General features: G+C 40.7%; 3 protein-coding genes across 6 annotated transcripts; 1 reads left to right on the top strand and 2 right to left on the bottom strand.

The window, feature by feature from the left end:
• Positions 1-18563: 18563 nt before the first annotated feature.
• Positions 18564-45005, bottom strand: GDA (guanine deaminase; the record flags this gene model as incomplete). Its single annotated transcript, XM_082497424.1, is given in 15 exon segments — positions 18564-19241; positions 20322-20349; positions 21443-21561; positions 23955-24101; positions 24548-24615; positions 25394-25491; positions 27619-27726; positions 28708-28815; positions 30239-30266; positions 33012-33117; positions 35541-35628; positions 38190-38361; positions 40044-40132; positions 44743-44892; positions 44895-45005. Coding segments are annotated over 15 exon segments (1491 nt in total). The 3' UTR covers positions 18564-19170.
• Positions 45006-89802: 44797 nt separating this feature from the next.
• LOC309683728 (uncharacterized protein C9orf85 homolog) lies at positions 89803-104993 on the bottom strand. 3 transcript variants are annotated; one of them, XM_082498055.1, is made up of 4 exons: positions 104868-104993; positions 95093-95199; positions 91717-91830; positions 89803-90932 (listed from the first exon to the last, which is right to left on the bottom strand). In XM_082498055.1, the coding sequence occupies exons 1-4, from the start codon at positions 104967-104969 to the stop codon at positions 90755-90757; spliced, it is 501 nt and encodes a 166-aa protein (XP_082354181.1). In that variant the 5' UTR covers positions 104970-104993; the 3' UTR covers positions 89803-90754. The 3 variants fall into 3 exon arrangements, 2 of the variants coding, with proteins under 2 accessions (XP_082354181.1, XP_082354182.1); XR_014270236.1 differs by lacking the exon at positions 89803-90932 and adding an exon at positions 92220-92425 and having other exon boundaries at positions 91716-91830; XM_082498056.1 differs by lacking the exons at positions 89803-90932; positions 91717-91830 and adding an exon at positions 92910-92926.
• Positions 104994-105515: 522 nt separating this feature from the next.
• ABHD17B (abhydrolase domain containing 17B, depalmitoylase) lies at positions 105516-127315 on the top strand. 2 transcript variants are annotated; one of them, XM_082497619.1, is made up of 5 exons: positions 105516-105549; positions 111909-112142; positions 112230-112383; positions 124460-124639; positions 125516-127315. In XM_082497619.1, exons 2-5 carry the CDS (start codon positions 111917-111919, stop codon positions 125733-125735), a joined length of 780 nt encoding a protein of 259 aa, XP_082353745.1. In that variant the 5' UTR covers positions 105516-105549; positions 111909-111916; the 3' UTR covers positions 125736-127315. The 2 variants fall into 2 exon arrangements, with proteins under 2 accessions (XP_082353745.1, XP_082353744.1); XM_082497618.1 differs by having other exon boundaries at positions 111909-112383.
• Positions 127316-144179: the final 16864 nt, after the last annotated feature.

Here is a 144179-nt window from a genome sequence, read left to right as displayed (position 1 = left end):
CTTATTAGTATTGGAGAAATAAAGTTAATATATGCACAGCCTACTTCTGAGTATAAGTAGCATGCTGTTTTGGGCTACAAATAGAGGGCTTTTTCAAAAAAAGCTAACACAATAATAACACTATTGAGTGCAAGTCCTAAGCAGTCAGGGTAACTTCTTTTCTGCTAACTACACCTTTTTTAGGGCATTTTTTACTAGCATCAGTTAAGTTGCTGACTTCTGTTTATTTTTTTCACCAACTATAATTTGGTTAGGTGGAGTACAGTCAAAGGGATTGTATGAAATTCCTGTGTTTTCCCAAACCTTGTCATTGAGCTTTTCTAAAAGTCTTTTGTTCAAACACACCCCGTTGGTGTGCCTCAGCTCTGTTCTAGATGAGTGCTGAATCTGAAAATCCCTGCCCATCGCTCTCCCACCTGAGTTATCTGAGTGCTGTGTGGAGACGAGCGAAGCCTTGTGTTTTTCAGAGATCAGATGCATGCTGTTGCTTTTTTAAAACTTTCCTGTACGCAGGGTGACAGCCATGAGCATACTGTATAGCTTCTTTGTTTCCTACTTCAAGGAAAGAGCCATTCTCAGCCCACAAAGGTAGTAATGCAACCGGCTCAGGGGTCTGATTCAGCTTAAAATAACCTGTGGCAAACCACAGTCCTCCCTGTGCCTCGGCTCCCTACTGACACATCTGAAAGTGATTGCCGGGTCACTCCTGGCACTTCACAAAATCTGCTGGAGAGAAAGGGTGGGCAGGACAGCCCGGCAGGGTTGAGCCCTGACACTGCCACCTTTCTTTGAGGGTGGCAGAGCACTGGCACAGGCTGCCCAGAGAGGTGGTGGAGTCTCCCACTTTGGAGACATTCAAAACCCGCCTAGACACCGTCCTGTGCAACTGCTGTAGGTGACCCTGCTCGGGCAGGGGGGTTGGACTAGATGATCTCCAGAGGTCCCTTCCAACCCTGACCATTCTGTGATTCTGTGACTTCTATGCGAGTGGCAGTCCCAGCTGCTATTCCTCTCAATAGCCCCGTTTGGGATGCACATGCCCCTCCGAGAGTCACAGGCTGGCTGGCAGGGCTGTGGGAGTCCTAGCCATACCCATTGCAGTGCCACCCCCAGCCCATCCTGTCCCGTCCCAGTGATGCCTCCTCCAGCCACGGCAAGCCTCTACCTTCAGTGACTCAGCATCTGAATAACAGCTGTTATCTATATCTATATCTACATCTACATCTATATAATATATGGAATGATACCCATATATCTATATCTATATATAAAAAAAAAACAATATAAGGCGTCTTAAGGTTCCCCTTTCCCAAGGCTACAAACTAAGGACAAAGCTACCCTATTTGTTTAGTTAAAGAAATCATCAGGCACATCAGCTAGTCCCAGAACAGGCTTTCAGGGCCAAGTAAATATTTTGGGCAGGTGTGTTTATTTTGTCTGTGCTGGTAGCGCCAAGCTCCAGCACCATGACATCAGACCACTTTGACCATGTGCTGCTGAGCACCAGAGCTCAGAGGGACTTCGAGTAGCCCAAAAGGCTATCCAAAGGGCAGGGTTGCTCACGGCACCCCAGGGGCTGTCTACGCCACGCCACCACTGGGATGCTGGATATAGAGGTTTCAGCAGTGTGTGGATGCGGTCAGGAGCTGGTCCCTGCCCTATACCAATCCAGCCCCTTCCAGGGACACCGTAAGGGGACGAGCATTTGCGCCCATCAGACTACCTCTGCTGGTCCCCAGGATGCTGGGGAAAGTGACTAAAACATGGAGAAAGCCTTTGAAGTCGGCCTGGCAGAGCTGAGCCTGCATGGGGGCAGGACAGCATTCCCTCCACCAACATCACTCCACAAGCAGTCTCATACCCCCACACTCGCTGCAAGTGCCAGGGAAGATTGAATTTCCCCAAGGGATGCTGACCTCACTTTGACCTGTGCTCAGAGGCAAGGCACAAATGTGCCACCATAGCCCACACAAAGCCTTGCAAGATGCCATGTGGGTTGCTGCAGCCAGTGAGTGTTGTGTCTCTGGTCCCTTTTTTGATTTTCAAAGTGATGTTTTTCCTTCAAAAGTGATGAAGACAGCTAGCATTTCTGCAATATGAGATGTCCTTTATGGGACTTCTGCGTGAATTTTGCCCATTGGCCAGCAGGTGAAAGGAGGTGATTCTGCCCCTCTATTCCACTGTCATGAGACCCCACCTGGAGTACTGCATCCAGTCCCCAACATAAGAAGGACATGGACCTGCTGGAGTGCGTCCAGAGGAGGGCCACGAGGATGATCTGAGTGCTGGAGCACCTCTCCTATGAGGAGAGGCTGAAAGAGTTGGGGCTGTTCAGCCTGGAGAAGAGAAGGCTCCGGGGAGATCTTATTGCGGCCTTCCAGTACCTAAAGGGGGCCTACAGGAGAGCTGGGGAAGGACTTTTTACTAGGGCATGTAGCAATCAGACGAGAGGGAACGGCTTTAACAGGAAGAGGGCAGGTTCAGATTAAACATTAGGAAGAAGTTTTTCACTCTGAGGGTGGTGAGGCACTGGAACAGGTTGCCCAGAGAGGTTGTTGAGGCCCCATCCCTGGAGGTGTTCAAGGCCAGGCTGGATGTGGCCTTGGGCAACCTGGTCTAGTGGAAGGTGTCCCTGCCTATGGCAGGGGATGTTGGAACTCGATGATCTTCAAGGTCCTTTCCAACCTAAACCATTCTATGATTCTATGATTCTATGAGTTTACAATGAAGGTTTCCCTGGCTGCCCATGCAAACTGCAAGTGTAACACCACAAAAAAAAAAAAAAAAAAAAAAAAAAAAAAGCAAAGGAAATGTTTTCTTGGCACGGAAAGAGGGGAGTACTTTTTTTTTCTTCTCTGTTTTATAATTTTATAGAGGTTTGCAACCAGGAATTTTATGTCATGTTTAGGTGATCTGGCATGCAAGCAGCAATAAATAAGAGCATTTGTTCTATTTTTATGGTGATACAATAAAATGTTAAAATAGGAATGTACAGATATTTTAACCTCTGGTGTCATGTTCAACTGTTATTTTAGTATTGAAAAGGCCACGGTTCCCTTAAAAGTGATCACACTCTGTACTGTAAATGGACCAAGGGAAATGCAGAGGGGAGTGTGGGAGCTATTTACGCCAGTGAGAGACACCACACAAATCATGCTCATACTTAATTTTGGCTGATTGTTAGTGTGCATTTGTGTGGGCATTGGAGAAATCTGCTTATTAAATACCTCTTTGAAATCCATTAGTTGAACCCCCCTACTTTGGAGTTAAACATGCAGAGATTTAGTGAACTTAGTGAGTCACCCTCTCAGCAAATGCAAAAGACAGTTCAATGCATTTAGCGCTAACATCACATATACAATTAACACCTCACAAGCCTGGCTAAATAACAGAACCACCCAAAGCAATTATTTATGCGATATTAGTAACTAGAGTGCAGCGCTCTTTGCTGAATGGGTGAAAGTCCTCTTTATAAGCATCTTCCCATGCTGTTGAGGCTGGAAGTTGTTGGTAAAATTATGCCTGCAGAAAGGTTTAACTCTCCCAAAGCCGCACAAACATTAGAGAGGGGAGCAGTATGAGGCAGTCTTTCACTGCCTATCAGAGCAGGTCGCTTGGACCTTTGCAAGCAGTCAGTGGTGGCTTTCTTTTCTCCAGAGAGGGGCAGAGCTGGCAGGTGAATCCTCGAAGCCAAGGGAGATGCACGTTATATCCCCTCTCTTGGCAGTGAGGCAGCAGCATCCGGATGGTCTTTCCTGGGCCCTGCCGAAGGCAGAAACACCAATGGGGCCATGCTGATTTTCCTGCCCTCTAGTGGAAAAGGATGATTAAGTCCTATCAAAGGATTGACATGGTTGTTACAAAATAATTCTTGGTAATGTCTAGGGCCTCGGTTTTGTAACCTTCTTCCACAAGAGCAGGCCAGCCGAAATTTTCATGGTCTTTGTGTCTATGAGAATGTTGGGGTTGCATGGCAATCTGCAGTCTAGAAAAGAAGTTACAAACACTTGTCCTTGCTATATACTAATATCATGCAGTTCATCCATCCATCCCGCATTTGTCACCATGGTGTCTGAATGTTTACCTAATTGTACTTGGAGGACAATTTAGAAAACAAAACATAATAGTTCCAAGCGCTCATGTGAATAACAGAAGTGAGTATGAATAATGATCCAAAGGGATATTTTGCACTTTGTGCGACTATTTGCAGTCAAGCTATTTTAACTTTGAATTTGCTGGGGTCAGAGCTCAAGTATGTCCGTAGTTTGATGCAGATTTTTAAACTTGCCCCAGAACATAATGTTTTGGTATTGCTCACAGACTACACATCAGGAACTCGCAAAACATCTCTGAAAGCAGTTGTGAAGGGTGATGCTGCTGCCAGCTGTAGTGCCTGTTCCTCTCGTGTCCTTATTAAGAGGGTAAAATAACCATATTCTTGTTGTACTCCTTTTCCGTCAGAAAGGACGTCTTTTAAGAATTAGGTTTTACTTAAGTAAGGGCCAATGGAGAGGAAGGAAATATCCTCTTCTTCCCTCTCTCTCCTCATTCTATGCCCTGGCATTCAGTTACTGCTCTTTCCTTCATAAGCGGGTCTCATGCCACACACCACATTTGTACAGGGAGGAAGAAACTGTGGACACTTGATACTGTTAATCAGTCTTGTTTCAAGATAAGGACATTAGCTGTACAATGTTTTTTTTCTAAAGTCTGGCCAACCCTGAATCTGACACCGTCCTTCAGCAATGCCCAACTCAACATGTCTGTCAGCCTTGGCACGGAGAGACCAGACATTTCCATGGTGGCATGCAAATCCCAAGATGTTTGGCCCTTGCACAACATGTACAAAATGTTCTGCTGCTTCCAGGTCTATGAAATGGTCTGTTTTGTTTGGGGGGTAGGTAGGACTGGCTGTTACTCCACGCCTTCTGTGAAACCCAGCCCAGTCTTCTTTGTGTGTAATTTGCTGTCCAGCCCTAAGCTTTCTCTGTCGAACCAAATTGCAAAATAAATACGTGAAAACACCCTTTGCATAAATCTGAGTTAAAATTATAAGAAGCACAAAACGTTCCTACTTTTCATTGAAACCAATTTTAAGGACAGTGATGCAAAGGGAAATGGTGACATTGTATTATTCACTATAGTTTGTGGTCTGGGAAGCAGGGATGTGTTTACGCAGACAGTATAAAACCAACAGAACAAATGTTTGTGCTGCCTACCACATAATCAACAGGTACAACTCACAGTCACTGGATGCTACAGAGAGCAAGAATGTAAACGTTTCAGAAAGGGATGTGACAAACTAAGGAGCTAAAACAAATTTCCCTGCAGGCTTTACATTTCTTTGACTTGTTGGCTGAAAGCGGGGGAGGCTATGAGGGAAGGCTCGTGCTGTGCCCTGCTGTCCTCTTGCATGTCCATGGTTATCAACCTTGCTAGAATTAGGACAGTTGTGCTAGATAAGCCTTTGGTCTGACCCAGCTCAGTCCCTTTTACATCCTTGCATATGGAAGACCGCAGTTATCTCTGCAGGAGGACAGATGCAACGAGCAGTGTCTGGACATACCTGCTCTCCACGTGAAGAACGTAACACTGCCAACAGCTTTGGGGTTCCTGAGACCACTCCCCTTTGATGTAGTTTTCTTTCCAAATAAATTATTTTAAATAAACGAGAAAGGGTGAAGGTGGAAAGGCCAAGGTTGTTAATGTGATGGCTGAAGTCCTCTCTGGATTCACATACAAAGTACTGTGTAAGAGTGAAAGTTGTTCAAGCTACCTCGATGCCTAGTTAGTCCCACAACAGCCTAATATGACCAGCAGGATTTACAGATAACATTTGCCAGGAGAAAATCAATTCGATTTGCAATGGGTGAAATTTTACTTTCTTTCTTCTTTGCTTTTTCTATATTTTTTCTTTTCGTTCAGTTGCATTTCTGTTAGCAGAGGCCACTAAACAACTATTAGCTTGCAACAAATTTCTGCTGATGACAGCCTAAGCTGGATTTAGCAGATACCCTAGAAGTGACACTTCATGAACTAATTATAGGAGCAGTTTTTCAGCATCCCAGAAAAATTATTTCCAACTGACACAGGGATACAGAAAACCACTGCTCCCATGATCTCTCAGCTGAGCACTTACCTCACTTGGTTGCTGAGAGGTACGGAGTATTTCACTTGAAGCCCATGCTGGATCCATCTTGCCAGTGAGAAAGTTCCTACTGAAGAACATTTTACCTAAATGATGGTTAAATTCCACCGGAATTGATGAAATATTGGAAACAACATTTTTGTCAAAAGACATGTTTCAATGTTTCACATCAAATTCTTCAAGCAGCTGTGTGCTGAATGTTGCGAGCAAGGCAATCACCTGGCTCTTTTCACAGGGAAAAGATGAGCTGATACTGCTGACTGTGAGGAATAATCATTTTGCATCCTCGCTGTTTTGTGTTTAGGGTAACCAGGGGTAGGTTACCCTAACACAGGCCATGTGTTTGGTGGGGAACTGATCGATTTCTGCCGTGCCATCTCCCCACAGGGCTCTCTCTCTGCAAATCCCCACCATCATTTCAGGTTACCCCAAGCCCAGGCTGTGCCCAGGCAAGGAGCAGGAAGGGTGCCTTGCACCCTACTGTCTCAGTGGCTGACACGCTGCCTTCATGGCCTCCATACCTGAAATCACCCATGAGTTTAATGAGGTGAAGTGAAAATGGGGTAACGCCATTTACCATCCTGTGGTTCACAACTTTTTTTTTTTTTTTTCCTGTACTGATAGTGTGTCTTGCTCTTTCTGCACAGTCAGTTGTGCCTGAGTACTTGCACCTCTCTTTGCAGTTTACCATCCTGGCTATAAACAAAAGCCACCCCTGCCACCGTTAACAACAGATGCTCTTTACTCAAGCATGGATTAAAAATGCTCCTAAAAGCATATATAAAATAAATTCTGTTGTAATCCATTCTTCCTGTTTGACTTTATCTTTCTTGTTTGGGGTTAAAAGGGAGCAAAAATGCCCAAATGTTTTTATAAAAATAACCCTTCTTGGAGACCACAGTTGCACAGAATAAAAGGATGAGAAGAGCTGGCTGACCTGTCCTGCCATGAGGAAAAATAATGTTTATACTGGGTTTGATTTTCTGCCTTCAGCTTCGCCTTCACAGAGGGAGAAAGCCAACCCTTCTTTGCAGAGGGCACAGGGATGCTAAGGTCCTCCTGCCAGCCCCCAAGAGGCAGCCACAGCAGGGGGGCTGCCAGCACGTGAAACTAGAGGCTGGGCAGGTGCCAGCCCACCAGGGAAACCTCTTCAAAGGAGATTTTCTACCTGGTTGTATTTTCACACTCTTAGCAGCTTGCATTGAAGTTCACTCTTGGTTTTCCTCAGAAATCCACTGCATTATTTTTTCTGAAAGGGACTAATCTGGGAGTTATCACTATCAAGCTGGTGCTGCTGTGACCCTGTAGAGGACTTTCTTGAGCTCACAGGCCATCATTAAGCAGTCTTTCAGCGGAAAAATATTCTAGAACAGGATTCCTTGAGGCTGCATTAAAGGTGAACTGTTGTGACGATGTGCTCCACTGCCAACCTGACCTTTATCTCCCGTAACCCTGCCCAAGCAATAACCACCCATGGCGGTCATAATGGGTGCATCTAGTTGTGATGGCTGCATCCAGCTTAACATGGTTTTTGGGAGACAGATAAAGTCACAATAGCCAAGGGCTAACTTGTGCAATGCTCCTGCCTCACCACAATACCGGTACTGTGGTTGATATGCAAATATGACTATAAGTCAATCATCTTACCCCCATAAATAATGAACAGCCCAAGAGCCCTTTGAGCTCTCCTGCATGGCAGCAGGCTGCACGCCAGGATCTCCCTTTGAGTAGGGACTCCTCTCAATGTTACTTCTCAAGATTCAGAGATTCCTTGCTTCAACAGAACCTTGGTAAGTGACTAATAGCATGCTAAACCTTGAAATCTTAGCTAAGTGATATAAAGGTTTGATTGTGCACATATAATTCTTTAGACATAAACAGCTGACCAAGTCTGGCACTAGGACTGGATCCAGCTGCAGCCAGACTCCTCTCTAAGATGTTTCGAAAGCAAGGGGGCCCTTTCTGAAACCTTGACTCAATGGGAGGGTCTCCCTGACAGTTCTGTCTGACTCTGTCCTCTATGCAGTAAATAACCACGTGTATCTTGCCATCAAAACATATTAAAATACTGTCGCATTTACTATCAAACTTTGTTAAATCCCTGTTTTATATCTATCAATGTATTGCTGCTTAATGAGTGAAATGCACCGCTCCATTCATGACAACTGTATTTATTGTGTGTATGGGTGGGGAACGGGAGGAGGCAGAAAGGTAGAAACGGACTTTACCATTCCTTCACCTAACCCACAGGTCTCACTGCTTTCTTCTTTTTTCATCATCACCTCAAAACTCCATCTACTTTCTTCTCACCGAGCAGCATCTCTCTTCTTGGGAAAAGGTTACCGAACCAATTCCAAGCACTTTAAATTAAATCACATTTTTGCAGGAAAGACCTAGAAAATCACAAAGGCGGTCAGCTCCGAGTACACGCGCGCCAGAGCGTAATGCTACGTGTGCTGTAGGGAAACTCAACCACAAAGCCTGGCACTGATCCTGCAGCCACACACATACGATGGTGCTGGTGACGTACACCGTCATGGGTTCAGCATGTGTTTTGTGCTTCCACAGGTTGTAGCCTTCAGCATTGCAACGAGTGTCACATCTGCTATTTGGACAATAAACATCAGGTCACTGCACAGATCCTAGAGGGTCCGCGTTACTGTTTTGTTGTTGATGTTGTTGTAGTGGTTTTAATTTAAATGCAATTTTCGTGGCCTAAACACCCAGAAACAGAATGTTCCTTTTGGGCAGGTAGTGTCCTCTCCTCCAGTCCCGATCTCAACACTGCAGGAAGGCTGGAGGACTGTTCAAAGAAGTTCTACAACTGTCAGACAGTGTTACACCTCAGACTCTCACACCTTTGCCTGCCCTGGACTTCAGCTGTTGCTCCAACTATCTGCACAGGTCAGACCTTTTTAATGGAAGGTTTATATGTCACTGGAGTCAAAAGTGTGAAATGGCAGTAAGGTCTAGGGCAATGGCTGCATGTGGCTTGCCAGCGGTTGCTTCTCTAGGTGATGCACTGTACTTGGAAGGCGTGGAGATGCTCAGAAAAGGTGATGGCATGTGATACTGTGAGGGGGCATTATCAGAGGGCTGTGGATTACCGAGGAGCTAGGAAGACTGTAGATGCCCTGGCAGGCCAGCCTTCAGGAGAGATGTTCCAGGAGAAGAGGCAGAGGGGCTGTGCAGGGATAGGGGGAGAGCAGTGCAGGCAGGTACAACCCTCCACTCACAGCCTGCCCACGCTGCCCCTACCCCTGGGCTGCTCCCACTGGTCCAAAACACCTCTGTAAGATATAGCCTTGGAAATACAGTAGGGAAAAGCAGGAGGAAAAGGCTTGTTTCTTTCATTTTTTTCCCCTCATACACTTCTTTTCATTATTTCTTTTGTTCTTGCTTTCCTTTTTCTCTCTTATTTTCTTCCCCTCTCCCTCTCCCTCTCTTTCTTTCTCACCTGCAACTCCTCAAAGGGTTTTACAAAGCAGGAGTAAAATTACCGGCCACTGTTCTTTTTAAAGAGAGAAAAAACCTGAAGTGCAGGGGTTTATGAAGGTTGCTCATGCCATGTCCCACCTCACACTGCCTCACCTTGTCTCAGACCCACCTCAGCACCTACAGCCAGATGTGATGGCTGCTACTGGGCAGCAGCAGCTCCCAAACCAGGCAGAGTTGCAGTCAAGAGCTGTCTCTGCACACTAACTGCTTTGAGATGGCCTTTGTATCAGCAGAAGTGCAAGTATAGCAATTTGAATTTAATTTTATCCTTGACAGTTTGACATGGTGTTGAGGTGAGGATGTCTGAGATGGTGTTGAGGTGAGGATGACCTATTGATGGGGGCATCAGCCCTGGAGTGCAGGAAACTATGCTCAGCTCCCTGCTCTCCAACAGACCTCTGGTGAGAGTTTGGTCTGCTCGTATAGGCTGGCTGAGCGATGGTCTGTCCAAGTGATCTCCCAAACTGTCAGCACAGGGTTCAGCACAGCACTGCAGTTGAGGGAACAAGTCCCCATAATAAGCCGAGGCAGTGAGCATTTACCACGTGGGTACTGTCAATGCTGCACTTACCTACTGTGCCTGGAACAACTCGGCCCTGGTCACTCCAACCCACTCTGTGCATGTCCTGGCTTTCATTGGGACTTTCAGCCCCACAGGTGGGTACGTGAAAAAGACATGGCGTCACGGGATGCCCTCAGCCACCCCTCTCTCAAGGCCTGCAGAGGTCAGAGCAGAAGACTGCAACAGTTCATTTCCTTACAGGTTTGGTCTTAAAAATCTGTGACTCTCTCTTTCTGTAACAGCATCTTCTGCACACAGTCCAAACTCTTCTTTTTCCCCTCAATTATCCCTCAGAGCATGTGAGTTTTTGTATAACAATGCTGGAAATGCCCCCAACATATGCAGCCCCCCAGCTGGGGTAGGGAGGATTGCTCAGCGCTGGCTGGTGAGTGCTGCAAGACAGCGCTGTTCTCATTTGGCACATCTGTTTGCTGTTTCACAAGCCATAAAAGTACTACAATGGTGACTCCTCCTCAAAAATAAAAGCTCAGGGAACAATCTTTACAGCACCAAGTTAACACAACGAGCATTAGCACTGCCCACAGCTAGCTGGAATTGATATTCTGTACGAATTATGAGAGGAGTTGGGTTTCTCCCAGCTATGAACCTTCTCCAGTGTGCTGGGAGGTTGAGATTTGTTTAAGTGACAGCTGAGATTAAACTTTAGATACTTTTTTAATACTTCCAGGTTTTAAAAAGCAAAATACCTTTATATTTTGAGATGGTACCTCTAGGACAAAATATGAAGTGAAGAGGCCACTGCTCATATTTCATCTGGATTTCACGTCATTTCTGGCCATATATTTAGATTAATTCCTAAAGGACATTTTTAAACAGAATTAATGCAAGAATGCAGTCACAAACTCATTACTTTGGAAGGAAGGCAGCTAATTACAGAGTACAAGCATAGGGCAAGCAACCTTTGTTTTGCATTTTAACTGTGCTCTTAACTCATGAACTATAAACCTATTAAGCTCCGTTATAAATGATTCAGCAAACCAAGAAGAATCTTTGTATTCTTCTTAATAGCCATGAGAGAAGACTGATGAAAATTAAATTGGCAATGTGTTCATGATTATTCAATGGCTTTTTTATAAGCTTGCAAATTCTGTGTTCAGTGGTACACACTGTGCCTGCATCAACTCATTGCAGTGAAACAGGTAATTGTAGCCTGAGATTTACTGACAACATACCCAAAGGCTCTCAGATTTTCAAACTGGCTCACAAACCCTCTATACTGTAACAACTGTGCGCACATCTGGGGTTCATACTACTTCCAAGTAGGTAAGTCTCAACATAGTACTCTAGCAAAATGTCACAAAAGCATTTCTTACTGCTATTTTCCAAAATAAAATGCCTAAATAAAGCCTAAACGGGCCCTTTTATTAAGAACAGCAGTCTATAAAGAAGTTTTCTTTCATTTGTCTTTTCTCTGTAGTTTGCTTGACTTCTGCTGATAAGTTGGTTGATGAAAATACGGAACAGCTTCATTTCTTGTGCACATAATTTTGCAGAAGTTGGTAATAACTTGCACATAATTCTCAAAATTTCAGCATACCGTTCCTCAGTATGTAATTAGTGGTTCTCCTATGGTAGTTTTTGCTTCAAGAAAATCCACTTCTGGTGAGTTTCAGAGCTGCTTAGACTGGGGACATTTTTATGCCTAAGCTTTGAAAAGTAAGAAAGTAAAGAAAAACACATTAAAGGAGACATGAGTCTGTATGCTTGCTGCCAAGCACAAGAAGAAAGCATTTCAGGATAGTTTACTTAGACACAAAATAATAAAATGGTTACTGAAGCATTGGCTTTGACTTATGAAGACAACAAATCTTGTAATAAAGATGCATAGAAAGCTGTAAGAGTTTTGAATCTGGAAAAAGATTCCCTAAAATAACATTATGTGCACAGAGTTTGCAAACCCCTATGATGGGTGAGCCCAGTTCCCCAGGGAACATGTAAGTTCTCTGCATCTCCAACACTTTGCTGTGCATTATGGTCTTCACTGTAAATCTTCATTAGTCAGCTTGCCACCTTTCTCTCTCTCCTCCAAAGTCAAACACAGAAAAAGATGAGGGTTGGTGTAAACACAAGGCCTCTTTATTTTGTTTCAACAGTACATGACTTCCCATTTAACATGATCAAAACCAAGCAGAACAGCGGAAATCGTATATACCATTTTTCCTAATACATTGCTCTTTCTTGAAACTACACAAGTACAACAGGAAGGATAAATTCAACAACATTAACTCCAGTTATGCATTTTTCACAAACGAAAGAACCAGAGCGTACGCACAACAGGCGACGAGCAGACAAAACCAAGGACCAGAATCAGAAAAGCTTACTGCAGTGAACTCTCCTCTGGGGAAAGAAGGTTTTTCTTGAAGCAAGGGTGGCAAACTTCCTCAGCTAAGGAGTTAGTGCAACCGCTTTTTAAAAAGCTTCATCAGCAAAAGCTGTTAAAAGAGCACGCAACCCAGCTCCGAAGCCATGAGGCCAGATAGGACACAGAGATCAAAGCCTCCAGTTGTGGCTAACACCAGTCCCTTCTACTGGAGGCTTACCTCCAGGGAGTTTTTGTACCTAAATGCACCTAGGAGCACGTGGCTAGGCAAAGCCTTTGGTGACTTAAATGCAGATTAAGGTAAAACATTTTCATGTTTTTTGTCAGCTGCTCACAGTTTACGTCCTGGTCTTGGCTGGGTTTAATGGTTACCAGCTGACTCAATTCATTAAGCCAAATCACTGAGTCTAAAAGCTGTGCAAACATAGTAACATCTGCCTGATGGGACAAAATCTTGAGTTGAAGCGTCAGGCGGGCAGGTGTAAGATTCCCTTTAAGGCTTATCCTTCTCTCAACTCCACCCATTCAGCGTAGTTATTTTCAAACTCACACCAAGTGTATGAGAAACCACAAACTAAAGCCAGAATTAAAGCAAATACACACATCTGAGTCCTGACCGGGAGAGGACGTGTGAGTCTAAGCACAACTATTGCATTCACTTCTACAGAAGTGACTGCCTCTGTAGAAGCCACAGGGGACCTCATTGGTTGGAGCACACTCTGATTCAGGGCATTTTCCAGGAAAGAATTTCCACTGAAATTTCCAGGAAACTGCCCTCCAAAAACACTGCTCAGCCTTTCGAGAAAAGCTAGCAGTTCTATTAACTTTGCACAACAGATTGTTGTTGATGTTGCTGATGTCCTTTTGACTTCCCAGGAATTGTTTTTGTTGTTGTTGTCATTGGTTTATGGTACAGAGAGCCTTGCAGATATCACTTGCTGGCTTCTCCGTCGAGAGAAGCACGAGTTGTTGCACACATATTACAAGGGCTTAAAAAAAACCCAACTTTAAGCCAAAGTTCCCAATACCTAGAAGTTCACTACTAGGTATATGCTTGCATAATTTAAAACGTGATGCGCTCCCTGCAGTGTGCTTAACTTCAAAACAATCTATCTGATTTTTAAACCGGCTTATTTTCACTTACTCTAGTTACACCAGGTGCCTGCCTGCCTGCGTCAGACTCAGTCATCACTGCGCCTCCAGGCACATGACAGGGGATGATGTCTGGGGCATGCAGGAGCACAGATTCTTTGCTGGGACCACACTAGTTTGGTCCCTGACCTGGCCAGCGCCAAACGTTTCACATGGCACGTGGCAGTAAAGCATAACATGCCCTTGCGCTACTTTTCTTCTAGAGTTGTTACAGGTAGTTTTGATTTAAATCTCGAAGTAGAGGTTGAGGGCTTGAAAAGTGTTATATAATTATGCTGTGATTAGCTACCATTATTTGGGCTTGTATTATTAAACATGTAAGCTCTGTTGTTGGGCCTCAATGACTTTCAGAATGAACGAGGTCTGTGATTTAAGAGAACATTGCATTGCCTGAAAATGTATCTTCTTTTCTGAGTGTTTCCCACCTAAACCTTCACTGACATGTCATCTTGTTTTTATGAGTTCCTCTGATCTAGCTTCTTTCTACTTTGCATTATTTTGTATTCTGCTACCACCCTTTTGAAATCTCTTCTCAAGTTATTTTTTTTCCCCAGTCCTTTCTCTAATTTTCAAAATCCCTTGGCTTTCTTTTAAATACCTTCTACTTGTACACTATCATTTTAGAAGTGAGTTGACCACTACTACCTACAGGGCTGCAGATAAGGCAGCACTGTTTATTCATACAAATCCAGTATTTTAAAAGCTGTCCACCTTATCACCTGTTGTGGATTACTCCTGGAAATGCTTAAAAGAATATTTTTATAACAGCTTGTCTGAGCAACGTTGTTAATATCTTTTCCTTTTAAAACTGGGATATTCTTTGAAAGAAACTTTGAAATATCTTATATCTTTGAAAGAACTTGGGCTTTTTATTTTTCAGTACTTGCGTAGTCTTTTTAAATGTATAATCAAGAAGATTTACATTCTCCTTTGCTCAGTAGAACAGTAGGTATTTAGCAAGAATTATTACCTTTTGCTAATTTGCATTGCATAGTCACGATTAAAATTAAAAAAATATTTCTCCGTAAATATTTTTAAATTAAAACATTACTGTTCATGTTGGCTTTCATAAAACCATTATAATTTTTTTCTTTCATGAGTGTATAATCAGGCACAGACTTTTAAATGGGGTCATTTAACGTTTCTTTTTCTAACAGGAAGTCCACTTACAATACCGAAAATGTTCAGTACAGTGAAAAAATACACGTTTTTTTCCCCTACAAAGCTTTCTGATTGCACAAAAACCAGAGAATAAATATAAACATTAGGCCAAGGCAACATTTTAAAGTGCAGAACTCCACTTGCCACACATGAATAATTCAAATAATGCTGCATAATGCATAGGCGATACTTACTAGCATTTCATTAATAATCAAAACCTAAAATGACACAATGAGATCAACATATAACAGTAATTCAAATACATTCCATTTATAATAAATAAGTGCTCGTCTGAACATGGAACACATTAAGCATATTGTCCCAACAAGCAAGCTTTCCACAAACTACCCTTTTTTTTTCTCTTTGTCTGAATGGTGTTCTAACACAGAAAGCAAAGACACATTAAGAAACAAAGATCCTATCCACAATCTGGCAAGAGAACTAATGAGGAGCGACATCTGGAAAGTGTTGCATGTACGTTTTTCCAGAAGTTTTATCTTAAGTCAGTAGCGCTGTGTCAATTTATACTGACTAAAAATTATCCCTTTCTTTTCTTCCATTTACTCATCTCCCCTTAGTGTCTGGTTGCCTCATTTTTACTTCTTTTTTTTTTTACTTTTTTTTTCTTTTTTTCTTTTGGAAGAGGGAGGAAGAGGGAAAGAGATTGCTTTAATTTGTCTTCAGCCACTAAGTTCTGTGACAATGAGCATGGAGGGGGAATAGTCCCAAGTCCTAGCCTCCATTAGCATTTTGGTTTGAGACAGTAGTGTTGCTCTGAATCGAATTCCCAATCATTGACCCTTATCGAACCTTGGTTCAGTTTGCAAGATGGTTTTGGTACGCAAGGATCGAGTTTATTTTGGGGGAAACTACACTGCAGGCCCACCTGCATGCCAAATACTCTTCAGCCTCTAAAAGAGATATTAAGAGTCTGAACCAATTATTTGGCCTGCTTCAAACTGCATATGCAGTGGGGACATTTATACAAGGAAAAAGACTATATGGACTCTTAAGCTGCACGCAGCGTAGATGTACGAGTCTCAGCAGTAATTGCTTTCATCTACTGACCCTCCCTACTGCACCAAGTATCTTGGCAATCTCCACATAGCCAGAGAGTCCCAAGGACTGAAACTTCACAGCAGGATCCTCTGGGACTTTCCCAAAATTGCTTCAGAGAAGTTTGGCTACTACATCCTCTGTATCTTCTAAAACCTTAAAATTTCTGTGCTTAAGCCATCTTCCAGCAACTACTTTTGGACTACCCTGGAGGACCACACTTCAACCTTTTTTTCTGGCATTACAGTCTTTCTCCATTCAATTCTATTTAAGATGCTGCTGGTGAAAGCACCTACCAGTTTATTTGTTATATTAACTCCTCCGCTGGCTTCCTCTCACATCAAATTCAGGCTTCTTTCCTTTACCCCTAAGCACCTCAGCATTCAGTGCAATTAGCGAGGACCTATCTTGGTCCTCACCCCTCCCAGTCTTGAGCATTGCAGGGTGGTGGAGGCAGCCCACGGCACTGCCTGCAGGCAGAGCTCCTCCTCCAGCTGAGACTCTTAAAAAGTTGATTCTCCCTTTCTAAGTCTGGGTAGCGTCTGGCTACTAGACACTAGTGAAGCTATAATCAAAAGGCTGAGTTCCTACCTTGTGCCTGAGTTTAAACAAGAATCCAACTACTCATGACGCAGCCAATATTCAGACACAAAGCTCACTGGCAGCCGTTACCCTAGGGAGTCCCTTTGTAACTGGGCCAGAAGTATAATGTTGAACTTGCTAAAGTTTTTCTGTATTCCTGGTTTGCAAATAAGCAAACCCTCCTCCCCTGCAAATCTTTTAAGAGGAAATGCTGAATCCCATTCTTAACAACGCTACAAAATAGTGGGAAAACAATGAAGTCGGAGACAGTTAAGACCATCACTAAAATAAAAGTTTGATTTAATTCATAGCTCTGGAAGCGAAGCAGTAGGGCACAAACATACATTGTACACAAGGCTGTGTAACCTTTCTCCGCCCCAGAAAACATTCTTGCAGGAAAGCCAAAGCTGAAAACCATGCAACTCCCTAAAAATAGTTTCAAACAGTAACTGGGAGGATTAAAACAGGTGTCTCACAGATCTTTGGTTCTGGAACGTGAAATTTGGTCAATTAAATTCATGTCAAAATTCATGAGGAAAAATGCTCCCTGAATCAGGAAACCAAGTCAAAGAGCTGAAGAATTGTATTTGCCAAGCAAGTGTGCTACTGCGCAGGTGATCGGGACACAGGAAAAACGAAACGATTAAGAAAACACCCTGATGGAATGTGGAAAACTTAATCCTGAAACCTGGACTCCTAAAGCCTTAGGAATCATTGAACATAACGGATAGGAAGGCTGTACCTCCGCAAGCACACAGCGCAGCGCAGTGCCCTGTGAAGATACCCGAGATAGCTCTCCATGAGCAAGCCACGTAGCTGCACTCGGGTGCAAGCCAATATCCCCTGCTGCTCAGTAGGGCTACTCGGTTTCAGAAAAAAAAAAAAACAAAAAAAAAACCAAAAAAAACCCACCACACTGAAAAGGCTGTACTGCTCTAAGTGCACCAAGCTAGCTTCTACACTTCCACTTGACGCTGTACTGTCTCACGTCGGCATAACCGTAACAGTACGTAAGCTCTGAAAATGCTTTTAAAATCAGAAATTTATCAGTGACATTGGGCCGAGCACTCTCTCAGAAGGAGACACGAAGCGACACTTTGGTGCAGTGACCTCCCTTGTTTTGTGAACAGAGGGAAGTCCTGCGCCTTTGTGTCTCCAGGCAGAGAGATTAATAGTATGAAAAAAAGATCAGTGAAATCAAAGGAGTTTGAAGCAGGCCTTAAAACCATATTCAACACATGTTTATAGTAACTCAACACAATATTGTCCCTACTCACACTGAAACTAAAGCTTACCTCCTTTGTGTTGCAAAAACATAGTAAAGAAACAAGAAGCAACCCCCTTCTCAAACTAATCTTGAAAAAAAAAAAAAAAAAGCATCTCTGAAAAAGGGTCTCTGATGAAAAGTAGGGAAATATGGTTTTTTAAAGAAAGAAAATTGCACAGATTTGCAAAACGAAAAGGGCACATTTTTTACCTGGAATTGTACAAGGCTGGAATTATGGTTGCCATGTTGAAAGACACAAAAGAGCACATTAAAGCCAGGCTACTTTTTCCAGTGACTATTTCCACCTTAAGTCAAAGGTGGTAATGGCCATAAATAGCTCATTTCTCTTGTTCTTTTTTAAAACCCACTCACTTCCCTTACAGAAAGGAGAAGGGATGTCCTATCATCCTGCCTGAACAGTCAGAAGCAAATGAGCTTGGGAAGGTTCTGCTGGAGTCTGAATTAGATGAAGCGCTCGCTCTAGCCCAGAAAAACCTCTTCATTTGTTTGCCATCGAGTAGCCCGCTCAGGTATCTTAGTGTCTACTCCTAATTTAACACAAGTTGCATTCAGCTGTTGCTCAGCTGAAGGTAATTCAATGGAGCGGGTGGAAGATCAGGCTGACCACTTCCAGACTCAGGAACAAAATCTGCAGAAATGCAGTTTCAGCTGACAGCATCCCCGAACAATGCAGCCCTTCCGCTCTCCCAGCCCGTCTGCCTGTGACTAATGCCCCGTTTCTTATTTGGTTCTGCCACCAGCTCACTTCTGTCTGACTATGAATGACAAATCTGAATTCTTTGATAGTAAGGGCCCTTATTTATTTATAAATACACGCTTCTTGTTTAATTTCCCTTAAAAAAAAATAATGTTTTAAATTAAATAATTACTTTTAAAAAAAATAAGCTCCTGAACAAAACTGAAAAATGTTCTAAGTGCCCCAAAATGTCACTGATTTTTCCATGCTTGGTGACAACATTATGGAAATTGCATTCTTCCGTGATATTCATTACCTGCAAAATCAATTTACTAGCACTGGATTTTTTTTTAAATTCAGATGCGTTATAGACAATGACAGCCTCATTGCTTTTCGTAATGCTTCCTACACTATTATTAAAAAGAACTGCAGGTGTCTTCTTTAATTAAAATATTTACCAAATCCCCTTATCAATGCACACATGCTATTTTTACATACGAATTTAAATATCCGTTTCCTCTAGAACTGTGAAAATTTTGGTAAAGTAATTCTTGACAGGTCTAACAAAATCTCTGATGTTTGTAAGTTTTAAAACATTAAACAAAAATGAGGTGTTATTCCTGATGATCAGGCACTGTGTTCAATCAATCTTTTCCAAACCAGATGCAGAATGGTCAGCGGAGTATTTTGCAAAAGAGAAATGGATTTATACTGAACTTGAAAAAGGAACCACTTGCTTTCCAGCCACATACACTTCAGAAATATTCCGATCATCACCTGAAATAACATGGTCAAAACAGAGATATGCACATAAATTCATGCACTGATTAAATTAATGAAAATTATGCAATCCACAAGATCAGTTTTGGATTACATCATTTGCAGTGACCGTTTCCAAGGACAGAAAGTTTATTTGGAGAGAAATAGTCAGGGCTACCACAAAGATCAATGGGTGTTTACACTACCCATGCATTTTTTAAGAAACAAACATAGCATTCGGCTGCTGCAATGGTGTCATGGGTTTTCTATATATTTAATAGATGCAAACCCTGAAAATACTGTATATCTGTACAGAAAACACATTGTTGCACAGTATCTGAACTAGCTCAGGTACCAAGCAGCAGTAAAGATGGTTGGCCTCAGCCACCATCTCAAAAAGGCAAAAGCCTAATGAGAGCATGACACAAATGTGGCCAGAGACAATACCAGTTATCTCCGCACAACAATATAATGGCAGCACAGCTCTCAGTCCAGAATGCGCCCTATAAAGAATATCTATTCTCTTAGGGGGGTGGGATGGTTTGGGTTGGGCTTTGTTTGTTTTAAAGGCCACATTTTTCGGTTGGGGGTTAAAAAAAAAAACACAATGGCAACCGGTCTGCAGAAGTCCTTCTGAGCTGAACTGGTGATGAGCATGTCAGTGTTATGTTACTGCGAAATATGATTTAGCTCATACTATAGATAAAGATAGGTGTGGTAATAAATCTGACAAACTTGGTGCATCTGATAATGTAAACTGACTACTTAACTATGTCCTAAAGAACAAAAGTTAAACCACTTAATTATTACTCAGTATTTATAAATAAATATTAATAAATGCAAGTAAATGTATATTTAATTAAATAAATATTAATATTACTAAATAACAGTAAATAATAATAATAGTAAATAATAACAGTGAATAATAGACAGATTTATGTTTACATATAATGTAAATAAATATATTTAATTAATGTAAGCAAATGTATATTTAAATATGTATAAATAAATTTATTATTAACCTCTACATTAATTTAGGCAATTTTTTATGTATGAAACAACAAGAGAATTTTATGTGGGCTGAGAATCAGAACATACCCAGATACAGGAACTTCTGTAGAGTGTCCTATAAAAAAATGGGAGAAAACCAAATTCAGAAAGCAGTATCTGCAACCCCAGATCATAATTATTTGAAGCTTGAAAGAATTGACAAAAACAGTTTTCCCAAATAATCCTACCAACAGTAAAATCAGAATTTAATCTACACATTTTCTCATACAAAACTTTCAGTAAGGAGGCTGTATGTCTCAGGAAGAAAAGTGCACAAGTTTGACAGTATAAACAAATATATGCCTAAAACACAATATCTCCCCTTCCTCTTTTTTAAAGTTCTCCAACTCATTTACTTATTGAAAAATAAGACAAAATTGTAACCATTTTTAAAGCCCTAAGAACTGCTAACTTAGCTAAAAAGGTTTAGACTTGAATGGGAAAATGTTTCTTTTCCAGAATTATTTGAATTAGGAAGACGATTTAAAAATTAAAGAATTTAATCTAATCCAGATTATTGTGCCTGAAACAGGTTAAGGAACAATTACCTCACGATTTATACCTGCATTTCTAAGTAAATGGTGACATTCAGAATAGAGATGTCGATAGCGAGTCTGGCCACATCAGTAAATTCAAGTAACTGTTGTTCATTACCTTTTTTAATCATAAAAGGTTTTTGTATGAGAAGGTGTGCCCATTGTGTAATGCCAATATTGCTTATATGCGTACGTGAAAACCGTGCTTTCAACTCAAATTAGCTGTCTTGAGTTCTTAAATTTACAATAGCAGTGCAGTCAATGCAACCTAGCCTTTATCTGGGAACAGGCTGCCACTTTGGAGTTTGAACTCAACGTATTAACTAAAACTAAATTGCTTTTTCTTGGCTGCCGTTTGTCACTGGAAATAGCTAACTCTAATTGTCAGCTTGGGCTAATAAAACATGCATTTTTGCTCATGGGGATATGGGACCGTCACTGAGGACACCAAGATTCTAAAAAAAAAAACCCCAAACCACTGAACCTCTTGGGCTGAAACACAGACGGCAGTGGTGTAGTACCCCCGATTCCTGTTACTGGAATAACTCTCAAGAGATTTATCCTGGCTGTATCACAGACCTTCCCCACACCACTTCCAGTAATTTTCTGGATCGTTAATCCTGTTCGGATTACCTCGAAATTATCAGCAGAGAACAAGTCAAAAGGGCTGTCTGAAGCCTTCGTGTTGATTAGCAGTGCATCGAATTCTTTGCCGACCTCAAAGTTTCCAATCACGTCATCTAGTCCTAGAGCTGAGGAAGAAAATAAGCTCACAAACAGATCTTCAATGCAAGCCTCCTTCCACCACATGGAAGCACCTGGCGACTTAATTGAGATGTTCATAAGAAAAACTACAAGAATTTAGATGATTACAAGGAAAAACATGAAAGCAAATTCAACTGTAAGTATGTAAGCATCTGAGCTCATAAGAAACTTCTCAGTAAAAACATGTATATTTTTGTGAATTTCTGAAGGGCATCTGCTGAGGGTAAAAGAAATGTGAAAAACAATTTGAACCTCTCTTTTGATTTTTGTTCCTTGAATGTTCTCCATTGATTTTGTGTCATTGCAGATCTGATGTATAGGCCACCAACTCTTTAAAGTGGAATAACTACCCTTTACATTGTGAAAACCTTAAAGCTCCAAAAAGGGTAATGAAATGAAGTCAGAGAAACAGTAAAGTATACAATAATACTCACTTTACTAAGGCAGTATTAGATTTAATTGTTTAAACTTTGACAGGTTGTATAGACCTATTACAAGAGTAACAGATAACAATATGATAATAAAAGACGTGAGCAGAGACCATAACTAAGGGCAATTAGCAGGAACAAAGAACAATACAGTGTGGGAAAAAAATCACAGCCAGATCTGAAGGTCTCATACCCACCTGTAAGATTTTTCTTGTGGTCTACTTTTTATTTCAAAGCTTCATTACAATAACTGGTCCTCAGTTCCACAAGCACTGAAAATCTACAGCTTCATCTTCAGTAACTGGGTGCTTGCAAGGGCTAATATACCTAAAGGGCTAAATACCTAAAGAGAGGCCTTGGAAATTATTTAGGCTAGTTTTAAGTTGTATAAAGTACCTGTGTATACACTGGAGTTAAACTAAGTTATCAAAAGGGATAATATCTGCAAATAATTTGTTCACTTGTTTCCAATTTGCTTTCAGATTGCTCCTGTCTGACAGAAACTTCAGCCTTCACTTAAGTTTGTGTGTGGCTAGAACTTCACAATACCTTAAAGATGTTTAAAATCCTCCAAATGCTGAAACATTTTGACTACCTACCAGTTTCAACTAAAATGATCTCATACTCCTCCAGGTTTGTGAGCAGAATGCAATTTTTAGATTAAACGCAAGAGGGGGACAAGTGTTTAGGAGTCTCAGCAAAGCAAATTATTGCAACCAAGAATCACTCATGCAAATTTCTGCCAACTGTACTTGTCCAGACTCCTGGAAGATTGTACAAGTAACTTATATGCTACCCTTGAAAGTGATTCAGTAAGGATAAAACAGCTCAAAATCAATATATACAATAAACACATTACTAAGTAAACCTAAGAACTCAGGCAAAACAAGCGACAGAGTATCGGGGAAGGGGAACCACATACGAGTTCGGGATTTTTCTAAGTTTTCCCATATGTACCTCAGCTAATAATTCTCACCTTTTATGAGAACAGTATATATTGTGGGGAAAAAGATCTCTCCTTTTTTGTCTCCTGCCCATTTTCTGTCTTCTCTATTTCCCCATTACAATCTCCAGAAATTCAAATACAGTCCTGAGAAGACCTGTGTGATGTCATTTTCATTACAACTTTCAAACTTCCGTTAATAGTTCCCAATGGTGTTTTCTGACAACTACAAAAAAGTTACACTGAAAAGACCTGGGACCAGTCCTTCTGCAGGTACTGAGCTCATTTCTGCTAACTGAAATAGTGATAAATTTTTACTTATGAGTGGGTTTGCTCTCTGCTAAATCATACAAGTTCCACTAAAACTTTGCTAATTGTATAAATCAGTGTGAGCATACTGATCATGACAAAACATGCCAGTGAACCAGAATAACTGATAAACTATATGACTATATTCTGCAGATGCAACCGTGTCTTAAACAACCATGGTGCATATCCTGTTCAAACTCTGTGCTTTTCTCTGACTGAGGAGTGATTTGCATGATGTTTTGATTTGCTGGAAAGGCAGTGACAAACTGCCACACTGAGAGTTCAAAAAGCAGAAACAAAATTAGAAACTGATGACAAACAGGATGCATAATTTTGTAGTAATTGCACAGCTTTTTCTCTAAACGTTGGTTGCTGAGAAAACAAAGTCTTTCCAATTGGTGTGATAAACATACAAGCAGAAATGATTAAGAAGTCTGAGGAAATTTGCAAAGAAAACGTACAACCCTGAAAAATCATTAAGAGTCTATTATAAACTCTCAATATGAATACAAATACTCTTCGCTAATGAGCCCAGTATGGGTATGAGAGACTGAAAGATATCTCAGTCCTCCAGACACCATTTTAGACTTCACTCTGGCACCAGAAAATCTGTGAATTCAACCTCCTTTTAAAGACAGGGAGACATACATCAAAAAGAGCTGTAGTTCTCTGCGTGCATACTAAAGAAATTTCTTCTTACCTTGGCTTCCTCCTAGAGTGGCTAGTTGAAAAACTTCTTCAAGAGTTAGTCCTGTTTCATTCACTTTATTGATCTGAAGGCTATTAGACGCCATCATTGTTTTCCTGATGGCATCAAGCATAGAAGCTGAATATCCACCCGCAACATCTAGAAGGGATCAGACTCTTAGAAACAAGCTTTAGGAATAATTATCTGGGTTAAATTTCTATGAGCTTTAATTAAATGCTATGAAGTGGCAGATGTCATAAACACAGAAAGTTTTACTGCTCATCGCTCTCTCTGAATGTGTAATTCCTGATAAAGGTGCTCTCACATACAAAGTCAGGTAAATAGAACACAACACATAATAACAGAAGCCTGAAAAGTTGTTGTTCAAGCCCTGTTTACTCTCATGACAGGAACAAAACTCTCTTCATTCATTTCTGGTGCCTGCTCTAGATTTCACTACTCTAAACTTCATTACTCTAGAAGTAGTGGGGAAAAAAAGCAGGTCCATAAGTTGGAGACATGCTGACTTTTAAATAGCAAGTAGGCGTGTTTTTGTATCTCCCTATGGTTCCCAAAAGTAACCATTTTTACAGCAAACTACTAACCTGTACCAAGGCCAAGCTTCACGTTGTGTTTCAGGACCTTTTGCACATTTAAGACACCGCTGCGCAACCTGGATTGGGAGAAGAAACGTGTTCTGTGTGATACGTGCAGAGAAAGTTCAGGAAGAGTAGGGCTGCAGAGCAGGTTCGTGACAAAGGCTCGCAGAACGTGTGCAATAGATTGGGTTTATTAAACTGGGATGAAGCATTTGCATTCACACATCTGAAAGCTTGGGTTTAACCACTAAAACCAAAGGCAGTTTTTCTCAATTAAAAACTCCCATAGTTTTACAGTTATCTGCTGAAAACGAGCTCTCAATATATCTGTGAAAAAATACAAATATGATGTAAAGTATGTTCCAGAAGACAGGAGGTAATTTCATGAGTGCCAATAAGTCATCACAAACAAGATATTGATTACGTTAAAGGCAAAATGACTGTTAACATTCAGTACAGCATCCTGGCCGAATACCATATGGCATCTCATTTCTGCTTAATAGAAAGAAGACTATATATAGCCCATTCCCATTTCCCCAAAACATATGCATACATCAGGGGGAAGGGAGATGGCCTGAATCTGCCATTGATAGAACAGTCAAAAGAAATAAAGTTTAAAAAAAGAAGTATTTTTATATGACTATACTGAAAGACCACAAGTCAGTCCACAGCGTACCATTCAGAAGTGGACAATGAATGGTCGTTCTCAATCCAGTATGTCACTTCTGGTGTAATGGGGTATCATATACATAGCCTTGCAATGGTAGGCTGGACTCAAGGTACTATATGAACATCATCTTTATTTAATTGTACACGGTTCTTTTTTTCTTTTCTTTTTTTTTTTTAACTTACGAAAAATTAGAATTGGGGCAATGGGAAATTGCAGCTCCACGAAGACTAAAAAGTTTCAGCTCTTCTTCAGAAAGATAACAGGCATGAGCCATCACTGTCTAAAGAAAAACAGAATCACCAGTTTACTCAATATTGCATTTACTTCAGTGCCTGTGATTTTTTATCCAAAAGGACACTGGTTACCATCAAGGAAAATTATACACTTCTTGAATGACACCCTTGAAATCAAGAGGAGAGAAACTCTCATTAACTTCAGCACGCCTGATGTATCACTCCATCAGCTTTTCTTCATTTATTAATGTAAGAAGATAGGGTGCTGACTCTTGCAGTGACTGCTGTGACCTAAGAGCTTCAAGAAACAAAAGCAAGAATTCCCCTAGTTGCCCTAGCACTGTAGTAATCTTATGATTTATATTTCATCGCTAGCACAGGCATTAAGTAACGGGGCTAGGAGTATGTCACATACAATGGAAGATGTATGTAGTCTTAGCATGTTTCCCATTCTCTCTCTAAAGGTTTGCACCAGCTAGAAATATATATAGAATGTTCTTTAATCAAAACAATCTAATTTGTTATGCAACTGATTACTGACTTTTCTTTCTTGGCCTACACAGCTGATTTTAAAATTTTAAAAATAAGTTCACAAGCAGTGTACACAAAATGTAGAAGTATAGGATAGTATCGTTCAATAGGACATAAACCAATTATTCCCAGACAAATGTACTTGGAACTACCTTATATGCCAAATGCCCACTCAAAGAGAAGAGCAAGAGCTCTGTCAGGCCTTGCAATGTGCTGATAAAAATGAGAATTGCACAGGGACTGTTTCCACTGAGCATCTCCTAATAATAGCACTGTACCCTTGCCTTCTCTGCTCCTCAAGCTCAAATATAACTGAAAATGCAATGACAATAGCCACATCTTAATTTAAGGACACACTTACGGTAGCTGCTGAACCATATCTCTGCTGATCTGTACTTCTTTTTAAAAAAAAAAAGGAATTATTTCAGCCACAGTTCTGAAAAACACACTTTTAAAACATTTTTTTAAAAATTGGTGTCTTGGTTTTGGTGGTTGGGGAGGGGTGAATGTCTGCAATTTTGTTTTGCTTGTGTTTCGCAGAATGCTTCCCCAAACAATCAGGAGCCTGGTGCCAGAAAGCACTGATAACCCTGATTTTCAGTGACTATTTTCAGTGCTGTGCATGTAAGAGTCTGAGAGAATTAAGACGTATGTTTTTGCAGCATCAATATACTCTTTAGTACACTGATGCAACAAATCAGCACGCATAGGACTGTGCAAGAAAATAAAAGTTAATACTGTGTACATCCTTAAGTAGTCCGTATTGATTTCTCAGATAAAAAGGACTGTAAATAAATAATTTACTGGGGTAGGTTTTCGAAGACAGAAATGGGAGTTCAATGCTAATTCCCAAGGAGTTCCCTTGTGCCTCTGAAAATTCTCTCCTAAAATTTTAAATCAATTTGACTGGTGTTTAAGCACTCTGACTGTAATTAGGCTGTTCATATTCACTCTTGCATGGGCTCTCCGCTACCCTGGCGGAGCCCTGGCGCTCCAACCTGTACTTAGTGTGGGCTGGTGTCAGATCTGCTTGCAGTTGTCTCACCAGCACAAAGCTTTAGGCCACTGTGCCTCTCAATACCTGGTAAAACCAGCTAACGAGATGAGAGTGCGTTTGGATAGTTGGAATGGTGAAGTATACCTGTCTGTATGCGAGGTTCACACACAGAACGCAACGGGACAAGCTGCTTTTCTGTAGGAAACTGCCAAAAAATAAAGTGGGTCCTGGCATAACACCACAGAACAAATCTTCAGGCAAAACCAGCGTGCAAGAACATTGCAATATAAGGATAACTGGGTACTGCCCAAGAGTTACCAGCTCCTACAATACCAGCTTTACCTAGTCTCCTTCTGATCCCACTGCCCCGATTCTCTTTGGAGCCCTTGGAAAATGGATCAGGGAGCATAAAATACCTTTATTGTTCATCTCTCCTAAAATGCTTAGGAAAAAAGTGTGGGCTTGTCTAAAGTTCCAACACGTTGACTAACACCTGTGCAACAGAGAACATAAAATCTATCAACTTTCTCCAGGATGTCACTGGCCTTGACAAAACAATACAAACTTGTCAGGTAACTACACTTATCCATCGTATTCTCTATGTGGACAAATCCAGGCTATGCTGTGGAAGTTTTTATGCATCTACCTTGCTGGTAAGCAGCTTGTTTTTATCATACAATTCAGTGTAATTCTGGTAGGCAGGAAACATGTTCTCCACAAGTTTGAGTTCTTCTTCATTCTCACTTATGTGACTCTGCAAAAAGAAAATATATAGCAATGGGTGCTTTAAACAGCATTAAAGCTGACATTACAACTTTCTGAGCAGCCTAATGGTGCTAAACATACAATGATAGAAACTAGTACTTGTAAAGCCAAGTTAGATCTAGTCCTTGGGCTTCCCTTTTCAGCGGAGAGGTCCCTAGGACCCCAAAGAGCAGCTCCATTTGTTCCTTTAAAAGTGGTATGAGACGGTACGCAAGGACAGTCTGTCCCAGTAGCTTGGTGACATAACAGCCCACTTGGTATTTGGCAAATGTTAAAATAATAAAAAACCCCCACCATATGACTCTGAGGTAAAAAAGAGAACCAGCCTACCACAGAGTGGACCTTGGGATCAGGGCAACATATAGTTAGCTGCTCCGTGTATCTTCAGATGGGCTGATTAATTCCTGGTCTCTGATAAAAAGCTGAGCCTCCTGTACTCTCATTGGAACATATATTTTCAAAATGCCTACTTCGTAATGCCAAAAAATCCTAATGTAGCATAGCTTTAAAAGATGTATTTTTTGAATGCAGAAACTTCATCACACTGGAAATCCTACAGCTGCACTAATATTAAATAAGACACAAAGATAAGCATTTCTTTTGTCTACTGAAATCTACTCTATACGGAAACAGCAGAAGGCAGACAGACAGACGTGACAACCTTGGACTAGGGAGACCAACCCTTAGCAACCCAAAGGTTGCTCTAACCTACGATACTGGGTGCTGGTCTCCTATTGACCACGTGCTGGGGCTTGTTAAATTGTGCATCCTTCCAGCCATGAGCCTTCTCATTTCCTGTGCAGGTCACAGTGTTCTTTCAGAGTACCGTTAATAATTTCACAGGAATTTAAAAGACAGGCTCCAAGGTAATAGTGTGGTTTAAGTGTTTTGCTGAAATTATGAGAACTCCCTGGTCTGTATGCCATCTATCCAAACTATTTAAATTGTATACAGAGCTTTCGGAGCTTACCTGTACATGGAGATCACGAGCCTGTGCTAAATCGCCAAGTGCACACAGCAAATCCTCTGTGCAGGAAGGGCCAAAGCGGGGGGTTATTACAGGTTGGACCCTTGGATACTGAAATTATTAAAAAGACATGCTTGGGATTCTATGTCTATATATCAGTAACCATAATTAAGACAAGCATTTACACAGCAATAACATTTTGTCTCCATTGCTTATTGCTTACTGCATCCTTGCCAACTCGAATTAAACCATATAGTAATTTCCTAATTTTTATTAGAAATTTTTACCACAGAAATAGAGAATCATTTTATTATTTTTTTTTGCTGAGAAGTTTTAATGTACCTTAGTAAATAAGTTATTTTCACTAGAACTCCTTCATCGAGTCACTGAGATTTTACCAGACTTCAGAAGCACTGCATGCTTTTTCGTATTTGCTGACAGTCCAGTATGCATTATGAGAAGTAAGTCAGATGAACGACTGGGCGTTTTTCTGAGTCCTACTTATGTGAATACCAAAGACCTAATGATGCAAAACTGCAGAGGTCTGTAAAACCAAAGCCCTTTTCTTGTTTGGTCTTCTCAACTCATGATAGCAACAAATTGTCCCTATACTCCCTAGAGAGGAAAATTGGTGGTAGCACCAGATACGTTATGCAGTAGGAAACAGTGGAGAAGACACCAAGACTAGAGCTACAGATGTTTACGTTACACTTTGTGCTTCTGGATTAAAACTTTCTTCAAGAACAGAAAACGGCACCGCAACTCTGTCCTCAGTCACAGGCAATAGCTGTGCACATGGCACCACTAGAAGACAGTATATGATAATTTGGTTTGCAGTTTCTTAGACCACCTCCCAAATACAGGGAGCTCAGTACTTCTGCAGATTAGCCAATATACTCTACTAATACATATGATTCAGGCATTAAACTCTAGGCACCTGTTCTTGAGTATATTGTTGACTCAAAATGTCAACAAATTAAGCCAACGAAAGCAAAAGGCTGATAAGAGAAGTATGCCAGCTTGTAATATTGGAGTGTAAACCTCTAGCTTTAGCTCTCGATTGTAAACCTGAATTTCTTTAGAAACACACTGGAAGACATATGCTGACCCAAAATAATAATTTAGTAATGGATTAGTGACTGTACTGTAAAAACACTGATTTCTGCTGATGAGAACTTCTTTTACTAGTCTATTTATATACCACAGAGTGATTGACTGACTTCCACCTTTCTTTAACAGAAAATTGTCCATTCTAGGAAGCCAAATATTTTAAAGTCAATAGAGAACACGCACAGAACATTACTCTGCTGTGCTCTGACCACAGAAAACTGAATTTACACTGCTACAAGTCTATTTCTCAACAACATCGCTAGCAGAACATTTTTCAGACTGATGATATCTGTAAACTACACAGAAAGATGTATATTATTGATTTGTCACTAAGCCAGCAGTTTGTCAGAGGGATTAACTATTTCACATATTAACACAGCATCTTCTGAACACAGAAGCAAATACAAAGGAGAATTCTACTTACTTTCCTTTCCAGCAGTTCTTTAACAAACCTGAAAAAGGGTAGAAAAAAATCTGTTATAAATCTTTCATCCATGTTATAAATTATGAAAAATATAGAAAATATTTACTTAGATACACTATTAAGCGTTTCCACCATAGATCAATTTTTTACAGAAAGGTGGGCTAGATTCTCAGATGAAATAAAAAGAAGCAACAGAATGGATTCAGGATAGTCACACCAAATTATGCTAGCTGTGGATTTGACCCTGAATATGCAGAATTTTTTTAATTTGCAATAATTAACATTAGACACGTGGTAATTACTCTGAGTTCTCACTGAAAACCAAATACAGGTTACATTAAATTCATTGAAAACATAATTATAAGCTACGGCTGCAACACTAGAGAAAAAACAACACTTAAATTTGTCCATGAATTTAAATTACAGCATTAAATATATTCTATTATTTAAAATCCTATTTTTAAAAGATGCTGCAACATGTCATACCTCACTCACAGTAGTTGCATATGTCCACATTGACTTAAAGGACCCTTGATTTTCTGGATAATGCTTATATTAATGTTAGCATATAGATTATCTACCTTATGGAAAATACAGTATAGATTTACCTACTTTGTTAAATAAAATAAGCTACCTCAGGGACCTCTACAAAAAACCCTGAGCAATCAATATGGATAACGCAGATGAGCAAATAAAACTTCCTCTGACTTTGCAGGGAAGAAATTCTTTGAAAACTCACATGCAAATATGAGTGTATGCAAATAATTTCCAAAAGCCAGTTTGAGGTGGGTTCTGCACAGGATCTCTGTGAATTTTTATGTCATAGTTTATATTCAGAAAAACACGTCACAACAAACATTGAATTAAATTTATCAAATATCTTCAGATGGAAAAGAAAATAATGCTGGAGGCTAGATTCACAACACTGAAGCTAGTGCTAGATCACCAGTTGGAAGAGAGAGAGACCTAAGCTAAACTTCTGCAATGACCAAAGGAGTTTGAGCCCACTGTTGTCTAACGGTGAGATCCAAAATGCAATGTGAATTAGGTTTCGTCTTTTTGTCTCTCCTCTTACTGATTCACCTGATACAATAATAAAATATTCACTGGAGCAGAAACTGTAACTTGAGTACAACTCTCAGGTGATAATCCAAAACCTCCAGATGGCTGTTTTCATCCTTTTTCACACTCTTTGAACATTGTCAGCATTTTTTCAAAACTGAAATACCCTATGCTTTGTTGGCTTATGTACTTTTCTATGAGGAAAGAAGCTCAGGTTCAAACCACTGCTTTCTGCAGCAGCAGAACTCCTCTTTCCAGATGACCACAACTATTAGTAGCATATAACATATTCTAGAATCCAGCTCCCTAACTTCTTGTTCAACCCTCTTTGCCGGAGAAGGGTAGATTCAAATTCTTGACTTGAATTTAGATTTAATATACAAAGCCCTTGGAATTGTATATTATTTCCATGCATACAATATAAATATTACAGGAGGTTAACTGTAAAGAACTGAAACCAGTGTAATACATTTTCTGACAATGTGACAGATCACATTTCTTAGGTTCTTAAGAAAAAAAAAAAAAGGTTGCACTCTTAAAGGAAGAGCTTTTTCATCCTTCTGCAAATGATGAGGTAAGTATTCCCAATTCACGCCGATGAGCACACAGCTCTCTTCTCTAGACAGCTCTGGAGTATATGTGGCACACTCTCATCCAAAACTGAGTAACATTTGTTATTAACACAATCACATGATATGGGAGTTGGAGGCACAACAAGATAGGTATTTAAAAGGAAGCTATATTTAGATCATTCTGAAGCCTTAAAAATTCCAGAACTGGAAGTTCTGCCACATTCAGCAGGACTCACACTGTATTATGAAAAATGGGGATTTATGTGAAGGAAAACAAATGTTAGTAGAGTGCTACATGTCTTAAAAATGTCTTTAAATATAAACACCATTAGAAATCCATGACCACTTCTAACTTTTATTGGTACTCTTCTAGCAGGATTTGCAAAAACAAGGTAGCAACTTCACACAAAGGCCATCAGACATTTATATTACTGTTAGGTATTTTCTCTTTCAGCATGATATTTGAAACATTTATACAAGTAAATAAATAGTCCCATGAGAAAAGCTGTATGTCTGCTTAAGCATTTTCTGAGCATGGATGCAAAAGACATGGGAAGCCTCAGACAGCCTCAGACATACTCCAGTCTTGGGTCCCCTCCGCCATGTACATTTCTTTGATTTGATTCCCCTTCATTCTCTCAGCTGTAAGTCAGAGTAATTTCACTGGTGCTATGCTGGAGGAGAGGAGAACCACAGCGTGCTTAAAATTGGGTATATGAAAGCTGAGTCCTGCAACTTGAATAAAACTTTATCCTAAACGGGGGAAGGAAATAGCTCAGAAGTTTATGAGGGCAAAGGAACTGATTGCCACCCCACTATCCCATGTCAGGTCACATCATCTCCACACGCAGAGGTGTGAAGGGAAAGGAGGAGGCAGAAAACAGACAACATACACATATCCTCACCAAAGCCAGAGCTGTAGCTTCTCCCTTTCTTTGGAAGAGCTAGAGAGAAGCTGCTTGGTCTGTGCAGCAACTGGGTATGAGGGAATTGCCAGAACTATCGGAAACAATATTGTTGGCAGAAAAAAAACTGGTCCTAATAAATTTACACCTGTAAGTTCTTAGTCATTTTTATATTCACTTTTCAGATGTATGAAAAAGTCTTACTTCTTAAGGTTGTGCCATCAATCACCTTACCTTTCTGTCTCTTGGACAGAGTCAGCAGTAATCTCTTTGTAGTGTGGCACACTGTCATTCATATCCATGCAGACTTTTCCAACAAATGCTCGTTGACCAAATTTATCTGTTGAGATGCATAAGAATATACAACTCAGAACCACTGGTTCTCAAAAACTGCTATCAAAGCCTGTACTGAAATCAAAATAGTAAATTCCACCCTAGCCAGCTTCACATAAGATAAACAGAATTTATGCTCTTTTCTTATCTTTAAGTTGGGACAATGCATGTGACTTGTAAGGGTAAAGAAGAGAGAGAAAAAAAACTAAAACTTTTAAATAGGAGTTTGCCTCTTCCACATTAGTACCCAACTTTATAAATGTTATAATTGAGGACTAGATTACTGTAGTTTAACCACAACCAGAATTTATAATGGTAGTATATGAAGAAGACCGCTGTGAAGTAGAGGATAAGAAACACAAGCTTCAAAGTACAGTAGCTGTAGTAGATGATTATCCTGAGTGGACAAAAGGCACAAAGATCTCAGCAAACCATCTCTCCTTAAGAGAAAGGAATGAGGTTTCTAACATTCCTCCCACATGAAGCTGGATGGAGAAAATTACCAGAGTTACTTCTAGCCTCTTTCTTGAGATTTTTCCATGCTAGCACTCAGAACTCATGTGTAAAACTTAAAAGGAATGCATATAATACTAAATTCTAAGCTTTTAAATATGTTTCTAAATTAGATCTCTTTTTGGCCACTTTTACTGTCCGAGTTGTTGAATACAACAGCTTCAAAGTTTTGTTTTCCTACAAAACCAGAAAGACTAGGGAATTTTTGATGGAAACTGAGATTCTCATTAAATTGTTCTGCTTTGGGAGCTGGCTGAATCTTGACAAATACTGCAAGAATCACACTTTCAAACAGCAGGCATTTGCAACGGTGAACTGAAAGGAGGGATAAGATCCTGACACAGCTCTCACTGTTCTGGTTTCGGAGGGTGTGTGAAAATTTTTTATGTTGATTCTTAACTGAAACTTCAGAGTATCAGGAAAATAATGCACTGACTGCACCTCTTGTCACTCAGCCCTTTAATCATAGAATTGCTATGGCTGGAAAAGACCTTTAAGATCATCAAGTCCAACCGTTATCTAACTCTACCAGGCCCACTTCTAAACCATGTCCCTGAGCACCATATCTAGATGGCTTTTAAATACTTCCAAGGATGGTGATTCAACCACTTCCTTGGACAGCCTGTTCCAGTCTTTGATAACCCTTTCAGTGTAGAAGTTTTTCCTAATGTCTGACCTAAACCTCCCCTGGCACAACTTGACGCCATCTCCTCTTGTCCTATCCATTTTAACTTGGGAGAAGAGACCAATGTCCACCTCTCTACTACCTCCTTTCAGGTAGTTGTAGAGAGTGATACGGTCTCCCCTCAGCCTCCTTTTCTTCAGACTAAACAACCCCAGTTCCCTCAGCCACTCCTTGTAAGACTTATTCTCAAGACCCTTCACCAGCTTTGCTGCCCTTCTCTGGACATGCTCCAGCACCTCAATGTCCTTCTTATACTGCGGCGCCCAAAATTGAACACAGTACTCAAGGTGCAGCCTCACCATTGCCCAGTACAGTGGAACAATCGCTTCCCTAGCCCTCCTGGCTTCATTATTTCTGATGCAGGCCAGGATGATGTTGGCCTTCTTGGCCACCTGGGCACACTGCTGGCTCATGTTCAGCTGGCTGTCAATCAAAACCCCCAGGTCCTTTTCTGCTGGGCAGCTTTCCAGCCACTCTTCCCCAATCCTGTAGCGTTGCATGGGATTGTTGTGGCCCAAGTGCAGGACTTGGCACTTGGCCTTGTTGAACCTCATACTATGGGCCTCAGCCCATCGATGCAGCCTGTCCAGATCCCTCTGAAGAGCTCTCCTACCCTCAAGCAGATCAACACTCCCACCTAACTTGGTGTCATATGCAAATTTACTGAGGGTGCTCTCAATCCCCTTGTTGAGATCATTAATAAAGATATTAAACAGAAGTGGCCCCAACACGGCCCTGTGGAACACCACTTGTGACCGGCTGCCAACTGAATTTAACTCCATTCACCACCACTCTCTGGGCCCGGCCATCCAGCCAGTGTTTGGTCCAGCACAGTGTACGCCTATCCAAGCCTTGGGTAGCCATTTTTTTCATGAGAATTCTGTGGGGAACAGCATCGAAGGCTTTACTCAAGTCCAGGTAATCCTCAAATAGCAAAAGGCCAGAAAGAGCAGAGAACTGCAGGTGAAGAGCGACTCCAGCAGACCTAATTCAAGCTCAGCCAGCAGCTGATTTGGGAATGAAGAGACTGGCAGAAACAACAGTAGGAGAGAGGCGGTTAAGTGAACAAGGGTAACTAGGGTGGATTGTGGGGACACGGTATGACAGACACGACGAATAAAAACCAAATTAGTAGAAAGGCAGATCACTACCTAGTCTAAAACTCTTAAGCTCCATTTCCTTCAACTAACATAGTCTGAGTAACATCCCTCAAAACGCACTGTTAGTCTTACCTATAATTTCAGCAAGAAGAAGAGAAGTATCTGTGTAAATTGTTGCAAAGTAGCAAGCTGTAGTCGTTCCATTCTTTAGAGTTCGTCTCTATAAAAAGAAATCAGTTTCAACCGTCTGGAAAAAAAAATAGTCAAGCTGCCAAAATGCAGAACAGGCAGTCTGATTCCAAACTGCAAGAACATTTAGTTATTGTGAAATTGTGCAGTGGAGTGGGAAGGTAAAATATAGATCTTTAATTTCATAATAGCTTTTTTAAGTCTCAGTGTTAATAAATACAAAAATTCCTCCTCTAAATCCATACAGGATTTTAACAATAGTTAAACCCATAGAAACTAGTCTATATTTTCTTCACTCAAACTGGAAATGAATCCTGACTGTATTTAGAAATACAAACAACCAGTCATTTATGTTATTTCCTAGTTTTGAAAGGCTCTCCAATTTTCACAGCGAAGCACTGTTTACCTAACATTAGCAAAGCAAGGCTTTTCGGAAAAAGTAGTGGTTTTCATTTGGCCACCTGGTGTGGCTGGGAAAAATAGCCAGGCTTTCATGTACAAAACCTCTTTGTTATCCCTGAGCACGAAGTAACAAACTTCAAGGTAAAAGTAAACCGAGAACAACTGCTTAGAGTATAATTTAATTATTTATTTAATTACACGATTTGAAAGGAGAGGGTGGTTGATACCTGTGCATATTACATTTGGAGGACAGAATAGTAAATGAAGAGCCATTTGAAGTTACATTAAGTCATGCTGAAATTTATAGCTTCACTTGATCTTGGGACTAAGGCATACTATATTGACTACCCATCCAACATACAGGTTTAAATTACATTTTTGGATTCTGGCTACAATGTAATTTGAGAATTTTATTTTATTTTTTTAATGAGCTAGAAAGTGGGACATCCAACGCAACTTTTGAGAATGGCTAGAGCTAATTATTTGACAAACATTAAGACAAGCTCTGTCCTTTCTATACAACTTTCAAATTAAAGCAAATAATTAAAAGTATGTCTTTAAGGGTTCCTAAAATGAGTATCAAAAATAAGAATGCAATTACAGAGACAAACTACCTTAGTCTTTCTTAGCTTCTAAACCCCAGAATTCTCTAATTCTGGACTCCTAACATCATTGTTAAATGAAATCTAAAAACATCTGTTTCCAAAACATGAAGAATTGGCTTTCCTAAAATTTGAGGGACCAGAGGATGTTCCAGTTAAAATCTGACAAATTTCACCTAATTTGTTTCTTGTACCAAGTATAGAAAGTGCTTATTGGAAACAGAATTTTAATTTGAAAAAAATCACTATGTTTTCATTACAACTCCAACAGTACAAAGATACTTACAAAAAAATATCTGTTCCCTGCAGGTTTAGTCCTATTTCTGAAGGTTATATAGTCCTATAGCTGAAGGTTATTACCAGCCCCATCAAACATTGCAGAGCAACTGGTATTCTGTGGCATTTAGGGGTGAAGACATTTTCCTGACCTTGTCCTATTTGATACACATGGGGAGAGCCTAACCGTTGTGTCAAAGCTCCTACAACTAACTTCCACCTCTCACTGGCAGTTATTTTCCAGGTGATGTTATTAAACACCTTGCACTGTGAGCACTTTAGCTGTGCAGATGTCGCCCAGTCTGAACTGATGAAGACAGTAAGACTATGTCAAGGCAGCAGCTAGAAGGTGAGATCACCTCTATGTTTTAAGTAGCTGAAGGCATGTGTGCTTGTCACTAGAGTTTATGACCAAGTTGCTCCTACATTTTTTTACTATGGCAGATGGCAGAATGTAATTTTTTTTTTTAAACTCCGTGTGGCAAGGACAGTATAACTGTTTATTTCAGATTCACTATGTTATTATTTTGACAACACATGTTGTCACAGTATTAGACAAACGCAAGGCAACTTATGCTGGCCAAATCATTCAATCTGTTGAAGATATTTCAGTCCACATATTAAAGGATACATTTCAGTCAAAGGACAGAATCAGTAGTCTGCAACGTGACCTAGCTGCTTATTGTTCATCAAGTGGAATTTGACCTCAAAGCTTTTATATTGCTCAGAACCAGACTAGCTCAAACAGTCTCCCTCTTTGTGCCACAATACCATTGACAGACTTCATCTAAAGACCTTGCAGTGAAAGATATTCCTGCCACAAGGACCTCAGCTGTAGAAACGTCTTCCTTAATTACTCCAAAACACCCCAGATTTGTTGTCTGTGAGAAGCATCTCCATGTAGCATTTGCAGAAGACAATTTCGTAACAGAGGCATTTTATGCAGAAAAGGAAATATCCTCTGAGTACTTTTTTTTTACCATGCTTGGTTATTTCTGCATTGAGGTTGTCAGTTCCTGCTGACTATACCACCTCTGAGAGTACTCTTAAATGTTGGTCGTTGTACTCAGATATCAGCAAAGATAATAAACAAGTTCGTTGTTAACCATGTGATTAAACGAACTCTCTTATCAGCAACAACAGAACAGGACTAGAACTAGTAGGGGACAATCTTGGCTGCCAATTAGAACAGTGGCTATACTGTTGGTTTTATCTGGTTTTCGTGACGTTGAAACGTGTTCCACTATTTCTGCTGATCTTCTGAGAATGTACATATATTTCACAGTAAGTAAATGACATTTGCAGTACTTACAACAACTCTGGTGTACACTTCTTCTGCAAAATCACTGTCTTTGTATTTGGCTTCTGTTGGGAATGTGTAGGTAGTCAACCACTGCATAAGAGGCAGATCTACTCTTGTGCCAGTAAATGAATACTGAGGGGCATGAATGTGTGTATCAACCATCCCTGGCATGAAGAATTCACTAGGGAAAGAAAAGACAATTATAATAGTCCAAAATGTCACAAAATTTTCCGCAGTAAGTAGTTCTGCTTTAAACAGTATGTTTGAACAAAATCCGCCAGAGTAAATGGCAAGTACAGATTAACCTTCCTCTTTCAGCACCAGTCTATCAGCTCCTACTGCACCTCTACCCGTTCTCAGTTTACGGTATGAAACAGTTGAATAATAACTTTTACACAGACTTATATATAGCTAACTGAGGGAAAAATAATATAAGACCATGATGAATCCAATTACATTTAATATTTACCCGGACTAAATACCAACAAATAAAGCCAAACTGACTTTACAATAACTAAAACTACTCCACCATAGAATCCACCGGAAAAAGAGAAGATTTGGGCACAGTTTTGCTTCCTAGTATGGATATATTTGGAATGCCTCTAGCTGCCAGATGATTATATTTACAAAACTGTAACTTTCTATATCCCAGTTTTCCTCTACATTATATATGTGTTGTTATATATATTCAATCAATGAATTTCAAGGTTTAATGGAAGAACAGCCACTGTGTCTACAAATGAAGACACAGACACTTGTAAAAAAAATCTCTGCTCAATATCTTGACAGGAAACGCATATTTACAATGGAACTGTAATATTGTTTGTTGTCATGTAGTGTTCATGCAGTAACAGGGATGAATATGTCAACACTACCAGGAAGTTGCTATCATTATTATGTTTTGCACTGGAACTCCATGCAGTTTAAAAGTTTTCTCACTCCTCTTCCCTTCTCCCTGACTACTGAATGAACAGTGATTTCTTCTCTGTAGTTCCCCTTCTTCCTGTTTTCCCGCATGCTAGAAATGCTGAAAGATCTGTCTCAATCTGAACCACATTCCCAGCACCTTCCGTTTTCCTCAGGCTATTTCAAGTGAAGAAAACATCTGATGACTCATATATTCTGTATGATTAGCCATCCAACAAAGCATACACATTTTTTAACAACTGAACACTAAAACGATGTTCCAGCTCTAGATTCTAAGCCAGAAGTCATTTACAGTTGTGCTGCTACATGCAAAGCATAGCAGGTGCAATCCAAAACTATTTCATTTCACCAGAAAGGTGGGAGATTTCATTGGCTGAAGAAAAAAGAAACGCTCTAGCTGCAATACAGTTAGAAATCCAAGGCTCTGTGTTTAGAAGGTTTAAATCTTCTAAGTTTCTATTAGAGGGTGTGTCAAAGCCCAAGCAATTGAGTTTCGTATCTGCAGTGTTAGAGTTACCTACATTTATTAAGTCTAGAGTTTCAAGCTAGTTAGTCATGGCCCACTGCTAACAAAATGGATATAAAATATAATCTCAAGAAAGAACATCGTTTACTTCTGTAAGCTCAGAAGAGGTCATGTATGAAAGCTAAATATGGTGTTTTGTTCTGTGCACTGTAAGCCAGCCAGCACAATTCAGCCACAGCTGCAGTCCCAAACCAAGTAATGCAAAAACCACACGGACCGTCCAACCCTCCAACTCCCATCCAGCTCACAGGCGGTTCTTGGGTTAAGAGCTCTCACAGAACTGAAAGGGAGTTTTGCCCATGAGATTGGGTTTAACATGCTCCTGGCCCAAATGTATTCACAGAGACTCGCGTTACATCACTCGGAGAATAAACTGCATTTGCTGACATTAATCTAAACAAAACACATACTGGTTACTCAGTTCTCTGATGTCAGAGGCTTTGAAACCCCACTTCTTAGACAGTTGCTCTTGCTGATCAGTTTGTTCCAAAAACACAATCTAAAAGAAAGAAAACATAGTTAGATACTTTAAACCTGTATCCTGCATCAGCTTCACGTGAAAGCAAAATGAGGCATATCTTAAAACAGATTTTACGCACTTACTGCAAAGGTAATAGGTTTGCAGTAAAATACTTGTTCCTCCTGACTATCGAGCATGATTTTGAAATACCTACTCACAATCCAGTGAATAACCACACCCTCTTTGTAACTTATATGAAAATAATTAATTCTTTCTCAAGTAATACACAGGGAGAACCACACAGGCTTCAGTGTCCGCTGGCACTCCTGTAATGTACCACCACGCTGGCAGACCGGTTGTTCATTGTGGAGGTATGCGACAGCCTAACGGGAATGTGGCTACAGGATTCAAAACCAGAGGGGTCAAATTAATTGCTTTGCCTAGGACTGATTGACACCGAGCTAAGTGTTTTCTAATTTTCTGCTCATGTTGTTAATGTTGGGGTTGTTTTTATTTTGTATGTGCCTAGGAAGAGAAAAGAATTTGAGGGAAAAAATGCAGGTAATCTTTTCATTTTCCAGAACAGACTAAAAGCTTGCCTAAGATCTTTGTTTATTTAAAAAAACCCTACAATCTGGAGCCTAATTCACCCCCACTTGACTCTTAGAGGACACCGACTCTACTGCTGCTGAGTTTCTGTTGCCAAGTCAGAATTTTAGCACACTTTCTGCTTATTTTTAAATTCTGTGGTATTTTAATTTATAACATGACTCTTGGCAGCTGAATTCTCAGCTCTTCGATTCTCTGGTCTGGCAATAATAGGCACGACAACTCTCCAGGAAACAAAGAGCGGGTTTTGAGTCTAGGAACAGCAATGCCTCCTACAGGCTCCAGGCAGGATACGGGTTTCCGCAAAGCCTGACGGAGTAGAGGACCCTGCCACCTGCCAAAGCCTGGCTGTCCTGGGCTTTCAGGAATTCTTGCCAAACCACGGTTTCTGATAGAAACCAACTCATGGCATTCAAACCCCCTTGGTATAAGAGCTTGTTCCTCTTAAGTTCAAGGGAGCAATCTTACTGCTGTCGGCATCCTTCTGCTCCTGTGAAGGTTCCCACATTGAGGGCCTGCACCACCCTCATGACAGCAGTCTCTAAGGCAGCAATTAAAAAAAAACATGTAAAGGCATGATCAAATAGTTGTAAAAAGGCAATAGGAAGGAGCTTAGGAGGAAAATCAAGAGGACCGATAAAGCACTGTTTAGCAGTTATTTGCATGCCCCCTTTTTTATGTGTATGACATTACCTTTTGCATTTTCTATTTTTTCTATAGAGAAAAATAAGCAAAGGCTACTAAATTGTAGACAAGAAGTTTTTGGCTGCCTAGTCTTTTAAAAGCACATATGGCTGATATGATTGACATTGTCTAAAGAGCAGATGTTTTAAATTTTTAGCCAGAAAAAAAAAAAAAAACACACTACTAAAATCATGCCATATAAATAAATACCACCCTAGCAAAAATTGCAAGAATATTGTAGTCCATTAATACTTCACATGAGGCAGCATCTCTCTTCTTCTAAAGAGGAATATAGCCAGCTTAATTAGCTATATATCTGCAGAGGGCTTAGAATACAGACCTACTGAAATTTCTGATGAGCAATAAAGAAAATGTCACTCAGATGCTGAAGTCAAAATGGATGCAGAATGAGTAATGTTAGAGCTGCTGGAAAAAAAAAAAAAAAAAAAGGAAAGAGAGAGAGAAACATGAAATACTGAAATACCAGATGGCAAATTCTGGAAACAGGCGTTGCCATGGAAAAGAAGTGGCTATTATATACTGTTAGGGTGCAGATAAATAAAACACTTAAATCGCAGAAGAATGAAGAAAATATATTTCAAGGGAGCTGAACACATGAAACCAACCCTAAACCTCACACCTGGTCAATTATTGTCAAACGCGGCCATGGATGAATCAGCAAGACATCTATACTCTTTTCAAACAAACTTCCCAACAGAACTCCTTGGTAACCCAAGAGATGTTCCCCATTCCTTTAGGATGCATTTGCTCTGGCCACCTTTCTAACACTGAATTCTTTAAGGTCTTTGAGGTCCCAAAATGGTCTGGTCCATAAAATTAGTTCTGGACCTTAACACTGTAAAAGCAAGAAAAACCTCCATGGCAGAGTCACTACAGAGTCAAGAGAAGTTCACAGGCAAGACTAAGACCTTCAGCTTGTAAAGAAGGAAGTCAAGGACAACAACCAGCACTTTAGGAAAGTTCTATCACAAAAGGCAGGATAAACAGCTGCTAACACCAGTGCCGAAACACTTTGATCGGTTCTGATGTGTCACCCATGTGACGGGGCTAAAGGACCCAAAGATGAGGATCTAAGACCTACGTACCCTGATGCCTAGCTCAGGCCTTTTTTATTCCAAGAGATGCCCAAAACTCCTCCATCGATGCATAGCTGGTCTGCTAAACTATGCATATTAATATTCTACTCAACTAAGTTAATTATACCAACATTTCAATGATAACTCACTTTTTGCACCTGTCTCTGTTTTCTTTACTCTGAGGAATACTGCTCTTTCTATTTGCCATTACTCAAGATTGGTACCACACTGCTCTGCAAACCATTCAAACACAGACAGTCCTTATTTTGCTAACTTAGAGATAACTTGGGTCGTCATGCCTGACAGCAGCGTTCTCCTTGCTAAAGCTCCCTTTTCATCTACAGGCAAAGCACAGAGAGCTGCTACTTCATCTGTGGCCTTTACCAGCCAAGCATCCCCACGCGCAATGGGGGTCTGGGCAGTGCTTCTGTGGCGCTCCTTGTATGCTCCTTTCCCTCAGAGGACAGCCAGGGACTTACTCTGGAGAACAGGACCTGGTTGTTCACAAAAGTTGATCTGTTCACCCCATCAGAGGCCATTCAAGTTTCTTCCATGATAGAGTCAGCAACATGAGGCAAAAGAACAATACCTATGAAGTTAAACTTACTTCTTTGGGAGTAATACTGAAACAATTTTGGTGTAAACATGGAGATAAAGGCAAGCAATTTTCTAACCACCAAGTCCTCCTTGAAAAGCCAACTCTTCCATGAATCCAGTGGAAGTTCTGCATGAGGTAAGTTATAAGTAATAGGCTCTATCACACCCTGGAATATTAAAATGTTAAGAATTTGCATTAAAAAGAGAAGAAAATTAAAGTCCTTGTTATTGTACTCCGGTGGGAGTTTTATTTTTGGACAACAGTGTTTTACTGGAAAATATTTTTTTTTTTTTAAAACAACTGCATGGGAATGTGCTAATTTATGCAAGGAAAACAACATCCAGTGAATTCCTATTCACTAGGAGAAGGGAAGAGAGTGACTGAGAGCACAAATCCCTAGGTATAGCTTACTAAGGTACCTGTTTTTCAAGAAAATCACTTAAAGGTCTTGATTTCCTAAGGATGCTAAGTAGGGACCCTTTTCTGGAAATTGGCATTCCAGAGAAGGGAATGGGGTATGAGTTTCTGCCTCCTGCACCTGAGTTACACAAACTAAACCCTTTTTTCATTCAGTTCTATTGGTTTTACTTGCTACCAGCCAATACGTAGTTATGTAAGTTTTTATTCCCATCCCATACATCAAAATACAGCTTTTCATAGACTTTGCTATGCCTTGCACCACACTCCTCGAGAACTGTAAGAGAGCTGTCTTGAAACAGGCCCTCATGGACCTGTATGAACAGAGAAAATAAACACTGTAAAGGCTCAAAGCGTGCTTTGCACAGATTTCAAATGCTACTGAAGCCTGACGCACTGAAGCCTGTTATTTAGCAGCAAGAAAGAAAATGACCTTTTTAAATTATATAAAGGGTACTGTATATGTTATTGAGTCTATAAGAAATTACCAGTCTAGCTGCAGCACGCGCATTGTGCAACTGAGTTTCACCTGTGATACTGTTAAGGGAATGATACAGCTTTCCTGCCAGAATCGACCCTGTGTTATCAGTAAGTGCAACGCTTGTTTTAAACTTGGCTTGTACCACTAACGTGCCCAACGTCATCATCTTCCTCATGCTTCGTAGGTATATGCCATGGGTTTTTCTGTGACGAGAAAAAAAAAAGCCTCCCTTGGAAGGCTGTGCACGAGTACAGGGGTTACACTGCAATTACTCACAACCATTATTTTGATACTTACAGAATGAAAAACCCGCTTGTGAAACTGAAAGAAAACTGAGAGAACCTGGAAGAATGCCCGGTCCAGGCACGCTGCTGCTTCGGAAACATTTAGCACACTTCAAGAACTGATTTAGGCTACCTGCAGACTCGTGCCAAGGAGACAACACGCCATCCCAGTTATCTCCAGCTCCTGCAGGCACGAAATTCCTTCTCGGCGGCTCTTTCCTCTTGCCGACAGGCACCGGCTACTCCGAGTGCCAAAATTTTCCACTTTCTCCCTACCGACCGGCGGAGGCGGCCCTGCCCCTCACCACCCCCGGACCGCGACTCGGGACCCAAAAGGGTCATTTTCACCCCCAAGCCAGGGGGACGCCGGGGGGGAGCGGGATACCTGCAGACCCCCGCCCCGTCGGAGCGGCGCGGTGCGGAGCGGGCATCGCCGCGGCCGCCCCCGCGACACCCCCTCCATCGCCCCCCGCGCTCACCGTCCCGCTGTCGTCGACCCCCAGCAGGTGTCCGTGGAGGACCTCCATGGGCGCGGAGGCGCTGGAGTGCACGAAGGTCCCCCTGAAGACGTGGGCGAGCGGCGGGCGCTGCGGGGAGCCCATGGCGGCGGCGGCGGGCGGGCTGGTGGCCGCCGACGGGGCTGGCTTCGCCCTGGCGGAGGCGGTGGGGAGCTGCTACCCAGCGGGCTGCCACCCTTCGGTGTCTCCCGGTGCCGGCGGCGGCTTCCTGGAGCTGTCACCATTTCCCCACCCCCTGGTGACTTTCTCGTCGGGGAGTGGTTTCGGCGGAGGGAGGGCGGGCGGGCGGGCGGCCGGGCCGCCCCCTTCCCCTTCCCCCGGCGCCGGGAGGTGCCCGGGGTGACCCCCACTGCCCGAAATCGTCAGCCCCCCGAGGGGTGGGTCCTCCGGCGTGTAAGAGGCCCAAAAAGCCTGGAGCAGCACCCGGTGGTTTTTGGGGTCCTCGTTACGTCCTGGGAAGCGGTGAGAGATCCGACGAGCTGTCTGGCAACACTTTACGGGCGCCTGGCAACTAACTTATGCGACCCACCTGAAGGTTGTAACCACTTTCAGAAGTTCCATTTACAAAAGGCTGAGCTCGTAACCCTGCTCTGCCACAAGCTGCCAGCAGCTTGAAACCTGTTGCTCTCTGCCAGGAGCAGTCTGAAATTTATTGGAAGTTTTCTGAAGAACAGACCTAATTTGAAAATGTTATAAACTTTCAATGTGTGTTTTGAGGTGGCAGCTACTGCTTTGTTTCACCTGTTCTGTTGTACTCAGTGCTGCAAGATTGATCTCTCAGATTGTCTCTGCAGTCCTTGGCCCCTGTACTGCACGTTAGTAGGGTGTAGGAGTAGAAAATAGATGACAGGTGAGGTCCCAGAACTACCAGAAGTAGCAGCTAAGTGCCTTGTTCAGTGGACATGGTCTACTGAAAAAAAGGAAACAGCCTCAGTAAAATGAAAGGCAGAGAAAAGTGAGTTTTGTTAACCCAGAGAATTGCACTTTCGGAACCCTATTCTGCCCCGACAACCTAAGCCAAAGTACATCATGAACACGTGCTAAGAGGATTGCTATTGAGAATACTGGGATAAGACTTTGTGGGGCCAGAATGATGTACACCCAGGATAGCACGATGAGTGTCCTCTGAAATTTCCCATTTAAAGACACCTGTCTTCATCAGGTTGTCCAGCGATGAATGAACTTGGCACCAAGGGCACTGACACTGTCATTCTCAAAGCTGGATTGCGAAGTTCGTCATTACATAGTTTACCATTAAAAGACCTTTGCACTTCCCACTGTGCTGACACTATACAAATGCATAGCAGATTATCTTTCCTACAAGCTGTCCAGATCAATGGTGGGAGGAGAGAAAAACACAGTGCGAAAGCACAGAATGAATTCCATTTTGGTCTGCTACTGGCACATTATTAGCCTTTTTCTTGCCTTCTTTGCATAACAATGCTTTAAGTTACTGTGAAGCAAGTTTAAAAAATGGTGGACTTACTGACTCAAACTGAAAGATCTTACCTTGACTTTACTATCAACTTAGCCAGGCCATAAAAAGTATCCAAAATAAAATGGACATGTGAAACTGACTCTTACATGGTGATATTGGTAAATTCTTATGAGAGGTCTTGTAGTTTAAGAAGACTGCCAATGAGATAAAATGGATTTTTTTAAGACACTCAGTGGTTTTTATTGTATTTCTAATCTCTTTAACATCAGAAGCTAGTGAACAAAACAAAACATAAATTGGTCTTGCAGGTTAGTCTAGTTTGGAGAAGAAATTGGTATGAGAATCTTTCACACAATTCTGTTTGCTTCCAACACTGTAATACTTCCTGCTTCCTTGAACAGCAGAATAATAAATAAAAAAAAAAAAAAAAACAAAAAACAAACCAAAAATAAAAACCACCAAAAGTCTTTTAAATCAACACGTGCAAAAGCCCTGTTACAAAGATGTTTCTGGTGGTGATACTGCTGTGTTTATTAAGGCTGCAGCTGAAATGAGCTGTATTCCAAGCTGTGACCCCAGGCAAGAAAAGTTGTCTTTTCCTGTATGAAGGATAAGGAGTGAGAGATAGGCTGTTTTTGTCACTGAGTAACAAAAGGTGGAGGGTGTAAAGCTGAGAAATAAGGTGAACTGAGACCAAGCCCTGCAGAGGTGGGCTTATTTGCTCCTCCTGTGAACAGAAGAGTGAAAACAGCTTGCCCCAGCAATAGCTACTGCTCCATACAACTTGCCTCTGCCCTCATGGCAACAGCTGCCCCAATTTTTCAAGTTTGCTGGCTGCCACCGTATGCTGTCCTCTCCAGCGTGCTGCCCTAGGTATCTGTGTGCTTCACTTGGCTCACACTGGGCTACGTGAGGCTTTCAGCTTCAAATTCTGAGTTCTTCTGCTGGCTGCTACCCAGACACGTGTACACTACTGTCCAAAGCAATATTCAGCAGAGCTCAGCATTCCTGAGAAGCCCCATGATTGCATTTGGTGGGCATGTGGGCTGCTCCTGAGAATCTGAGACTGCTTCAGCTGTGGGTTTCCATGAAAAATCTCAGGGATTTCCTCCTGCTACCTTACATAAAGGGTGATACGTACTCCACTGATTTCAGTGAGATTTAATCCAGCCAGTATTTATGCATGAGAAGAACACTGAAAACACTGCCAGTTTCTTCCTTTAGCTCTTTTAGGGGGAAATGTCAATAACAAACACCATTAATGATAAATTTATTGCCATAAGTGGGTTCCAAACAGTCTAAAGTTTTATGATTTCACTGTTAAAAGAATTAGAGGTCTCTTCTGCTTTTTCCGGCTGTCACGTGTGAGATCATGGGAGCCCCTGAAGAGGGCTGGTGGAAGAATGGTTAACACCCTTCCCTCCTCACAGACATTTTTTTTGTTATTAGTTTGCAAGTTACACATGCATGCCCTAGATATTGGCATGGCTTAAGATGAGACGTTGGCCAGCTGTGAAACACTGAGTCATCCAGCTGGCTTTTTGCAGCTCTCTGAGATGGAGCAGCTCAGGCATTCGTGGCTGATGTGCCTTGCCAGGACGGCAAATGAACCCTCCAGGCTACAGGATATGCTCAAGTGGCTAAAGACATCCCTGTGCATGTTGTGTGCAGATGCTTTGAAGTGAAGGGCTTAACTTTTAAGCCCACAGAGGCCATTTTCTGGCTGAGCAGTGGCACACTGGGTCATGAGAGGACGCCTGAGTCAGCGCTTTGCTCCCCAGGCAGGGACCTGTGGGCAGGGGTTGTCTCAGCTTGTTTTATAGAGCCATTAAATAAAATTCCCTGCTACCTAGCACCTTCCCACAGAGACTTTCCTGAGGTTAAGCTGCCCTGGGATGACTTTTCAGCCACCAGGGGATGCGACACCAGAGGACATTTAGAATGGATATTAGGAAAAATTTCTTCACCGAAAGGGTTGTTAAGCACTGGAACAGGCTGCCCAGGGAAGTGGTGGAGTCGCCATACCTGGAGGTATTTAAAAGACAGGTAGCTGTGGTGCTGAGGGACATGGTTTAGTGATGGGTTTGGCAGTGTCAGTTTGATGGTTGAACTCGATGATCTTAAAGGTCCTTTCCAACCTAAAAGATTCTGTGATTCTTCCAAGATAAGAGTTTTACCCTGATGTATGTTTGGTTTTTCTGGCACTTTACTAGGCACTTTACCTCCTTGTATAGAAAAGTAATGCTCTGTTGTGACTGTTATATACTAATTAACTTAAAGAGTAGTTGGAATAACTTGCTCTTTTTTGCAAAATGTTTGAGGAGACATCTGGAGAGAGATTTAGCTTCTTACAAGTTAGAGAACTTTTTGTTTGAATAGCATTTTAAAATAAATCTTAGCTTTAGAAACTCCTTGAAACCTTCATACCTGGATTAATGCATTTACATTAAAGTACATAATCACTGTACTTTGATCTACTGCTGTTAAAAGAAAAAAGTCTGTCTCACCATTCAGTAGCTTTTCAGACTCTCTTTGTCTTCTAAATCATTGTCCTCTAGTCAATTACAGAAATTAGTCTTTAGGCTGAGTCCTGAAGCCAAACAACTTCAGGACTAGAAGAAGAATCAGTCAATGTACTTCTGGGAGCACAGGGACAGATTTAAGCAGGATTAGAGTGTCTTCATTCTCATTAATACTTTCACTTTCTAATCTTTTGTTTCACTTGGTACACTATACAAAGCAAAAATTCAATGCCTTGTTTCAAAGTTTCAGAGCACCTAAGCTGATCCTGTAACATCTGAGAAATATCAGAAAAGGGAATTTGTTTCTTCCCCCACTTTCAAAAAGTAGTTGATGGGGTACATGCCACTGAACAGAAGCTCCTATTGTCAGGAGTCTGCTGAGGTAAATGCATGCGGAGCTGGAGCATCAGGGTACAATAATTATTGGTCTGATGTAGAAGTGAGTGTTCTTATTGCATTTTATGGTCAAAATGTACCCTGTATATAATTTGTAACATAGCAACTAAGTCAATGGAGAAACAAAATATAATTGATTTATCTGATATTGAGTAATTTTTGTCTAAAACAAAGAGCTGAGTATGGAGCAAATACTTGGAATTATTTGGAAAAAGAAAGTAAGCGACGCATATCTACTCTCAAGTGTGAAATTAAGTTGCAAGCTAGGGTTAATCCAGCACAGGCTACTTCAAACACCTCGTTTTCCCTGAAATGTTTATATCATCAACATCTGTTTACAACACTTTATTGCTCCATCTAAAACTGAAAATTACTGCACCCAAAAAGGGTAAGAAGCAATGACCATTCATAGAAGCTCCATTTCATTTACTACCATGAGCATTCACTCTGCAGGTCCCAGACATAGCTTTCAGCCTTTGATTCCCAAGTCTACAAAGGCTTAAGAAGACAAGGCTCAGGCATGTCCAAGGGAAGCTGGAGTTACCTTCTGATGTTTTCCATCTCCAAAAGGGACCAGTGCTGGCATAGTACTGTCATAAAATATCCCATCATTAGAATTTAAAGATCGTACATCTTACTTGTTCACTGATACATAATTACCCAAAGCGCAGATTGGCTGATGTTAGTTTTAACACTGATAAAGATTTTTGGGTTTACTGCCTTATTCCTAACAAGAAATGTAGTAATTAAGCCAGAGGTTTACTGAAGAAGAGCCAAGAAATGCTACACAAATATCAGTAAAACTCATCTTTCACTAGAAGTACAAGCATGAATGGGTGAAACATGCCAAAAGATTTTGTTGGCAAACTTGTTTTCCGTTTCCACAAGACACGCAAGATGAATCAATACACTTGCTAGACTTTACTTCTGATTGTGGTAAGAGACAATAGAACAGAACTTGGGTGTCTCCTGTTGTTAACAGAGGTTTCTGAGTAATAAATTGGACCAGGACTTGGTGAAGTTGCCTGATCCCTTTCACTGAGAAAAAAAGCTTTACCTGTAGAATTACATTACATGGTGAATGTGGGTTTTCCTCAATATTCCCAGTAATGGGTGAAGACTTTGGAAGAAACAGAGGAACCTGGGATATCAATACCTGGTTCCAGGACTGGCGCCTCTGCCAAAACTTTGGGTTTTGAAACCATGAAGAACCTTCAAAAGACAAAGTATGCTGGGACCTGACGGGATCCACCTGTCCCAATGGGTGGATTCTTTAGATCCTCCAATGGGCCCATTCTTTGGGTGTAAGCTGGTGTGACTGATCAAAAGAGCTTTCAACTACAATCCATGGGGGAAGAGTATACCAACAGGATTGCAGTAGGTAAGCCAAGAGTTAGCATGGCATCACCTGAGGGTGGCAATGCTAGTGGAAACATTTACACTACTTCTGGGAGCACAGAGGGCTCATGAGCATGTCTGAAAGGCTCATACACCAATGCACATAGTATAAGAAACAAACAGGATGAACTGGAACATTGGTCACCTCCCAGAGCTACACTATCATGTCATTGGTATTAGTGAGACTTGGTGGAATGAGTCCCATGATTGGAGCGCTGGGATGGAGGGCTACAGGCTGTTCAGAAGGGATAGGCAGGGCAGCCAAGGTGGAGGTGTCACACTATACATAAGGGAGAGGTTTCATAGAATCATAGAATGGTTTAGGTTGGAAAGGACCTTGAAGATCATCCAGTTCCAACATCCCCTGCCATAGGCAGGGACACCTCCCACTAGACCAGGTTGCCCAAGGCCACATCCAGCCTGGCCTTAAACACCTCCAGGGATGGGGCCTCAACAACCTCTCTGGGCAACCTGTTCCAGTGCCTCACCACCCTCAAAGTGAAAACCTTCTTCCTAATGTTCAATCTGAACCTGCCCTCTTCCTGTTTAAAGCCATTCCCCCTCGTCCGATTGCTACATGCCCTAGTAAAAAGTCCTTCCCCAGCTCTCCTGTAGGCCCCCTTTAGGTACTGGAAGGCCGCAATAAGATCTCCCCGGAGCCTTCTCTTCTCCAGGCTGAACAGCCCCAACTCTCTCAGCCTCTCCTCATAGGAGAGGTGCTCCAGCCCTTGGATCATCCTCGTGGCCCTCCTCTGGATGCACTCCAGCAGGTCCATGTCCTTCTTATGTTGGGGACTCCAGAGCTGGATGCAGTACTCCAGGTGGGGTCTCATGAGAATGAAGTAGAGGGGCAGAATCACCTCCTTCGACCTGCTGGCCACACTTCTTCTGATGCAGCCCAGGATACAGTTGGCCTTCTGGGCTGCGATCACACATCACTGGCTCATGTTGAACTTCTCATCAATCAGCACCCGCAGGTCCTTCTCCTCAGGGCTGCTCTCCAGCCATTCCCCGCTGAGCCTGTATTTCTGCTCGGGATTGCCCCGACCCAGATTTTGATTGTACAGCCTTCACAGTTAGTGATGATGTGTTTGAGAGCCTCTGGGTGAGGGTTAGGGGGATGGAAAACAAAGGACATATTGTAGTGGGTGTCTACTACTGATTGCCCAGCCAGGCTGTAGTCACTGATGATTATTCTATAGGCAATTAGGAGCAATTTCTGGATTGGCAGCCCTGGTCCTTATGGGAGATTTCAACTTTTCAGAATTCAAATGGGAATACCATGCTGCTGTGATGATCAGGTCTTGTAAATTCTTGAAGTTTTCAGGAGATAACTTCTTGTCACAGGTAGTCAGTGAGCCAACTAGGGAAGATGCCCTCCTAGACTTGCTACTTGTGAACAGAGAAGGACTCATGAGGGATGTGATGGTAGGTGGCTGTCTTGGCCACAGTGATTGTGAAATGCATGAGTTTAAAATTTTAAGTGTAATGAGAAAAAAGGACAGCAGAGTTGCTACACGGGACTTCAGGAGAGCAAACTTCAGTGGGCTATTAACAAAGGGAATCTGGGAATCTGCTTTTGAGGGCTTAGGAGTCCACAAGTGCAGGTCAGTCTTCAAGAACCACCTTTTAGAAGCACAGGAGCCAGCAATCCCACTGTGTCATAAGCCAAGCAAGTGGGGCAGAAGACCAGCTTGGCTGAACAGGGAACTCCTCATGGAACCTCCAGAGGAAAAAGAAATTGGATGATCTCTGGAAGCAAGGCCAGGCTTCACAGGAAGAGTACAGAACTGTGGTTTTTATACGCAGGGAGGAGGCACAAAAAGCCAAAGCTCAGTTAGAGCTGAAACTGCCTAGTATTGTTTCATGTAACAACAGGGACGGGGGATGCAGTTTTTCTGGATTTTTGATAGGCTTTTGATACTGTTCCTCACAGCATCATTCTGCACAAGTTGTCTGACTGCGGGATGAGACGGTTCACAGTGCACTGGGTGAAGAACTGGCCGAATGGCAGGGCTCAAAGGGTTGTAGTGAATGGGGCTGCTTCTGGCCAGCAAGCCATCAACAGCAGTGTTCCTCAGGGTTCAATTCCAGGGCCACAATGGTGTTCAATATATTTATCAACAATTTGGATGCAGTTGGATGCACCATTAGCAAGTTTGCTGATGATACCAAACTGGAAAGTGCTGTTGAGGGACAAGAGGCCCTTGCAGAGGGACCTAGATAGATTGGAGCATTGGGCTATGACTAATGAGATGAAATTTAAAAAGTAAAAAATGTTGGATTCTGCACCTAGGACAAAGTAATGCCAGGCACAAATATAATTGGGAGAGGAGTGGTTGGAGAGCAGCCCTGCAGAAAGGGATCTTGGGGTGCTGGTTGACATTAAGCTCAATGAGAGTGAGCAGTGCACCCTGGCAGCCAAGAGGGCAAACCGCAACCTGGGGTGCATCAAACACCGCATTAGCAGTCGGTCAAAAGAGGGGATTATCCCGCTGTATTCAGCATTGGTGTGGCCTCACCTTGAGTACTGTGTGCAGTTCTGGGCCCCACAATTTAAGAAGGATGTGAAGGTCCTTGAATGTGTCCAGAGGAGGCCAAAAAACTGGTGAAAGGGATGAAAGAAACATCCTATGAGGAGCAGCTGAGGACTCTGGGTTTGTCTAGTTTAGAGAGAAGAAGGCTGAGGGGCAACCTCATTGCTCTCTACAGCTTCCTGAGGAGGGGAAGTGGAGAGGGAGGTGCTGATCTCTTCTCCCTGGGATCCAGCGACAGGATGCATGGGAATGGCTCAAAGCTGTGCCAGGGGAGGTTTTGACCAGACATTAGGAAACATTTCTTTACAGAGAAGGTGGCCAAACACTGGAACAGGCTCCCTAAAGTGGTGGTCGATGTCCTATGCCTGTCAATGTTTAAGAGGCATTTGTACAGTGTTCTTAACAATTTGCTTTAACTTTTGTTCAGCCCTGAAGTGGTCAGGCAGTTGGACTAGGTGATCATTGTAGGTCACTTCCAACTGACACAGTCTATTCTATTCTATTCTAGTAATAGAAAAGTGTTTCTAGTCATGACATCATCATAAACTGCTGTACTTAACCATTTTAAAACGCTGTCTTGCTAATCTTGTTTTAATTCCTAAAACCTATATATTATCAGTGACTAGACATTTATCTAATTTTACATTGCTAGCAGGAGATAAAATCCTTAAGACATGCAGAGAAAAATAAATTGTCAGAAGGAACTGAAGTGAGCAGGTACTATTGATTTCCTCTTTAAAGCTGTCCACACATGAACACCTTTCCTGCTCTAAAAAGGAGCAAATGACTGCTTCTTCCTCCTTTCGCCTTAGCCTGACAGTGGTGATGGATAATCCTGATGAGCTCAGTTGTCCAGTGTCCTTCCACTTAATGCTGGAATAATTTTCTTCTTGAGTTATTTGTCAACCCTGAACCATGATGAGTAATCTAAGTTACAAACGTAATTAATAATGCATGCATTCAAACCTACTTCTGTAAAATAGTTTAACAATTGCAATGGATTAACAAGCAGTAGCATTTCTAAGCTGTATGTGTGCTGGTGTCCAGTCATATTATAAAATCATCATGAAAGGGTTAGTGATCAGGTTGGAGGAAGTCTACTAGAAATATAAAAATAATATCACAGTATTATTGTTTCATCATTTTGTTCCAGAATATATTAAAACATAAATATATATACTGTGAGAATTAAAAAAAAATAAATAATCAAACACAATGGTAATAGTGGTGTGCATAAAATGAATTAACTAATTTATTTATTCACAGGTACATAGTTTTATAGACTACCAGCTCTGGAATTGAAATGAAATTTATTTCTATGACCTCTTGACAGAAAGTTTCTTCTCTCCATCCAAAACAGGATTTCTAAGCCTTCTAAAAGCAGCAGTCTGCAGTCTCTTATTTGAGGTATACAATATTTCCAAGTTCCCAACAGTTCCTCTTAGAGAAGAAGAGGGAGAGGGAAGTGAGGGAAGGAGGAAGGAGAGGGAGAAAAGAAGGAACTTATCAATGATAAATATTACATAGATGTGCATGTCAGTATTATTTACCCATGTTCAATTTGAGAAGTTGATAAAAGCCCCTTTACCTCCCCTAAACACAAATATGTACGACGAGTGGGAAAAAAGTGGAATTTTTGTCACTTAAAGATTGATCAAAATATTCATTGTTTCACAAACCCTTCCCAACCTCAGCCCTTTCCTGACAGGCTTTTATGGGATGCCGCCTGCTGGCTAAGAAGCCCTATAACCTAGAGTACTAGTCGATATCCTCTGTAGGGACCATGTGGACATGTCAGAAAAATATGATTTCCTAAGGCTGCAAAAGAACCAATGTTGATGTGCCTTAATTTTTCCTGTATCCATTTCCCTAGTCCTATTTTTTGTCTACATTTTTCTTGTGTTTTCCAGAAGGGGTTTCAGTAGTGTGTATCTTCCTCATAAAATTACTATTTTATCTTGCTTGCTGACTTTTAAGCACTCAGTGGTGTAATTTCAAAGTACTACCTGTGTGTGCCATATTGGCACTCAATAAATGCATTTATGTTAGAAATTTACTGTGCTGGACATGCAAATTTCCTAGACAGGACTTTTATTGGGGTTTGGGTGCAGATTTGTCTTTTGTCTACATTTAGAATCATGCAGTGTCTACTTGTGTGCACCAGTTGTTAGCTTGGCGTGGTTTCTCTCTTGGTCAAAGGGAACCCATGATGACATTGCATGCAGGAAGCCACACAGAGGGTCCCCACCTGCAATGTGTCTGCAAGCTCCTTCAGTAGTTTTCTCTTTACAGGTGGACAGGTTTCTGTTAATAAAGACTAGGCAGTCTGGGTCGTTTCTACAGAAATCTGATTTCACTTATCAGCTATAGACATATTAATCTGGGAATCACTTATTAGGTGTGATGAACACTGCTGAACATGCTGAACACTAAAGACCAGCAAGTAGCATGAACTCTGTTGCTGGTAAACACAACTTGTGTATGTGATCCTAGAGCCACAACAGGTAGCATCAAATCAAACCTCTATCCTTTTGAATCACACCAGTAAATAAGGTGGGGTCCTTAAGCCATTAAGGACACCATCCCACACAACATCATTGTTACTAATTAGACAGATATGTGTTTGATGGGTGGACTATTAGGTCAGTGAGGAACTGGCTGGATGACTGTATCCAAACAGTTGCAATCAATGCCTCCATGTCCAAACAGAGATCAGTAACAAGCAGTGCCATTCAAGGGTTTGTACTGGGACTGGTACTGTTCAATATCTTCATCGATGACATAGGCATTGGGGTTGAGTGCACTCTTAGCAAATTTGTGGATGACACTAAGCTGATTTATATGCTTGAAGGAAGGGATGCCATCCAGAGGGACCTTAACAGGCTTGAGGAGTGAGCCAATGCGAACCTCATGAAGTTCAACATGGCCAAGTGCAAGGCTGGGTCGGGGCAATCGCCAGCATTAATAGAGGCTGGATGGTGAATGGATTTAGAGCAACCCGGCAGACGAGGACTCGGGGATACTGGTAGATTAAAAATTAGTCAGTGGTGTATACTCACAGCCCTGAAAGCTGGTTGTATCCTGGGCTCCATCAAAAACAGTTGGGCCACAAGGTTGAGGGAGGTGATTCTCCCCCTACTCCACTCTGATGAGAGCCCACCTGGAGCACTGGCATCCCCAGCACAAGAAAGACACGGACCTGTTAGAGTAGGTCCAGCGGAGGGCCACAAAGGTGATCAGAGAGCTGGAACACCTCTTCCATGAAGAAAGGCTGAGATAGTTGGGGTTGTTTAGCCTGCAGAAAAGAACGTTCCAAGGAAGACTTTACTGCAGTCTTTCAATATATTTTCTTTCTTATGTGTACCTTATGTAATTCTTTCTTGGAGGAAGCACAGAGAAAGACTTTTTACCAGGGTCTTTAGTGATAGGACAAGGGGTAATGGTTTTAAACTGAAAGAGGGTAGATTGAGATTGGACATAAGAAAGTATAAGGGTGGTGAGACATCGGAACAGGTTGCCCAGAGAAGCTGTGGATGTCCCATCATTGGAATTGTTCAAGGTCAGGTTGGGCAGGGCTCTGAGCAACCTGATCTAGTGAAAGATGTCCCTGCCCATGACTTCAAAAGTCCAAAAAATCCAAACCATTCTGTGATTCTAAGTATCTACCTGCTTCTGAAGATACCAGTCTTCTTTTTTTTTTTCAAAGGTAATAACAGTGTTCACAATTTTGTAGTGTGCTATTTCTTTTGAATCTCAAGTTGACATCTGGGAAACACATGCACACCCCATGCTGTTGTTGATACCTCCAGAAGGGAATCCTGACAGAATTCACATAAGCCTCACACGGCTTCTCCCAAAACCAATACTAACACAAAATTTTTCTTTTGGAAATTAAAGCCTGCAAAAGCTGTGGAGAAACCATACTGACTAGAGCATTATGAACACATACACAGACAGCATACTACCAAAAAGCAGAACACCATCACATAGAGATATGTTGTAGAGGCCATGTATTAGTGGTAAGAGGCATTCGATCAGTTCTCCTTTTTAGCAAAGTATTGTCCAAAAACATTCTTTCATCATGCTTGTCGTTCTTTGTTTCTTCACCTCAATTTATTGACTAGCATCGCAACTAACGGCTCTTTTTCAGTTCTGTTTTTATGTGACTCCTATTTATGCTGCAGTCTTTCTGCTGCTATCAGATTCAGGATTGTTTTCAGATGGGTTTGTTGTCCTGCAGCATTCAAGGATTTCTATGGTTTGCACAATATTTTCTCCAGACTTCCTTAAAACTTTAAGTAAAATTCCTGGGTTTTTTTAAATGTGCTTTTCAATTTTTCACATTAAAGATATTAAGATATTTCCTTTTTTTTTCAGATTTTAAGCTGAAACACTATACTCGAGATTGTTAAACTGTGATGGCTGTTCCCTTCACCCATACACAGAGCTAAATTTATATAAAGAAGAAGGGACAATTGTGATCCTGTAGTCTGATCATCTATGTAACATGCAACATTGGCAATGCCTGGTGTATATCTCTGGGAAGATCTTGATACATAATTTCCCAGTAACAGATAATTCATTATGGCCTTTAATTAGATATACCAAGTTATTTTTTTTTTATAATTATCTTTCCTGGCAAAAAAAAAAAAAAAAAAGGAAGCAAGGCATCTTATTTGTAATTTGAATTTGTTTACCTTGAATTTTCAGACACACAATGTTGTTATATTGAGTAGAAAAACCCCTTACAAAAGCTGCGTTTTCATTGCAATCAAGCAGATCCCCTCACAGTCTCTTTGACAAGCTGAACAGATCGTGCTTTTTGCCTTTCAGTGTATAGCTTGTTTTCCAGCCTTAAATGTTCCTTATGGCTCTTCTCTGGATCCTGTCTAATTTCAGTGTCTTTCATGGACATTGAGAACTGGACGCCATATGCCAGAAGCAATCATGCTCATGCCAAACGCAGGGGTTATGTAACGTCCCTATTTATACATCTGAAACCAGCATATTTGCCATTTTGTTTGTGCTGCTGCACTGAGAAGTCATATTCACTTGATTATCAGTCACAGTTAATCCTATGGGCACAGTTAGCTGCTGAATAAATACACACTACGGTCTTTATTCCTAAGTATACACCTTATATTGTTTTTTGTTGAAACGCATACTGTTTCTTTGAGACAAGGCAGTTCAGGTGCCCAGATCACAGAACTGGGCTCTCTGTTATTTACTACTCTCCCTACCTCCATGTCTTTTGCAAATTTTACCAATTGCAATTTTGTGTTTTCTTCCAAATGACTGGTAAAAATAGTGTAAAACCAAGCAGTGGTATCTGCACAATTCTAGTAGAGACACACTATAATGTACTTCCACATTTATAGTATGCCTAGAGATCTGTCTGTTTTCTCATATGAGTTGGCGGAGTGGTCAATAGCAGACTGTGTATGGTACCCCATCTCGTGTTTTATCTGATAAAACAGATTTGCTAAATATTCAGTGTCAAGTTTTTTCTGAATTTTCAATATTTTGAAAACAGAATCACTTTCTTTTTTTTTTGGATTTTATCACTTCACTGTAGCAGAAAATTCTTATTTCCAAAAACAAAAGCAATCAAAACCACTGAGGTAGTTGCTTTCTGTGCTTTTTTTTTTTTTTTTTTTTTTTTGATCACTTCTTTCAATACTCATGGAAAAGAGCAGTGGGATCTCCACTCCAAAGCATCTGCGTGCATCAGCTGGCACACATTAGTAAATGTCAGCTCTGAAATGCTTTCAGAATCAGTTAAAAAACATATGAAGCAATCTGTCAAGCTGTCACAGTGGAGGCAGATTGAATGACAGCCATCAAAGGTCTGGGTACTGGGGTTTGTTTAAGAGCCAGCAAGACTAGGGCTTCTTCACACACTCACTCCCTTGCTTCCCCCAGCATTAGGTTCCCAAGTTCTTGACCTCCATCCCCAGCAAGGAGGTTGCTGCTGATCCAGCATGGTTGGGCAGAAAGTCATGTAGGCTCCTGCTGTGATGCTGCTGGCAGTTACCTCTCTTGGGTGCTACTGACTAAAGATGCTGGGCATCCCCTGGCACACATCCCCACTCAGCTTTCTGATCTCCAGGATCTTCCTCCACTTCCAGGATGTTTCCTTCAGCCAGGATCTTCACCTGCTCCTTTCCAGGCCCCAGCTTTCCCAACCTAAATAGTCCGTGTGCAGAAGCAGGACACATGATCAGCCTCTTAAGTGGTGTCTCATGTCCATCCATCAACTGGAGGATTCAGGGCATGCCACCTGTGTTTAGACCAGGTGTTGCCAACATTTGCAACTGTCCCCCACGCCATTTCCAACTATCAAGTAACAGGCTTCTGCTTGGGACCGTAAAAGTTCAGTTTCGGACATCTACTCTCATACACACATCCATCTAATTATCTGCTGCCTGCTAGTATTCACAACTAAGCTATTTTTTCATCCATGGCACAAGCAAGATTGTTTCTGTGATTCAGAAGTACTGTCGTGACTCATAGGCCCTTTTGATGTGCAAGTACGACGCTTTAAATAGTACGCTGTGACAGAAAGACATAGCAGGCAAATGGGCTTGACTCCTTTGAGAATCTTGGTCCCTGGCAAGTCACACTCATTCACACACATTAAGTGTTAAACTGCTGTATTTTTGTAGTTTTTTCGATTAGATACAACAGAGAGAACAAAAACCCTAAGCTTTTGTAAAAGGCAATTAGTTTATGCAATTCAGACGGGCTCCTATTTCTCAGTTCTCCACACAGTCAGTCAGAGTTGCAGAAAAACAGCCAAGGCACCTACAACAGATTCTCGGTGAGTGCTTCTTCGTCTGGGGGAAGAGCAGTTTTATCCTACAGTTTTATCTTGTCAGTGCAAGAGAAATGGGTGTGTGGAATAACAGGCAAGTACCAGCCAAAAGTACTATTTCTGCTCTGGCTGTGTCATTTGAGAAAGAGGACTTCTGCTCTTCGACTCTACAGCCACGCTAGTTTTGATGTGTCCCTACCCTACAGCTTGCAAGGCAGATACTGGCAGAAAGACCTGCTCGGCTGAGGGAGAAGAAAAGAAACTCCCATACATTCCCAGGAGAAGTTCTGTCACTCCCACAGTATCAGCACTAATTTCTAGTTTTGTTCTCAAAATAGATGTTACAGAAAATGCTTCTCTCTACTTTTTGCTTTCAACTGTTTTTTTTTTTTTTTTTTTTCCAAGAGATTTAGGTAAAACATTTTCTGCTAAAAAGCAGGAGAGTGAGATGAAGAGCTCATAGCTGTTCTGGCAGCAACTATATGCCTCCCAAGGAGCCTCCCAAGGTGACTACATCAGGGCTCATGTATGTGTCTTGTTCTTCAGCGGAAGCTCTGGGTAGGTGGATTACAGGATAAAATTGGAGAGATTTTGAAACTGCAGTATAACTGGACTACAGTACTGCAGCAATGATTCACAAGAAGGAGGGCCATCTTCACCATACAGAAGTGGATTGCCAATATCCAGGGAGAATCCCAAGTAGCTACTGATCAACTAGTTGGTGGTCTGGGATAAAGAGATGTGTGGTAAATTCTGTTTTTCTAGGCAACATGTAGTATGTTTCAGAGGCGTTTGGACAGCACAGACAGTGTGTCAGGGGACGCTAAGAACTGGAGAATTTAGATGTGTCTGGGCTATTCCGGACCCATGTGCTAGCAAACCCCAGAGTGCTTTTAACAGGAGTTACTATGCTCCGCTTATGCCCAATTTTGTGTGTCACACCAGAGCAATTGTGCAGAAATGTAAAATACCCAAGCAAGTTTCTGATTGGAGAATTTCATGAACCTCTTAGCTACCCCTGTTGATCACCTGATGAGTGGTGATCCTCCCTAGACTCTGACCTCAAAGTATGCTCTGTTGTTGCAAAAGCTAGGTCCTATGTACATTTGGGAATCCTGAAGCATGCTGGAGCTGGCTGAACCAACACAATCAGCAGTGATTTTGAAATTATTACTGTTACACCTCCTGATTTTACATTGGCTATGTAATCGCAAAATTGATTAAAAAAAAATAGTGACATATAACGGAAGGCTGACCAGCACAGGGAGCCTAATTTGCATCATTCACTGCACAGCTGAACAGTCAAGTTTGAGCTGAAAAAGCCAGGCTACATTGCCACAGGCAAACTGCAAAAGAAGTGGTCAGTTGAGGATGTTTTTCATCGCAAAACAAAACTGGGAGTTACATTTGTCTGTTCTTTTAGCAGTAAAGTAGAGTAGAAATACAAGGTTTTGTGTTTATTAAACCTTCCTTTTATTGCTGATAGGGACCCATTTACGTGTCCCTACCAGGGAGAAGATTCGTAATGAATGCTCATATTGTGAAACAAATTTCTACAGTGAAGGAGTTAACCAGGAAAACCAACTTATACTTCACTTTCTAGGCAACTTAGTTTACTTAGTTTTGAGATTGAGCAGATGCCTTTTTTAATAACCTGCAATAGTTAAAGATTAAACAACTGATCAGTTGAACATTGTATTAACACTAACAGCAACCTCAATTCACGTGCCTTAAACAAAAATAGCAACACTCACACGTATTCGTTAACTCCTCACTGCCAAATACTTTCATTCACTTCCCACGTGCAGCCACCCACCCTGTGCATAACTCATTCCTTTAAATCATGCTCAGATGCACCAGATTAAATGCAGTCTTGAGGGTTTTTTAAGAGTGATAACACATTATACGCCGCCACAGTGAAAGTCTGTCTGCTAACAAAATATCTAATTTCACAGGGGGTGCTAAGCTTGCACATGCAAGTCTAATTAGTGCTTTTGGGCCTGGGTTTTTTTTGTTTTTTTTTTTTTTTTCCTATTTCTGATTTAAACTTCTGAAATTACATGTTTCAGCAACTCTTTTTGTTGTCCCTGTCCATTCTCCACTGGGTGCTTGCTTTCACCTCCAAAAATAGAAAGAGTTTTAATAGCTTTCTGCTTAACAGACTGCCAACCGAGGTATAAAAAGTTACAGAGAGGTGGTTTCAATATGGAGGATGTGAAACAGCTTACTGTTCTAGCCCTGTGACTCCTGCCACTAAAGTGTTTTGTTAAAGGGCTTATGAGGTTTCTACTTAAGAATTGGAAAGTTTAGTTTTACCTCCGTGTAGGGAGACAAAACTGAGGTCGCCCTGGCCTTTATAATAAAGTGCCCTCTGCAATTAGTTGTTCTTTCAGCTAGTTCTTTGAGCTAATAAGTTGTTCTTTCATAATCACTGTTCCCTTGGACTCAAAAGCTACAGCAATTTCTGCCATGTCAAGATCTGGCTTCAGATCATATGCCTGTTCGCTAAGCCATTTCACGGCCCTAATTACAACAATCTGTGGTTGCATGAACTTTAGATTAAGATTCTAGGTTTTCAATAACTTGAGGACAAGAAGATAATGGTGAAGAGAAAAAGCTATTCACCTCTTTCACATGCAAGCTAAATGCCTTATTTCCCACTAGAAGTTCCACAAGCAAAAGTTGTCATGCAACTCTCACCTACTATGCGCCCAAATCATAAATCTCTGCAGCCGCAGTAGTAAGGGTTCTTTGATTAAGACTGCATTTATAAGGTTTGTGACTAGTACAATGAATAGCACAATGAAAAAGGACCAAATAAACAAGTTGGCTGTGTTTTTCTGGAAAAATCAGCCCGGTGTCCATGAAGAAAGGGAAGGGAAGTGTTCTTTAATGTAATTCCCTTCTTTCTCTCTTGGGATACTGGATGAAACTGCTTTTTTCTTCTTCCCCATCTCCCTTCGATAGATGCATAGGTAGATATTATAGCAACTGACTGATTTTATGTTTGAAAGACAGTGCTTGAAAGATTAGGGACTGCTTTTTGCAATAGGGAATGTCCCTAGAAGTACTGAGTATGTCATGAGTGTTTCCATACCACCCATCTACTTCACAGTAAGATCACTTTTGGCATGTTTTTTATTTAGCTAACTATTTGGGAAGTATGATTAAATTTTAATTCCAGTTCTTAATAACAGGAAAGGTTAGCGCTTCTCTTATGTCTTATATCAGCTTATAAAAAGAGATACTTTTCACGGCTATACTGAATTTGAATTTTCCTTCCAAAGACCCTCAGTGTTCCATGACACCCACAGGCCACCTTGGCTCATAGATCTGTGCTTAATGGAGCTGAGCTGACTCCCACTGGTTGAAAATGAGGCCTTGTATTTCCAGTCAATCACCCTGAAGGCTCACTGAACGCTAAAGGGTGCATGTATATTCAAGAATCTAAAGTATCATTACAGTTCTTTCCTTTTGGATCTTTTTCTTCCTTAACAAACCAATGTGTTTTATTGAATCATGACTTTGCAGCTCCTATTCAATATAAAGAAATAGTGGAAAAGCACTTTGCCTTTTACTGTCTGTAACTATATGGAAATGAGAGTGGCTAGTGCTGCTACTAGGATGGTACATATTGACTATTTCACAGAATGATCATTCATTGTATTCAGGGAAATTCAGTAGAAAGTAGCAAAGGAGAGGTTCTGCATAATATGAACCCTAAGCATTCATACATTATGCAAGTATTTCAGCAGCCCACATAGCACAGCCTGCATACAAAAGAATAAAAGCAGCAAAATAACATTTGTGTTGAAAAAAAAAAAAAGAAAAAAGAGTCAGGTGATCTTCCATCTAGTCTTGAGGGTTACAAGAAATTGGCACTGGCTCATACGTTCCAACCAGTGAACCTCCAATGAAAGAGTAAGCATTTCACAGCAGAAGTAAACATTATATAACTCAATATGCCTCATTTATTTCTGCACAATGTAAATTCCTTGGAATAAGAGTTTTACTGAGAATCTTTCTCCTGCAGCAACAAATGCAATCCAGGAGAGATGCTATAAGGCAGTAACACCATTTGGTGCTGGCACGAAATCAATTCCATGCAGTGTTTACTGGTGCTCAGGCAGTGCACGTTTCAATGGCGCCATGACTAGTCAATACTGATGGCTTACTCTTCTATCCTTCCCATTTTTAATAGCATTGCTTGCTTCAATCAAAGAACATGACTTCATGAAAAACAGATCCAGAACCTGCTCCTTTCATTAGTGTCAGCTGTACTGAGGCTTGCATTCAGAAGAGCTCCAGGACCCTTGCTGCAAAGAAGGCACAAAATAGGGGTGAACGTTGATATTTCACCAGATGAAGGGCTTTCCTTCTTACATCAGAGCCTGTATGAACTAACCTGTCCTACACCACTGTTTTTGAGCTGTCAAAATTCATGTCATTATTAAGGAACCGATGGAAGGATTAACTCAGAAACTTAGGAGCCTTATCATACTGCAAAGTCAATGAAGAATCTCAGGTAAGTGCTTAAAAAGAGATACTTCCCATTGTCTGTTACATCCTAGGGTAGGGTAGCTTTGTACTAATTTTAAACTAGAAACAGTAAGCTTCTTCCTAATATATCTACAGTTAATGTCATCCCAGAGTGAATTCTATAATCATTTAAAGATTTATTATATTTATGGTAATATAGCAGACCTCCTCAGTCACTGAAATCATCCAACAGATACCACCTCATGTAGTCCCATAAATCTATGCAATATCAATTTCCGTCTTAAAGCTAGCTGAGATTTCTGTCCTGACTCTTGTGAATTGACAACTGTTCCAGATCCTCATTCCTCTAACAGAAAGAATTTTTCTTCTGATTGCTAGCCTAAATGTCCCCATGGACATCTCAATGATCAGATGAGCAAAGTGTCTTAGTTTATGGATGAAGTAAAATTCTTCACATACAGATATATTCTCTCCATGCATCAGCAGGTTTGAAATCAGATTGATTCCTGTTAATGATCAATTATAAATTATTTCCCTTTTTTTTTCTTTCTATTTATGCAACACTAAAACTGTAGTTAGGCATCCCAGCTATTATTACTGCTTGCTTTCTACAGGTTTCCAAATTTAAACATTTCTATCAAAACTCACACGCTTTTTATTTGCTTTAATTTCTATGAAGAGAACAGTAACAAAGATATGAATGCTTCCAAAACATGGTATCACAATACAGAATCTTTGTAATTTTAGGCTCTTAATAGCATATATTAATCCCTGAAGGAAGCATGGTGTAGGGTAGGGAGGGTATCTTTGGCCTCAGACTCCATGATTATGGATGCCACATGCTGTCAGCACTTGGAGAGGCTAGAGTAGTAGGGCAAAGGGGAGCTTTCATTGCTGCTGGTCCTGCGTTCAAGAAATAGATTTGTGAACTGTAGAATAACGGTGGCAGCTCAGCACTGCCTGTGTGCATGGTGTACTTATTCATCTTAGCTTTTGTTTGTAGTCAATACATATTTTCTTAAAACTTTATTAAGTAAATGACTTCTACATGCTGGAAGAAAAAGTATTTCGCAGTTTTTTTCTAAGTTTGTTATTTACTAAAGCGCTGAGAGGCTAGATGGAAGCAGATAAGCCTTGTAAGCATGAAAAGGACATACTTTCAGATTGTGCTTGCAAAGACTGCACCAAGTCTGTTATATGCTGCTGCCCTCAGAGGCACAGCGCTGTGGTGCAGATGTGCAATGGATTTCCCATCTGTTTTATCCTTCTGGTTTGTTCAGGGGCCTAAGGCACATAACCAGGTCCTCCTATTATTTGTTTAACAGCCAGAAGGACAAATAGTTACAACTGCTAAACATAATAAACAAACATAGAATCAGAGTGGACATAAAGGCATTTTGTTTGACCAGCAGTGTGGGTCTCCGTGACAAAGATGACTGAATAAAAACTGAGATTAACTAGTCAGATTTAAATAAATAGTTCTCACAAGAACGTATCTAAATAATCTCCTAAGGAAAAATTACCAATGCTCCCCAAAGATTTCAATTTTCTGGATACACACAAATCCACAATTTTGGATTCAGGCAGTTCAAACACAGGTTGTGGTCTGACGAGCAGTTCAGGGCTCTGGCTTTGCATGTTATAACTTGCAGGTTGATGTCAGCAATGCCCTTCTGTTGATACACAGCAATGCTTATCAGGCCATAACAAATGCTTTCACAGTTTATATTTACACATCACATTAACTGGATCCTTGAATGAGGAGAAGTGGGAAAGGGGCTGAATGGACAGAATGGAGTTGAAATCCCCTTTATAAATGTCATGGCTGGGCCCCTGTTAGTTGGTGGAGACAGTTTCCTGCCACAGTGCTTCTGCTGGGTAGACTTCCATCCTGCTTCAACTATCGGAATCTCCAGAGTGGTCTGAGGCTCATACCGCCTGAGGAACAGTTGTGCACAGCACATCTGCAGTGTAAGCCCAAGGTAAATATCTGCCCTGGCTGTGGTTGCAATGGTAGCCCAGTTTTGTAAATACTCACCATGCAATCTAGCTTTTTGTGAAATAAGTAGCTCAGTCTGCTGCACCAGCCTTGAAATTGTTGTGCCTGCCCCCCTCAGATATAGGATGAGGCCTTCAGCACTGCTGTTTACTTTGGCTGACCGGTGCTTGTGCTCCTTTTGATCTCAAGCATCAACCAGGTCTTTTGCTAGTTCCAGGCTGAACATTGACGCTTGAGCTTCTTCTCAGATATGTTTTAACTGCTGTGTTGGTCATTTGAATCTGAAGATGATGACAGAGGACATATGGAAGAATGGTGAAAAAGTAGGAAACTCCTAATTGTAGGACTGAGTACATTTGCTTCTGGGTGAGAGACTGCAGTCTCATGACTCAGGATTTTGCACAAACATGGTAGTTAAAATATTAACCGCGGGAAGGGGCTTTTCTCAGAATATGGAAGTTGCAGACAACCTGTTAGGATGATGGGATCTTAGGAAATTCAGGTTGGAAAGGACCTCAGGGGTGTCCAGCTGCCTGCTCAAAGCAGGGACAGCAGTGGGATCAGATTTTATCAGGGCTTCACCCAGCTGGGACTTGAACACCCCACCCCCTCCAGGCTGGACATGAACCAACCTCCTTGGGCCCTGGCTCCACCACTGAGCCAGCTCTGGTCCCACAGCCTCTCCACGCAGGGCAAGAGCTCCAGCCCTATCATCTTAGTGGCCTCCCCTCACCTCCCACCAGTTTGTCAGTGTCATTCCTGTAATGGGGACCCAAACTGGAGGCAGTACCCAGGTGGGGTCTGGCAGGTGCTGAGCAGAGGGGAAAGTCCCTGCCTTCACCTGGCTCTCAAGCCTGTGTCCTACCCATGCCAGGCTCTGGGCAGTGTTCAACCCATAGCCACCACCCTGTGAGCCCACCACCCAACCAGGTCCTCACCCACCAACCTGTCCTCCCTGCCAGACTGTACTGTCCCAGCCCAGGTACAAGAATATTGGGGGAGACAGTGCCAACAGCCTGACTGGAGCAGAGGTAGGTGGCATCTGCTGCTCTCCTCTTGTCCCCATGATTTTGTTGCAGAAAGCAGTCAGGTGGGTCAGGCATGATTTACCCTTGGTAAATCCTTGCCATCAGCTCCCTGTCAGTGTCTTCTCCCTGCCGTGCCCAAATGTGGGCTCCAGGAGGTCTCACTCCTTGATTTTACCTGGGACTGATGGGAGGCTGGCCAGCCTGCAGTTCCTCAGGGTAGCTTTTGCATTTTTTGAAAAGTGCAACATTTGCATTTGTCCAGTTGTTGGGGACCTCCCTGATCTCTACAACCTTTGAGAGGTGATGGAGAGCAGATGTACAAGGCCACCAGCCACCTCCCTCAGCACCTTGAGGTGCAGCCTGACAGGTCCCAGCAACTTCAGGATCAAGTGCTTCTGAGCAATCCCTGACTCAACCATCATCCCCAGCTGGTAGCTCCTCTCCTCCTTGATCCCTGTCGGTAAGCGCAGAGACTTGGCAGACATTGCTGGTGACAACAAAGAAGGCGGTGAGGACATGCCTTATCTGTGTTTGCTGTCACTAAATCACCCACCCCATCGTGCAGTGTGCCTACATTTTTCTTGTTCAGCCTTTTGTGACTAATGTAGCAGTGGAAGCTCTTGCTGCCCGTGACATTCCTTGCAAATCTCGGCTCCAGCTGAATTTTTGGCTTCCCTGACACTGCCCCTGTGTGCCTAGGCAGTGTTTCTTGATTCCTCCTTTGTATTCTGTCCGTGTCCCTCACCTGTACACCGCCTTTTCATGTTGGAAATGTGTCATGACTTTCTTGCTTTGCCAAGCTGGCCTCCTGATATGTCTCCTTATTTTCCTGGGGATGGACCACTCTTGCACACAGAGAATGCTGTCCTTAAAGGCCAGCCAGCTTTGCTGGGGTCCTTTGACCTTCAGAGCTGCCTCCTGTGGGATCGCACCTACAAGTCCTCTGAATAAGGCAAAGTTTTTGTCCTTGGAGTCCAGGGTCTGTGCTCTGATGCTCAACTTCCCTTACATGGAAGACATTCACTATTCATGTTAGACACATATTTGACCCCTTTTTAAAGGCTGGACCAGTGATTGCAACTCCAAAAGAATGTCACCTTCAAAACACATGCAATGAAGTTTTCTGTTCCTGGAAGGAAAGAAGAACACATTCTGTTTTTAGAGAATTATTTTTTGTTTCTTCATTTTTCCTATAAAATCACTCCAATTTTCAATGAGAAGCATGAGAAAGGTGAACAGCTATGCAGAATATTAAGCATAATCACTACCTAAACTCAAAGTGGAAAATATATGTGCAAGCATTTGTCCTTCACCAGGAACTTTCTGTGAAACAAACAACCAACTAATTTCCTATTATTATCTCAGCTAAGTGTGTCTAGGAAATAAATCTGTGCTTCACACTTTCTGCAGGGTTTGAAGTGATATAGCAGTTGCTTAGATAATGCTAATTTCCCAGAACTCAATAAGACACATTGAATACACAGCATTTGTCAGCTTGACATTTCTGACGTTGTTCTGCCTCATTTTATTTTAACACAAAAGAAGGTTGCATTTTCTACTTTATTGCTGAACATACAAATGTAAAACATAACCGTTGAGTCACTTGGTATTTTTATTTGTTCATTTATATGTACCTGATGGGAATTGCGCCTCACATGGAGTTCACTAGACCTACAGTAGTTGAAAAAGATAGTCATGTGAAAAGGGGTATTTTCCTGGAATGTTTATTTACTGACCGTGACTTAAGGTAAAACAGGCAAACTCTCTAACCTCATGAGTTTTACATAAAGTTAATTTGGAATCACACTGAAAATTTTGCACAGGGCAAGGCTGAGAATTCAAATCATATACATTTTGAATTATGGGTTTTGCTTTTTTGCAGGTGTGGGATTTTTTAAGGGGACAGTGCTGTATGGTCATTCACAATGCATGTTTTATACCTGTAATCATGAAGCCACATGTACCAAAAATCCATCCATCCATCCATCCATCCATCCATCCATCCATCCATCCATCCGTCCATCCATCCATCCATTCATCATGTCAGATTCTGTTTCTCTACCTTGACCCAAACCAATCATGTCCAGATAGCCATATAGTACTCCTGCTTCTTGGAGACCAAGCAAAATGTCTTTTTTTTTCTAATTCCAGGGTATTTAGGAATTATAATGTCTTAAGCAATTACCATTTGGCTTGTTTAGGATAGAAATGGCAGAAATTAGGTCTTTGCACAATGTCTTAGGGCAACTAACAGGGTTGCAGTTGTCGCACCATGTAGCCCTGCAACACAGTATTGCCATTGCTAGTTACGGGCCTTATGCTTTGTACTGAATTTGCAAAGCCTCGGGGCTGAGGCTTGTCAGACTTGTGCTGTCTGAACTTTATTTGACCTTCAGCTTTGTTTTATTTGGCTTAGATGTGAAAGCGATTTCTCTAACTGACCTGGTGCTGATGATCAACCTGTTTTCTTGTGTGTAGTACCACCGTATTTTTATAAAGATAGCAGTAATGAGCAGTTATTCTATGCAGAATGGGATATTTACACCTCTGACACAATGATACAGTGCAGAAAACCGCAATTCTGGTGCAATAGCAGAGACCTTGAGAAGCAGAGACACACAATATGGCACAGAGGAGTACAGGCATGGGGTGATAAAAGATGGGACATAGGCTTGGCACTGGAGAGAGACCCTGTGGCTGTAAACAACTCTCCTGTGATCAGTTAAAGCAATGCAGACCCAGAACTCATCAGAACTGGTTTCAGAGATAATGAAGAGAACAAATAAATGGCAACTAACATATGTAGAGGGCACGATATACAGTAAATTTGGATGTAGCATGGCACTACAGACCATTAAAGAAAGAAGAACATGTAGAAAAAAGCATATTAGAAATGTACACAAGTGACCTCAAGTGGATCCTGGGGACAGAAAGAAGAAACCAGCAACATCATCATCAATGTCCTCCCAAAGGACTCAGGGGGAGCTGACAACTTCTGGTATGGTCATAGTATCATAGAATCATAGAATTGTTATGGCTGGAAAAGACCTTTAAGATCATCAAATCCAACTGTTATCTAACTCTACCAGGCCCACTTCTAAACCATGTCCCTGAGCACCATATCTAGATGGCTTTTAAACACATCCAAGGATGGCGATTCAACCACTTCCCTGGACAGCCTGTTCCAGCCTTTGATAACCCTTTCAGCGTAGAAGTTTTTCCTAATGTCTGACCTAAACCTCCCCTGGCGCAACCTGACATCATCTCCTCTTGTCCTATTGGTTGTAAATTGGGAGAAGAGACCAACACCCACCTCTCTACAACCTCCTTTCACAGGTAGTTGTAGAGAGCGAGAACGTCTCCCCTCAGCCTTCTTTTCTCCAAGCTACACCACCCCAGTTCCCTCAGCCGCTCCTCCTAAGACTTATTCTCAAGACCCTTCACCAGCTTCGCTGCCCTTCTCTGGACCCTCTCCAGCACCTCAATGTCCTTCTTATACTGCTGTGCCCAAAACTGAACACAGTACTCAAGGTGCAGCCTCACCACTGCCCAGTACAGTGGAACAATCGCTTCCCTATCCCTCCTGGATTCATTATTTCTGATGCAGGCCAGGATGATGTTGGCCTTCTTGGCCAACTGGGCACACTGCTGGCTCATGTTCAGCTGGCTGTCAATCAAAACCCCCAGGTCCTTTTCTGCTGGGCAGCTTTCCAGCCACTCTTCCCCAAGCCTGTAGTGCTGCATGGGGTTGTTATGGCCCAAGTGCAGGACTCATTTATCTGCTGGTGGTGCTGGCTCTGCCCCCACCGTGTCAGCAGCTCTCCCCAAAGCTGATGGTCCTTTCCAGGAGTCCAAAGCTATTGACTTTAAGATGCAGGGGAGAAGTGGAAAGGTAAGTATAACACCACGAAGAATGGAATAGAAACTGCAGAATGTGTGTGTTTTAATTTTAATTTTATTATTACTGAGACTTTCTATACGGAAGTAATTCAACTGCAATATTATTCTTTCATTTTCTGCAATAATAAGGTCTAGATGACTAAAGACTCTTGAATTAGACTCTTAAGATTTCCATCATCCCAACAAGAAATCACTGGCTTTACTTGCATATGAGGTAAGATTCGTCTTTCTCAAAACCAAGATTTTGAGCATAATGCCACACCAGCTCTTGGGGCACTGAGAAGAGAGACATCTCAGGGCAACATGGTGCTGGTTGCAGCAGGGGTGCAGCAGGGCCTGGGGTCTTTGCTGAAGGCTGCGCTGTGATGGTGGTGGTGGGGTCCATGGCAAGGTCCCCAAGAGGGGCCAGAGTAAGGAGCCACCACACATCAGCAGCCTCCAGCCTAGGTAACTTTTGACCTTTTTCAGTTTCTGGAAGCACAGTCAGAGAATGTTAGTCCGAATAAATCAGAAGGGTTGCTGTTCAAGGCTGAATTGTAGTTACAGTCTTATTATTCAGAAAAAGCTACAGTTTGACCAACTGGACTGATTACCAGCCCTTCTGATACCAGCCATCTGCAAGGTTAAATTGTAATAACAATGTAACCATGGTGATCATGATACTGTTTATATCCTGTTAGTTCTGTGAAGGTTTTTAATATTAGCATGCATAACACTGGAAAATAAATATGTAAGGACAAGCTAAAACAAGCTGTAAAAGACATCATTTGTGGGAGGAAGGTTTGTTCCTCAGATGTTCCCTGTGGTAATGTTTATCTCAGGTCCCTGGTGTATTAAATCATAAAGAACGTTTTGGGGACATAAACAACGGGCTGATATAGTGGTTAACCACCTGCTGTGTAATTTGTATTTTGGTGGTGTTGCAACTGTTATTATTAGGGGTCTGTGGATTGCCCTGATGGAAGCAGGCAAAACTCAAAACTTGCTTTTATTTGTGTTCAATGACTAGGCAATCTGTTAGCAGCTAAAAATCAATCATTAATCAAATATATTAGTCAGGCCTTACATATACCGTACCACACATCTGATGGTCCATTCCTGGCTCTGATGTTCACAGTCTTGGCTGGCTTTTGGTCTCTGAAGCCAGAATGGCCAGGGTCAAGGCCTCTTTGATGAAAGAAAAGAGAAACAAAGTTGGCTGGTTTGGCCCAAAGAATTATTTCCTCCTTTTGTCGATCAAACCCAGTTCATTGTGACTCTTCCAGACATGTGTTACTGGTTTGCCAGAAGGGTGTTACCTGTTAGATGGCCATTATCTGATGCCTTCTGATAGTTGCACACTGGGTGTCATTGCCTTAGTTCTACTCGGTTTATGCAATTATACCAAATAGATAAACCTTACAAAACCTGTAACTTCTTGCCCCACATCAATCAGTCTTTTGACATGTGTGGTTGGTTGCAAGGCAAACAGAACAAAGTCACTAACAGGCCTTGATTCTGTAAGACAGGTCAGCATTTTAATTTCATTAATAAAGCATGCTAAGCCATGCCTATGTCTTGGCTGCAGTAAGGCTGTGACTTAAAAGAATTTCAAATGAGGCCAGATCCAACCTCATAAAAAATATGGCTCTGTCTAATTTGGAGCTTATTTGATGGTCAAGAGATGCTACAGAAAGGCAAAGAATAAAAGGCCTCCCGCCCACCAAACACCTCCCTCCGATATCTCTCGCACCCTAAATTCAGAAGAGTTTGATGAAACATTAAGTAGAACAGAAACATGAAGAGTGTGCTCAGAATCTAGCACACATTTTCTGTGTTCACATATTTTTTCTCTGACTCATCCCTTTAAGTCTCTTTTCATTAACCAGCCATGCATGTTTAGTATAGAAAAAAATACCCTCATTAATTCAGACTGGTGCAATTTTTAAATTTTTTTTAACATCAATTTTCTTCTTTGTAGCTCAGGGAGTGTGGTAAAAAAATAAATTTTCCACTTAGAAAAAGGTATTATTACACTTCTCAAAAATGACTTCAGCTTTGTTCAAATGGAACAGGAAGACCAGTCAAACATATACTTGTTTTCCACACAAAAGGGCTGGAACACCTACAGGCTAGGGGATTTAAAATGTTAAGCACTTTAACATTTTTTTAAAATTACAGGAATTGGTTTAGATGTCTTTTGACAGGTAGCATACAACAGAAATGCTAAATGGCATGGATGTCATTTATGACAGTGCATTTGTGAATTTCGAGGAATAAAACAACACTTCCATCTCCAAAGCAGTTTGCATTATAAATCAAAACAAGGAATTGGCTTTTCAGGTTTATGGCCTCTCTCACCTGGTAACTTAAATTCTGTTAAAGCTCAGTGACGGGTGTTTCAGGGGAAGGCTTAGCCAGAGTCAAGAGGCGAAACACCAAGCAGCAACAAGTATTTGGAGAGATTACCCTCGGCTTGGGGCTGGTAGGGTTTGGCATACTCTCAAAAGAATAAGAGCTCAGTTTATACCCCTTATTTTTATCCCAGCTCATGCATCTCCAGTTTTACTCCACACCAGTTTTAGGCATAGGCAAGGGGAGGTGGTCACCTAGCCTTACCCACTTCTGCTGCACCTCAAAACCAGCACTGTGTCCACAACACACATGGGGAAGCGAGAAGTCTTCTCCTTCTTTACCCTGAATGGACCCCAAAAGACTCCTTGGGTCCACAAAACTACACCAACCTCCCCACCATCCTTTCTTCCACTGCTACAAAATTCATTTTACATCGGCCAATAATGGAGGAAGGATAATTTATTGTGTTCCTGTTACTTAGAACAACAAAATACAATTTTTATCAACAGTGCAGGTTATGCTTGTAATTCTGTAAGCATTGTGTGGTGTTTACCGCTCCTTCAGGAAAAGATCTTGTAGCTAGCAGCACCCTTCCCATGTTTCTCATTCTCCACCAAAATGCAGTAATACGGTACTCTGTCCACCTGTGGTGTTAATCCAGTCACAGCCCTACGGAGACAAACTGTTTCCGTTTCAAAGTGAAATCTGGATTACAGCAACAGCTCCATTTCCATTTCGCAGTCACAGTCCAGCAGATATTTAAAACTCCAGCTCTCTCCTTGGCTGAGACTTTCTCCAATGAAGAACAGTCAAGTGAATTTTTGTCCTTTTTAAAAAAGGCTGTACTGAAACTGCTTGAAGAAATGTGTTGCGTAGATATACAGCAAAATCGCTATGGGATCTCTGTTCTAACCTTGTTCTCAAGGTTTTTTTTCTTATCTTTCAGAATAATTGTATAGCAAAGTTTGTTAAAGACCTAAAGGCTTCTTTGCAAAATGATTTTGGGAAATGATGTCTTGATAATTCAGTTTCTTCTTCCTGACAAGGCTTTTTAAGATAAGGGAGATTTTCAGATTAGCCAATTTCAACTGAAAAAATAAGACTGTGTTTGATGTTGAGTATAAAAGCATTTTTACACATTTTTTACACTTCCAAGAGGTATGTGATTCATAGAACCAAGAAAAAAAAAAGCCAGATAATTTCCCATGAGCTGACCTCAGCCATCACAATCCTCGAGCAGCTAACCAGGTAGAACAGTTGCTGCTCTGATTTTGTCAGACTGAGACACATCAAGTGGCATATCTGAGTGCACTTCCTGTAAACAGAGCATTTCTCTAGCAGACGTCCCTTTATTGTAAGGACCACTTACGGACATATGTATTAAAGGTCATAAAGGTCATCTGTAGATGAGATATCCCACCCTTTATACTTTTATAATGGGGCAAAAGACGTGGAGATCCACTGGTGATCTTTCACGGAGTGAACATGCACAGTCCATGCTGATGTACACACTGTAAACACCAGAAGTACAGAAAAATAACTTGCGGGGGATTAATTGTCAGTGTTAGGCATGACTCCTCACTGGACAAGAAAAAACAGTATGCAGCTCCAAAAGAAGCCAGCTGGTGCCCCTGGCTGGGAAGAGGCTGCTGGGGCTCATTGCAGGTGGTGGCATCGCTGTGGCTTGACTGTACTGGGGGGCGAGGGGCTCCTTCTGCTGCTGCCTGTCCCTGAACCACCTCCCTCTGGGCATCGCCTTTCTCCTGACTTTCCCAAGCTGAAATTCCCAGCACACTGGTGAACCTGGACACACTTCTTGGGTTGGGTACAAACCTGCTGAGCACTGGCTTACTCACACTTCAGAAATGAGCTGGACGGCTCGAACAGGCACACCAGTGAGCTTCTCATGTTGAGGAGACAGCACACCCCGGGCTCCCCAGTCATATGGGCACTTTTGAAAGTCTCATCTTGCATGTGGAGAATGTGCTTTGGACTTGTTTGGTCAGGTTTTCTCCAGTTTGCCATTAGAATTGCCATGTAGATAGGAGATTAGAGATAATCTGCTGCAAGATGCAATGACTGCAGTTTGAAACAAAGATGAATTAGAAGAAGCTTTGCTATTAGCATCACGTTATGGAGCAGTGGAGTTATTTTGGCAAGGTAGTTCTTTTTGGGGAGTTAAGGAGGGAGCAAAGCTGTGACAGATGACAATCTCAGAGTCTGTGCAGAAGTTAAACTTTTGCAGTCACCATGGTTACTTACTTCCAAGCCAGAAACAAGGAGGGAATGTATAATTTATTTCTTGAAACTGGCCTGCCCCACTGAAATGACATTGCGTCTGGGGTTGGCCCCATTGCAGTAAAACTGTTCAAAGGAATGGGTCTGTGTTAGATGTGAAACACCACAGGCATTAATCAGAGTCTTCCCGCACTCTGCAAACAGCAATTGTAAAAGAGAGGAACTGATAACAGGAGCAAAAGAAAATTAACCGACCAAGTCAAGGCTTCTTTTTTTTTTTTCCTTTTTTTTTTTTTTTGAAGGTGGCACAAAAATAGATATTTTTTTTTTCCAGAAGACAAAATTAGGCTCCAGTTGATTGTTGGCACTGGCAAGGCCAAGAGGACTATCTAGGCTTTTAAAGCAAGTTTTTTGTGGTGCATGGAACATTTTCTAGTCCTTCTGCATTGATGTGTTTGCTCTTTTAACTGTCTTCCATATCAGGAAAAAAATTGCTACCAAGGAAATTAGTGTCTGTAAATTATGATTAAGAGAATATTAATGAAAAGAGTATTTCTGTTTATGAATTTCTACCTACCAGCCAAAGGAAGGACTTTCTTTCTCTCTTCTTGTCCACTTGCTCAAATTCTCTTCAACTCACTCCTGATTAGGAAAAAAAAGAGCTGGTAGTTCTGGAAGAGGATTTTTCTTCTTCATTTATTCTGCCTGAATTTAGGAAATTCTTCAACTCCAATTCTTCAATAGCTGTGTACTTAACTGAGAAATACCTATCTAAAAATTAAATCTTAAAGTTTCAACCAACTCATGCAAGCAGCAAGAACTCCATATTGTAGCTGCATCATCAGCCTATTAATATGCTGTTTGGATGCCTTGCTGTTATAAATGTGGCACTTATTACTAAACAACCTTGTCACCTTGATATATATTTTCTTACTTAACTAAGAAACAATCCAGAGAGGAGAGCACAGTATTCTTTTCCTATTTCCTACCTGATCAGCTATGTTAGATGAGCGATTTAAGCCTAGACCACATTGGAAATAGGCAGGTTCTGGCTGCACAAAATGATGCAAGGCTGAAAATCTAAGTCCAGGTCTGCAGAGAGGTATATTATCTTTTATTAGATAAAAAATCAGCAAATGACCACTACAAACATCTGCCATCTGACAAGCAGAAGTCCTTCTGTTACATGTTATTTTATGTAAACTAGCAAGAACTTGCAGAGAAAAATATTTTTCCTATGTTACATCTAATTCCTGAAAAGTTATGTACAAAACATGACTTGCTCTATCTTCCTGCACTCACACACAATATTTTCTTCCATATACAGTTTAGTTATGTGATGGCCTGTGCCCTTTACTGCAGTGCCATTTACAATGCAAGAAGCACTGTGGGTCAAATTCAATTATTCCTTAAAAAAAATCTGCTTGCAACATTTAAGACACCTAGCCACTGCCTTATACATTTTAGAAAGCACTAGGAATATACCTACCTAGACTATCTGATAAGACACCATTAGATTTATTTTATGATAACAAATACAAGTTTTGCATCATTTAAATATTAATAATTTTATTTGTATGTTTGATATTAATACTAGCACTAAACCAGAACTACATTCTGAAAGCTGTAGCTTTCATGTGCATTTTCATTTCATGCTTTTGATTTGGTCTTTAATTTCAAATGTTTACATTGTAATTCATGGTGCAAACATGGTGACATCATCAGTTATGATTGTGACCAGACATTTGATTTTGACACTTTTATGATTTCCATTATGTAAAAGAAGAGTTCTTGACAGCTGAACATTGCTGGTGTAGCTAATCCAGTCACCACATTTACTGCAGTTGAGGCAAGTGATTCACGAGCTAAATTGTGGGGGGAAAAAAAAAATAATTAACTTTTTGTCTGCTATATCTCCCCTACAAAGTCAAACAATAAAAAATGTATCATTTGTTTTAAGCAGCTCTTAGACTTTACCTATAATGGTTCAATTGCAATTACCTTTCAACAGAGAAGAGCACTGATGCCCACCCCCAGTGTGATGTTTTATATATAGAAATACTGTTCTGCTGTTACCATAGAAATCGTTTAAGATCACAACAAAATTATTGGGGAATTTAGGGAAGATTTAGCTGATGCTGTTAAATTTCATCTATTTTGCTTTCAGTGCACAAAATACCCTCAGAGGTAAAAACAGTCAAGCCTCTGTTCATTGGGAGTGTCCTAACAGGGGACCTATGCATTCTCGTGACAATGTAAAGATGTGTAGATCGTGACATAAGGGAATGTGGGCAAGTCTGGTCAGCAACAGGAGGGATGTCCTCCCTGTTGGAAATCTTTGGTGCTGCCACTCCCTGAGACAGGGCTAGAAAAACAGCAGCATGGCTGATAGCCATCTTATCCAATTTCTCTCTGCCTACAAGTCTTACACCACTGGAAGACGGATCCTTCAGCTCAACTTTCCCGAGATTTGGCTCAGAGAACTCACTTCGGGGATGAACAGCAATGACATCAGTTTTTTGGGGTTGGAAAGAGTTTTACCTCAAAACCTGCCTCATTTCAGAGTCGAGACGTCCTCTGGAACAATCGCCTTTCTGCCAAGAAAACTTTACAGCAGAAATATATACTGCTTTTCAAAGTAGTCTCTGTATGACCCGTTTGTACAAACAAGGTTGTTACCATTTGTGTGCAAATACCCTTGTGAGTCATCACATTATGGTGAGACTCCACATGCCCATGAGGTCACCTCAGTAGAAGCAAGTTTTGTTCTAAGTCTTTACAACTGCATAAGGCTTTGTAGTCAAAATTGCCATTAGCACAGTACAAAATTAAAATGCCAGCTCCAGAGACCATTAGATTTAGCAAAACTCCCATTGATTTTTATACGGCCTGGATTTGACCCAAGATAAATGAACAATTCCACAATTGTCAGAAAACCCTTCAGTACTTCCAGGACAAAACCCTTATGCAGTACTGCTCCATGAATTACTATACAGAACTTTAATACTAGTTCAAATAACAGGCTGGTGTGGATCTGAATGCACATGGCTAGCTGCCAGTGATCACCGACCAGAGTATGGATTGAATTGTGAAAGGAATGAAAAAGGAGCTCTGTTTTCAGCAGTGGCCAATAAATAGTTTCCAGATTTCTATTCTCAGGCACTTATGATTGTAACTTGTCCTGCTCATGACCACCCTCACATTCAGACCTCTCCAGAACACAAACATCCATGAAGTGGAGTGACCCAGGAACCTCCAAAAGAGGAAGAGACAAACCACCTGCTCTCCACAAACTCAAATGTCACTCTTTGAATTCAAATATCCAGATCTTAAACATCCAGCATGTTATAGGTATTTTTTCCAGAGTCTTCAAATACCTAACTGATGAATAAGACATTGATTTTTAAAAAAATATAGGTTCAGGTCTTTCTTTCAAGAAAAGAGTTGCTTATCATGCATTTTACCCCTTAGTGAATATAGCAACTAACTTTTAGCGGCAGGCAAACTTTTCATCAGATTGATGCATATGGATCCCCATGTGTATGCTCATAAATTTTCTTACAGATTTGTTCAGTCTGTACCTAGAAAGGTCTGTATTGACAATCTTAGAATAATTTATATTTTTGGCAATCAAACCTGAGATTTCTGTAGCGCTGAGACAGTTCAGAAAGCAAACTCAGTACATAAATATGCTGGGTCTGGCTGGGATGGGATTGACTTTCTCCACAGGAGCCCGTATGGTGCTGAGATTTGCATTTGTGATCAAAACAGTGTTGACAGCACACCCATGTTTTGGGTGTTGCTGGACAGTGCTCACACAGAGACAAGGCTCTGTCTCTTTCACACTCTGTCCCCCACCAAGAAGTAGGCCAGGAGTGGGTGGGAGGCTGGGAGGGGACACAGCTGGGACAGCCAGCCCAAATTGGCCAAAGCAGTACTCCGTACCATATGACGTCGTGCTCAGCAATAGAAGCTGAAGGGAAGGAGAAGGAAGGTGTCTGTCTTTTCAAATAACTGTTACGCATCATGAAGCCCTGCTCTCCAGGAAGCAGATAAACATCTGCCTGCCAACAAAAAGTGGTGAATTGTCATGGTTTCGGCTGGGCTGGACACTAAGTGAACTACAGGTATTTTCCGTTAGCCCCTCTCCCTTCCAGAAGGGGAAGAGAAAGAGAATAAGGGAGAAAGGCTTATGGGTTGGGAAAAAAACCCAAACCAAAACCAACAACAGCTTTAATGAAATATTAACAGTAAAAAGAAAAGATAATAATATTAATAAGAAAATAATGAAATATCTACAAATATATACAAAACCAGTATTGAGCTCCCAGGATGATGATCATATCACCAGCAAGCACTGGGACAATCCCAGACTGGACTCAGAAGCAGATGAGGACTGGATTCAGGAACACACAGATCAGGATCAAAGGCTGAAGAAGAGAGTCCTCCTCAGACACCGGCCATCGAAGAATAGAGGGATGACCCCTTTGATCCTTCAGCTTTATACTGTGCTTGATGTAGATGGGATGGAATACCCCGTTGGTCAGTTTTGGGACACCTTTCTGCTCCTCCCCACAGGTGGGACCCCTCTACACTCTTTCGCTTCCAGCCCTCCAACGTGGTACATAGCAAAGTTAGCTAGCCTTGGGTAGAGCAGTGGACATTGTCTACCTCGACTTCAGCGGGGCTTTTATCACTGTCTCCCTTAACACCCTCACAGGTAAGCTTAGGAAGTGTGGGTTAGATGAGTGGACAGTGAGGTGGATAGAGAACTGGATGAATGGCAGAGCTCAGAGGATTGTCATCAGTGGCACAGGGCCTAGTTGGAGGCTTGTAACTAGTGGTGTTCCCCAGGGGTCAGTACTGGGTCCAGTCTTCTTTAACATATTCATCAATGACCTGGATGAGGTGACAGAGTGTACCCTCAGCAAGTTTGCTGATGACACAAAACTGGGAGGAGCAGCTGACACACCAGAAGCCTATGCCGCCATTCAGTGAGACCTGGACAGGCTAGAGAGTTGGGTGGAGAGGAACCTAATGAAGTTCAACAAGGGCAAGCGTGCAGTCCTGCACCCAGGGAGGAAAACCCTATACACCAGTAGAGGTTAGGGGCTGACCTGCTGGAGAGCAGCTCTGCAGAGAGGGACCTGGGAGTGCTGGTGCATGAGTGAGCAACGTGCCCTTGTGGCCAAGAAGTTCAATGGTATCCTGGGGTGCATTAAAAGGAGCGTGGCCAGGAGCTTGAAGGACGTTATCCTCCCCCTCTACTCTGCCTTGGTAAGGCCACATCTGGAGTACTGTGTCCAGTTCAAGAAAGACGAGGAACTACTGGAGAGAGCCCTGGAGAGGATGACAAAGATGATGAGGGGACTGGAGCATCTCTCTTACGAGGAAAGGCTGAGAGACCTGGTTCTGTTTAGCCTGGCAAAAAGAAGATTGAGAGGGAAGTCATCAATGCTCATAAATATCTAAAGGGTGGGTGTCAAGAGGATGGGGCCAGACTCTTTTCAGTGGTGCCTGGTGACAGGACAAAGGGCAATGGGCATAATCTGGAACACAGGAAATTCTGTCTGAACATGAGGAAAAACTTTATTTTGAAGGTGACAGAGCACTGGAACAGGCTGCCCAGAGATGTTGTGGAGTCTCCTTCTCTGGAGATCTTCAAAACCCACCTGGATGCACTCCTGTCCAATCTGCTCTAGGTGAACCTGCTTTGTCAGGGGGGGTGGACTAGATGATCTCTGCAGCTCCCCTCCAACCCTGACCATTCTGTGATATTGTGGTTCTTTGGTTGTTATAGCAATAAGTATAAGCAGGAGCCTCCTGCATACCATTCCTTGGTATTAGCTATAAACATCACACATCATCACTGCCAGAAGCAGACACTGTTTGAAAAACACACTATTAATTTCAGAGAGTGAATTCGGTTAGAAGAGATTTAACTGAAAAGTAAAATTACTGAAAAGCAAATTGGTTTTGTTCTACCCCAAACCAAGACATGAATGAATCCCTCTTTTTGCTTTGCTTGCATGCACCACTTTTGCTGTCTCTATTAAGCTGTCATTATCTCAATCCACAAGTCTCCTCACTTTCTTTCTACTTTCTCTGCAGGAGAGGGAAGTGAGCAAGCGGCTGTTTGGGTGGTCAGCTGTTGAGCATGTGCATACTGAGGTGGAATTCAACACAGGAAGCCAAACTAACTCTTCTTCATCTGCTCTTGTTCTGGGCTAAATGAAGAGTGAAAATTTTGTTGGCCCTGACACAAACCTACTTTGAGGTCCTGTCAACCAGCAGCTCAGATCTGCTCCTGAGAAGCTGCCGCTGAAAAAGTGTGGTGGGTAAACTGTCATTTGGTGGCAACATTTTCCATTTTCAGGCTTATTTCTCTCTCAACCACTCTACACCAGTTTTCCAAGACTGCTGAGGAAATTCATCAGCTGAGTTTAAAATATCAATGTGCCATCCTTTCTTTGGTGTGACTGTAGCAGTGTTGGTTTGGGGTGTTGTTTGTTTTGGTTTTGTTTTTATTCACATGATAGGGGTGCAGAGTATAGAATGAGCATGTAGGCACTGACTTTGGAAAATTCAGTATTTCTTGACTTGAAGCATTGCAGCTGGAGGTGTGGAGGCCAGGCTGGGAAGCGTGGCCTTTTAAGCTATCCTTAAACACAGACTCCACGTTAAAAGCAGAATTCCCAGCTCAGGTGCCTGCCCTTGATGCCAGCTCCTCTCCTGAGCAGCTCGCTGGAAGTGCAGCTCATCCGTGTCGCAGCTTGCTGCGCAAACCAGGGAGAGTTGCATCCCTGTGAGATCAATGATCGCTGGTGGTTTTTGAAGCCCTTATCACCACCACGCAGTGTGAAGCCAACCTCCAAGCCAACTCTTTCACTTTGCTATAGTGACACCTGGTGTTGTAAGGGGGCTTCTTCGAGAGAGAAACGTGAGGATGGCAGTAAAAGCAGCACCTTCAGAACGGCTTGCATCTTTGCTCAGCCATTCGCCCTAAGTCACTGGCAAGCAAATGTGCTCATTTTTGAACACAAAGGTTTTTTCAGCACTGTTTTCATTCCTCCACACTTACAAAGTGAAATAAAAGAGCTAACTTTCTCCCCCTCCCCCTCGATTCTTAGTCTACACAGGGTCATACCTCTCATATGTACATTGTGTAAAGAAGTCGTACGATGGGCAGCAAAATCAAATGGGTAAGGCATCGGAGTAGCATGTCAGAGTTTTGGGTTCTGCTGATAGTCTCTTGCTGGCCTTGTAGCTCCTATGACCTCACGCATCTACCCCCTGACTGATATATGCAGTATACTCTGGAACAGCAACTGCCACACAGATTTGGGGCCCTTATCTACAATGGAGTAGCAAAACATTCCTGTAAATAAAAACATAAAAAAACCCAACCCTGAAAGAAAATTAGTCAAACAAGAAGCCCAGAGAACTATCCTGATGTTAAATCAGTTAGGGAAGATATATCTAATGACCAATATAGTTTACTCAAGATCGGTACATCAAGCTCCCCTGTAACCCTACTTACCTTTAGGAAGGAGCAAAGCAGTCCCAGCTGCAGAATAACAAGATTCTGCAGTGGTGTTAAAGCAATAACTGTGCAGAACAGGGCTATGCTCAGCAGTGTAACTAATGGTAAACATACCTTTAATATGAAAAACAAAAGCAAACAAAAAAGTAATGAAAAAGCCTGTAAAATTACAGAGCTAAAGTGGTGATAACTCTGTATTTTGTCACTGTGATGGTCTAAACTTCAGTTCCAGAAACGGGATTCTTAATATGAATTATGCTTATAAGGTAACTTCCATTTAGGCCCCAAGAGAACAAGTACATTACAGAATAGTTACTGTCCATTACTAAGTTTCATTTAAATTTCTTTCCTTTTCACCTAAAATTAAGAGAATTCAAACAGCACCAAGGTATTTCATTCCTTGGAGCCTGCTTGCAAATCTCATGTAAAGTGCTAGGGGGCGATAAACACTAACTTGTCAGTCTAATGGTAACGCTGTAGGTTTATTATTTGGACTAATTTCCATGCACATTACAGTGACAGCTGGAGACTGTGAAGATGAAGAGAGGCAGTTGCAGGCTGTGTGAACCTCTGTATTTCCATACTCACAAGCTCAGTATTGTCTTCATTTCAGTTAGAAGCTTTTTCTTTTTGTCTTTTTTTCTTTTCTTTTCTTTTTTTTTTTTCTAAGTGGCATTTTTGACAATCCTGGCTTGGGCACCCTGCCTGATACCCTCAGATATTTGGCAGAGACACTCCCCTCCCTTTAAAGACTAGAGGCATATACATTACCCTTCCTTTTGAGCCACACACTGTTCTCATTAATGGCAAGCAAAACGTCTCTGCTCAGTGGGCAAACAATGCACACTTTTAATTCCAGCCTCTATAGTAGAGAGAGGTCTGGACTGCCACATGCAGAGTGGCAGGGGACAAAAATGCCCAATGGGACGTGTTTCTGAAGCGCTCTGGGTGAGCGCTACAGTCTTTTTTTTTTTTTTTTTTTTTTTTTTTTGTCACAGCCAGTCAGCTGCTAATGGGACTTTTTGAAGTAATGTAGACAGCCATCATCTTTCTTTGGTCTCTACAGACCTTAGAGAGAAGTTCAGCTATAAGGGTGTGAAAGAAGCAACTAGTTGAATGTGGCGATCCAAAATGTAATTCTTCCTTGATGTAGAGAGATCCACATAATGTCACTACTTCTTATACCCAAATGAAACCCAAGCTAATATAAAAACTAGAAAGAGCAGAAAACTTTCAGCTGAAACACAGTAAAAACAATAGCTCTGAAGTTCTAGTCACTGCATAGTTTTGAGATGGCTTAATCCTTCATGTAACACTTTCCTAAAATAGGAAGATTTTGGCATAACGCAATCAGTCTTGCTAGACATTTATGCCAAATTCCTTATGGTCTTTTCAGAGCATAGGATTACGGTTTTATAACATAAAGGATATATTATGTCTTTTCTCCAAATAATGCAGGTACAAGCTTGTTCCATTCCGGGAGGTTCCATCACTAACTTATTATATGACTGAGCCAATACTGAAGAGTTATTATCCTTTGAGCATGAGATATCAGCCATTCCCAGAGAATAACTTTCTAACTCTTCATCATGTAAGCAATAGTAAATCTGCTGTTGATATAAGAATACATATAGTCTGATTTTATGGGCTTTATTTTTTCTTGGAAATAGAAAGTTTAGGGTTATTCTGCATTTCTCTACTATAACAAAAAAATATTGTAGGGCCCTTTTATCCTTTTCCCCAAGACCATTTCATATCACATACATCTCACAAACATCCCTACTTCGAAGCAAGCAGTTTGTTTTACGGTTCTGGCATCAACCCTGTTGCTGCTGCTGGGAATAACCCAGAGCAATCTATTGTTGCTGTCAGTCAAAGGCTGTATCAGCGCTCATTCAAGCTAGCAACTTCTACAGTCCTACAGAACCGCACTGTGGGACAAAGATAGAAAATAACCCTAAACTGAACAGAATAGTCAGGAGACAGAGTAAGGTCTATGAGAAAAAAAAAGAAAGAAAAAAAAACAGCAAAAAAACCCCCAACCAAACTATTACCTGGTACAGTTACACAGGTACCTTGCAATTAGTGATTTAATAAATGCTGCAAGTTTCACTGCTGCTACATATAGTAATATGTAAACTATGGATACTCATTACAGATTCTTTTTATACATTATGTCACACTTGCTCACATAGGATTTAGGAAACAGCAAGCCAAGTGCAAGGAGCATAGCTGTGACAAATTTGAGACTCAAAAATGCAGGCTGTCCTAAAAAGAGAGATTTCAAGCGAGTGCTGCCATTCAGGACCATGCATAATCCATGTATTTTTTTTGTACAAAAACACAGTCCTGTGTGTTGCAGTTTTAAGAAGAAATATTAAAATATTGGGTACTGCTTTCAAAGCACTTTTAGTTATGTGACCACATCAGCCCTTTTAACTTGGGCTTCTAAAGCTGTGTCAAAGGCAAATGAAAGTACAGATACATTCAGATCAAATCTTAATGTGTTGGATGTGGTCTTCAGCCTGTTTTCAGATTCTCAAATTCAAGCTTCTTATTGATGACTGAATTATGAGTCCTATCCCTACTATTAAAAATACTTGTTTTCTCACTGACTTCAGTAGGAAAAAACAGAATTCCTGTGTGATTTCATCTTAACTATTTCAGAGGCTCCAGCAGGAAAATGTGCTACCTGAAATATGCCAAATATTTCATTTCTATTCTGTTACAGGCGATTTGTCTGAGAACGTGTTATCAATCCCAAGACAGATCTACCTCACTTCAAATACTAGTGTATTTTCAACTGTTTTGAGGTTTAGAAACCCTGCTTTACATACCCCACTGTATGTGATGAAAGCACGTACTTTCTTTTTCATATACAGTTTTGTCTTTTAACTGCATTCAGATAAAAGGTAGGAAGAAGAATGAAGTGAAACGGATGCTGACAGTGTGCATGACCAGCTCCCTAAACATCTGATTATTAAGCATGTCTCTCCATGCTACTTAAAAATCTTTCCTCATTAACTCTGTAAGTCAGCCTTATGCTTCCTATAAGCAGAGGTAGTTTTGCATTCTCCACCAGCGTCCATTTACTTGTGAGAACTCCTGAACAAAGAAAACATGTATAATTGTAGGACTAGAGGGTTACAAGGTGGCTCACATTTGATTACCTGCTCTATTTTCCTCTTTTTCCTTGCTAATAGTATGATTTGCATCTCAGCCCATTATAGAGAGAAAACAACCCATCCTTTTCCTAATTAACCAGTAGTCCTATAAGCCTTCAAAGGCTGGTATTATTTCAGTACTTTAGAGGAATACAGGTTAATCAGTAGCCAAGTCAAGAATAGAAGAGCCCAGCCCTTGCGAAACCAGAAGTTACTCATTGGGCAACGCTTTTTGTATAGCCTGATACTCCAAAACATTTGATGATAGGATGTTTTGGAGATGCCTGCAAACTTTGACAGAGAAGATTGTTGAGGTATCATGCTAGGAGGCAGCACTGGGTCCATACTGGACTCTCCTCCTACTGCAATGCATCCAGATTGTCTGAGAAATCCTTATATACAGGAATTTGTTTTTCCGGAAACCTGTACAAGTCAACAATGACAAGTTCTGACAGCTCAAGCCTATGATAAGCATTTCCCCTTGTGAAGTGAGAATCATCTTGCATGCCTGCTGACAGTCCATTATCTAATTAATTACTGTCAGTGTTGAGTCACACTAAACGAGAATTGGTAACACTCCTAAGGACAATCAGTTAACAGGAATCCAACTGTGTCAGCAGCATCACTGCATCTCGTTTATTCTTCAGATGACTAATTATTAACATTTGTCATTCTCTTCTTCAGTAATGTATTTGGTAAGGAACCACAAGGTTCAATTAAATTCCTGAAATCCCCAGTCATTCTAGACCCCGCATCTCTATATCCTGGTAGGCACGGTGGTATAATTATTTCCCCTCTTTTGAAGTGTACAAACACAAATTCATTATTCTTTGTAAAAGAAGAGGTAGAAACCTTTCAAAATCTCAATTAAAAACTCTAAATATGCAGCTACCCTAAAGTTTGTCTCAGAATTTTCTTTGATGACTTTTGATCTCCTTCCCCCTTTTTTAAATTTTCTCACCTAGATATGATTTTACTGAAGATTGGGGTTTAAAGGGGTTCTTTCCCTGCATAACCCTCTGTTGAACAAGCTCTTCACAAAAAACCTCCCTTGCAATTCAGAACTATTACTTAAGTCTTCAAACAGTAATCTTACTGTAATTCCAAATATGTTCTCATTTCAGTCAAAATTAAACAAGAAAACTAAAATTGTTCCTTTGATTCCTGTTAGACATCTTCAGCAAATACAAACTCCTTTTTCCTATAATAGCAAATGTGCCCAAACTCGAAGTTATCAATTTTGCAAGCTGACTCACAAACACCATCGCACATGGTTGTAGCTGCAGCAATCATTTCCAGCAGTGTATCTTTTAACCACAATTATGACCAAAGACAGAATGCTTGCCAGAATCAAAAGCTGTCTTCAGAGGCTGGACTAAGACCAGCCAGCTGCCACTACAGCTGTGCTCACTCACAGCAAAGTTTCATCAGCTGTAGTATTAACTGCCCACCTAAACTCCAAACGGAGCATTGCTGTGTGACATGAAGATGCTAACTTCAGAGGACTTTCCCTAACATTTGTGTTTCGTTGCTACACGTTGCTCATCTGTGCAGCACTTATCTTCCCCAGCACTGACAGGTTGTGTCACCACTTTGAGAAGAGATCCTTTCCCCATATTTTCGCATGATACAGCTCCTGCCAGTTCCATGACACGTCTTCCTATTGTTTCAGGATTTCCTCTCACCTTTGGGCAAAGGGCTAGGCCATTACTGAAGTTTTCCAAGTAGAAGAACATTTCCCATACGTATGTCACTTTCAAAAGCCAAGTTCACTTTTGATGACACTTGTTTCCCCTGCAGAGACACCCTTTCTGAAGCTAACTCCAGATTACTCATTAACTCCCCCCAACTCCCCTGCCAGGTCATCTGCAGTGCATATAGGGGATACTCCTTGTTCACTTGTCTTTATCAACATCAGCTGGCGGGACAACAGCTGATGTCACACTAAGACAGACGTCACTGCTGTCCTGCTGGGAGGACTCATCTGTCAACGCAACATGACCTTCAGACCAATTTCCAGTCACTTCTAAACACACCAGACAACCTCCTTTTCTGCCACTAAGCACCCCTTGGTGCTTTGCAGCTTCACTGACTCTTCCAAGACAAACAATTGCCTGTTGCCTGTCTACAAATTTTAAACTTCTGAATTTCTTGTTTTTTATTAGTTGCATTTAAGTGAAAAAAAAAAAACAGTGCGTTTAATCACAAAACTAGTGGTTTAGCTTATAAACAAAGTGTGTAATGGAATGGGCAGAGAAAGGAGATGGGTTGTTTGGGTCATCAGTTCTAGTCCTTTATGACTGCAAACAACTATGTAATAAACAACCCCAGAAGGAAACAGAATACCAACCAAACACTTCACAGACTTTAGACTTTGTCTCAGTGAAAAGCCACAAAAGTCATGATGCATCAGAACATGGAACAGAGAAGACTTGCAGAATGTTTTTCAATAACTTACTGCTAGTGGTTATCACAAAACGCTTAGCAAAAACCTACCTATGCAAAAGATCCAAATGGGACACAGAAATTAAAATAATCTTAGGGAATCAAATCCTTCAATAGCAGAGGGGTAGCATGGAAAAGGAACAACAACCACCACCAAAACCCAACCAACCCCCAAACAGGCAGATTACTGTTCCTAGCCCTTAGAGATCATCAAAAAAGCATATTTTAGATATTAACATACAAACTTACAAATAGTTTAGAAAAGGTAAAAGGGTGTTTTAATGCACAATACAAATGTGAAAGTCAAATCTAATAAAAGATAGTAAAAGAAAAAGCTTATTCTTAAGGCCTTTCGTGTGGTGACAAGCACCTACATAGTTAAGAAAAAACTAAAAGCTTACCGTTCTGCGATTGATTACAGGAATTTTGCTGTTGCCTGTTATTGCCAACACTAAATAATAGCTGTCCTTCAAATCAGAATAGTTTCTAGACTATTGACTGCTGAATGTCTTAGTACTCCACATCTTGGTACCTAGAATTTTTTTTAAAGTTAAGGTCCACTACAGCAGCTGCAAGGTGGCTATCTCTAGACAAAGGACAAAGATTCAGTATTTTCCCCATTGCAGGAGGGGGAAAATAACCCCAGAGCTTAAGTCCCTCACAATTCATTTGAAGAAGGTAACTTGAGAATCGATTTTGTCTGTGCCCACTACTGCAATCAGGCAGAACACCAAAGCAGATGTGTAGCTGTTACATTGTTAGTAAAAATGACATAGCATATTGTAATAGGTTAAACCATTTAATTACTAGGAAGTACTTCTTCAGCTTTATTTATAGAGGTAGCAAATACAAAAGAAATCAAACCATCCTGAATCCCGTAAAAGATAAGTTACTGCAAATTCAGTTACGCTCTTCCTAGAGCTTTATCTACATTGAAATAACCACTAGAAAGAACTGAAAATCAGGAAGATAGTAACTATATAAGCAACACTATACTACACAAGTGTTTTTGTATCAGAGCAAACTACATTGAATCTGCAGTCAAAGGAAAAGAAAGTGTGAGACCTGTTATGAGAAATTCTAAAAAGTCTCCAGCTTTTTTTCTTTTCAAAGTATTGGTAGTAATAGAGTCACAGATTTGTAATGCATACTTATATGTGGTAAATAAGCATTAACTACTCATGAACTGTACTGGTGGTGACATTTAGGCCCTCTTTTCTTGCACAGAAAAGAAATGACAAGCATAAGGATAATGACTGCTTGGTATTTTGACCCTGTTTGGAAATTCATTGACAGAAGCTGCGAGTTCTTCCTTCAGCAAACTATTACAGCTGGTTTAGCTCTTCTTTTTTTTATTACAAGACTGTATTTATTCTAGACTTTCATGTAGCTTTCCAAGTGGCAATACAACAGTCATGCAATATTGAATTCAGAACAATTACACGAAGAGGCGTTATTCCAGATAAACAGGAAGTTGTTCCATGTATGCAAGTAATAACTATGTTTAAAGATTCAATTTCTGAACTTTTTCACAAGAAATTCTACTCTTAATACAAAAAATATTTATTTATACAAACCCCTCAATAAGCATTATAATACACAGTGCCAATATATATATGCAAGGACCTTAGATGTCAAATCAGGTTTTCAGAGCAGTTTAAGGCAAACATTGGTTTACCCCTTTTGATTGCATAGTCTCTCGTATAAACTCAACCTTTTAGATCTCTGTCCTTTCAAAATTCATATTTTTAAATCGTTCTTCAAGCACAGCAGAATCTTCATCGCTGTCTGCACTACTGAAGTTTGTATCAAAATCCAGCTCATCCTCCAATCCACTGCTCTCTTGGCCATTTTTAGTAGTCACACTCTCAGTTTTGTCTTGTCCTTTATCAATCCTGCAGAAAGCAAGAGGATAGCATCACCACCCACATTTGGAATTTATTTTTCTTGTAAACAAGAATGGGATGGAAGGTAGACTATTCCACTGGGGATGGAAGGGGGCAGGGAGGTGGGGAGGAGGAGGAGAGGGACAGCAACCTAAAGTTACTTTCATGTTGAATAGGAAAGAAATAAAAGACAGAACAGGAAAAAAGAGTCTGTGAATGAAAAAAAATAAAATATGTATGAACAGTTTGACCAACTAAGCAACTGCTGGCCAGTTGTCATAAACTAATAAATTAATACAGGATGGTCAATAGAGAACTCTAGTAAAAGAATAAAAAAAAAAAAAAAAAACAGAAGCCTGCTAAATATATTGCAGTAACTGTGCTCAATGTAAGCCCTTGTTTAATTTTTCTGTTCACTAGTAACTGAATCATCAAACGACAGACGAAATGCAAACAGTAAATTGGCTTATGCATATTTTATGATGCTCTATACCGAAATACATTTTGAAGTGCTTTGTTCCTAAGGAAGATATGCAATATATCCTTTGGTATCAAAATAAAGTGTCTTATCCAAGTAAGACTTTTTTTTTTTTTGCCCAGCCCCACTAACATCAATAGGCATTTCACCCCAAGTTTCAGCAGAAGTGAGGGCAATGACTCTTACTGATTCCTGTCAGGATTATTCAGAATATGGCATAAAGTACAACAGCTTCTTGGCAGTTTTCAAATAAGCTTTACTAAAAGGGGAAAAAACAGTAGAGTAGTGAAACTATGTAACCTATGAGCTACTTACGGAATTACTATTTCTTCTTCTTTTCCACATTTAGCACAAATTTCTAGTTTGCCAGCACATGGTCGACAAATAATATGGTAAGGATCTTTTACAGTCTTCTGGAGGCACTTCACACTGTGAAGAGAAAGAAAATATGATTAAAAAATATTTATGGATACTTATTAAACATTTTGTGTTCAAAGACCATATAGACATACTTTTCAAAAGAGTAACAACATGTTATAGGCCAGTTTTTGTATCCTACAATTAGTGTTTTAACAAGCAGCACTACCAAAATCATTGCCTGTTTTCCCTCTGTCCTGGTTCCGGCAAGGATGGGGTTAATTTCCCCAAGGAGCCGGCAGGGGAGGCAAGTATTCCATACCACGTGACCCATGCCCAGCTATAAAAGGAGCTAGCCGGGGAGGGGGAGTCAGTGGCCACTCGGGGGCGGGCTGCGGCCGAGCGGGTACGGTTGGTGCGCTTCGCGGCAATACTGTAATCGCGTTCTTATATTCCTTTACCGGTGTTATTGTTTTTCTTTCTTCTTCCCTTTGTCTGTTCCGTTAAATTATAATATTTCAACCCACGAGTTCTTGCCCTTTTCTGCTGATTTTCCCCACGGCTGTGGGAGTCGAGCGAGCGGCTGCGTGGTTCTTTGTTGCTGGCTGAGGCCAAACCACGACACCCTCTCCTTTAACTTTTTCAGGAAGAGTTATTAAAACAAGAACTGAAGAAAAAACATAAAATCAAGAATTTTTAATATTTAAAGTGAAAAAGAAACTTTTCTATTCATTCCAGTAGGTAGTTTTACTTTAAAAGCTTAACATCTTCTTCTGGTTAAATGATAAAAGAGAATAAGAATATGGTATAAAAGCAGCATGTATTTTACAAATCAAAAGCTTTCAATTCAAACACTACAACGTCTTCCTCTTGAACTTTTCAGAGTATAAACAAAGCCAGTGCTGGACTTTGCTTTCTATGACCACAAGCCTGCACGAACTGCATTCTGAACAAACCCAACCTAATTATGTAGAGGTTTTGGGCTATTATTTTGCAAGATATGATAAAACTCTGTAGATTAAATAATTTCTAAAATGCTATGGCCTAACATTCAGCTGACGTTTCTAAAGCCTTGTATCTTTGGAGAACCAAACCTGGAACTATGTATCCCATGTAATGCAGCTGTCCCAAAAGTCACTCTTTCTTGGTTCCTCAGGCACTCAAAAGTCTGTCAAGAAAGATTTAGCATACAGTTCTGAACTGTGGGTTTGCAGACTTGGCTAAAACAGGCTGAAGAAAAACGTCAAGTGCTCTTGCATGCCTTATAAGGAGAGATGCACCAACCTGACATCTAGCAAAACAGAATTTTTACTTGCTTTCTCAAATCCCATTCTTGAGCACTACCACCTTCTCCCTACTATCTTCACCTAGGCTCTGCTAAGCTTTCATGATTAAAATATCCAATTCCTAAAGAAGCTGTAAAATCACAAGAATTGCTGCAGGACATATCTGACAAAAGCAAAGTCTGAACTGCCTAGTGTTTCTGGTCTTTCTTCTCCCCCAGGAAAAACTTACGGTTAAGTGTGACTGGAAATACCTACTTAATTTGGGGGTTCTTTTTTTCTTTCTTCTATGTTCGGTTGCGTTAATATTAAAAAAATGTCTTCCCAGGCATGTCACACCAAACAAGGTGTACCAATGCAAAGTGGATAGACTTTTTTTTTTTTTCAAATAGTTTAATTTGTAATAATTAAATACTTGAAATAAAAGTAAAGTAGGGATAACTTGTGGTTGTACTAACAACCATATTTTGAAGATAAGTTGAGGTACAGAGAAGTCCTCCATTCCCATCACCTGTGATGTGAAGAATTCATTTTTTTCCCCATCTAGCCATATTTTTAATGTCTGTAATGTGTTTACTTCACCTAGAAGCTTCACCCACTGAAAATCTTCACAGTCTTGTCACAGCTGCCCACTCAGCCATTGTACTGCTGTAGGCTGGGCTAGAAACCACCACCTGTAGAGCTAGAATGGTCTATAGTCTAATTTACTTGTTCAAAAATATGACAGAAGACATCACATTCTGTCGTGAGCAGCTGTCCCACAATACCACTTTCTTATTTCAATGCTTCTCTGATTTACATGCTTTTTTACCTGTTTTGTTTCTTTTTCCTTTGGGGGTAGGCAGAGAAGAGAGGCAAGAAAGCCAGATCCACCACCACAATTTGTTACAGCTCATTACTTTTAAACAGGATGCACATAGTCATTTGAGAAAAAGTTAAAAAAGACAAATCCCAATTTTATCTGTGGTGAAAAGAACCCAGAATGTTTACTTTGAGAACCAGTGAGAATTCTACCTAATCAAATTATTTTTTTTACATGAAAGGGTGAAATTGTTTACTAAAACCAAAATATTTCTTGTGTATGATTTCATATTGTAAAGTAAAACTACTCACAAGTGGGAGATATAGTACAAACATTCTTTCCCTTTTAACCTACTGAAAATCAAAATCAGGGAACAGCACACACATTTACAGAACCTCTTCAAGCAGTTCATAAGTATTTCAGAAGTATGTAACTGAGAACAACAGACAAATGCAGAGTGAACTACTATGACAAAGCTGCCTATATCATACACCACAGGCCAGCTGCAGTTTCTTTGAGTTCAGCGTTTCACTGTAGAAACACTGGCTGTGTCTGTAGCCACAGAAGTAATGAGCTCTTCAGCTGAGCAAGTAAAGAGGAAGCAGAGCATCCACTTCAGAAAATTAACCTACCACAAACTTACAGTATTTTAAGATATTTACCAGCTTTTTTATGTACTTAGCCAATAATACAGAACTGTATGCAAACAATGGTAAACATTTAATATTTAGGATTATAGTTTCACATATATAAAAATAGAGAACATGCTAAGAGGTAATGAAATGCATGTGTTGCAAACATTTTGTAGAAATTGAGGCTTCAGTAATGCTAAGAACAGTGCTGCTGATGAGTTTTGATATGACACAGAACTAAAGCCTTCCTCTGCTCATTTCTCTACCAGAAAGTCTTTGTGAATTACAAAAGTTAAGAGATGTGCAGATTCGTCTAGTATTGACTTACAATGAGGCCCTGAAAAACTGTGTCACAGCTAGTTAAGGTTTGACTTTTTGTTTAGGAGGATACACTGACAATTTTGGAAACTTACAGGTCCACAGTTCAAGCGTTTTAACAGCAAAGAGGGAAGCAGTTGCTTTTCCACTGTGTTTTCTTTTCAAAAGTTTAAGAGGCTCCCAATTTGAAGAATGTCATATAGTAGCAACTACTACTTGTGAGTTTCCAAAACTAGAATATTTTCCAGAAAGTTCATAAACTACACTATCATCAATTAATACAAAGTATCTCAACTCACCATTTTTTAGGTTTTGATAGTAGTTTATACTTGCTGAATTTCACCCGCCACTCCAAGATACCTTTGCAGTGCTGACACACTCCATCATGAAGCTTAGCATTTATTTTCTGAATAAATAAATAAAAATGAAAATAAGAATGCATTGAAGATTTCCTACTTTTATGCATATAATCTTGTTTAGAAAGCATTTCTACCCACCATGTGATTAATACAGTATTAAGATGTTTGTTTGATATTAACATAAGCGTTTCACATACATTTACTGGTAGTAATTTTCTTCAGTGGAAAGAGTGCTGAGGTAATCTTTTACCTTGAGGTAGTCTTCATTATTATCATCATCATTTTAATATTTTTAATAGTAGTACTTATTCATATTATTATATTGTTGATAACAGATTATTATAGATTTTTTTCCATCTCTAGAGATTTCACAAAACATATTTAAGTAGAAATGAGCCCTGAAATACACCGTTTGTATCCAAAGATGACAATTCGCAAGACTTAACATTTAACTTCTTATTGCTCAAGCTACCATCACGCTACGTATTTTGAGTAAGTAGTCTCAGGATTTTTTATCAAATCACAATAAAGTAGAATCCACACATTATTTGTGGACAAATCATTCACTGCCTCTTTCATCGTAAACTTCCTTTATGAAAAAGTAGTACATTTTGCTCTTGAGTTGCTATGATAAAATCTTCAAAAGGGTCATTTACACTATGGTATATTTTCAAGACAATTCAAAGTTTACCTTAAGATCTTCTACAACATCTGTTTAGTTTGCTCAGGAATACAAAATGTCAACTGGACAGTACTATTTGCACAAGAGAAGTTATTCTGAGATGGGAAGCAGTATGAAACCACACTGTCACCTTAAATAACAAGCAACATACACTTGTACACTCAACCTATTTTCATTTCTTCTCTATCTAAAAATGCCAGCAGTAACTTTATCTATCATATGGTTGTGGGTATTTGTTCAGAACTTTAAAAATAGAAATTTCACAATAAAAAAAAAATGCATATAGCAAAAAAATTTCTATTGTGCCTTTTTAAAGACAACTTAAAAATGACTACTGTACCAAAATTACATTATTAACATGGTCTAAACCACATCTATTTCTTAGAATACCTAAAAGTTCATTGGAACAGATTCTGCATTAATTGGAATTAGAGTTTGTGTTATTCTTTTACAAATAACCTGAAAAGTTATTCTATGTATGCAGTGGCTTCTGAAGTAATTTCTTGGTTTTATGACCCACAAGAGCTTCTTACTGCCCCACAAAGTTCTACTTCAATACATTAGAGGAAAGAACAACCCTAGCTTTAAAAACACAGTATCTTATTGTATTCTGAAAAATGTACGTGGCAGAGGAAATGCTACTTACGAGTGAGACTACACTATGGGATTTGTTTTCCATTATTTCCATTTTTGCTAAACTTCAACTATTCAGTATGAGTTTTCCCTTGGTGTGGTTAACTGAAGATGTGGTGCTTTTTGGCTGGTTCAGTTAAAAGATAATAAACTTTTTTTCCCAAATGATCAAATACAGACTTGTCGCATTAAAAAAAAAAAAAGGAAAAAAAAAAATACAAGGTTTTGCAGAATGCTTGAATATTGAGCATAGAAAGCTGTGGTTCTGATGTCAGCCATGCATTATGAATTCAATTTTCTGAGAAACACAAATATTTAGGTAATGTGGAAACTTTCTGAGAGAAGAAAATAATTGGTAAATTCTCAGCAGATATCTGTTAAAGGGCTGGCAATTCAAAGTGTTGTCAGCACTGACTGAAGCAATTTGAAGATAAGCCTTCTTTTCAGTGCTTGACTAGCACAAAGTAAGACTCCAAGTATTATAGCCTGAATAAGCTTCTAATAACCTGCAAATCAGCTTGAACTTCCAAGTTCTCCTTCTCACTCTTCTGATTTGCATTAATTAGTAATGCAGGAGGGGAGAAAGACACACACACTGTAATTTGTATTCCCAGGTGTTCTTTACTCCTATCAATTATTTTTTTTAGTATTGCTAAGGCAGAACCCAATAAACATCGAAAGCTTGCAATAGTTTAAGATGAAAACAGCTGGCTGTCTTTCCAAAGGGAGCTATCTTCCTTGCTGAAAACTACTTAGTTTCCAGTAATACATCCTGACATCACGGCTGGGGGCTTGGGACAGGAGCCCTGTTACCAAGTGATGCAGGGACAGGCTCAGCAATGCGTGACACACTTGGAATGCAAGAGGCCACGCTCAGAACTGCATGTGGCATAAACAGTGGAGAAGAAGAAACTAGGAACTACTTTCACCTCTCATCTGAAGGAAACCCAAAGTTTGTCAAACAGGCAGCCTATTACAAATTCTGCTAAACATCTGCTATGGAACAAGGAAACAAGCATAATTATTACCAATGGAGCTTCATAAAGCTCTTTCCCCTCCCAATACACTTATCATCTGGCTCCAGAATACAGAACAATCATACGGTGATGAAATTCTTTTTTATTTTTGTTTTTCCTCAGACAAACAAAAACACAGGCTCTCCCAAATTCCAAAGATGTCTTTTCATGTTACACATTGTATAGAGCTTTGCATGAAAATACCACCTCCTACCAAGGCCAAGAGTGTAATAATGTGGTATAAAGGCTATATTATTGGGACTTCTTTACATTTGCTTCAAACAAGAAAGACCTGCATCTTATCTGATACCCTCGTCCCAAAGACTAGTCCTCCCTCTATATTAACACATTGTTTCACTACTGGAAAAGGTCTCTAGATGTAACACACAAGAAACTCCATAATAAAATAAAGTTAATTAATTCAATTACACAGCAACAATCACATTATCCACAAAAAAGCAATGAATCTGTGTCAGAGCTGATCTGTGTGTTTAGGTTACTTCTACACAGTCACATTTGAACTGTTCCATTTTCTTGGTAAGACCAGCAACACTTCAAACATCCAGCGCACAGACAGAGATTATGAACATCAACCAAAATGCTGCCTAAAAGTCTTTTGACACCAAATTAGATTTTTGCTAAGAAGATCACATTTATGTGTAACTTAAGAGCCTCATCCGGGCATAAAGATGCCTGGGCTTTTCAATCTTGTCACCTTGACCACAAATATTACACAGCAACTCAAAGAAAGAACATGGTCTGGTCAGTAGGTAACAACTGGAAGAAAGACAACAGCTTTTAAGTTCTAATTTCCTCCTTCTAACAGGCACACATGCAGCAGTCTCTTCCTCCCCTTCAGCAATTTCCTGTATTTTTTACTTAACGTTGGCACTTCAAGTATGGGGTGGTGTAGTTAGTCATTGGCTTAGCACATCTGAATGCGAGAGAGACTGACTCTACAATCCTTCTACTGGGCTGTTGATTTAGAAAGTCAATAGAGAACGATGGACTGATGTAAAGAAAGCAAGCAGGGAGATTTACAGAGTTTAGCCTTGACTTGTGTTTGCCTTCTAAGTTTATTTAGCTCAGAAAAAATGCCTGATATTTAAATGCTACTATTACTAAAACAAGGTGATAATTCACTGTGGTTTTCTACATTAAACTCAACTTTTCACTTGACCAAAAAAAAAGTATCACATCACTTTCAAAAGCAACGCAGACTTGAAGAAGCAAAGAAAGATGTCCTTAATTAAAGATTTGGGTAAGCTGGTTTTTTTTTTTTTTTTTTTTAAGACTTTTTTTAAATCACGGAAGGACGTGAGAGTACGTTCTCCTAACAAACTGAAAGAGAAACTTTTCTGGTATCTCAGTTCCCAGTCAGAATGGGGAAGTTATTAGTTAAATCAAAGAAATCCCTCTGCTGCCTACTTCTCCTATTAATATTCACTTTTTAATGTATTTTGTACATTGTTTAAACTTTCACATATTTGTATTCTCTTCCTTTCACCCACTTAATAGCTTACTTTCCTGTAAGGGTACAAAAAAAACCAACCCACACAAAGACCTGAAGAAGGTTTGTCAACTTCGTTATTCCCTTCCAACTTTTCTACCCTGTTTTTGTGCAGGTAGTTAGCTCTCATACACAAAGAGGTGGTAGTGCTTACAGTCCAAAATGGATTTCTTGGTGTGAGAAGTACTCTGACAAGTTAGATTCTGTTTCTGTTACAGCAGTTTCTCTTTTTTTTTTTTTTCCAGACTAATTTCCCTGGTTTTGTGAATAGCTCTTTTCCCTTTTCTTCTGCTATACTTCCCTCCAACAACAAGTGCAACTCATCCAGTGCTTATAGCATGTCTACCTATTCTCCAAAGAAATTACAGTTATGCAATACCGACATACATAAACAGTCTTAAAGTATATAGTCGCAAAATATTCCATGTGCATATTATATATACACTGTCAGGTCAACTGCATTATCAAAACAGCATCCTCTGCATGTTCACATAACCCAATATTAAATCATTTAACAACCCGCCAAAAGCAGTTCAGAATGTATTAAAGTAAACACATGCACCTACACCTACTAACTTGGCACACAAAATAATCCCTAGCTCAAGCCAGCATTAAAGCACTCACAAGCAAGATGTAATGATGGGGTTTCAAAGAAGCCTCACTGTCTGTTTGGAAGTTTCTAATTATGTGTAAAGCTATGGGTATTTTGATTTACTCTACTGAAAGCAGACTCCTACTACTGACCACACATCAGTGGTCTATTCTGCTGTAAATGAATGCAATGACAATGCCATCCATAAACTTCCTTGTAAGAAGCACAGGTGATACTGCTTCAATCAACAAGGCTCAATGCAGCTTTTCTGATTAACTACACCTCTCAGAAAAACAAAACTCCACAGGATCTCCAGCACATGACTGCAAAACAGTTAGAACAGATCAGTGCAGACTAACAAATGTGAAGCTGTGATAAGAGACACCAGCTTTTCAGGGTTCTAACACACATTTCACAGGCTGAAATCAAGCCCCCCCGAACATTTTCACTTGCTCACACATTGTATCTATATGACTTTGAATTCCATTTTCTACACATATTTTCTAATGTTAAAGAAGAAGCCACTGTCCGAGCATTCACACACCATTCAAAGAGTCGCACATACACCACCGAAGTCTTTCACTGCTTGGACCAGGGTCCCCTTGCAGCAGGCAACCCCACTGAGCCAACAGGTTGCCCCTTATGACTCCTCACACAGACACACACTTAGCCACAATCCCTCCTTCTTCAGGAGGTTTCTCTAAGCTTCCCGCAGTAGAGTATTATAGTGTCAGATTTTATAAAAATAAGTAATTTAATTGAAAGATACAGCAGCACCCGGGCTGGGTGACTCCGAAAGCGGAGGGACCTCAAACAAAGGAATCCCTGGGCAATTAGACCCTTGCAATCTATACAGCCACCCCTCACGTGCTGGTCACGTATCTTTTAGTCCAATGGTGTTTTTTGGTCTGAAGTCTTCTAACACCTTATTGGATTGTTTTTCTGTGTCCAGGCAGGCAGGCTGTTGACTGCAAGATTGTTGATTTGCAGTCTCTGCTGAGGTTGTAGCCTTCTTATCTTCTGGTTTATGCTTCTTGTGTGCCTGCGCTTACTGGCAAAACACGGGGAACTGAAAAGTCCCAGACTTGGGGAAAACACTACCAAAACATCAGTGTGTTACTGACATTTTCCTCATACTAAAAGACTAAACACAGTGCTGTACCAGCTACTAGGAAAATTACTAAGAAAATTAACTCTCCTGCAGCCTAAAGGCTTCGGCAAATCTAGCTACTCATGCTAAGTAAACCTAGGCAAACAGCACAAATCACACTATACGATAACCCTAAGTAATTTATTCTAATTAAAACTTAGTTATTTAAGCTAAACAACTAATGTGTCTCAACACTAAAGAGAGGTATATTTGACATTTTAACCAAAGCCTTCAAGTTTTCTTTACATCCATACTGGTTAAGTATGGATGGCTATACAGCTAGCATTTAAGGCTCTTCCATGTTTTATTGCTATGGACTTTAAAACACATGAAGTCAAAGGCTTTCTCTGAGCCAAATTCCAAATGGCCATCTTGGAGATTGAGATGTTTAGCTTTTTTCAGATCAGTGACCATGGATCCAAAAACATGCAAGTAACTGCCAAGTGAATGTACACACTTGGAAGGACTGACAGTCAACTCCCATCCTCTTCCCCACAAAGAACCGAACGCACACATGCTCTCTCTCACCCCTCCACAAGTTAGGTTACAGTCCAGAATAGATGTTATGCTTCCTCCTCTTCTGCCTACATGAAAGGCTATAACCCAGGCCTGAATGCACTTCTGAACCCAGAATAACAGGGGTGGCTAGAGATTAGACTTTAGCCTTCCAAACTACCAAACTCTATGTTGCAGCAAGAACGGAAACTAACCAAACTCCAATGCTGTTATCTGACAGTTCCAGTTGGCTGCTAGTTTATCTATATCTCCCCTCTGAGCTTCAAGCCACAACCTCTGACTCAGCATTAAGCTCTGTATTCACCTGTTCTGTTCCTACTGCCTTCCCAGAGTCCTGACCAGTGCCTCAACTGAAATAAGTTATTTATCCATACAGCCAGCTGAAGAACTAGCTGACATCAACACTATGGTAAAGCTCAGGTTCAGAGTTAATAACCTCTGAAATTTAGGGAAATGCAGATTGTCATCTGGGGCATACTTGATGAGAGGAAAGGAATGGAGAAACAGACCAGTCATTTGGGTGTAAATATGAATCACTTTGTGGTTTACCATCTTATTACAATGGAGTTCTAAATGTTCTCACTGAATGCTATTTGCTTTCATCTCTAGAACTACTCCAGCTTCCATGTTGACTTATGTAACATACTTTCCATAAAATGTATATTCATATAACATAATGTATATTCCTCAGCTCACTGCCGCAAACAGCTGTTCTGGAATATACTATGTAAAGCAAGCACCCGTAAACAAATTTCAAGATTCAGTAACTAACAACACAGTGTGTCTTACCATGTCCTGGCTCTTCCTTCTTCAGTTCACCCTAGGATGCGAGCCTTCCCAACACTATTGTAGGCAGTCACCCAAATACAGTAGAGAGGCAGTGTACTTTGCTGCTCAACTAGCCTACCCCAGAGTAATGCTGTAGTAAAGATTGATCATTAGAGGAAAGGCAGACGGATCTTTCAACATGTTCTCCAAGTAATCAGATCTATGACCTTTAAAATTAGAAAATCGAGGTCAGTGTCACACACACAAGGTCAATGTCAGACAGAGAACACAAAACCTTTCAAAAAACCACAGAACAACTGAATAGTGACTGTCAACAGGGAAAAGTCAAAAGACTATTAGATCAATTTCTTCTGCAGATATTGCTACTTCTCTCAGAGAAGCAGTAACACTGCAAATAACTACCTCAACTCCACCCACAGTACAGGCTGAAGCTACTATAGTTAATATTCAACATTGCTAATGCAGTGCACAAATGCAGCAGGATAAAAATTTTAAGCTAAAAAGCACACTGCAGCCTTTCAAGATAGTATTGCATTGTACAGTGTATAACAGTAGTCAAAGATAGGCCAAATAAAAAAAGTAAAATTTAGCAGTGATTTACAGGAGATCCACCTTCTTTCAGCAGGTCTGAGCATTCTTCTGATCTACTGAGCTAGTGAGAGGTGGAAAGGAAGAATGCCCCACTCCTGTATCAGTCCCTGCAATCAAATCGCTACTGTTTCTCCTTTCTCTCATCACACCTTGAACGTCTGTGGTGCATCTGATCTTTCAGGACTACACAAGGGAGAGATGCAAAACCGTCATCATTCAGCATAGTCTGTATCTAAACTATGACACTACTCACCACTTAACTTCTTTTCAAATTTCTCAAATAGAAGAAGCAGGCCTAGTCATCATTATAAAGATTCCTGTGTATCCCTCAGCACTAGAATTTGATCCCTTAGCACTAGAATCTGTACATGACAGCGTGCCAAAAGAAAAATGCATCCTTTCCCTTTACCACATCTAATGCTGTAGTAGGAAGCATCTTTTTCAAGAAGCTGCTTCTATGTGTTTAGCCATCTCCATGAACTGACAGGCACAGTGAGAAAAGAATTCATTCACTTGAAACAGAAAGGAAAAGGACACAGTTCCATATCACAGTTAATGCCCACAGTGAATCCTGGCTACATTCAAAAGCTTTAAAAAAAAAGTATTTGTTTGAGTGAATGGTATTGTGTATCATATAGAACTATATAACATAAAATATTCAAAAAGAGAAGCAAAACAGCCACGTGGGTATTAAAGTGATTACTTCAGTTGCAAGACTGATGTCAGAACTCAGTTTCTCTTTTTGGATAGACCAACTCTCTAGGACATTTTTATGTGTGTATGTGTGTAGAGGCCAGACAGGAAAACGCTCTATCAGTGATCATGCTGTGACTCACACAATAAGTAACACTGGTGCTGCTTAGAAGCCCAGGAAAGCAGCCTGTTCAACTTGCAGAACCAGTCCTACAACATTTGGAAAGAAAAAAAAAACAAACAAAAAAACCACACACACACACACACACAAAAAAAAAAAAAAAACAACAAAAAAAAACAACCCACCCACAAAAACCCCAAACCTCCCTTTTTGGTGCCACTGCTTTACCTTAATACTTTCTTCCCCTCCTCTCAGTTCTTTTTGACAACCCAGCCACATTCAGTTAAAGAAATATTGGCATAACAACAATAGCACCAGATAAGCCTCTTCTAGAATGATCATCTTGTGTTTTGTTTTATTCATCTCTTTCTGTTTAGCTTTTAAGATAAAACATGCCACTTTTGCGTTGTTACTGCTCAGGCACAGTTCTCGGTCTTCATCCTCTCCCGCACTGCTGTTACATTATCACAGCTACAAGCATAGAGGGTAAACCATTACTTTTTCCTTGCTTAGAAAAAAAAAAACAACAACCCAACAACGGTCTTTCGTTGCAACATTGTGAAAATATCAAACCACGATAACACGCATAGCAAAAGTACTGATAAATCAGCTAAAGACACTTTTCTGTGCAACTACTGGGAAAAGCCCCTTAAGATTTTTTTAAAGCATTAAAGTAAACATGAGTCTTTTTTAAGTTGTCTCAAAAGTATGCAAAGTGAAACACCATAGTTTTATGGATGATGAGGGGAGTCGTTCAAAATAAATTCTCAAAATGTTAAGAAGTCTGAAGTAACACCACGTAGTCAGAAACTGAGAAGACCAAACACCTTTCAAGTCACACGGATAATATTGCACTCGCTGTACAAAAGTAAATGTTTTCTTTCAGTCTTCCTCTTAATTCTTCAGCTTAACAAGGGCTTTTCAAGTCATAAACATGATTCAAGCATCACACAATGCATTTGCTTACGCAACAGCCTAAGACACAGGGCCAGGTGACAGCTAACTGGAATGACTTGTTAACACCTCAGTGAACCTTTCCGACAGACCTGGGCCAAAAGTTTCTCCACCGCTAAAACGAAGAGGTCTCTCGACTTCCACTGCTGTATGACTTCATTTGCGACCCCGAAGCTCTCCGAGACCATCCGGCAGGAGACGGCACAGGCCGTCGCTGCAAAGGCCCCCGCCGGCCCAGTAGGCCCTACCCACGCTTTCGGCGCCAAACTGCCGCCAAACTGCTACCAAACCCCCTCCGCCCCACAGCCTCCCCACTGCCGCAGGAGGGCTCGCCACGTCTAACACACCCGCGCACACCGGGCAGCGAGCTGCGCTGCGCTGCCCTTCGCCGCCTGGCCCGGCCCGGCCCAGCGCTGTGCCGGGAGGGGAGGGGCCGGTACCTGGCCCCGGTGGCCGCCCGCGGCCTACCTTGAGCCGGGCGCTAGTGTCGTACTTGTCGTTCTTGAAGGCGCGCACGTTCTGGTAGCGCTGGGGCCGCGTGCGCGACACGTTCCCTTTCTCCGAGCTCATCCCCCGGGCAACCGCCACTGCCGGCCACACCTGCCCCGGAACAGCTCCGCGCGCCGCGCCGCCCCGCCTCCCCCGACTCTGCTGCCTCGCCATTGGCCCGGAGCCAACGTCTGTCTAACCCCTCCGCCCACCACGGTTCGCTGCCTCTTCGCTGCTTCCCACCCACACGCGTTCAGGCGGAGCCTCAGTGGCCGGAGCGGCGCTGCGGGCTGCGCCCCCATTGGTGGGCTGCAGCCGGCGGCCGGTCCCGCCCCGCCCCGCCCCGCCCCGTCGCCCCCTTGGCCGCTGGAGCAGCCGCTCGATCCGATGCAGTCACTCGGTGAGGCGAGGCTGGCGCCGCTCCCGTAGGCCGCGCGGAGAGCAGCTCATCCAGGGGCCGTGCGTTCTCTGCCGGGGGGCTGCGGGCGCCGGCCGGGGCGCTGACAGCCGCCCGCCGCGCCGTTAGTCAGCACGACCGGCACCCCTCCCCCCGCCGACCCGGCGTTGGAGCGGCGGCCGTTGGGAAAGGACGGAGCCGCGCGCGCGCGCGCTGCCGCCGCCGCCGCCGCCGCCGCCGAGCGGAGCGGAGCGCCAGACGCAGGTACGGGCTGTGCCTGTCTGTCCATCCGTCCTTCCCGTCCCCCTCACCCCCGCCGTCCCCCGGCAGCGGCGGGGCCGGGGCGGGACGGTGCGGGGCCGGGCGGGTTGTGGTTGAGGGGGTGGTGGGGAGCAGCCGGCGGCGGCCCCGGCTCGGCGCTGGCGGTGGGGTTGCGGTTGGAGGATCCGCTTCTGAGGTGTGGCGGCGAGTTGGCCCCTCGGCAGGTCCGGCCGTTTCTCTTCCCTCCTCACTTATCCGCAGCACTTCGCCGCCGTCCGGGGCAGGCCTGTGGCGGCCCCTCCTTCCTGGGGCTGTGGCATGGGGCAGGAGGAAGAGCCGCGACCCCCCCGCCCGCGTCCCGGCTGTGAGCCCGGGGGCCACTGCTCTGCCGCCCTCGGTGGCCCCGGCGCCGCGGGAAGGGGTGTCCCGGTGCTCCCGTCTCCGTGGTCTCGCCGTGGACGCCTTTGTTCGGGGAACGAACTTTAAAGTGCTTGTTAAATTCTGGCTTTTAGCGGGTCTAAATAGTCCCTCCGTGACAGTATTGTTGAGTTCTGGGAAGTCTTTTTTAGATACAGGCACCTGAAGAGTTCATTTAATTTTCGCGAGCCTGATTTAATGCGTTTTTTCAGCTTCTGCTGTTGATGGTGGGAGTGATGCTGGCCTTAAAATTGCTCTCAGGTATTATTAATTTAAAAGTTTAAAGTATTTGGCCAGAAGCTAGCTAGAAAAATGCATGACTGCGGAAACCAAAATAGTACCATCGGAATGTAGACCCGTTTTAAAAGCTTAACTTCTTGTTAGTGATTGACCAACTGCTGCCGTCAAGTGCTAGATTGGTGTGGCTGAAGTACAATAGGGGGCTTCAGCGCCTGTCAGCGTGCAGGTTGTTTTGGCAGACCAGTTCCGTGGTGCAGAGTCTTCTTGGAGCATGCAAAACATTGTGTAATCCGACTTAATCCCACAGCTGTCTATCTGGGATCTTCAGAGGGTTTGTTTGTTCTTGAAGTGAGAAGAATGTCTTGAAGTGTCTCTTGAAGTGAAAACGAATGGCTGGATTTTTCACTTGGTGTTTCCTGTATTCACTTTCTTTTTTCAGCTGTGCCATTAAGTTTTAAGGTTTACAAAGTAACCAGCAGCAGCAGCAGAATACTGTCTCTATACACAATTTAAGCTGTATAATATTGTTAGAATTTGTGAGAATAGTAAAGCTGTTTATTTGTTTAAAATCAAACTAACCAAAAAGAAGTTTTGGTCCTGTCAGGCATTCTCTGTTTTTATGTAGGTTGTTTTGCTCTTTGAAAACTACTGTAAAGAGTTACATCAGGGTATTTTTTGGTATGGCTTTTTCATTATTGAATAGACTTCCTCTGTGTTCTTTTCTGGGCCTACTGTATGTCCTTTCTTAATAATTCTCTTAATTTAATGTTTTTATTTAATACTTAATCAGACACTGATTTTTTTTTTTCCCTACTGAATATTTTGTTGCTTTAACTGTTGAAGTAGTTGGAGGTTGTTTACACCCTTCTGTCCCATTTTTAATATAACATAGATGTTGAAATAAATATAAGTGCTTCAGTAGTGGCTTGAACTCAAGTTTTCATTGCATTGTGTTCAATGAAAGGGCGAGGGAAGCTACTTTAGAGTTTCATATTTCAGCAGTATGTACAGAAAAATGATGATTAGAAAAGAAAAAAACACCCAAACAACAAAGAAACAAAAAACCCCAACAATATCCGGCCTGTTACACTTAGAGAGCCACTAAAATTTACAAACCAGCAGTTGCATTTACAAGTTTGACTTTGTTCTTGTGAATAGTTCCTATGAAATAAGTAATTTAATTTAAATATACAATTAGAATAATGTATATTTAATGTAAATATAAGATTTCTAGATAAGTGTTTGCAAGGGTTAGGCTTTTGAGGCTAATATGTAGTGAAGTACTCAAGATGTGCATAAAAGGAGCCACTCTCTTGTTATGATTTGCAGAGGGAAGAGGACAGAAATTGTTTATGTGAAAGAACTACATTTGTTTTATCGTAGCAATCACAAGATAAATATTTGAGGTGTTCTTTCAGATTAGATACTTCCCCCCCTCTTCTATCAGCCTTAATGAAGGCAGAAAGGTTAATTGCCAAAGAATGGATAGAAATTACTGCCTGTGGGCATTTTTACATTTGTCATTTTCTATGTTACTTTCTTATTCATGAGAGAGTTAAAGAGATAAATTTGATAAAATGATCTCCCCTTCCTTTTAAAAGCTATCCCAGAAGGGATGGGTGATACCACTTGGGTCTGTTTTACTTCTTAGCCTTTCTTGGTGCAAAAGTAGAAATTTATCAATTTTCCAGTTTCTTCCACAGAATTTTCCCACTTCATTTATATGAAAATAATCAGTATAATTTTAAAGGATATATATATTTCTCTTATTATATTCTTTTGTTGTTAGTAATTTTACCAGCATTAGCAACTGTGTTTGCAGAGCAGCACTGGTTTCTTTATCAGTACTACTTACTTTATCAGAAATAGTTATGTTGTTGGGATGTGTTGATCGCTGTGTCTGACGATGCTACTGTAGTAAACACAGATGTTTACATCATATATGCTCAGAAGGTGTTAAACTATAACTTAAGTGTTCACAACATATCTTAGACAAACAAGTGCCATTAAAGTTATTCATCTGTACTTGCGGAACTGTATGCTTAAGGTAATTTGTGGTCAGTGTTGTTTTTACCCCGCTTTCAGTAAGAGTCCAGATAGAGCATACATTTGTTTTCAGAGTAATTTTCAATGCAACTTCACTTGTGATACCTTGTGTACGTTCCTTAAATTATATTCTAGACTTAATAAAATAATTGGTTTCTTAAGTCTGTTGATCTCCAAAGCTTTTACCAAGGCTGAGTGACGTTAAATGAAAGAGGCTTTGTGACTTTTCTTTTAATTTTTACTGTAATAATTTCTGGCGGATGAATCATTAGGAAAACGTGTAATGTGTTTTATAACATTAAAAACGTTTTAAAAACCCGCTATTGGAGTGGTAACATTAGGGTTAATCCCTCATTGAAGTATATGAGCAGTATACCTTTTGAGGAAAGATAATGCTTGTTTAGTTGAAGTTAAATTATGACATCTGGTGGATAACTGCTAGGCTGAAATGGTGATTCGGTTGAATTTTTAAACACTGATATCAGAATTACTCTATACACCCTGGGGAGACTCTCACATCCTGGTTCCATTCCAGATCCGGAGGTTAAGAACACACTCATGTGAACACAATGAATGACAAACCAGTTCCAGTATAATGGAAACATTGTTTGCATTTAGTTGAAGGTACCCTCTTGAGGAAGTTCAGTAGGTGTTTTGTGTCAGATTTGTTCAGTTAGTCATGCTAGGGATCTGCTGTTTTTCTTGGGTCTTCTGAGTGAAGACAGTAGCAAGTATTTATTTTAAAGATCGGAGTTATTGCTAGCCATGATTTAGATGGAGAACAACTCTGACATGAGAATCTTTAATTTCAGTAGACAGTTTCCATTGGATTAAATGGACATTATAAAAAGTCTACATTACAGTCTAGCATAGGGGAGAAATAGTATTTATGCCATGGTCTTCAGCATAAGTCATTTGCCATATGTGGCAACAGCCCATTTTTAGCACATTTAAGCTATTTTGGGGCACAGTACCACCTCAGCTGATTAACTGTGGTTACTCAAACCAGGACATTGCAGTACTGCCCTGTGCATGAATTCCACAGGCCAGCTCCCAGTCTTCTGAAATGACTTTGACAAATAGCAAATATTTTCTGAGTGAGATCATATTTGTAGTATTGCTGCGCTGTTTATAGTTATAAATAATGTAAACTCCTGTTTTAATTCTTTCTGACAAGTAGATTAGGAAGCAAGTAAGAAATTATGTAGCTATCATTGTATGCTGGAATAGAGCACAATCTGCTGTTCCTGGGCAGAACAGGCTATTTATACTTCACTTTTGGAGGTACATGTTCTTCTGAATTTTTCACATAAAATAATCCCCCCCCTCCCAAATAAACTGTAGTATCTGCCTTTGACTTTCAGCTTTTCTTGTGGGAAAACTTACTCAGAACAGATCGGTTTAATAGTTTCAGATAGAAGTGTGGTTGAATACTGGGTCATAAGCACTTCTTGAAGAAGAAAATAAAAAGCCTGTTGAAGCATCACAGCAGTTTTTCTGGGCTGTGAACATGAACTTTCTAAGTAAAGGTGAAAGAAGTGGCTCCTCTGGTCCACTCAGCTATAAGAAACGTGGAGAAGGAAAAAAAGTACTGAGTTTTTCCTGTGGATAAAACAGCCCAAACCTTTTGCCAATCCCTAGACCTCTTCCATAGACAGACCTCTTCCACTTCTTTTCCTGACTTGCAGGTTAGAATTAAATTTAAGGTCCAGATAATCTCACCTGACAGGGAACAAATGAGCTATTCCAAATTTGAGAGACTACTTATGCTGATTACATGAGGTGGTTTATTTAGCTGGCAGAAATATGGTCATTTATTCAGGATCTTCATTTAAGAGACAATCTACCCTTTTATGGGAGGTGATCAGTACACCCTTCCCGCCATCTGGTTACAAAATTGGTAACGTTGGTCACCCATGTCTGAGAATCTGTGATTTCCCTCTATTTTGAAGAAAACTAGAGAGTCAGTGTGAAAGCACTTGGCTGTGGCAGCCTTGGCAAAAAAAAGGGGGGGGAGGGTTGTGCCCTACAAAGAGGAGTAGTATTCCAAGAATGCTCATGCTGTTTATCTGACTGTCTTGCTGTGCTTGTGTTTACTACTGTACAAGTGTACTCTATTTAGCATTGTATGCAGTATGCATTCATACTCCACCACAAGGAAGAGACCATTCATACACCCAAAATACAGATATTTGTTCTGTGATCTGTATTCAGCAGTTCTTACAGCAGTGTCCTTGAAGCTTTTCTAAAGAGAAATTTATACAGGTGTGGAAATTATGCTTGTATGCAAGTTAGAGGACAAACTTGAAATATTGATCTAAATATCACCAAGTATTATAGTTAGCAGTAAGATTTTATTGTTGGATTACCCAAGTATTTCTGAAATGGCATGGAACTGTGGATGTCAGAAATCAGCTTGTTTTGCTCCCATTTGTAAACTTTGATCTAACAGTCAAAGCTGGTACATTTCACTGTAAGAGTGTTTCTGTTCGCAGTGACCTGGCAGGAACTGAGCTTGAGACCTGTAGATAGATTTGGGATGGAAAAGTTGTTGAAGTTGAGGTGAAATGTCAGATGACAACACAGGGAAAGTAGTTTAAATGCTCATCTTAGGTGTACTGGTTTCCAGATTTCATTACTCTTCCTACCTCCGAGAAAAAATATTATCACAACAAAGGATTTTTTATCTCCCCTCTCCCTTCTCCATGCCGTAAATTAAGAGGATATAATGCCTGGTTTTCAGGGCAAGTGTATCTTTATCTACCTTGCTTTAGGGATATGTGTGTTTACTTTTTTTCCTCCCCCCACTCTGTTAACCAGTGCTTTGAATTGGTAGTATAGACTATATTGATTTGCCAAATATCTGTGATAGAGCATTTGGTTTGGGATGTTTTTCTTAACAAATGGAATAAAAATAGTCATATCATTAATATAGTCCTAATTCCTGTGTGCAATATAGAAAACTTAAACTAATAATTTCTTTGAAGGGTTTGGAAACATTTATATCAGCCAATATGTGGAGCAAGGAAGAGTTTAAACCTGGATTTTAGTGTACTGAAGGTCTACAGTGTTTGCTAAGCCAGCAGAACCATCTTGGTTTGCCTTCTAGGTTTTTACCTTCATGCACCTTTCATACTGGTGATACTGCTTGCAGGAGCACCTAACTCATGACAGCAATACATGTTCTCTGTATTTAGGAAATGCAGTTGTGATTTTTGGCTGCAGAGGTTTGCATAGCCTTAGTATCCTGCAAACACTGCAACGTATTTTAATTGTTTTTTTTATAAAATATGTATTTGTTGATGGGATGAACACTTCTCTTAATAGCTTAAGATGAGGGACTTCATTTCCCCAAAGTAACTCCAAAATTCGTGCTTGTTCTTTCCCTGGGTAATCATATTTTACTTTTAATATCTGGCAGGGCTGTAGATTTATCACTTTTCTTTAATAATATGCTCATTCTAAAGTAGCTAATAATATCAAATAAGCTATTATATAGAAATTTACATATATATTTATATCTGTGTTTTGTTAAATGTTTCCACTAAAGTTATGTATTATTTTCTAGAGAGGTTAAGTTTACATTTTCCATGAGATTTTCTTTTTTTTTATAAAGGATTGTAACTAGAAACTGATACCATTCTCTCTTCCTGTTTCAGACTAGAAGATGAATAATCTTTCCTTTAGTGAACTGTGTTGCCTGTTCTGTTGTCCGCCATGCCCAGGGAAAATTGCCTCCAAACTGGCATTCTTACCTCCTGATCCCACGTACACACTGATGTGTGATGAGAGTGGTAGTCGCTGGACTTTACATCTCTCAGAGCGAGCAGACTGGCAGTATTCTTCTAGAGAAAAAGATGCCATTGAGTGTTTCATGACTAGAACAAGTAAAGGTAACAGGATTGCCTGTATGTTTGTGCGTTGCTCACCTAACGCCAAGTATACTTTGCTCTTCTCACATGGAAATGCTGTTGACCTAGGTCAGATGAGCAGCTTTTACATAGGACTGGGTTCACGGATTAATTGCAACATATTTTCATATGATTATTCTGGATATGGTGCGAGTTCCGGGAAGCCAACAGAGAAGAATCTATATGCTGACATTGATGCTGCTTGGGTGGCTCTTAGGACAAGGTAAGACTTAGTGGATATTTTTCTTTTACCGGTACTTTAAAATGGTTGTACTTAATCTGCATTGGTAGTTTAAACAGAAATGCTGTATTTTAGGATTAATGGATTCATATCCCAGCTGATTGCTGTGCCTTATGCTGAAGGCATTGTCAGTAGTGAGAAGTATATAGTACTGATATAGTGGAATGGGATGAAATTTAATAATGTATGTTTCAGTCTTGAATGATTAGAAGGTAAACCTTCTTGTCACAGTTTGGGGTCTTCTGAGTTGGAAGTATCAGAAGATAGGAAAAACCTATAATAATTGAGTCCCCAGTAATTGAGTCACTGGTGTGATGTGGGTGTGAGATGATGCAGGTTGGTTTTTCAGATAATTCCATGACCTACTTTTTTGTAGGAAGGGGCAGTGGAAAAGCTGTTATAAGAGAATCTGGTAAGACTCAATTTGGATTTCTGTGTGGTGTTCAGACCACCTTTGTTTCAGAATTCAGACTATCAGCTACAGTATTTCCAAAGATAGCTTTCTATATAAAACAAAAAGATGTTTTTATCTTGGCAAAATATGATGTGTGGGAGAGGTTGTAATTGATCTGTGTAGATACATTACAGTGGGAACAAAAAACAGGAATTTGAATCAGTAGTGTTAGATTAAATAGATTAAAACCAGACAAGGAAAATAATGCAAATTGGAAGGATGTTGTTTCAGCAGCTTCTGTGTTCTAAGCCTCTGGTTTTAGAGAGATAAAATAGTAAGATGAAATACTCTGGAGACATCCTCTGGTGGAAGAGAACTAGATGGTGAGACTTAATTGTTTTTGTCAGTTTACAGGCTCTGTTTTATGAACTAACTTGTATTTATTGTCTCTTACTCCCTGTGACGGATTTCTGATTGAAAACCTAAAAGTAAATGTGATTGAAACTTGAATTCTCTATTCTTGAACGATCCATCGTGTACCTTCCCTAATCAAATAAGATTGTTTATTATAATATCCCATCTGAACATGCCCTTTGCTGATCAGCATTGTCGGAGGGAACTCTAAATACTCTAATACTTCATCTATCTGCTTTTCCTTCCTCCATTCAGGAATTATGTCACCTCAATCCCATTTGCTGTCTGCATTTATTCTTTGTGTCAAAACCTCCTTTAGAAATATGTAATTCTGTAGAGTGTTTACAGCTTGTATTGGTCTGCACAACTTGTGTGTTTCACGATTGTGAACTGAATTTTTTCCGTTGCTTAAAAAGTGGTTGGTGTTCCTAGTTTCCACTGTGGTACTTTCAACAACTTTGCAATTGGCAGACCTCATCTTGTACTTGTATCTGAATGCTGAATGTAGGAGGGAGAAGTTCAGCACATGACTCTGGGTATACTGGCTCACACAGTTCGGTTACCAGTCCACAGTATTCTCTTGAGCCCTGAATCAGTGGTCAGCTGTGTTTAAATACTTGAGGAATATCTGGACCAGAATGGAGCTTTTAAGCATTTGCTGCAGCATTGATTCACTTTTCTAGCATAGCCTGTTTTGTCATTGTCACTGACACCATCTTTAACGTTTTATAATGCAAGTGTTCTGCAAAAACAAATTAATTCAGCGGATTGTTTGCAGGATGGATGTAAATATAGCTGTAACTCCTTTGAAATTCATATTGATGGTATGAGAGAAGAAAGGGATCCTAGACTTTTAAACTGTACCTCACAGATTGTGATGGGAGGAAGAAAAGAATGGAGAAATTACCTTTGTTGGAGGTTGATCACAGCTACCTACAGATCTCTGCTTTCCCTGTTCTGAGAAATGGGATCATAGAACCTAGCATTAAAATGTATTTTGGGGGTAGTTGAAATGCTGGTGGGGACTTTATTCTACAGTCAACACAGCTGCTTGTGGTGGAGATGTGTTAGTGTGTTAAGTTTTATATCTTGGAAGGACAATCCGGATAGTCATCTGTAAATTGGCACAACTGTCCAGTGGGGACTGGACACCTAGGGTGAAATAGTCTGGAACTAGTATTGAGGGTGACAGTGAGGTTGGTCCAACGTCACTTTCTTAAAAGTGGTTGCTGTAAGGGTATGTGAATATTATCATTCCTGTAAATGAATATAGAAGGCTAATTTGGCAGCAGATCAGAAGAGGTAAACAGCAGATGCAGATTATGAATTGTGTCCCTATTCTTTACCTGCTTTGAGTATTTTAATAGGAAGCAGTAGCTATCCATGTGGATGCCGACTGTAGAACAAGGCAAGGTGATTCACTGCCATCGTGTTTGGGAAAGTTGCGGTTTATTGCATATTCATGTGCATGGGACTATATAAAAGCTGCAAGTGAGGACATTCTTTTTCTGACTGTCATAGCTACAAAGTGTTGAAATGCCAGGAGTCATTTGGTATACGCCTGTTTTCTGCTGTCCTGGTCTCTGAAGGTCTTTGATGACACCCTAGCAAGGGTGGAAAGGTTTAACCAGCCCCAGACAAATGCAGGGCAAGTGGTGCTCATTCGGAAACCTGAAGACTTGACAGAGTGTCCTTATGACTGTATTTACCTTTAAGACTCCAAACAGCTTTTTCATTTTTGCTTATCATGGACTGTTTAATAATTGAAAAATTGAAGGGTGAATCTCACCATCTGATTGATGTGTCATGTCAAAGTGGACAGAATGTTCATAATTTGAACAGCCCAATATAGAAATAGTATCAAATCTGTTTGGATGTTGGCTGAAAGTGTGCTTTTGAGAATTCATCAATTACATTTTTTTTTTTTTTTCATTCAAAGATGGAGGGGGGAATTTGCTAAAAGATGAGGTGCCTTAACTTTGAATATTTGGAGAGAATTTTTTTTTAAGTTGATAGGGAAAAGTAGCTCAGTTTATCATGAAGAGGAGTCTTGCCAATAAATCAAATGTACCAGTAGCATTCTAGGGTTTAGAAGAGGCCAAACCATCATGAGAGAGACAGAGGAGGTGCAGTTTGTTGATTACTACATGCATGGTCAATGGGCTTGCCTCTCATAAAACATAGTTCCCTTTTTCTTCTAGCAATGTTACGTGTTGTATACACAAGAAGTGGAATGTGCATCTGAGTTGGAGAGCTGTACGCTCATCAATTTAATTCATGGCCTGGAATGTTGATAGTTAAAGGTGTGGAGGATGTTCATGCCCTTCATGTTCTGCAATTTGCAGGTGTAATTTTGTGTGCTATGTGCCTGATGACAAAAGGTTCTGAAATGTGCATTGAAAATTCCCTCAGGATGTTCCCCCTTGTTCCTTGTGCCCCAAGCACTGCTATCAGTTGGTTAAATGCGTGTGTTGCAATAGCTTCACAAACAGTGGCCTCACCAGAGCACCTACTACACCTCTTCATTAGCCTGAGAGGTACTATTGAAAATGTACCCTTCTAAGGTTCATTTATTGATACTTTCTTTTATTATTGAAAAGTGACTGAGTCTTCTAGATTAACAGCAGTAGTTCAGAAGTAAAAAGATAAAATGTTTTCTGTCTCCCTTAAGTATATCAAGGCCAAAATGGCAGGTACTCTAAGAGCCTGCAAGTACAGTATGATAGTTTCAGCTGGGATTTGGTTGTGAAAGGTAACTGAAGTTTAAAAAACAAACAAACAAACAAAAAACCAAACCCAAAACCCACTTGTTACAGCCAGGCATGCATTTTGTATTGCACATCATGGTAATGTGATACATATACAATGAAAGTATACAATACGAGGAATATCTAATATAAGTGGTATAGGATATATATCTCCAATTAAAGTGTTCGAGGTAAGGTCAATTGTGGCCTTGAGCAACCTGACTTAGTGAAATATGTCCCTTTCTGTGGTGGGGGGCTGGACTAGATCATCTTCCAACCCAAACTGTTCTATGATTCTATGAAAAGAAAAAATAAAAAGACGGCGGGAGGGGCGGACAAGAGGTGGATTGCCATTAAGATAAGTAAAGTGCAGAACAGGCCTTGTTATGGAGACAGAAATATAAAAGAAACAGTGAAGGAGTTTCTGCCACAACACATTGTGAAGTTTGTCACAAAGGGAAAAAAAGAATATTTCATTGCTTTATAGCAGTTTCTCTTTTCTGCCAGAAGGTGAAAAGATCAGGCAGGAGTGTTGAGGATTACCTTTTTTTTTGCAATAGACCATGTATATTTGATCAGAATATGTGGGCTTGCAGAAGAGGATACTGCCTTCATTAGTTAGCTTGGGCCCTGATTCTAAGGAGTGGTCTGATGGTACAGTTACAACAATTTATTGGCTTGCTCCTTCCTTTAACCCACCAGTGGCATGTCATTTCTTGCCTGGCCATGAAGACAGCCAGCACAAAGGAGCAGAAAAGTAGTTGCTCTCCCTTCTGGGGGTGCCCAGAAGAGATTAATTCAGTTTCTTAAACTAGTTGCTGAAGCCAAATGAGGGGAAATGCGGCTGAAGATGCAAATAGGAAAGTGGTTCTCTTCTGTTTGGCAGTAGCTTAGCTTTGTAGTGACATTAATCTGTACTTCTACTGGGATGATAGGGCAGAAGTTTGTGAGTGCTCAGACTCTCTGTGTGGATGCCTCCAAGATTATGTCAACAGAGGTACGTTTAATTCTATGTAAATCACTACATGCCCTTGTAAAAAGTTCCTCTCAAGCTTTCTTGTAGGTGCCCTTCAGATACTGGAAAGTTGCTATAAGGTCTCCATAGAGTCTTCTCCAGGCTGAACAACCCCAACTCTTTCAGCCTGTCCTCATGGTGCTCCAGCCTTCTGATCATCTTCATGGCCCTCCTTTGGACCCATTCCAACAGATCCTTCTTATGTTGAGGGATCCACAGCTGGACGCAATATTCCAGATGTGGTCTCACAAGAGCAGAGTAGAGGCAGAGAATTACCTCCCTCAACCTGCTGGTCACACTTCTTTTGATGCAGCCCAGGATGTAGTTCGCCTTCTGGGCTGCAAGCACACATTGCTGGCTCATGTTGAGCTTCTCATCAACCAACACCCCCACGGTCTTCTCGTCGGGGCTGTCCTCAATCCATTCTCCACCCAGCCTGTATCTGTGCTTCGGATTGCCCTGGCCTGCATGGAGGACCTTGTACTTGGCATTGTTGAACCTCATGAGGTTGGCATGGGCCTGCTTCTTGAGTTTGTTCAGGTCCCTCTGGATAGCATCCCTTCCTTCTTGATCTGGTACTTCCTCATTTGGGAGACCAGGTGTGTAGTCAACTAATAATTTTCTACCAAACTTCTTGGATTTTACCTGGAGTTTACAGGACTGTTGAAAGTAGTAGATAAATTTTATGACTAGAGAACTTAACCAGCAGTTATCTTTTCAGGAATTGTTCCATTTTAGATAGGAAAGTGATACTCTTAGGAGAGAGGAACTGAGGGACAGTTGGGCTCTTTCTTTTTCCCAAACACTGTTCAAGAGAAGACGGAAGACTAGAGACAGACACAGCAGATGTTGTTCTCTGATTTCCAAGCTTCATGGTTTGTTGGTTGTTTTTTTTTTCAAGCCAGAATATTCATAAGTCTGACTACTTTTAACCGCCACTTCTGGTGACTGGCCTCACAATTTTAGTTTCCAGGCTGTCCAAAAAATAGTTTGTGATGGGTACTGTGAAGGTAGTCTATTTGGCAGTGATGGATAAAGGATTATTTTAATCCAAATATAGTAAATGCTTTTTTTATTATTATTTTTGTAGCTAATATTTAGCTATCTTCAGGCTGAAGGATTTGGATCTAAAAATAGGGGAAAGAATAACGAGAAAGAGGAGAATATATGCTCCAAAATAAACTTTTAAGTTTTGTTTTAATTTTCTGTGCAAAGGCCTGCATCTTGTAAAACTCAATACTTGAGGAAATGCAAGTGTGATGATTTGCAAGTTTTTTTATATGAGAACTATGTTATGTCATAACGTACTGCAAACTTCATGCCATACTAATGATGCAAAGTGTCAGGTATTAATGGGAGTTTTGTTCAGATTATATGAAAGGGATAGGAGGACATACTGTACTTTCAAAATGGACAAATGTGACTTGAATTATTTTGAATTGGGAGATTCACTGTGAAAAGAGAGGTACTAGGCTGTACTCAGTTATTTCAGAAGAGAGACAGGAATAGTGAAGACCTTACATTTCTTCTGGTTTCAAAGCTTTAATTTATTTTACTTTTGTGTGTTTGAATTTTGAGAAAATCTTGTTAATCAGAATGTTTGTATCTTTTTATGCTATGAGAACTGTTGTGAGGTGGAGGGCTTGCCTGTAGTTCCAGGCTGGTGTTTGAGTCTTAGTGTTTTACAACTCTGAATTTGATTAAGATACTAGAAACTTTCTAGGAAACACTGATAATAATTAAGTAGTTATGATACAGATACTTTCATAGAATCTATCTGTGATAGTACTTTTATAGCTTGTATGTTTCATTCTAGCAGAACACAATTTGCATAAATGGATGAATAGTTAATGTTAGCTGTGAACAGTGGATTTTAGCCTGAATGAAGAAAGCTTATTTGGGTGTCTAATGAGTTCTGCTAGTGATAGTGACATTTTCACAGAATCACAGAATCACAGAATTATCAGAGTTGGAAGGGACCTCTAGAGATCATCTAGTCCAACTCCCCTGCTAGAGCAGGATTGCCTAGAGCACATTACTCAGGACTGCATCCAGGCGGGTCTTGAAAATCTCCAGAGAAGGGGACTCCACAACCTCCCTGGGCAGCCTGTGCCAGTGCTCTGTCACCCTCACCGTAAAGAAGTGTTTCCGTGTATTTGAACGGTACTTCCTGTGTTCTAACTTGTGCCCATTGCCCCTCGTCCTGTTACTGGGAACCATTGAAAAGAGTCTGGCTCCATCCTCCTTCAACCCACCCTTTAGATACTTGTACGCCATAATAAGGTCTCCCCTCAGCCTTCTCTTCTCCAGGCTAAAGAGTCCCAGCTCTCTCAGCCTTTCCTCATAAGGCAGATGCTCCAAGCCCTTAATCATCTTAGTTGCTCTTCGCTGGACTCGCTCCAACAGTTCCCTGTCCCTCTTGAACTGGGGAGCCCAAAATTGGACACAGTATTCCAGTTTTGGCCTCACCAGCGCAGAGTAGAGGGGGAGAATGACCTCCCTCGACCTACTGGCCACACTCTTCCCTATGCAGCCCAGGATTCCATTGGCCTTTTTGGCAACAAGGGCACATTGCTGGGCCATGGATAATTTACTGTCTACCACAACCCCCAGATCCTTCTCCTCCAAGCTACTTCCCAGCAGGTCCGCCCCTAACCTGTACTGGTGCCTAGCATTCTTCCTCCCCAGGTGGAGGACTTTGCACTTGGTTTTGTTGAACCTCATTAGGTTCTTCTCTGCCCAGCTCTCCAGCCTGTCCAGGTCACGCTGGATGGCAGCACGGCCCTCTGGGGTGTCAGCCACCCCACCCAGTTTGGTATCATCAGCAAACTTGCTGAGGATACACTCTGTCCCCTCATCCAGGTCATTAATGAATATATTAAACAAAATTGGACCAAGTATTGACCCCTGGGGGACACCACTGGTTACAGGCCTCCAACTAGACTCTGTGCCGCTGATCACAACCCTCCGAGTTCTGTCCCGCAGCCAACTCTCAATCCACCTCACTGTCACCTCATCTAGCCCATACTTCCTCAGCTTCCTAATGAGGATGTCATGGGAGACAGTGTCAAAAGCCTTGCTAAAGTCAAGGTAGATGACATCCACAACTCTCCCCTCATCCAGCCAACCAGTTATAACATCATAGAAAGCTATCAGATTGGTCAAGCATGATTTACCCTTGGTAAATCCATGTTGACCACTTCCAATAACTTCCTCTTCCTCAACGTGTTTGGAGATGACATCCAGAATGAGTCGCTCCATTACCTTCCCAGGGACAGAGGTTAGACTAACTGTTCTGTAGTTCCCTGGGTCCTCCTTCTTGCCTTTTTTGAGGATTGGAGTGATGTCAGCCTTCCTCCAGTCCTCAGGCACCTCTCCTGTTCTCCATGACCTTTCAAAGACAATGGAGAGTGGTCTAGCAATAACATCTGCCAGCTCTCTCAGCACTCGCGGATGCATGCCATCAGGGCCCATGGACTTGTGAATGTCCAGCTTGGCCAAGTGGTCTCTGACACGGTCCTCCTCAACTGAGGGAAAATCTTCCTCTCTCCACACCTTCCCCTTTGCCTTCAGAGTGTGGGATTCATGAGGAACAGCTTTAGCAGTGAAGACCGAAGAAAAGAAGGCATTCAGTAACTCTGCCTTCTCTGCGTCCTCCACCACTAGGGCACCTGTCTCATTCACCAGTGGGCCTACATTTTCCCTAGTCTTCCTTTTTCTATTGATATACTGAAAGAATCTCTTCTTATTGTCTTTAACTGCAGTGGCCAAGCTGAGTTCTGATTGAGCTTTGGCCCTTCTCATTTTCCCCCTACATAGCTTTGTTATATCTTGATAGTCCTCATAAGTTGCCAACCCCCTTTTCCAGAGAATGTAAACTTTCCTTTTTTTCCTGAGGTCCAGCCAAAGTTCTCTATTTAGCCAGGCTGGTCGTCTTCCCCGTCTGCTCGTTTTTCGAGACAAGGGGATGGCCTTCTCCTGCGCTTTTAAGAGCACCTGCTTGAAGTATGCCCAGCCTTCCTGGGCACCTTTGCTCTTCAAAACTGCCTCCCAAGGGACACTCTCGACCATGCTCCCAAACAGGCTAAAGTCTGCCCTTCGGAAATCCAAGGTGGCAGTTCTGCTGGCTCCCCACCTTACTTGATCAAGAATTGAAAATACTATCATTTCGTGATCACTCTGCCCAAGGCGACCTCCAACCTTTACATCCCCCACAAGACCTTCTCTGTTAACAAACAGTAGGTCCAGTAGTGCACTTCCCCTAGTTGGTTCCTTCACCAGCTGTGTTAGGAAGTTGTCTTCCACACACTCCAGGAACCTCCATGACTGTTCCCTCTCTGCTGCGTAGTATTTCCAGCAGACGTCTGGGAAGTTGAAGTCCCCCACAAGAATAAGGGCAGATGATCGTGATACCTCTGCCAGCTGCTTATAGAATACTTCATCGGCTTCTACATCCTGATTAGGAGGTCTATAACAAACTCCCATCACGATGTCTGCCTTATTGGCCTTCCCCTTAATTCTTATCCATACACACTCAGTGTTGTCATCCACACTGTTAAGTTCCAGACATTCAAAACTGCCCCTAACATAGAGGGCCACCCCACCACCTCTCCTTCCTTGCCTATCCTTTTTGAAGAGTTGGTAGCCATCAATTACAGCACTCCACCTGTGTATGTCCTCCCACCATGTTTCTGTGATGGCAACTATATCATAGTTTCCTTGCTGTACAATGGCCTCCAGCTCCTCCTGTTTATTTCCCATGCTGTGTGCATTAGTGTAGATGCACTTCAGCTGGGCTAATTGCCCTGCCACTTTCTTGGGGGGGACAAGCCCTAATTCACACCTGATCATACTTAGACACTACTGTAGCTACCAAATTATCATCACTACCCCTCATGTCTTGGCTGTCACACAATTCACCATCCCGCACCATCACTGGGACAGGCTGCAAGACCTTGCTAACACTTTTACCCAGAAGCACTGGTACGCTTCTCCCAGGCACCACTTTTGTAATCCTGGTCTCATCCCCATCCCCCTTCAAACCTAGTTTAAAGCCCTATAGATGAGCCCTGCTAGCTCTTGTCCCAGGATCTTTCTTCCCCTTCGGGTTAGGCTTCCCCCACCTGTTGCCAGCATGCCTGGTTTCCTGTAGATGAGCCCATGATCAAAAAAACCAAAGTTCTGCCGGACACACCAGTCTCGGAGCCAGGAGTTAATTTCCTGAGTCCTCCTATTTATCCCCTCGTCAACCCCTGCAAATGGTGGGATAGAGGAGAACACTATTTGTGCTCCCGATCCCTTAACCAGCCGTCCCAGGGCCCTAAAGTCATTCTTCATTGCCCTTAGACTTCTGGTACCTACCTCATCACCACCTACCTGAAATATCAGTAGTGGGTAGTAATCTGATGTCTTAACCAGGGAAGGGAGTTTTCTCCTTATGTCCTTAATTCTGGCCCCAGGGAGGCAGCTGACTTCCCTGTGGGATGGGTCCAATCTACAGATAGGGCCCTCTGTTCCCCTGTTCTGAACCTACCACAATTACCTTCCTTTCTTTCTTGGTTGAGGAAGTCCTGAGGCGGCAGGGTGAGTGCCCAGCACTGGGCGCCTCACTGGATGGATCCTCGATCGCCTGGTCTTCGGATTCCAAAGCCCCATACCTATTCTGCAAGGGCAATTGGGATGGTGAGGGGGGCTGTGAGAGGTTCCGCTTGCCTCTCCGGGGAGGGATCTGACTCCACTCCTCCTTATCCCTTAAGTTCTCTCCTTCCGCCTGGTGACAGGAAGGAAGGGGATCAACCACTTCCAATGGAGCCTCTTCCTGCTGCCTTGGCCTCAGGGTATGGCTCCACCAGTCTATTTCGTTTTCACAGTCTCTGATAGTTCTTAACTTTTAGTAGTACTTAAATGTGATTTTGTTTTTCTTGAAATCCTGATATATATATTTTTTTTAATTAACTGTTTATTATGTACTGATGTAACACACAGGACTTGCAGATTTTTGGTTTTTTGTTGGTTGGTAATTTGAATGTCTTGGTACATGCGAAACATCTTTTTTTCCTGTTGTTCCTGGTTCTAAGGCTTTTAGACTTTCCTAATTTTAGTGTTTGGTGACCTATCCAGTTACAATACAGTTATTTATCCATATTTATAAGATACTGGACAATTTTTCATTACCTCTGTTTTGCTGGCTTTACAAATGGTATGTGAAATGTACTAATTGGAGAACTCTTTTTTGGGTATGCGTGTTGTTACCTAGCTTTGACAGAAAAGATGCATGCATTTATTGTAGAAGAGGTAATGGTAGCACTTCACCTAAAAACAATTGATTGTCAGCCTTTTAGGATTATAGTCAGTTGGCAAATATTAAACTTACCTCATGCTGTTCCACAGTGGTGTTAGGCTAGTCTGCTCTAACTCAAAGCTGAACAAGCTTCTGATAATACATGAGAGCAATGTTTGATTTTTATTTTTTTTTGTTTGTTTGTAATGCAGTGTAGTATCTCTTTCTATTTAAGGTACTACCTTTCCCAAATAAGTTAAAGGTACCCAGATAGATACACTTTGCAGTATGAACAGTACTAAGACTACTTTGTTAGTATAGATCAATGTGTCAGCAGCTTGCTTCTCCTGTGGGCATTGTTCTTGCCAGCATAACTTTCTGCTTAGAGGCTTTTCCAGTGTTACTGGGGAACCAGCTGCTCTTTGTACCCTCACTAATGCAGAAAAATATATTAGATCTGGCTTCTATAAGTGTTAACTAGATGTTTCATGACTCTTTTTTGTTTACCTCTGTTAATTACAGAAAAAAAAAAAAGAGTGTTTTCGTCTTACTAGAAGGGAGGCTTTGAGTTTAATTTTGTAGTGCTTATTGGGCTGTCTTAATTGTGGGTTAGGTTGGGTATTCCTCTTGCTAGCTTGCATGTCAAATCAACTGTGATAAGAAAGAAGCATCTCAGCTATTACATAGGATACATAATATTCTGACCACTGTCTGTGTGGGCATGCTCTAGATCCCATTAAATTGCTGAGCAATGTTACTGGATTACAGTTTTTATCAGAAGAGTAAAGCCAGTCAAATTTTTGCAGATTTGACTATGCTCCATTTGATGATAACCATAGAGCTAGTAAGTCTGTAATCAGTTTTCTGTTGTAGGTCCATTAGACTTACCAGTGAAGGCTTTCAACTAGTATACAAGTCACAACTACATTCACAAATCCATATTTTAAAAAAATAAACCCATATTTTAGTATTATTCTGGTATAAGGCAAAAAAAAAGTGCAAATACAGAGTAAATAATTGTCCCTTTAAGTCAGGAATGTTACAGAATACATTTGCTTGTTCTTCTACCAAGCTCCTGTTTCACATAGTTTATCCTCTTCAGGAAATTTTAATCTTCAGAATTTTTTTCTTTTTTGCTTTGCTGTGAAGTTGTGATTTTGTCTGTTTCACTTCATATGCCACTTTTGTTAACATTTTTAATTTTCTAGGTATGGAATCCGCCCTGAAAATGTGATTATATATGGTCAGAGTATAGGAACAGTACCATCTGTGGATCTTGCTGCTAGGTATGAAAGTGCTGCTGTAATTCTTCATTCTCCACTGACCTCAGGAATGCGAGTAGCTTTTCCTGACACCAAGAAGACCTATTGCTTTGATGCATTCCCAAAGTAAGTCGTAGGATTATTTTTTTATTATTATTCTGCATGCATTTTTCTCTACTTAGACTAAGGAAACAAGTAATATGGCAAATTCTCTGAAATTTCTTTCAAAGGTTTAAAAAAAAACAGTTGGGGAAAAATCAGAGTGAATAACAACAGAGGATTTGATTTGAAGGAGTTCATAGAACTTTGTAGATCTACGTTTTTCACATCTCTAATCATTTCAGTGGGTATCTGTTAAAGAAGTGATTAGTTTTCTTATATGTAACCCCTAATATCGCTAATTCTAACAAGCAGTTCTAGTCCATTGAATAGTTAATCTGGGTAACTGAACAAAGTTTTTTGCGTATATCAGTAGCAAAGACTGGAAAACCAAGTAGACCTTAACTGAAAAAAATTCCTGTCATGTATTTCAGAGCTATGCCACTTGTTGGACATTACAAACCGGTACACTTGTCTCAAAGAATTACTTGTATTTTTAGCATCTAATTTTTTTTCCCCATAGATGGTCAGACTTTAAGTGCTAAAATTCTTTCACTTCTGACAAGCACTTTTTTACTGAAAAACTCTGAAGTAATATTTTCATCAGTCCAGTGACTTTTATTTTTTGAGGTGAACTCGGTAATGAATACCACTTTTAGATGGATTGCTCTGTTATTTGATCCTAATAGTTTCCGGTAGTGTTTTCCTTTCTGTGTGGCTTCACATGTGCTACTGTAATGGCTTCCAGGGTGTTGATAAGATCTAGTTTTCTAATGATTTAAACAACTTCAGAATTAAATCATTTAATTACAATGTGAATTAAAAAATGAAATTAACAGTCTGGTCCTTCAAAAAGATTTAATAAAGCTCTCTATGTTCATAGATATAATCTTTTTCTTACAGCATTGACAAAATTTCTAAAATAACATCTCCTGTGTTAATAATCCATGGGACTGAAGATGAAGTAATTGACTTTTCACATGGCCTAGCATTATTTGAGCGTTGCCAGAGACCTGTAGAACCACTGTGGGTAGAAGGAGCGGGCCATAATGATGTGGAACTCTATGGACAGTACCTTGAAAGATTAAAACAGTTTGTGTCACAGGAACTGGTGAACTTGTAATTTTCTTTGTATATTTACATGCTTTTTCATTTCACTGCAGAACTGCACGCCTTGATAAATACATAACATAAAACCTGAAGGTTGTGTTTTCAAATCATGTCGGTTGCCTTCATTAAATATATAGGTAATGATTTGTCAACATAATTAATGAAGGTTTTAATGCCAGCGTTATAAACTGGAATTACATGATCATGCAGTCAAGCTTGGCAGTTCATATTTGTGTGAGGTTTTTTCTTCTTAGATGTACAAAAAAAAAATCACAGAGTACTGTATGAAAATTTAATTATATAAAATCAAATGCTGTAAAAGTGTTGCCAAATGCTTTAGCATATCAAAAACAAGTTTATAAATATTTTTTAAACATCTCAAAATGTACTGTGACTTACTCTGTTGCACAGGTGTAAATTAAAAAACAGACTTCTAAGCAGTTGTTCTGTAGAAGTGTAATAGCCATGAAATTTGAGCAAATACTAATGTATGTAATAAAAATTAAGTCACTGGAAATGACCCATGCCCTGTTGTAGGGGGAGGGAGTCAAAATAGATCTCTTTTTCCATATTTTTTGTATCTTTTGTGCTTGGTTTTGCTTTAGTTGTTTTGTTCTTGTGTTGTCCCTTACCTTTCAGGTTAAACAAATTTACCCACTCATCTTCTCAGCAGTCCTAATCTTGCCAAAATAATACCACAAGTTATCATTGTTGTAACGTAAATACCATTGACATGATTGCTACTGAGGCCACTAAGTACTTAATTGAAACCAGTAAGACTTTTAGAACCTAGAAGGCTTTATGGACAATGTAGTTTTAAACATTGATTGCATAGAGATGCAATCTTTCATTAGAAAGAACCTGGAAGTTTATCCAACTTTGTCATAAACAAATTGCAAGTTTGCAGTTGTCTGATCAGGCTTACTTTTGGATGTTTAGTGTAAAAGCTTACTATTTTTTGAGTATTGTATGGAAATTTTACTAATCATGTCTGGATGGGGTAGGGCAAGAAGAGAATATTGACATTTTTCTGTTAACTCATAGTAAAATAAACTTTATAAGTTGCCTTTCCCTTGAATGCATTTTGCTTGAATAAAACTATGAAAATTAAACTTAATTATATGTAGCCTATTTGTAAAGAAAGTAATATTCCAACAATACACACTGTGCTTCTAATTTTAAGGCCTTATGTAGTTTAATTGTTCTGCTTGGTTTTTGTGATTAAGACTATTGTATACATAAATGTAGCTTCAAGTATCGTGAAAACTTTGGTTAAGATGTGTTGATTAACAGTAAACAATATTCCACACACTTGCTGGTTTTCCTTTCCTTTTTTAAAAAGAAATAGCAATGGTTGCTTGTGATATCAAAATAATAAGCAACTCCGCATTTACTCTAGGAAATCTGAGAACTAAAGCAGTAACCCATCGCTGTGAGTTGTCAGTATATTTAATTATCATCAGGTGCTGTTTTGATCTCTCTCCCACCCCCATGCCTCATCTTACTTCTTTCTGCTGTTCAGCATACAGGTTTTCTGCTGTAGAGCTACTTATAAACATTCTTCTGTAATGAATTAAAATTTAGTTTTCTTTGAAATCATCAGTGACTTCTTGTCTTGTGCTCTTTGATTCCTTAATTAGATAGAAAGAAATTTGAATTTGTTCTCAAGCAACTGGGTTCCTGTTTGTCTTTTTGATCAAGTATGCTTCAATGTGTTCTGAACTTCAGATTAGTATTCAGGCACAATAATATTAGACTTAAAGATTTTCATCCTAATCCAAGATTTTGCAATTGGAAGTGATCTTAAATAGATATGTAACTCTATGTTTAAGCTTTATTACATCATACTATAGACAAGGGTTGATTTAACTTCCTTACTACCTTACAGCCACTATCTCTGTTTTAGACGGGAACCGTTTCCGTTAAGTTTTTAAGTGCTTTCTTTTTGATGAATGAAGTCCATTTTGAGAGTCCTCTTCAGAAATGCACAAATAAAGAATGTAGAACTGCGATGATAAATTATACCCATTGGCTGATAGTACTGCAAATTGCAGGCAAATGATCAAGTGTCATCACAAGAACTATCTGATTGTGCCAGGGAATATTATGGCACCCTGTAATTGAAAAGACAGAAAAGGTGGCATAGCAGTTCTGCTGCTTTTGTTTGCTGTGTTTTGTTGAAGCAAAACAAAAGGCCTGACTAACAGTGTTTTGTCTTCAGTAGATGCAGCTGTGCCGGATTACACTGGTGAGTAAAGGTTCTGGTCTCTTTGGGACCACTTATGAATGGTAAATTATTGCCAGTTTGTTCTGATTTGTATTTTACACCTAAATTCTTCAGATGAGTTCTTTACTGAAGGAATTAAAATTGGCTTTAGGCACAGCCTAGCTTGTATTGAGAATCCTATTATGGCAAAAAACTTGTTACCAACATAAAGCAACTGTGAGCTACTGCAGCTAGGAGGAAAACATTTGACATGGTGGTTGTCTTGTCTTTAAACCATGATTTTGGTGAAATTGACAATGGGCTGTTGTTTTATATTGTAAATGCAATTGTCTCATCGTAAATAAGGGTTGATTCAGCATTCATTAACAGGACAATGTCTGTATTTTAGGGAAAAAGAAAAGAGCATTTTGTGAACCTTTTTTTCTTTAAGAAACAAATATTTGACAGTAAACTGTTTTTTTCAGTTCTGGAAACCTTGGAAAACCGACTTTAAAAACGTTTTCATTTATATAAAATATGAAATTACCTTGTAAAGGTGAGGTCTTTTGAGGCAGGTTTTGCAGTTCCCAGCTACCCATTAAAAAAAAAAAAAAAAATGTCCCCTCCCTTTACTGTCTGCTTGTGGCAGCAAAGAGTTCTAGTGTATGTTCAGTTAGCCACTGTTATTGACTGATTTCAAACTTGCTTTCCTTTGCAAGCTTTTTTTATTGGGGGGGGAAGCATGCTTACTTTTGGGCTCTTTTAACTGACTGACATTGTGCAGCAAGGCTAGCTACTTGGTACCTCTCACTATGGAATATTCCAGGTCCTACAGATACAAATTTTTATCTCTATACAGTGGGTATTGTTAATATTTTAAAAGCAAAAATAAGGAAAATAGTCTTTGAGAGCCAGAGGAAAAAGCATCCTGTGTAAGTAGGGAGCTGATCTCTTGAGAGCAGCTTTGCAGAAAAGGAGTTGGGGACCATGGTGGACAACCAGCTGACTGAGCCAGCAGTGCACCCCTACAGCAAAGATGACCAACAGCATCCTGGACTGCATTACGCAGAGACTTGCCAGCAGGTCAAGAGAGGTGATCCTTCCCCTCCACTCCACAGTGTGAGCAGAGACACATCTGGTGTACTGGGTCCAGTTCTGGGCTTTCCAGTGTAAGGAAGATAAGGATATACTGGAGCAAGTCCAGTGCAGGGCCACAGCTATTACTGAAGAACTGGAGCATCCGTCGTAGAAAGAGGGGCTGAGAGAGCTGGGGCTGTTCAGCCTGGAGAAGAAAAGTTTGGAAAGGTCTTAACTGTTTGTGTAAATATCTGGTGGAGGGACAAAGTAAGTAGAGAGAGCTACACTTTCCCAGTACTACCCACTGAGAGGACAAGAGGCAATGAATGCACACTGAAAAACAGGAAATCCCATCTGTATACCAGAAAACAACTTTTTTTGTGAGGGTGATCAAACACTGGAACCAACTGTGGTAGTCCCATCTTTACAGATATTCAGAACCAAGCTGAGCATAGCCCTGGGAAACTTGCTGTAGCCGACCCTGCTCTGAGCACAAGAATTGGACTAGATGATCTCAAGGGGTCCCTTTGAACCTCAGCCGTTCTATGGTTCTGTGAAGTATGGCATGCAAATCCTTTAGATGGTTGGCACTACATATATTTGTGTGCCATCACCATACAGCATGTCAGAAGTGGAGATTTGAGTTACAAGGATTATCTTCATTTAGTGCTCCCCACTTTTGATGGTTAATTTTTCAGGAACAGAAAGAAATAGGAAGACTGCTATGGAAAAAGCCCTTTATCTCTCAATACTGGGACCATCACTGCTTGATGCGCTGTTGCTGAGACTGACTCTTGACACCAAAATTTATACCACAGTGTCATCAGAGGTCATGTTGCTACCCTACTGCAAAAGGAAGATTGAAAAGCTAGATGTAAAGTATAGACATGCTATCCTGAAAAGTGAAAAAGTGCTTGAAAAATGTCTTAACCGTTCTCAAAGGTGGGAACTTTGCATTCACAACAACTGTTACCCTATGTACTTGGCAAGCAGCAGAGGAGACTGAATGGAGATAGGATTGTTTTGGGTTGTTTTAATAAAATTACTTGATAAAGCTTGTTCTAATTCACTTGAATGGTGTTTGTAAAACAAAAATGAAAAGTTGTTTATATTCTCATTGGAGAAAAAAAAAAGTTTCTCAGGAGCTACTGTGCATCAGGCTTGCTCCCCTTCACTTAAACAATTCAGATAACATTTGACTCTTTCCAATCATTAAAAGTTAGTGTGAAAACCCATTGAGCTTAAGTAGCACCAGATTGAAATTTCAGCATGAAATAGCCTTAGAACTCTTTAACATATGGAACTTCTTAACCAATTTGTGTTGAGAGAATATTAATTGTAAAACAGCCATAGAAAGAAACAATGTTTCCCTGTGAAGAAATCCATTGTATGATGATAACAGTTCTACACAATACCTTCTTCCCTTTTTTTTTTTTTTTTTTTTAACTTATTTTGTTTCTCAGGTAAGACCTCTTGCTCTTTCTGTCTGTAAAAGGAAGTAAAATTCCAGCATACTTCTGGTAAAAGGGCAAGGAAGATACTTTAAGAAAGAGGATAGCATAAAAGAAATGTTCTTAAAAGTGATTACTCTGCCAGCAAGGAAGGGGCCAACCTTAAAAAGAGTATCTCAGCACCAACTTTTCCCTAGAGGTGTTAGTAAGTGTCGTAGTCTATTTCAAAATAATTGGAAAACCTCAAGGGTTTTGCTGCCTAGAAGAGATTTTGTGGTTGGTAAATGAGGCATCATACAAATGGTTGTAATTTTAATGTTTTATTTTCAAATATTTTTTTGCTTACAGAGGGCAAATAGTTTTCTAACCTTCAGCACTGAAGGGAAGACATGGAAGAGAGAGCATTGAAGATGAGATAAGCAATTTACCTTCCTATTATGCTAGAAGCTATGCACATCTCAAGTAGGTAGTTGTGCCTTGTATCCTCCTAGAGCACAGGGTATACCCATATGAATGGATTCCAGCTCTCATATTGGAACACTGTTTTCTTCTAAAACCACAAAGCCACAAATGTTTTTGCCCAAAGTTGTCTTCTGGAGTCAGGTAAATAGTGGGTTTACTATATTGTTCTAAAACAGAATTATGCCAAAGACCCAAATAAGTCTTAATCTAGAACAGCATTTTAAGTCATTTGGTCAGTAAGTCATCTAGTACCACGAAGACATGTAAGGCCAGTGCAAGTCTTTCTCAAGCATCTTAAGCATTGCAGAGGTCCTTGGTTGGGCAAGTCATCTGCTTTTAAAGATCATACAGTCACAGAACCACAGAATGGTCAGGTTTGGAAGGGACCTCTGGAGATCATCTAGTATAACCCTCCTGCCAAAGCAAGTTCACCTACAGCAGGTTGGACAGGATCACATCCAGGTGGGTTTTCAATATCTCCAGAGAAGGAGACTGCACAATCTCTCTGGGCAGCCTGTTCCAGTGCTTTGTCATCGTCAAAGTAAAGAAGTTTTTCCTTATGTCAGACGGAAATTACTGTGTACCAGTTTGTTCCAGTCTAAGTGCACTTTAAATGTAAAAGTGTTGTAAGCCATCCTAAGGAGTGCAAGGAGAGTGTGAACTCAAAATCACCAGCAGCTTTGTCAGAGCATTATTGATTTGGAGGCACATATGGTGCCTTCCGATTTTGCCCCAAATCTTGATTAAAATAAGTTTGCTAGGTCCATTTGGTAGGTGCTGCATGCCATTCAGAACTGGAACAGAACTCTGCTGGTCACTGATTTGAAATGGCCTCCTAGAATGGTGCCATTTTGTGATGTTAATGGTAAAGTTTCAGTAGTATCATTTATAGTTAGCAACAAGCTTGAATAAAAGCCACTACCTGTCAGAGGTTTTGTGGCCACTCAAGTGGTGTAACACAGACCGCATGCTTGGAGCCCAAACAGGAGGACAGATGAAAAGTACAGTCTTGAAAAAGTGTATGAGTTCCTGTTCTGCTGTAGTCATCTAACCCAGTGCTCTCTCCATTTGCCCATGACAGATAAGCTGCCATCCTGTCATTTATGATTCCTAAACAAGAAGAATTGGAGTAATTCTAAAAGTTAGGATGATACATAGGCTGTATTTTATGTCTTTCTCTCTAGTCACAAAGGCTAGAGGGTTCTGTTTTAAGGAAGAGTTGAGATTCGCTTGATAAAATCGTGAGGTCTGGCAAATCTGAATGTGCAGTCCTGGAGAAACCTCCAGAATAATGCAGTTAAGGTAAATGTTAAATCTAAGCTGTGATCATTTCAGACCGTGCTGCTACAGTGCGTTATTGTCATGCTAGATTTTCACTTATTAACAGTAAAGAGATGCATTTTACTAAGGCATTGTTCATGAATAACAAAATCACATTGTATTTGTTTATGGCTCTCTGATCTGTGACATTTATGCTTGCTTTCTACAGAAGTTTGCATAAACAGGTTTGTTTACGTGGATGTTTGGGGAATAGCTACTCTAAGGAACAATCCTATATGAACAAGTGTTCATGAGTGAACAAAGTATTATGACTCGGTTTTGATTATTGCTTCATCAGTGTTCAACAGCTCTTCTGGGTCAAATTGTCTCTTTTTCTGTGTGTTTTTGGTTTTTTTTTATTTAAACTTTATCACTTGTTCTGAATTGTAATTAGTACTGTATGACTTCAGTGAACAATTGGATTTTTTTAAGTAACCGGAAATCACTAAGGTACAGATGTGTGTTTGTTTAAGTATTTGATCAATATTTTTAGATATATACATTTCCATATATCACTGTCAGTGCACAGAAGACTTAGATATATAGCTGTTGCATAATGGTATAGTTTCATTGGAGTCAATTGTGTGATCATTTATGATAGCCAAGGATTTGATTCTTACTCATAGTGAATGGTTTAACTGGCTGCTGTGCTTTTCTGTGCTTCCCTTTTATGGTTCATAAGGGTTTTTTTCCTGTTATATGGGTCTAATTAAAGAAGCAATTTGGATATGATGATGGAAGCTGATCCATTCTGTTAGGCTTCCATGAAACATACAGACATCTGTTTCCACATCTATATTTTACATTATTGCAGCTTTCTGCACTATGTAGACTGCACATAGAGCAACAGGATATGGGTGCACAATAAAGTTTTTACTTACACAAATGTATTTATTTCTTATATGTCAGTTTTCCTGCAATAACCCTGTGACCTTACCCTCAATAAATGCAAGATTAGTTAAGCTTCTTTAATTGTATCACACGTGTACATGGGTCAGAATATGCAAACATATTAGCAACTAATGCAAAGGAAATGCTTTCCCTGTGGTAAATTCTCTTAAAAAGTACCTGAACGTGTCAAATAAGTTGTCCATCTGTCCCAGTATTCTGTCTGCAACAGTGATAGTCAGAGATGCTATTTAGGAAGAGCTTGCAGACCTGGGTACTCTCTGTTGTCAGATCTTCTCGTGCTCCACTGGCAACCTAAATTGCAGAAGCAGAAATGTTAAGGGGTACATCCAAGCCTATGCCCTTTAATATCTGTTTCTTTTGTTTGCAGATTTGTATATCCCCTTTTTGAACCTCATGATACTAGTTTCTCATGGCTACAAATCCAAGAACTTCATTACTCCCTCTAAAAGGAGTACTTTTCTCTGTTTTAAATCCATCTCCTAAAAATTTCACTTCTAAGTGAGCATCCTCTGTTTCATGTTTGCAGGATTTGGTGAACAGTTCTGCCATCGTCTTACCCATCTTACCCCTAGTAGATTTCACTCAATTTTTCTTTGTAAAGCAAGTGCTCCCTCTCCTTAATCATTTTACAAGTTACAGAGGAGATTCTGATTGGACACAAGAGGAAAGTGTTTCACAATGAGAACAATCAGCCACTGGAATAATCTCTCCTGGGAAGTGGTGGATTCCCCATCATTGGACTTTTTTAAGATTTGGCTGGACAGGGTGCTGGGCCATCCAGTGCTGGACTGTGCTTTTGCCAGCAAAGATTGGACCAGATGATCCTTGAGGTCCCTTCCAACCTGGTGTTCTATGATTTTAATTGTCTTCTGCTGTGTCCTATTGGAGAAGCAGGCCACGTGCTTTCAAATAATCTGATAAAGAAAGAAGGCCCAGAGTGTATAAATATAGAATTTAGCACTTGTTAAACATTATGGATCAATACTACTATAGATATATTTATTGACTTTTGAGACCATTAGCATAGAAAAGGAGACACCGTTTATGGAGTGTGGGTGCTGAAACTGTTTCTGCAATAGAATCATTCAGAAAAAACAGTGTTAGAAAGAAGTCAAAAAAGGAAAACATTCTCTCCAAAGCACTTAGACTTTTTTAACACTGTTAAATCAGTAAACCCATGTATCAGCATATATTTTAAGGACTAATTTAAATATTCATCTGTAACTTGTTTGTAAAGTTAGCTGATATGTACTGTAATACTTCGTTGTGATATTTTTGACCAAAGGTGTGCATATACATCGATAATTCCTGTCACGACCCTTTCTTTTAACTCTAGGATTTTTTCTAAGAAAAATAAAGTGCCTTAGTATCTACATAATATTTTTTGGCTTACACTTCAGTGTAACTGATAATTTCTTATGCTATTGTGTATGTTGAAACACCTAGGATAATGACTTTTTGAAAATTGTAGCAGCAGGGAAACAACTAAGTAAATTTCAGACTTCAAAGGCTTTTGACCACTAAGTCGCATGTTGCTAGTCTGCTTATTGCTGCGGTAACAATACTTGAATTAAAGTGATGTGCTCTGGCATGTAGTTGGCAACTGTGAATACAGGATGTCCTCCCTTGAGTTTAGCTTGTCTTGTTCTTTAGCTGCAGCTCTCAGACGCGTGAACACCTGTTTCTCACTGCAGATCCTTACCTGCTTCTTTTCACCCTTGCACTCTGCTCGTCTCTGTGCTTCTCAAGGCAGTACATCCTCCCAAAATTCTTCCAGCCTGCTACCAGAAGTGGATGAGGCTCCGCTGGCTGCATGCCATATTCTGCGTTTCAGTGGCGTGGAGGACCTCAGACAGGAAGGGACTTGTTGCAGCAAATGGTCAGCTATTCCTGCTTTCGTAAGGGGAGGTTTGTTGCCAAGGGAAAGGGTAGCCGGAAGGCTAGAGGAAACAGGACACTACAAAGGCACGTCTCTACTCCCAAGTATTTCTCTTCCATCATGTGATGGGAAAAGAAAATAACAGGAAAGAGAGGATGTGGAAAATATAAAGTCCCACTGGGGAAAAGAAAAAAGGTTAAGGTTAGGGGGGGTTGGGAGGAAATAGGCAGTAGGAAGGCCCAAAGATGGGTCTGCAAATCAAATAAAAGGAGCTTGTGGTTAGGTAGAGGAGGGTAAAAGAAGTGGAATAAGACAGAAAAAGGGGACGTGCTGGGAGTATGGAGAGTTTATGACAGAACTAAGCAAAATAAAAAAAAAAAAAAAAAAAAAGGAAAAATAATAATAAGGAAAAAAAAGGAGCTGAGAGCTTTTGGCTTTATAAAATGAAACATTTTTGAAAGAAAAATGTAACTAGTCCAAATGGGAGTGGAGAAATTAATAGATGGAGAAGTGCCAAATGTAATGAAAAACAGAGGGGAAGAAGGAAAATGGAAAAATAAAAGGAAGCAGAAAGGAGAGGAGGGGGGGAAACACCATACAAATTTACGTCTTTTTTCCAATTCCTGTGTTTTGTCGTATGTCCTTGGGGAATCAGATTCTCATCAGAGAATTTAAGTGTAACAGTGGCACATCCTCTACTTTTATTCATTGATATCGTTACTGTACTAGGACTAGCCCAGTGGTCTTCAAATGTTTTTGATCATGCACCTCTATCAGTAAAACATTTTTGAGCATGCACCACTAATAGATGTATATTTATTTAGAAATTGTACTATATGCAATAGTACATGTACTATTGTACTAATATATTATGTACAATATAGTACATATACAAAAAATAATAAAAAAGGGTGAGATAAAGATTAAAAAAAACACTATTTAAAAATATTTTATTCTATTTATTAATGGTAAAAAACATATATTCCTGCACCACAGTGGATTGTCGTGCACACACCCTGGGGTGTACTCCCGCCCGCCACACACACACTTTGGAGACCACTGGTCTAGACCCTAATGCAGTATCTAAAGCTTCGTGATGAGCTCTGTCCAAAGCTATTGCTGACATTTCTGATGGCCTTGGTGATATCACAAGGTGCAGAGCTGTCTCGGCTCTTCGTGGCAGTGGGACCTAAGTGTTTCCAGTACTGCCCAAGAACAGATCACAGAATCGCAGAATCACAGATCCTGATATAATTAATTAGGACAGTCAAAATGAAATATACAATCATTCAGTCTGACCACACTTCAATTTTCTAGGTTCTTGTCATCTTATTTTAACCAGCTACAAGGACAAAAATGACAGTTTTCAAAAAATAAACAAACCTTACTAAAGTCAGTGGCCGTGACTTTAGAAGTTTCTAGTCCTGCTACAACCAAATTAAACCTAAAAGTGTTTACTAAAGACATTGATAATTTTATTCTATTTAAGGTGTTCTACATTTTTTTAAGATCCTTTGCAAAGTAGGATAAGTAAATTAAAGTGGGTTGTGCGAGTCAATTGACCTGCAATCACGCTTTCAGTTGCACAAATAAGATTAGACTGACTGCTTCAGGGATAACTTTATTTACATGTGTTGACTCTTAATTTTCAGATGTATTTAATGTAGCATATTAACGTGACATTCAGAACTTCAGTAATAAATCATACTGGGCTTTCTTGAGAAAGGTAAGTCTGCAAACACCTGCCTTTGTTTTGTCATCTTCCCATGTGCTTTCCTGTGGAAATTCACATAATAAAGGTTATGGGAAGGTAACGGCTGTAAGAAGATAAGCATAGACTTTTATTTACAGAATATTTCTTTATGCCTGTTTAACAACATTACATATAATGCTTATAAAAATCATCTGCTTGTGCCTAGAAGCAGCAATTTCAAGCAGTAACAAAAGGCAAATGTTGATATTGAAACAGAATTATGCTGAAACAATGGATTATTTAAAGGTACTTTTAGATTAGGTTACAGCTGAAAGCTTTCTAACTTTCTTTATGCCCTCTGCTGACATATACCTGAATTGCCCAACATTAATACATTTAAGATGTGAGGCTGAAGAATCTTTGTTACAGGCAGATTAGCTGATACAGTCTTCAGTTCAGTGGCAAAGCTCTGGGTTTGAGTGCTGTATGAATGTAGGAATTACTGCCAGCATGAAAACTGGCAAATTATATTATCATCTTTGGATGAATTTATACTTATGTTTCAAATATATACTTGCAGTTTAGTGTATTTTTCTGACTTCCTTGTCATTTTACATGTTTTATTGAAAGAGTCCATCAATGGTATTGACTGTTCTTGTTAGTTACTTAAGGACCAGAACGGGTCTATCCCCAAAAGATGTGTTTAATCTTCCTGCACTTGACCTTTCTGCTGAGAATAACAAATAAGACAGTAATTGTTACAAAACAGACATCAGTTTGCATAGAATTGGACTGAGAAGATTGCTTGTCTTCAGTATGCATCCCCACAGTGGCATCAGGCAATTCCTCTGCGCTTTGTTTTTAACTCACTTTATAAACACAAATCCATCATTCTTTTCATCTGCTGTGGTACTGGTTGAAGTCGACTCAAAGATAAAAGGGTCTGTATCCTGTTAGCAATCTGCTACCATTTAAGTAGTATTTAATGACTGTACTGTTTGTGAGACAATACTGGCAGAATGATAGGAAGACAATGCTGCATTCTGAAATAGAAATGATATTGTCAATGAGATAATTTAAAAAAACACAACAGTTTCCTATAGAGCTATGTGTAGATAGTGTGTCTGAAATTTAGTTCCAAATAGAATGCATTCTGTGAAGTTTTATAAGAGATGTTTCCCTGAGGATGTTTATGAGTCTTTTCAACAAGGAAGAACCAGTGAACTCAAGCCCAGCCCAATCCGGTATATTAAAAACATATGTTGGACCACAAAACCTCCTGCATTTAACCCAAGCACGGTCCTTTTAATTTGCCTCCTGGTTTTGAACCTGCAAAGGACACACAAATTATATTGCCAAACTCCAGCTTCAAAACAGAAGCTAAATATACTTCATTTTTAAAAGAAAGCTTACATTCTGATGGAACCCTAGCATTCTAGAGAAAGTAGAGAGTCTTGGACTGTAAGGCAAACATTTAATTAAACTTCACGCTAATGAAAGAGGCATGGGAGCTGACAACACCAGAGGTTCTTGAGTTTGGGCTTTCCCTTATGTGCTGCTACTTGCAGGACCAATTCTGAGATTCTGTATGCTGGGGGCTTGAGGGGTCAAGGACAGGTACCAAGGTTGTAACTGATGGGCATCTAGGGGTGGCAGGGGGGATCACTGCTTTGGCCTCTGTGACTTCTCTGAGATTAGGCAATTTGCAATCCAGAGGAGATTTCAGTGCTGCAATTGGAAGTTTAAATATATTGCTAAGTGTCAACCAGATATTAAATGCGGTGTTCTCATCCTTTAGATTTGCCTGGTCCATAGTAAGATGCAGCTTTTCCGTTGCTAGCATTATTTGAATGTTTAGAAGAGCCTTAAGCCTGAGGAACTTGGTCCTAAGCTTCTGTTCCTTCCAGTTCCTGTGCAAAGTCTAGGAATAATTGTCTTTTCCAGGGCTGTCTTATTCCTTGGCTATGTTCAAGTCCAGGGGAAACAAAAGTAGCCTTCACCTAACAGTTCTGTTCAGATCTTAAATACTTCTCTAACTTAAGTTCTATCTCAAGAGTAGTCCAAAGAAAGGAACAAGCCTCCTGTGAAGTTCAGGTGTTGTCAACTGCATATGAAAAAGTCAGCATTTTATTGACAAAGTAAGAAAGAGACAGTATGCAGTATGCACAAAACAAGTCAGATTGAAACCTTAGACTTCAGGAGGGCTAACTTTGATCTCTTCAAGAAACTGCTTGGAGAAATCCCATGGGTGAGAGCTCTAGAGGGTAGGAGGACTCAAGCTGGTTGATATTTAAGTATCACTTCCTCCAAGCTCAGGATCGGTGCATCCCTAAGAGCAAGAAATCAGACAAGGGAAGCAGAAGACCTGCATGGCTGAGCAGGGAGCTTCTGAGAAAGCTCAAGTGGAAGAAGGAGGTTTACAGTGTGTGGAAAAAGGGACTGACCACTAGGGAAGAGTACAAGAATACCATCAGAGTATGCAGGCATGAAACAAGGAAAGCCAAGACCACCTTGGAATTAAATCCAGCACAAGATGTCAAGGTCAACAGGAAGGGTTTCTTAAAGTATATAGGAGGCAAAAGGAAAATTAGGGAAAATGTGGGCCTGCTGCTGAATGAGACAGGTGCCGTGGTGGCAGATGATGCAGGGAAGGCAGAATTGATGAATGCCTTCTTTGCTTCTATCTTTACTGCTCGGGCCAGCTCTTGGAAGCCCCAGACTTTGCAGGTAACAGAGAAAGTCTGGAGGAAGGAAGACTTTCCCTTGGTTGAAGAGGGACAAGTTAGAGAACAATTAACTAAACTGGATATCCACAAATCCATGGGCCCTGATAGGATGCATCCCTGAGTGCTGAGGGAGCTGGCAGATGTTATTGTAAGGCCACTCTCCATTATCTTTGAAAGGTCATGGAGAAGAGGTGAGGTGCCTGAGGACTGGAGGAAAGTCAATGTCACACCAGTCTTCAAAAAGGGCAAGAAGGATGACCCAGGAAACTATAGGCCAGTCAGCCTCACCTCCGTCCCTGGAAGGTGATGGAACAGCTCATTCTGGGCATGATCTCCAAGCATCTGGAGAAAAAGAAGGTTATCAGAAGTAGTCAACATGGATTCACCAAGGGGAAATCATGTTTGAGTAATCTGATAGCCTTCTGTGATGGTGAGACTGGATGGGTGGATGAGGGGAGAGCAGTAGATGTTGTCTACCTTGACTTCAGCAAGGCTTTCAACACTGTCTCCCACATCATCCTCACAAGCAAGCTTAGGAAGTGTGGGTTAGATGAATGGACGGTGGGGTGAATTGAAAACTGGCTGAATGGCAGAACTCAGAGGGTTGTGATCAGCCATGCAGAGTCTAGTTGGAGGCTTGTAAGCAGTGGTGTTCCTCAGGGGTCAGTACTGGGTCCACTCTTTTTCAACATATTCATCAACGACCTGGGTGAAGGGACAGAGTACCCTCAGCAAGTTTGCTGATGACACAGTGGCTGACATGCCAGAAGGCTGTGCTGCCATTCAGTGAGACCTAGACAGGCTGGAGAGTTGGGTGGAGCGGAACCTAATGAAATTCAACAAGGGCAAGTGTAGGGTACCACATCTGGGGAGGAATAACCCCATGCATCAGTACAGGTTGGGGGCTGACCTCCTGGAGAGCAGCTCTGTGGAAAGGGACCTCCAATCCTCAGGCACCTCACCTCTTCTCTGTCACCTTTCAAAGATAATGGAGAGTGGCTTCACAATAACATCTGCCAGCTCCCTCAGCACTCGTGGGCGCATCCCATCAGGGCACATGGATTTGTGGGTGTCAGTTTTGCCTAAATGATCTCTAACCCAATCCTCCTCGATCAAGGGAGAGTCTTCCTTACTCCAGGCCATCTCCTTTATCTCCAGGGTCTGGGGTACCTCTGATTCTCTAAAGGCTTGATTGTGTGGGGTTTTTTGTAGACCACCAACTACAGCATTGTTTTTCCCAGGACTTGGCTGAAATTACAGCTAAGGTTTTAATCTCCATAAAGTCTGTGCTATGTCTAATTCAGACACGGAGAAAATTGCTTTGACAGATATTTTGCTATCTGTATGCTCTGCTTGAAGTTTCAGCTGAGAAATCATTGCCTAAGAAATCTTTGCTGTCTGGGTTTTGGACTCATTATGTGCAAACATGAAGTATGTTCCCAGCTGTAGTCTTTTTTTTTGTTCTTTTTTTTTTTTTTTTGTCCTCTTGCTCCATGGAATTTTGTGGAGGTAGGACTTAACTATAAAATGTTGGTGTCAGTCCAATATGTACATCTGGCTTGCTTAGTAAATGTGCTTCTACTGCAATAAAATAGGCAATAGGGGAATTCCAATTCCCCTATTCCAGTTCCAATAGGGAGTGGAACCAAAAAGCAAGACAGAAACAATAGGTTGGTAGCAAGAGAACTTGAAGGAAAATTAAGGGGTCAGCAGAAAAGAACTTTCCTGATCTAGTGGTATCTAGCCTTCAGCGTATAAAGAATGGCAAACTTGCACCGAGAACACTGTCTTGCCTTGAGCATGTTATATACTTTATTAGGTATTTTTCCTGTCCTCCCCCCCCCTTGTTTATCTAAAATTAAATGAGAGTGTTTGAGGAGACAACAGGGAAGTGATGTTCCATTTTCTTAAAAGAGCTGGTATGTTGGAAAGGTTATCATTTTTGCATTGTTCCTATTTTGTAACTGACACAATTAATCTGAAGGGCACTTCCTTCTTAAAAACTTACTGATCTGATGGTGGTAGCCTGTAGTACTTAGAAGTTGTTGGGAAATCTTAAATAAAGTTTATGTACACAATTATGGGCTCTTCTAAACAGCTACTGTTCAAAAATAAGGTCTTGGAGAGAAGACAATAAAAAGAGAGCAGATTTTTTTAATCCAAGGTGCTCATATTCTGGAGCCTACTGCAGTTCTGGTTCTGTCATTTTTAAAAAAAAGGTGCAGCAAAATTGGCAAAAGAACAATAAGGATGGGGAGCTGTGAAAGAGCTTCCATGTAAGGGACAAAGAAATATATATTTTTAATATGTTTAGATTGGAAAAGAGATAAGTATGGGAGAATGTGATGGTTTGGCATGGAGAAGGTGAATAAGGAATGACCATCTCTTTCAATACAAGAACTGTGAGGTATCATATGAAACGAGTAAGTGGAAGCTCTGAACAGAAAGAGGTATTTCTTCTTACAAGAAGCAATTATGCTGCAGAACTCCTTGTCACAGGATGTCATGGGTGCTAGGAACTTATGTGATTTCAGAAAGCAACAGATTATTTTAACAGAAGCTGGTAAGAAGAAGTGTATCAATGGTGCCACAGCTGCAAATCATTGGAAGATGGGGAAGTAGTCCACCAAGTGTTGATGTGTGTTTACTTAACTTTTTTTTATAGTCTTGTCATCTCTTGTCATCAGCTACTGTTGGAAAGAGGCTACTTTGCTAGATGAACCTCTGCTCTGGTATGGAGAGTTCCATTTTAGTATCACTTTGTGCTTTATTAAAGAAATGAATCTGCAAAGCCAGTAATGGTGATTGTGCTTTCACCTCAAGCTCTTGTTTTCGGAGGTGACTTTGAAAAAGTGGCATGATCTTTGGGATTATTGAGTATCTCAAGCTGAACTTCCAGTTGTTTAAGGTGGTATACGTTCTGTAGCGCTGCAAATGCACGTCTGTGCAAATGCACTTCTGAGAAGCATTCATTTCTGATGGGCAAAAAAATACTTCTTGTTTTCACATTTGGCTGTCATTCATATGAGACACTTCAATTCCTGTTTTTTTTTGTAAAAAACTAAAGGTCAGGATGATATCCTATGCAGGGAACCCAACAGATAACTTTTCCTGTAACAGGGATTAGCCTTTGTATTTGTTCTTTCCCAAAAGGAAAAAGGTTCAGTCAGCCATTTGGTGACACACGGTGTTGACAGAAAACTGAAAATTTACTGGAAACAAACCCCTCCAGTTTTACATATGCATATGATTGCTTTGGTACAGAACAAGGTAAGCAACATAACTGCCTTATTCTACAATATTTCTTTAAAAGTGTGTCAAATGCGTTTTCATTGAATTTTAGAGAAATTTTTATGAAAGAGTATAATTTTGAGGACTATGGTCTGAATGTGTATCAGAGGTGAGAGCTCAAAGCTTTGTACAAAGATTTGCATTAGCAAATCACCTTGTGCATGAAATGTGTCTTGCAGTGTTTGATAGAAAGTTCTGTTTCAAACTTTAATGGATTTAATTAATGGAAACAAACACTAACTTGGAGCTCTAAGGTTGCAATTTACCTGTTATATTTTCAAAGACGCAGAAAGTATTCCTACCTGCATATGTTTTTTCTCGGAGGAAGTGAGTTACCAGCAAATACAGGTTTTCAGCACTTTTCACGTCTGGTTTTGGCAACAATCTAGAAGCATGATAGCTTTGTTCTTTTTCCAGAGTTATTAATTAATGCTTTTTAATTATGTAAGATTCCTGAGCATTTCTACTTGTGAAAACATTTATATTGTCTCTTCAATCAGATATGTAATAAATAAACATAAAAGCAAAGCACTTAAAGTGCATTTCTCTGCAGTGGAAGTCAGACTCTCCGTCTTTCTCCAAGCTTAAACCAACACAGTTTTGTCGTGTATCTGACTTACTTGTCTATATCTGCTAATGTGAATGCAGATCAGAAATCTTTGGTTTAAGCGCTGCTCTTCTTCTTGTAAATTTCACAGAGTCATAACCAAAAATCATTCTCTGTTAAGATAATAAAGAGCAAAAAATTCAGGACATAAATTTCTGGCATAAAAATATTATGTGCATAATTTTAAAGCGATTGCACCAATCACGTGAAATGAAACACAAATGAACATCGGTATTCCAAATAGCCTCATTTAAAGTCTGGCAAGCAATTTGTAGGAAATTATGTATTTAACAACTTTTAGTCCGCTTTATGGATTGTGGAATGTCTCATAATCTGTTGTATATCAAAAATTTCTGACACATGTGTAAAGGTCTGTAGACTGTGGCTTTTGACTTACAAGCACAGCACTCCAAACTCCACTCTCATGGGATTGACTAGCCTAACCCTTTATGTGGTTACATATTGTTTATGATTCTTGACCAAACGAGCAAATATGTTGCTTATGGTTTTGTTTCTGGTAACTCATTTAGCAATCAGTTTCCATCAATATTTCCATTAAATGCAAGCCAAATTTACTATTACAGTTTGCTAGTAAAAAGGGCATAAATGTCAGCCCAATTTACATTAAAATAAATATTGAAGTGCCTTGGAAGGTGGACACCTTTCAAGGGAAGCCTTCTCAAGGAAAAAGTGTTTAAATGCAGAAGACCATCACAATCACGTGTTTTTAATAACTTTGAACTAAAATGTAAACACAATGAGAAAATATTATCTGTGTTTCTTAATGCGAGTGGATGGATTGGTTTGGTAGGGAATTATGACTTTTATTCAGA

The sequence above is a fragment of the Vanellus vanellus genome (genome assembly GCF_965231255.1).
Source record: "Vanellus vanellus genome assembly, chromosome: Z".
NCBI lineage: Eukaryota > Metazoa > Chordata > Aves > Charadriiformes > Charadriidae > Vanellus > Vanellus vanellus.
The sequence above is the reverse complement of the archived record's forward strand: the minus strand, read 5'-3'. Positions and strand labels throughout refer to the sequence as shown.

Bases quoted from the DNA above. Each gene is read 5' to 3' on its own strand.
- LOC309683728 (XM_082498055.1), bottom strand. From the start codon at position 104,969: ATGAGCTCGGAGAAAGGGAACGTGTCGCGCACGCGGCCCCAGCGCTAC. The intron at 95,200-104,867 runs GTAGGCCGCGGG...TTATTTATTCAG, and splicing joins ACACTAGCGCCCGGCTCAAG to AAAATAAATGCTAAGCTTCA. The intron at 91,831-95,092 runs GTGAGTTGAGAT...TTCTCTTCACAG, and splicing joins CTATCAAAACCTAAAAAATG to TGTGAAGTGCCTCCAGAAGA.
- ABHD17B (XM_082497618.1), top strand. From the start codon at position 111,917: ATGAATAATCTTTCCTTTAGTGAACTGTGTTGCCTGTTCTGTTGTCCG. The intron at 112,384-124,459 runs GTAAGACTTAGT...TTAATTTTCTAG, and splicing joins TGGGTGGCTCTTAGGACAAG to GTATGGAATCCGCCCTGAAA. The intron at 124,640-125,515 runs GTAAGTCGTAGG...TTTTTCTTACAG, and splicing joins TGCTTTGATGCATTCCCAAA to CATTGACAAAATTTCTAAAA.